Source organism: Procambarus clarkii, chromosome 9 (assembly GCF_040958095.1).
Source record: "Procambarus clarkii isolate CNS0578487 chromosome 9, FALCON_Pclarkii_2.0, whole genome shotgun sequence".
In the NCBI taxonomy this organism is placed as follows: domain Eukaryota; kingdom Metazoa; phylum Arthropoda; class Malacostraca; order Decapoda; family Cambaridae; genus Procambarus; species Procambarus clarkii.
This window is the reverse complement of record NC_091158.1, coordinates 9212197-9356375: the sequence shown is the minus strand read 5'-3', so window position 1 is coordinate 9356375 and position 144179 is coordinate 9212197. Positions and strand designations below refer to the sequence as shown.

The following is a 144179-nucleotide window of genomic DNA, read 5'->3' as shown; positions in this document are numbered from 1 at the left end:
GCCAACATGTCACACTCTGTGCTGATACATTGAATACCTTATTAATACCCATGTATTGTCATTCATCCATATGTCACCTTACCACTTCACCATAAGAGGATATAATCAGGTGCCAACACTGTTGAATTTGTCTTTGAGAATGTGAGGTGAGACCTTACGAAACGCATCACTAGGCGTCAGACACAAATATCAAGTAAAAATGAACTTTGGAGAATTAATTTTTCAACTTCCTGCTTCAGTGAAGAAAAACATAAGGAATATAGAGAGGATTAATACCAGAATCATAAATCTAAAACTTTCTCTCGTTTTCAACGAAATATGTTTAAAAGAAAGACTGCTACCAAAATATACTTATATATATATTAGTATATTTTGGTAGTAGTCTTTCTTGTAGACATATGTTTTTGAATATAACTAAAAGTAGATAAATAATTCTAGCACGAATCTTCTCAATATTTCTTACGTTTCTCTTCACTGTCGAGGGTAATTGAAAAATTATTGAAATAATTTTTCAGTTACCCTCGACATATTATAGAGAGAGCGAGCAGCCCACGAGGATCAGCAATATATATGGAGCGTGAGCGTTGGCCTCATGCTCGTGGGGTGAGCGGTAAGTCTCTCCTAGTGGCCAGGTGAATGAAAGGAAATATAGGGATATATAGGTGTTATACAAATAAATATGTTTTTTTATGCAATAACAAAATAAACCTAGACAATCCTTAAGATGTGATGACTACGGCTAGAAGTTAAGTTGAACTTGACATAATAAATAAAGCCGGGGACACAAGGTGTGTCAGGGAATGGCTTCATACATGGACCTCCCTGCTGGGAGTATCCTGCTGCTAGCCTCGTGCACATCAACACATTCGTTTTCTTGGATTAGTTTTAGCTCAGAAATTACCAACTTGTTTTTAAAGTCCAGCAAGTTGAACGTTTATGTGAAGGTATTTTTATTTATCTCTGCAAAAATTAGGGCTAGTATTCCTGTATATATAATATCTGGTCGTGTCAGCAAATAAAATGTGATGGGGTTAATGCGTTGTATAGGGTTAGTCTGTAGGGCTAAAGTAAGCAGAAACAGTTTACTGCTGAGTCCTGTCATATTTGCAAGGAGTGAATTATGCTTCTTACTCAATTGTTCACCATGTGAATACGTCTGTTTGTTAGCTATTCAGATGTGATATCCACCTCGCGCTGCGGCCTGTACGTAGCTTTGCTTCCTGGTGACTCAAGCGTACACATTGTGTGCATGTATGAAATGTAAAAACATTGAAATTTGACTTCTTTTGACGTAGTAAGATTGGATGATGTAGGCTTTGTTACAATATATTGCATAATACACTTGTCGTCCCGGAAGAATGGGAATGAAGATTGTGTGTGGGTTAATATTAGTGGGTTTATGGTAATTCAAGTTTTAAGAGGGTTTTTATTCAGGCGGGATATGTCTCTCTCAGACGTCTACACGTATGGGGCACAGTTACTAGAGTTCCCGAAGTGCAAAATGTGTTGCAAATGAATAGTAAATTTGTCATATTTTAAAGTGACCGGGATTTTAAAGATTTACATATGTAGAGCTTCATCCGGCTTCTCAGTGTATAGACTCTGTTATACACGTTGTAGATTACTGTTCTTTAGCCCTGAACATTATACTCGCTGGTTGGTCAGTAAGGTCTGGTGACCTTAATGACCCTCCCGTTGTGGGTTGGCCTGCAACCTAACACCAAACGAACTCGTTGTTAACGAAGGAGTTTAGTGTTTGCTTGGGCCATCCACGTTGCTGTCTGAGTTTCGCTCTTCTTTGTTACAAAAAGTTGCAGTAAAATTTGTCAAGATAGCATTTTTACAGGCCTTAAAATCACGTGTAAGTTATTGAATGTTGCTTATCATGGGGGGTGGTTTTGTATGCTGGAATGTCTCCGTTTAGGCTTTTTGTGTTGACAGGCTTAACTGATTTATCTGATTAATAACATTATTATTAACACTGTTACTATATTCTTTATTCACCGTTACTAAATTCATATAAGAAACATACACGGCATTCCTAGGTAAGTCCATCTAGGTAAGACCATCTTGCTAAGTAAAGACTTGGTGAAGAGAACCACATAATAATTAACCCTCGTGTTAGTTCAGAAACTATTTATTGTGTTTGGTAATAAGGTACAAGCAAGAGTATCTCCTGGCGGGATCTAACATGGCAGAGCCATAAATACAACACCGGCACACCTAAACCTTTTCATACGTTAATGACGTACTGTGCTGTAGAGAATCAGCTTCCTCTGAACACCGGATTTAATAGCCCGTCGAGACGTGGTGCATTTCCCATTACAAGGTATGAGGAGGTGGGTGGCGGGGAGGGAGCACGCACTATAACCTGTAAGGGCTGGCTGTAGTTTCAAATGAAATTATGCACCTGAAGGAGGAAGGGAAATGTATGCACTTTCATGTTCCTCGCCGGTGTGCTCAAAGGTGTAAAAAGGGTGGCACGACTCGTATGATGAAAACCTTAGCACCTCATACATATTGAAAACCTGCCGCCCACAAGGCACCAAACCCTTCGTCCGCCTTATAGTCGGTTTTCCTCGTCGCCTGCCTTCGTATTTTGAACCTTGTCGCTGGAGATGACATAGCACCCTATTGGCTCGTTTAGAAGCCATGAACGAGTCACGAGAAACAACCAACCGTTTTGTCAGGATCTCAATTTTATGGGTTGTGTAACGCACCCCTGACGCCGACGCTATTTTAAACTCTGACCGTAAAATTAATAAGCAGTTTAGCAAAACGTGCCTTGAATAAAGGAACCGTTAACTAGATACCTTTTCAGTAAAACAAAGGCGGCGGCGGAGCCGGTGGTGGTAGTTGTGGTGGAGGTGACACCTGTGGTGTGATGGAGGTGACACAGGTAGTGGTTGTGGTAGTGTGGTGGCGACACCTGTGGTGGTGATGATGTGTTCGATATTACACCTGTGATGAGGGTGTAAGGGGTGATGGTGTAGTGGAGATTACACCTGTGGTGATGGCGTGGTTGCGACACCTGTGGTGATGGTATGGTGGCGACACCTGTGGTGATGGTGTGGTGACCACACCTGTGGGGTTGGTGTGGTGACCACACCTGTGGTGATGGTGTGGTGACCACACCTGTGGTGATGGTGTGGTGGAACTCCTATGGTAGTGACGGTTGATGAAGACCAGTTGTCCTACACCATCGCCACGGATGCTTAACCTATTCAAGACTAGAGATGTTAAATGCCATCACCACTGCTACACACAGGTGAATCCCTTCACTGCCGGATGCTTAATGCACGACTAAAGCGCCACTAGAACCTGATGGGACAACAACAGGAACTCTTGGGACAGGAGCCACGTCTTGCGGAAGACCAACTAGCTGTGAAAGAATGCGTGGATTCCATCAGGAATAGCCTGAATACCACTTTAAGATACTGGAATACTATTATGGGTTGCTGGAATTTAGTCAGATTCCACAAAACTATATAATGGGTCAATAAAAAAAACTTTCCGGGCCTGATAAACACCCTTAGTGTGTCAATAGAGAACCACCAAAGGCTGCTTTAAATGTGTTTTTTTATTAATAGTGGCTGCTTTGAACACTTTGGGTTTGCTGGAATAATATTAGCACCTGCTGGAACAACGTTAGCCTATACTGGACTAACGTGAGCCTCTGTTGGAACAACGATAACGCCTGGTGGAACAACGTCAACACCTGCTGGAACAACATCAGCACCTGCTGGAACAACGTCAGCACCTGCTGGAACAACGTCAGCACCTGCTGGAACAACGTCAGCACCTGCTGGACCGACGTCAGCACCTGCTGGACCAACGTCAGCACCTGCTGGAACAACGTCAGCACCTGCTGGACCAACGTCAGCACCTGCTGGAACAACGTCAGCACCTGCTGGACCGACGTCAGCACCTGCTGGAACAACGTCAGCACCTGCTGGAACAACGTCAGCACCTGCTGGAACAACGTCAGCACCTGCTGGACCGACGTCAGCACCTGCTGGAACAACATCAGCACCTGCTGGACCAACGTCAGCACCTGCTGGAACAACGTCAGCACCTGCTGGAACAACGTCAGCACCTGCTGGAACAACATCAGCACCTGCTGGACAAACGTCAGCACCTGCTGGAACAACGTCAGCACCTGCTGGAACAACATCAGCACCTGCTGGACCAACGTCAGCACCTGCTGGACCGACGTCAGCACCTGCTGGAACAACGTCAGCACCTGCTGGACCGACGTCAGCACCTGCTGGAACAACGTCAGCACCTGCTGGAACAACGTCAGCACCTGCTGGACCGACGTCAGCACCTGCTGGAACAACATCAGCACCTGCTGGACCAACGTCAGCACCTGCTGGAACAACGTCAGCACCTGCTGGAACAACGTCAGCACCTGCTGGAACAACATCAGCACCTGCTGGACAAACGTCAGCACCTGCTGGAACAACGTCAGCACCTGCTGGAACAACATCAGCACCTGCTGGACCAACGTCAGCACCTGCTGGACCGACGTCAGCACCTGCTGGAACAACATCAGCACCTGCTGGACCAACGTCAGCACCTGCTGGAACAACGTCAGCACCTGCTGGAACAACATCAGCACCTGCTGGACCAACGTCAGCACCTGCTGGACCAACGTCAGCACCTGCTGGACCGACGTCAGCACCTGCTGGACCGACGTCAGCACCTGCTGGAACAACATCAGCACCTGCTGGATCAACGTCAGCACCTGCTGGACCAACGTCAGCACCTGCTGGAACAACATCAGCACCTGCTGGAACAACGTCAGCACCTGCTGGAACAACGTCAGCACCTGCTGGACCAACGTCAGCACCTGCTGGAACAACGTCAGCACCTGCTGGACCAACGTCAGCACCTGCTGGAACAACATCAGCACCTGCTGGACCAACGTCAGCACCTGCTGGAACAACGTCAGCACCTGCTGGAACAACGTCAGCACCTGCTGGAACAACGTCAGCATCTGCTGGAACAACGTCAGCACCTGCTGGAACAACGTCAGCACCTGCTGGACCAACGTCAGCACCTGCTGGAACAACGTCAGCACCTGCTGGAACAACGTCAGCACCTGCTGGACCAACGTCAGCCCCTGCTGGAACAACATCAGCACCTGCTGGACCAACGTCAGCACCTGCTGGACCAACGTCAGCACCTGCTGGACCAACGTCAGTATCTGCTGGAACAGCATCCTGGGTTTTAACATACTGAGTGTAGTAACCTTGTATGGATAACCTTGAACAACTAAACAGGTGTTGGATCACCATAACGACCTATTATTATTGCTCTCTGAAGTCCTTCCACAGTTTGTTAGTACCATTAAGGACTGGAGGTGTTGGGGTTGTGGAAATAAAGAAGAGAAGCAAGGTGAGGCTGATTCCAATCTGTGAACCTCCTCCTCACTGGTCACATCGTGCCACGATTACTCTATAGTAGTCTGGGCTACGATGCTCCCTTACATCAGCTGAGGAAGTCACTCAGTCTCTCTTTCATTACGAGTGCGTTCAAAGGTAACGCGTCTTAATGGAACTAAATAATATTCATTGTAATAATTTAATTGTGAGGAAGAATGGGAGGGCGAGCAAGAATAGACCCGGATATTTTTTAACAGCTCTCCTCAGTACGTTGTATGGTGTCTTTGACCTCTCCAGGGGTGTAAGACGGGGAGGCCTTGTTAAAATTGAGGACAAATTCTGTCTTAGGGGGAATTGTTATCTTTAGGTTATTTTGTGCAGTTTCTCTGTACAAAAATACGTATATTTATTAATGTTAGTATACAGAAATATAACGCTGATGTATACTGTGCCCCACGGAGTGTGTATTTTTTACGAATATTTTTTAAATTTTTAGCAATGACTGTGACGAGGTTGTATATCGATATGAAAGGGTCCCCGAAGATGACCAGTCCTGTCCATTAGAATAACAAGAGTAGGGTTGAGAGCGTGGCGCTGTAGTGTGACAATAGTGGACGTGTGCCCATCCTTCCCTCTCCCCCACCCCTTGGAACCCCCCACCATGCACCACCCCTTACCTTGTATGGCCCCCTCCTCTCTCCCCATCATCCACGAACCACTACCCTGCTATCCTGCTTTTTTACTTGCCTGGCCCTTATTCATCCCCTTCAAGCGCCCCTTCCTTTAAACCCCCTTCTTCTCCTCCTCATTCTCCCTGTACCCATTATCTACCTTCCACCCCCCCCCCCCCTCTATTAGGCACCAGCTCCGGGCACTTTTAACTCCTCATTACTTCCTCCAGTTTCTTATTATATCTCCTGTGTGTATGTGAAGAGATCATGAGTGCTTATGAGGGTATGAAGAGGCATGTGGCGTTGTGTGTGGCGGGAGTGGGGTATGAGGGGTTTCGTGAGGGAGATTGTGGGGTTTCTGAGATTAGGGTGTCTGAGATCATGGGTTTTGGGAAGAAATTATGTTGGTATATAAGGAGATTATGAGAGTCTGTGAGGAGATTATGGGGTCTATTAGTAGATTAAGGAGTATCTTAGTACATTATGAGGCCCGTGAGGGAATTATCGGTCTGTGAAGGAGTTATTGGGACTGAGAAGTGGTAATGAGGAGGGTGAGGAGAGTTTTGAGGAAGAGCAGCTGTTTTGAGGTGTATGAGACTACGTGAGGAGTGAATGAGAATGTGAAGACCTCGTGGGTGTTATGAGATATTTGGTCGAGCTAACAAACATACAAGATGTATTTTGTGGTTATGCGTAGTGTGAGGATGAATATGAGTGGTGTGTTAGGGGTTATGAGAAGGCTGTAAGTTGTGTGAGATGGAGGCTGTTGGGAGAATTGGGAGCTTTTTAGCTTTGCCTGCAAGATGGCACTGTTAGCTCTTGGACCCCCCGCCTTTCTAAACGTCGTTGCTTAATATATTAAATGGAAACCCATTTTTATCTTAATCGCACACACACGTCCCCAGGAAGCAGCCCGTAGCAACTATTTAACTCTCAGATACCCATTTACTGCTAGGTAAACAGGGGGCATCAAGTGAAAGACTCTTAACATATTTGTTTCTTCCTCGGCCGGGTATCGAACCCGGCCACTTAGGAGTACGACCCCCGAGCATTGACTACTCATCCGCGAAGACGTGTGTGTGTGTGTGTGTGTGTGTGTGTGTGTGTGTAATTACCGATTGGTTCCTGCAGGATCGAGCACTAGCTTTTGGACCCCACTTTTCAAATCGTTGCTTGTCTAATGCAAAGATTCCTGATATATCTCCCTATCATATCTACTTTTAAAGCTAAGAATGTAGGTTGAATGCTTCTATAGCCAACCTCCGTTTAGTTCATTCCACTTTTCAACTATTCTTACGTTAACAAAACAATTCTATCATCTCTATGACTCATCTGAGTCTTACACTTTCATCCATACACTCTTGTTCTATTGGTATTCATTATGAACATTTCCTCTTTTCCACTCCTGTGGAAAAGAGGCCAGTCACAGGGGCTTGTGGCTGAGTGGACAGCGTTCTAGACTCGGAATCCAAGGGTCCGGGTCCGATTCCCGGCGATGTCGGAAAAAATGGGCAGAGTTTCTTTCACCCTGATGCTCCTGTTACCTAGCAGTAAATAGGTACCTGGGAGTTAGACAGCTGTTACGGGCTGCTGCTCTGGGAGGTGTGTGTGTGTGGGGAAAAAAGAAATCAGTTGATTGACAGTTGAGAGGCAGGCCGAAAGAGCAGAGCTCAACCCCCGCAAGCACAACTAGGTGAATACTCCATCAATCCTCCTAAGTATTTTATATTCTTGATCATCTCTTCTCCTTTCTAACACCGTCAAGTTTAGTTTCTTTGTTCTCTCATCGTACCTCATCCGTCGCAGTTCTGGGAGAAGTCTCGTTGCAAACTTCTAAACCTTTACGAGTTTCCCTGTGTGTTTAAAATGTAGGCTCCAGCATGGGGCGGCATACTCTAAAACTAGCCTCACATAGGCAGTATAAAGTGATCTAAAATCTCCTTATTTAAGTTCCTGAAGGATGTTCTGACTTTTGCCAGCGTAGAGTATGCTGTTGACGTTATTCTGTTTATTTGAGCCTCTGGAGTTAGTTTGGTATTATGTCCAACTCCCAAGTTTTTTGTTTAGTCGTTGTAGGGAAGATCATCGTGTATTGCACTGTCAGTCTCCTGGCTCCTAATCCCAATTACATCCTTTTACATGTGTTGGTGTTGAACTCTAGCAGCCATTTCTCGGACCAGGTTGGCAGCTTTTTTAAATCATCTGTCTCATTAGTTCACATCGCCTGCAAATACCGATATAAGGCTCAACTCCTGTAGATAGGTCATGTACATAAGTGAGGAATAATATAGATCCCAGCATCGATCCTTGAGGTACTCCGCTTGTTACTCATGCCAGTCCGACTTTGCGCCCCTGTTACCCTCTGAATCCTGTTTGTAAGGTAATGCTTTACCTATGTCAGTGCTTTTCCGCATATTCCCACATGTGTCTCGAGTTATTGTAGTAACCTCCTGTGTGGTACTGTATCAAAGCTATTTGTTTTTTTTTTTGCAGTCCAGAAATATTCAGTCTGCCCAACAACCTCTGTCCTGCCTTATTTTCGTTACTTTATCATAAAATTCCAGATTTGCTTTATCTAAAGCCCTGTTGGTGTTTGCTTACAAACTTAATTCTTTCTAAGTGTGAAACTAGACCTGACCTAGCTTAATTTTAAGTCTTTCAAGACCTTTGCAAGGAATGTTTGTGACAATGGTTTGTAGTTAAGTGTGTTAGGCGTAGCATGTGTGTACTCACCTAATTGTGTTTGCGGGGGTTGAGCTCTGGCTCTTTGGTCCCGCCTCTCAACCGTCAATCAACAGGTGTACAGATTCCTGAGCCTATTGGGCTCTATCATATCTACACTTGAAACTGTGTATGGAGTCTGCCTCCACCACATCACCTCCTAATGCATTCCGTTTGTCAACCACTCTGACACTAAAAAAGTTCTTTCTAATATCTCTGTGGCTCATTTGGGCGCTCAGTTTCCACCTGTGTCCCCTTGTGCGTGTGCCCCTTGTGTTAAATAGCCTGTCTTTATCTACCCTATCAATTCCCTTCAGAATCTTGAATGTGGTGATCATGTCCCCCCTAACACTTCTGTCTTCCAACGAAGTGAGGTTTAATTCCCGTAGTCTCTCTTCGTAGCTCATACCTCTCAGCTCGGGTACTAGTCTGGTGGCAAACCTTTGAACCTTTTCCAGTTTCCAGTTTCCTTATCCTTGACTAGATACGTCGGACAACACGACGGGAAATGCCTTGATACAAAATATTAAGTGCACTCGCAAACAAAATACACACACAAACACTGTGTGTGTGTGTGTGTGTGTGTGTGTGTGTGTGTGTGTGTGTGTGTGTGTGTGTGTGTGTGTGTGTGTTTTAACATTTAAATGTAAATATGAGAAATGTGTGAGAAATGAGTCATTGCATTAATCTAAGAACGTTCGGAAGGCGGGGCTAGGAGCTTAGCTCGACCCAACAAGCACATTTAGGGCCGTACACACACACACACACACACACACACACACACACACACACACACACACACACACACACACACACACACACAGTGTTTGTGTGTGTATTTTGTTTGCGAGTGCACTTAATATTTTGTATCAAGGCATTTCCCGACGTGTTGTCCGAGCCGTCGTAAAAATACCGTCAGTAACACTCAATAAAAATACAATTCACAAGCATGACCAGGCCGTGGTGTCGGTCAGCGGATCACAGTTCTCTATTAATGTATACTCGCTCACTTATAGAGGAGTTCCCCCTTGCCAAGAGCAAGGCTGTCCGCGTGATTTACCCATCCAGTTACTAGCCACAATCAACTGTGCTTAACCTGACAGTGACGCGCACGTCATCCACTGCACTAGTATTCCAAGGTGCTGACGCATGAAGGACCGCACTTAGACGTGCCCAACCTGAATGTACGAACCTGCAAACTGGTTCCATACGTTTTCCAGTGAGAAATTTAAAATTTGTGTTAGGAAAGTGTACGGACCTGCGCCGACCCAATTAATTGTTTGACCCTGATTAGCATTAGTCAAAAAACGTACATTTAAAACTGTATATTTCATGAACATTCAATTTGTACATCTGTGTGGACGGGTTGCTAGTATGTGGACGGGTTGTTAGTGTGTGGACGGGTTGTTAGTGTGTGGACGGGTTGCTAGTATGTGGACGGGTTGTTAGTGTGTGGACGGGTGTCAGTGTGTGGACGGGTGTTAGTGTGTGAACGGGTGTTAGTGTGTGGACGGGTTGTTAGTGTGTGGACGGATGTTAGTGTGTGGACGGGTGTTAGTGTGTGGACGGGTTGTTAGTGTGTGGACGGGTTGTTAGTGTGTGGACGGATGTTAGTGTGTGGACGGGTGTTAGTGTGTGGACGGGTGTTAGTGTGTGGACGGGTGTTAGTGTGTGGACGGGTGTTAGTGTGTGGACGGGTGTTAGTGTGTGGACGGGTGTTAGTGTGTGGACGGGTTGTTAGTGTGTGGACGGGTTGTTAGTATGTGGACGGGTTGTTAGTGTGTGGACGGGTGTTAGTGTGTGGACGGGTTGTTAGTGTGTGGACGGTTATTAGTGTGTGGACGGGTTGTTAGTATGTGGACGGGTTGTTAGTATGTGGACGGGTTGTTAGTGTGTGGACGGGTGTTAGTGTGTGGACGGGTTGTTAGTGTGTGGACGGGTGTTAGTGGGTGGACGGGTTGTTAGTATGTGGACGGGTTGTTAGTATGTGGACGGGTTGTTAGTGTGTGGACGGGTTGTTAGTGTGTGGACGGGTGTTAGTGTGTGGACGGGTTGTTAGTGTGTGGACGGTTATTAGTGTGTGGACGGGTTGTTAGTATGTGGACGGGTTGTTAGTATGTGGACGGGTTGTTAGTGTGTGGACGGGTGTTAGTGTGTGCACGGGTTGTTAGTGTGTGGACGGGTTGTTAGTATGTGGACGGGTTGTTAGTATGTGGACGGGTTGTTAGTGTGTGGACGGGTGTTTGTGTGTGCACGGGTTGTTAGTGTGTGGACGGGTTGTTAGTGTGTGGACGGTTATTAGTGTGTGGACGGGTGTTAGTGTGTGGACGGGTTGTTAGTTTGTGGACGGGTTGTTAGTGTGTGGACGGGTGTTAGTGTGTGGACGGGTTGTTAGTGTGTGGACGGGTTGTTAGTGTGTGGACGGGTTGTTAGTGTGTGGACGGGTGTTAGTGTGTGCACGGGTTGTTAGTGTGTGGACGGGTTGTTAGTGTGTGGACGGGTTGTTAGTGTGTGGACGGGTGTTAGTGTGTGCACGGGGTGTTAGTGTGTGCACGGGTTGTTAATGTGTGCACGGGTTGTTAGTGTGTGGACGGGTTGTTAGTATGTGGACGGGTTGTTAGTGTGTGGACGGGTGTTAGTATGTGGACGGGTTGTTAGTGTGTGGACGGGTGTTAGTGTGTGGACGGGTTGTTAGTGTGTGGACGGTTATTAGTGTGTGGACGGGTGTTAGTGTGTGGACGGGTTGTTAGTGTGTGGACGGGTTGTTAGTGTGTGGACGGGTGTTAGTGTGTGGACGGGTTGTTAGTGTGTGGACGGGTTGTTAGTGTGTGGACGGGTTGTTAGTGTGTGGACGGGTGTTAGTGTGTGCACGGGTTGTTAGTGTGTGGACGGGTTGTTAGTGTGTGGACGGGTTGTTAGTGTGTGGACGGGTGTTAGTGTGTGCACGGGGTGTTAGTGTGTGCACGGGTTGTTAATGTGTGCACGGGTTGTTAGTGTGTGGACGGGTTGTTAGTATGTGGACGGGTTGTTAGTGTGTGGACGGGTGTTAGTATGTGGACGGGTTGTTAGTGTGTGGACGGGTGTTAGTGTGTGGACGGGTTGTTAGTGTGTGGACGGGTTGTTAGTGTGTGGACGGGTTGTTAGTGTGTGGACGGGTGTTAGTGTGTGGACGGGTTGTTAGTGTGTGGACGGGTGTTAGTGTGTGGACGGGTGTTAGTGTGTGGACAGGTTGTTAGTGTGTGGACGGGTTGTTAGGTTATAACAGTCACACCTATTTGTCAAATTCTTCAGGGGAGGAATTGAGCAATAATGCATCATTTTTGTAAGTTAATATATGAAAATAGTCGTCATATTGAAAGTCTGAGAATGTTCCCCGAGCACCATTTAGCTCGGCCTCTGGGAATTTGCATGTGTCATATGCATAAATATGTGACAAATCTAAAAAAATAAAGAATATAATAATACCCAGTCAATTCTTTGAAGGCATTCACTCGTGTGAACATTAATCCTTCGAACTTTTTGTGTTCATTCCCTGTTTAATAAAATGTTCCTCGGCTGTATTTTACGTGTTAGTATTACATAAATCTATTATATAAATAATGTAATCCTGTAATTATATAATTTATATTTTATTTGAAATACAGTATAAAATAAATATTTACAGAGTTCGAGTATTAAACTTTGTGTAAACACAGGAGCCGGAATGCAAGCAAGGATCGAATTTCCTTGTATTTTATCCTGCAGAATATCAGGTATTACCTTGAAAATTGGCACTGGGGGCACGGGAAAATGAGGCCACTGACGCTCTCACCCGGGTATAGGGTGAACCCAAATTTATAACGAGTTACCAATTGGAGGCGTAAAAATGTAATTAGATCTTCTTCGGTCAACGTGTTTGGCTTAATGGTCATTCAACACCACCCTCTGCCGATGGTACCCCCCCTGGCCCAGCATTACCCCCTCCCCCTCACACTTCGCCACCCCTCCCACTCATCCCCATTCCACTTCCTCTCCCCCTGATATAGTATACGGTCGTCCCCCTGCCCCTTGGCCCCCCTGGGATCTCACCCCAGCCATGATGGAATACATCACGCAGAAGTGTAAGGAGGCAGCAGAAAAGTTTATCCCGGCCCAAAAGGAAAACAGTGAAATGCAGATGAGAAACCCATGGTTTAATCAGAGATGTAAGCTAGCTAAGCAACTAAGTAAAAGAGCGTGGAGAAACTATAGAGATAACAGGACACTTGAGAGCAGAGAAGGATACCAGAGAACCAGGACTGAATAAGACAGGGTGAGAAGAGAGGCAGAAGGGCAATATGAAAACGACATAGCAAACAAGACTAAGACTCAACCTAAATTGCTGCACAGCGATATCAGGAGAAAGACAATAGTGAGGGAACAGGTAATGAAACTGAGGATAAGAGCAGACAGATTCACTACAAACGACAAAGAAGTGTGCGAGGAACTTAAGAAATTCAAGGAAGTCTTCACATTAGAGCAAGGAGAGATTCCAGAGATAAGAGAAGGAATAGTTAACCAGGCACCACTAGAAGAATTTGCGATTACCAGTGGGGATGTAAGGAAGCTTATGCTAGAGTTGGAAGTGACAAAGGCTATAGGCCCAGATGGAATATCGCCATGGATACTAAAGGAAGGAGCAGAAACACTGTGCTTGCCACTCTCCTTGGTGTATAACAAATCACTGGTAACAGGTGAACTGCCAGAAATTTGGAAGACGGCAAACGTAGTCCCGATATACAAGAAGGGGGATAGACAGGAGGCACTGAACTACAGGCCAGTGTCCCTAACTTGCAAACCATGCAAGTTATTGGAGAAAATTGTGCGAAAAAAAACCTAGTGGAACATCTCGAGCAAAGGAACTTTGTGACACAACACCAACATGGTTTCAGGGATAGCAAGTCATGCTTCACAGGATTAATTGAACTCTACGATTAGACAACAAAAATCAGGCAGGAAAGAGAGGGTTGGGCAGACTGTATATTTTAGGATTGTCAGAAAGCCTTTGACACAGTACCACATCAGAGACTAGAGCGAAAGCTGGAGATTCAGGCTGGAGTGAAAGGGAAGAGTACACTCCATTGGATAAGGGAGTACCTAAGTAACAGAAGAGAGCGAGTCACTGTGAGGGGTGAGGTCTCAGATTGGCGAGACGTCACCAGTGGAGTCCCGCAGGGTTCAGTCCTTGGAGTCATACTGTTTCTGATATATGTAAATGATCTACCAGAGGGTATAGAATCATTCCTCTCATTGTTTGCTGATGATGCAAAAATTATGAGGAAGATTAAGACGAAGGAAGATAGTATGAGGCTACAAGCTGACCTAGACAGACTGAATGAATGGTCAAACAAATGGCTACTAAAGTTCAACCCGAGTAAATGCAAAGGTAATGAAACTAAGCGGTGGAAACAGGAGGCCAGACACAGGATACAGAATGAGAGATGAAGTCCTTCATGAAACAGACAGAGAGAAAGATCTAGGAGTTGATATGACCCCAAACCTGTCTCCTGAAGCCCACATGAAAAAATAACATCTGCGGCGTATGCGAGGCTGGCTAACATCAGAACTGCCTTCAGGAACCTGTGTACGGAATCATTCAGAACCTTGTATACCACATATGTAAGACTAATCCTGGAGTATGTGGCCCCAGCATGGAGCCCGTACCTTGTCAAGCACAAGGCGAAGCTCGAAAAAGTTCGGAGATATGCCACTAGGCTAGTCCCAGAACTAAGAGGCATGAATTACGAAGAAAGACTGCGGGAAATGCACCTCACGACACTAGAAGACAGAAGAGTAAGGGGAGACATGATCACTACCTACAAAATTCTCAGAGGAATTGACAGGGTAGATAAAGACAAACTGTTTAACACGGTAACACAGGAACAAGGAGACACAGGTAGAAACTGAGTACCCAAATAAGCCACAGGGACATTAGAAAGAACTTTTTCAGTGTCAGAGTATTTAACAGGTGGAATGCATTAGGCAGTGATGTGGTGGAGGCTGACTCCATACATAGTTTCAAATGTAGATATGATAAACCCCAGTAGGCTCAGGAATCTGTACACCAGTTGATTAACAGTTGAGAGGTGGGACCAAAGAGCCAGAGCTCAACTCCCGCAAGCACAACTCAGTGAATTCAACTATGTGAATACACACACACACACACACACACACACACACACACACACACACACACACACACACACACACACACACACACACACACACACACATGAAATTCTTCAAGAGTTAGAGAGAGAAAAAGACTTGGGGGTTGACATCACGCCAGACCTGCCCCCTGCAGCACATATCAAGAGGATAACATCAGCGGCATATGCCAGGCTGGCCAACATAAGAACGGCATTCAGAAACTTGTGTAAGGAATCACTGAAAACTTTGTATACTACATATGTCAGGCCAATCTTGGAGTATGCAGCCCCAGCATGGTGTATACCACATATGTCAAGCCAATCCTGGAGTATGCAGCCCCAGCATGGAGTCCATATCTAATCAAGGATAAGACTAAACTGGAAAAGGTTCAAAGATCTGCCACCAGACTAGTACCCGAGCTGAGAGGTATGAGCTACGAGGAGAGACTACAGGAATTAGACTTCACTTCGCTAGAAGACAGAAGAGTTATGGGGGACATGATCACCACATTCAAGATTTTGAAGGGAATTGATAGGGTAGATAAAGACAGGCTATTTAACACAAGGGGCACACGCACAAGGGGACACAGGTGGAAACTGAGTGCCCAAATGAGCCACAAAGATATTAGAAAGAACTATTTTAGTGTCAGAGTGGTTGACAAATGGAATGCATTAGGCAGTGATGTGGTGGAGGCTGACTCCATACACGGTTTCAAATGTAGATATGATAGAGCCCAGTAGGCTCAGGAGCCATCCTGAGCCTGTTGATTGACGGTTGAGAGGCGGGACCAAAGAGCCAAAACTCATCCCCAGCAAGCACAACTAGTTGAGTACAATTAGGTGAGTACACACACATCAGCTGTCATCCACATCAACAAGGACCGCGTCATAAGACCAGGTGTACACTGCTCCTTGTAATTTGTCAGTCATATACCCAGGAGCGGGTACACTGGTGTATATACCCAGGAGCGGGTACACTGGTGTATATACCCAGGAGCGGGTACACTGGTGTATATACCCAGGAGCGGGTACACTGGTGTATATACCCAGGAGCGGGTACACTGGTGTATATACCCAGGAGCGGGTACACTGGTGTATATACCCAGGAGCGGGTACACTGGTGTATATACCCGGGAGCGGGTACACTGGTGTATATACCCAGGAGCGGGTACACTGGTGTATATACCCAGGAGCGGGTACACTGGTGTATATACCCGGGAGCGGGTACACTGGTGTATATACCCAGGAGCGGGTACACTGGTGTATATACCCAGGAGCGGGTACACTGGTGTATATACCCGGGAGCGGGTACACTGGTGTATATACCCGGGAGCGGGTACACTGGTGTATATACCCAGGAGCGGGTACACTGGTGTATATACCCAGGAGCGGGTACACTGGTGTATATACCTGGGAGCGGGTACACTGGTGTATATACCCAGGAGCGGGTACACTGGTGTATATACCCGGGAGCGGGTACACTGATGTATATACCCGGGAGCGGGTACACTGGTGTATATACCCGGGAGCGGGTACACTGGTGTATATACCCGGGAGTGGGTACACTAGTGTATATACCCGGGAGCGGGTACACTGGTGTATATACCCGGGAGCGGGTACACTAGTGTATATACCCGGGAGCGGGTACACTGATGTATATACCCGGGAGCGGGTACACTGGTGTATATACCCGGGAGTGGGTACACTAGTGTATATACCCGGGAGCGGGTACACTGGTGTATATACCCGGGAGCGGGTACACTAGTGTATATACCCGGGAGCGGGTACACTGGTGTATATACCCGGGAGCGGGTACACTGGTGTATATACCCGGGAGCGGGTACACTGGTGTATAGACACAAGCTGTCTCCGTAACGTTGCCGGCGATCACGGACATGTTTCCTGATAACATTTTCATAAGTTATTAAAAGCCTTATAAAGTCATCTTGTCTACTCTTGTAAATGTGTTAAAGCTAAATACTGTTAATACAGAGTATAAGTTGAAGCTAAGAGCCATTATAAGAGAGATCCCAGCGTTGCAAGCTGCCAGCTGCCTCCTGAATTGAAGTGCAACAGCACAATTTATGTGCCATTGTGCAATATTTGAGCAGGTGGAGCCCCTCTTGAAGAGAGCTTTACTCTGGTGGCAGCAGCAGCGCCTGGCAGGATGAGAGGACTCTTGATGTGCTGAGAAGAGGAAGATGGATGTAAACATATGTTCCCGGGGTGAAGGGGGGAGGGGGGCCCTGGGGGAGGGGTGCCCGGGGAGAAGGGGGAGGGGTGCCTGGGTGAAGGGGGGGAGGGGTGCCCGGGTGAAGGGGGGGAGGGGTGCCCGGGGTGAAGGGGGGGAGGGGTGCCCGGGTGAAGGGGGGGAGGGGTGCCCGGGGTGAAGAGGGGGGGGGGGCGGCTTGCGGGGAGGATCCTCATAAGCTCAACCTTCCCCCCCCCCACCCATTCCCCTTCCCCACGATAACAAGTGTCATTTGAAGTGAGTTTGTCTGGCCAGAAGTGTACAAACCCAGGTTATCCCTCTAATGTAACAAGGAAGATACTCATTAGTGCCTTGAAGCGGCAATATTTTGATGTTTTTAATTTCAGTAAATCACTGGAATTTTTACTCTTGTGTGTTAGCGTGAAAATGTCAGTGTGTTAAGAGTAAGGGCAAGTCGTGCATGTGGACCAGACCAGCGATGATGGCGGCTGTGTCTCTATATGTTACACACCTTATAAATTTTGAAGCGCTACGAGGTCTTCAAACCAAAGTAGTTATTGTTATGGACGAGTTCGTAGTGCCTCAGAGCTCGTAAACTATTCCCTTAATACAGACTTGAGCCGCCATGATCGAGGTAAGAGTTCTCGTAAGTGAACAGGTAAGAGTTCAGTGAATCCTGGCCGGGCAGATCAGTATCAGGCGACACGACACTAGCGTGTTTGTACCTGTGTATTTTGCGGCTCAAGCTCTCTCATCTTTCCCAATAACACTTAACACCATTTTAGGAGAGAGATTTCTGGGAAATATAACACACTCTTCAGTAACTTAGCATTACTGGTCGTAAATACACCTACGGAGGCCAGGCGGATGATTTACAGGGTAACTTGTTCATTGTGTCACACTCTGTAACTGCTGTAGCTTCCCACTACTCTCTACGAGTCACGTTTAGGCATAAATATGACATCTAGTACATTTCGATATAAGTATTATATCGTACGATACAAGTACGATGTAAACAGTCGTACAATTCGGTCAGAACAATCCCACACATCGGTAAGAACAATCGCACATAGCTGTAAACAAATTTAAAATTGAGTGTGGTGTGTGAGTGCGTGCCTGTAATACATGCCTGTCACGGGGGGTATGCATGCAATGTATACTGAGAGGAGCGAATACGCATATATTTGTGTGTGTACGGTGAGCGCTTGGCTAGAAATCAGCAGAAAAAAGATAGGTGTGAGGGCAGGAGATGTCTGAAGTACACGGTACGGGATGATGGATCAGCATCCAGCATCCTCGTTGCCGACCGGACCGCAGGGCCATTGATCCCCGGAAGTGATCTACCTACACAAGGTTGGTAGATCACTTGGATATCTACTGCGGCGCCTGTTGTGCCTCAGCTGGTATTCCAGAAGGATACCAGTGGGTCGGCCGGCCGCGCACCGCCTGTCATTCATGGGGAAGAGGGTGGGGTGCTTGACAGATTATCGTTGAGTATTGACTCACTCATTTACTTACAGAAAAACACAGCCCTAACAAACAAACACACACACACACAGACACACACACACACACACACACACACACACACACACACACACACACACACACACACACACACACACACACACACACACACACACACACACACACACACACGCACACACACACGCACGCACGCACAATTTAGGTTTTGGGTTAGGTGGACAAGCAATGGTTATAAAGACAGGGTCCAAGAGCTAACAATCTCTGACTAAAGACCACATACAGGAACTTGCAAAAGTGCAAAAGTTTGTAATGAAGCTGGTCCAAGAACTTCTTGACACGGAATACGAAGGAAGGTTGAGAGAGCTGATCTGAATGACTGAATGCTAGAGAGAGAGAGAGAGAGAGAGAGAGAGAGAGAGAGAGAGAGAGAGAGAGAGAGAGAGAGAGAGAGAGAGAGAGAGAGAGAGACATTTACATGATAAAATATCCATTTAAGATAAAAGCAGCAAGGAAAATGTGCATAACTGGACGAAGAGTGAGAAGGAACCAGTTACATACACATTCCAAAAGTAACCAGACTATAACAGGAGACATGGAGATCAGGATTCATGCATTAAACTACCTACAGCTGGAAAGCCTATGAACCAAGAGCTGCAGCTCGACTCTCGGTGCACACGCGAACACACTCCAGGGAGGATGTTAGGTGTGGAGTGTTAATGTGTGTGTGCCGGTGCGTGCGTGGGTGTAGCGACGATATATATATGCGTGTCTGTCACTGTGGCTGAGTGTGTGCGTGTCACTGTGGCTGAGTGTGTGTGTGTGTCACTGTGGCTGAGTGTGTGTGTGTGTCACTGTGGCTGAGTGTGTGTGTGTGTCACTGTGGCTGAGTGTGTGTGTGTGTCACTGTGGCTGTATGTGTATCACAGTGGCTGAGTGTGTGTGTCACTGTGACTGAGTGTGTGTCACTGTGGCTGAGTGTGTGTGTCACTGTGACTGTGTGTGTCACTGTGACTGAGTGTGTGTGTGTGTCACTGTGGCTGAGTGTGTGTATGTCACTGTGGCTGAGTGTGTGTGTGTGTGTCACTGTGGCTGAGTGTGTGTATGTCACTGTGGCTGAGTGTGTGTGTCAATGTGGCTGAGTGTGTGTGTGTCACTGTGGCTGAGTGTGTGTGTCACTGTGACTGTGTGTGTCACTGTGACTGAGTGTGTGTGTGTGTCACTGTGGCTGAGTGTGTGTATGTCACTGTGGCTGAGTGTGTGTGTGTGTGTCACTGTGGCTGAGTGTGTGTATGTCACTGTGGCTGAGTGTGTGTGTCAATGTGGCTGAGTGTGTGTGTGTGTCACTGTGGCTGAGTGTATGTGTCACTGTGGCTGAGTGTGTGTCACTGTGACTGAGTGTGTGTGTGTCACTGTGGCTGAGTGTGTGTCACTGTGCCTGTTTACTCACCTAGTTGTGCTTGCGGGGATTGAGCTCTGCTCTTTGGTCCCGCCTCTCAACTGTCAGTCAACTGGTGTACAGATTCCTGAGCCTACTGGGCTCTATCATATCTACATTGGAAAGTTTATATGGAGTCAGCCTCCACCACATCACTGCCTAATGCATTCCATCTGTTAACTACTCTGACATTGAAAAAGCTCTTTCTAACGTCCCCTTGTTCGCGTACCACCGGTGTTAAACTGTTTATCTTTATCTACTCCTGTGAATTCATCTGAGAATTTTGTAGGTAGTGATCATATCTCTCCTAAATGCATTAGGTAGAGATGCAGTTTGTCCGTGCTTCTCTGTCCTGCCTTATTCTTGTTACTTTATCATAGAATTCCAGAAGGTTTATTAGGCATGATTTCCTAATAGGTGCATAACCAGTCTTAACCAGATTATTCTTTCAAGTACTTTACAGTGTATGCTTGTCAGTGATACTGGTCTGTAGTTAAGTGCCTCTTCCTTATCTCCTCTTTTGAAAATTTGTACCACATTTGCCTTCTTCCAGCAACTAGGCAACTCTCCCTTCGTAAATGACTAATTATAGATCCTTGCTAGAAGCACGCTGAGGGCCTGCGCTGCCTCTTTTAAGTATCCACGGTGATACATTGTCTGGTCCAACTGCTTTAGTTTCATCTAGTGTTGTCAGCTGTTTCATTACCTCCTCTGCTGTTACTTCTATATCTGTTAGTCTCCAATCTTAGGTTATCTCCTCTTCTAACAATGGGAGCTGCTCGGACTCGGTTGTGAACACTCCATGGAAACTTGCATTCAGTACGTCGCAGATTTCCTTGACGCTTTCTGTATATTCTCCTTTCTATTTTCCTTAGTCTTGGGTCGTTCACAGACATTGTCTTTCTTATATGACTCTGTAGTAATTTAGGTTAGTTTTTCGCTTTCAGTGCAATATCGTTTACATAATTCCTAATTCCGATACCTCTCCTTATATTAATGTTGTCATTCCTAACTCTGTTGCATCTAATCTTATTTTCCTCTGTCCTTTGTTCCATGTACTTTCTCCACTTCCTCCTGCTTCTCATTTTTGCTTCCTGACACTGTGTATTAAACCATGGGTATATTCCCTCTTACTTTTTTATTTTACTGTTGGTATAAAACTCTCTTCGGCCTCCTTGCATTTCCTCTTGACTAAGTCCCTCAAATATTGCTCTGTTTTTCTCTTAGTTCTTCTTCCCACTGTACTTCTCCCAGAGGTTCTCTTATCCTCCTATAATCCCCTCTCCTATAGCCTACTCTCCTGTCACAGACTTCTTGCCACATGGTCACCACAACACACTAGCAGCTGCCTGGTACATGAACACACTACACCAGCAGCTGGCTGGTACATGAACACACTACACCAGCAGCTGCCTGGTACATGAACACACTACACTAGCAGCTGCCTGGTACATGAACACACTACACCAGCAGCTGCCTGGTACATGAACACACTACACTAGCAACTGCCTGGTACATGAACACACTACACCAGCAGCTGGCTGGTACATGAACACACTACCCCAACAGCTGCCTGGTACATGAACACACTACACCAGCAGCTGGTTGGTACATGAACACACTACACCAGCAGCTGCCTGGTACATGAACACACTACCCCAACAGCTGCCTGGTACATGAACACACTACACCAGCAGCTGGCTGGTACATGAACACACTACCCCCAACAGCTGCCTGGTACATGAACACACTACACCAGCAGCTGGCTGGTACATGAACACACTACACCAACAGCTGCCTGGTACATGTACTCAACCATTGGATCATGTATGTTATACACAGAGTACATGAGCCAGTTCACTTGTACGCTGTCATATTTCTTATGACATTAGGCGTTGTCTTTCTGTCAGTTCCAGTCTCGTCTGTCATTGCTGGTCTCTTAGAGAATACTTCGCAAATCAAGTGCCAGTGTGCAGAAATTAATGCTTCAAACGTGGAGCATATTTTGCGTTCTTTGTTTGCGTGTGTCCATACTTAGTCTAACTTACATTCATGTTACCTTGCAAGTAGAGTAGTGGCTGTATATTCGGCATTCATTATAATTTTGTGTGTATGTATTTTGTATTATTTTGCACAGGCGGTGTATGCGTGTATTATTGTACAGGCGGTGTATATGTGTATTATTGTACAGGCGGTGCATGTATTATTGTACAGGTGGTGTATATGTGTATTATTGTACCGGCGGTGTATGTATTATTGTACAGGTGGTGTATGTGTATATCCTTGTACAGGCATGTATGAGTGAGCCCGTGTTATTACCATCTTGTGAGTGTATTTAGTTCGTGCAAATATAAGTGTATGCTTTACTAGTGGTGAAGTAATGTGTCAGTGCAGCGATATTGTATAATGGATGGCTACTCCTGGTGTCTGGGGGTGAAGGCGAGAGGCTTCCAGGGACGTTACCTGTAGTGCAGGCTGGCAGGGAGGCAGGCAGGCTGGCAGGCTGGCAGGGAGGCAGGGAGGCAGGCAGGCTGGCAGGCTGGCAGGGAGGCAGGCAGGCTGGCAGGGAGGCAGGCAGGCTGGCAGGGAGGCAGGCAGGCTGGCAGGGAGGCAGGGAGGCTGGCAGGGAGGCAGGCAGGCTGGCAGGCTGGCAGGGAGGCAGGCAGGCTGGCAGGGAGGCAGGCAGGCTGGCAGGGAGGCAGGCAGGCTGGCAGGGAGGCAGGCAGGCTGGCAGGGAGGCAGGCAGGCTGGCAGGGAGGCAGGCAGGCTGGCAGGGAGGCAGGCAGGCTGGCAGGGAGGCAGGCAGGCTGGCAGGGAGGCAGGCAGGCTGGCAGGGAGGCAGGCAGGGAGGAATGAAGTGAGAGAGGGTTGGACGGAGGGCGTGAAATGAGGAAAGTAGGGAAGTGAGGGAGGAAGAGACAACGCTGCCCTGTGTTGGAGAGGGAGGTGTTCAGGGGACATAAAGCAGTACTGAGCGGAGATGTGTTAAGCTCTCCTGCAACACAGTATTGCTGTAGCAACAGCACTCCCCCCCCCCCACACACACACACATATACATACAAAGAGCCAAAGCTCAACCCCCGCAAGCACAGTTAGGTGAGTACACTAAATGTTGCGCATTTTGGAAGCTAAATGCATAAGAGGTCGGGAATATCATACAGGTGGGATAAATCATCCATAATCAGGAATAAGAAGTGGTAATGGGGAGGAGAGGAGGAAGGACTCATGCGTCGGCGGTGATGATGGCGGATAAGAAGATATGAATGAGGTGTCAGGGAGCAGCGATTGTGTGTCTCTCAGCCTCCTGTGACAACCACAGACCCAGCACACCACCTCTGCCTCCCTGGGGCCCAGGCGCTAGCGGGGGTACACTGGGGTAAGGGACGAGCCTCACACCGACACCAGGAGGTGCTGCTTACCTAACAAGGCTATAAGGAAGTGAGTTTTAGCTCTTTATGCCCCACTTATTTTATGTGAACTTTCCCGAGGTTCAATTTTTTTTCGATTGTAGCTTTGAACTTCCCCAACTTCTTGTTTCAGTGTATTCCACGTGTTGAAAGGAGGAAGAGGACTCAGGAGAGGTGAAGGGGTGGGGGCCGGCACTGGTAGTGGCAGGATCAATGGTTGTATTGGTATTTGTACCGAAGAGGCTGGGGAGGCCAATGGGTTTGGAGATGAGTTGGTGAGAGTAAGATGATAGAGATGGAGGAGAAGAGAAATGAGAAGTACAAGAGCGGTGACAGTAAGAGCAGGCCAGGAGAGAAGAGTTGTTGAAGGATGCATAGGTGAAGGAAGCGTTAATAGGTGCGAGTTCTCGGGAATGGCAAAGAATCGGGGAGTGGGGAGTGTACAGAATGGTCATTAGGGGTTTTGGGGTGAAAAGTTTAAGTGAGGCAGAGAGGTTCAGTAACAACAGGGTGATGGGGAGTGGTGTGAGTAAGAGGGAGTGGCGGCAGGTTACAGTGAGGGGTGGGGGATTGGGGGGGGGGGGATGGGGGAGGGGGGAATAATCTTGGGGAATTCACCGGGGAGGAGACATGCGACAAGGGTCAAGTCAGAGCATTCATTAACCTTGCTTAACCTTGCTTGAGGTGGCGGAGGGAAGGGAGGATGGAGCGCCATTGTGGGAGGGGAATACTTTGGGATTGTGTAGTTTGTGTGTTGCTATTGTAGGTTTGTTATCGTGTGTTTGTGGGTAGGGAATTGTAGGTTTATGTTGCTTGTGTATGGGAGTATTGTTGGTTTGTGTTGCTTGTGTGGGGGTATTGTAGATTAATGTTGCTTGTGTGGGGGTATTGTTGGTTTGTGTTGCTTGTGTGGGAGTATTGTAGATTAATGTTGCTTGTGTGGGGGTATTGTAGATTAATGTTGCTTGTGTGGGGGTATTGTAGATTAATGTTACTTGTGTGGGGGTATTGTAGATTAATGTTGCTTGTGTGGGGGTATTGTAGATTAATGTTGCTTGTGTGGGGGTATTGTAGATTAATGTTGCTTGTGTGGGGGTATTGTAGATTAATGTTGCTTGTGTGGGGGTATTGTAGATTAATGTTGCTTGTGTGGGGGTATTGTAGATTAATGTTGCTTGTGTGGGGGTATTGTAGATTAATGTTACTTGTGTGTAGGAGTATTGTAGATTTGTTTTGCTTCTATGTGGAAGTAATGTAGGTGTGTATATAACCTTGCTCATGGTGAGGGAGGGAGCATGCAATTGCATTGTGGAAGAGGGATACTTCGGGTTTGTGTTGCTCGTGTGGGGGGGGGAGTATTGTTGGGTTGTGTTGCTTGTGTGTAGAGGTGTTGTAAGTTTGTGTTGTGTGTGAAGGGTTATTCTATATTTGTGTATGCATGTGTGTTGGGTATAGTAGGTTCGTGTTGCTTCTGAATGGGTGTATTGAATGTTTGTGTTTCTTCTGTGTGAGGATGTATTGTAGGTTTGTGTTCTTGTGCGTGGGGAGTATTGTTGGTTTGTGTTCTTGTGCGTGGGGAGTATTCTTGGTTTGTGTTCTTGTGCGTGGGGAGTATTCTTGGTTTGTGTTCTTGTGCGTGGGGAGTATTCTTGGTTTGTGTTCTTGTGCGTGGGGAGTATTGTAGGTTTGTGTTCTTGTGCGTGGGGAGTATTGTAGGTTTGTGTTCTTGTGCGTGGGGAGTATTCTTGGTTTGTGTCATTTATGACAGTGAGAAGTGTATCCCGTTTTTTCTATATATAAATTGATTACATTAAAGACCTGCTTATTTATGCTTAGTTGAACTGTTTGGCACCGTTAAAAAATAATATTCGTTTTTAGGTAGGGGTCAGGCTGCTGATTTACTTTTGAAATAAATACAAAATTAGCATTTCCTGCTCATTAAAGCAAATGTATATTTTGTGACATATATTAACATTTAAACAAGTGGGCCTGAAGAAGCAGCCTGTTACGCCGTGGGAGGCGGTGCACGAGGATCAACAAGGACTCCTCCTCCTCCTTCTCCTCACAGCTTGGACCACAACACACCCAAATCAATTATAAAATCCCTTTGGTGGGCGAGGATTTACCACCGGCTCCTCTACTATCAATATATTCCCCGGCCAAAAAATAACATCTGTGGAAATTCGGGCGATAAACCCTCATTTTCAAAGGGCGTCGTGATGAATTGACACCCCGGACCAAACGCGCAATAATGCCCGTCAGAATATTCATAAGAAGCAGTCATAAACTCGGAAACAGTCGTGCGGGGAATTCTAAAGGATATGAAAATCACAAAAGGCACGTTAGCGCATCGGAATCCTCTCCATTTACGCAATAGAAGCATTAAATCGTTTTCCAATGTATACAAGGCAGTAATGATGATTCTAAAAAGTGTTTGAGTATTGAGCGTTGTGACATTTATAGCGCTATATACCCCCGAGTGGACGTATATATGCCAGCACCAGTATCTGTTTCACGGACTGAGATGGCGGGTTTGGTGAGGACACTTGTAGGTACGAAGGCCAGTACTGGGGCGTGTTGTGAGGCTGGTACTGGGGCGTGTTGTGAGGCTGGTACTGGGGCGTGTTGTGAGGCTGGTACTGGGGCGTGTTGTGAGGCTGGTACTGGGGCGTGTTGTGAGGCTGGTACTGGGGCGTGTTGTGAGGCTGGTACTGGGGCGTGTTGTGAGGCTGGTACTGGGGCGTGTTGTGAGGCTGGTACTGGGGCGTGTTGTGAGGCTGGTACTGGGGCGTGTTGTGAGGCTGGTACTGGGGCGTGTTGTGAGGCTGGTACTGGGGCGTGTTGTGAGGCTGGTACTGGGGCGTGTTGTGAGGCTGGTACTGGGGCGTGTTGTGAGGCTGGTACTGGGGCGTGTTGTGAGGCTGGTACTGGGGCGTGTTGTGAGGCTGGTACTGGGGCGTGTTGTGAGGCTGGTACTGGGGCGTGTTGTGAGGCTGGTACTGGGGCGTGTTGTGAGACTGGTACTGGGGCGTGTTGTGAGACTGGTACTGGGACGTGTTGTGAGGCTGGTACTGGGGCGTGTTGTGAGACTGGTACTGGGGGCGTGTTGTGAGGCTGGTACTGGGGCGTGTTGTGAGGCTGGTACTGGGGCGTGTTGTGAGGCTGGTACTGGGGCGTGTTGTGAGGCTGGTACTGGGGCGTGTTGTGAGGCTGGTACTGGGGCGTGTTGTGAGGCTGGTACTGGGGCGTGTTGTGAGGCTGGTACTGGGGCGTGTTGTGAGGCTGGTACTGGGGCGTGTTGTGAGGCTGGTACTGGGGCGTGTTGTGAGGCTGGTACTGGGGCGTGTTGTGAGGCTGGTACTGGGGCGTGTTGTGAGGCTGGTACTGGGGCGTGTTGTGAGGCTGGTACTGGGGCGTGTTGTGAGGCTGGTACTGGGGCGTGTTGTGAGACTGGTACTGGGGCGTGTTGTGAGGCTGGTACTGGGACGTGTTGTGAGGCTGGTACTGGGGCGTGTTGTGAGACTGGTACTGGGGGCGTGTTGTGAGGCTGGTACTGGGGCGTGTTGTGAGGCTGGTACTGGGGCGTGTTGTGAGGCTGGTACTGGGGCGTGTTGTGAGGCTGGTACTGGGGCGTGTTGTGAGGCTGGTACTGGGACGTGTTGTGAGGCTGGTACTGGGGCGTGTTGTGAGGCTGGTACTGGGGCGTGTTGTGAGGCTGGTACTGGGGCGTGTTGTGAGGCTGGTACTGGGGCGTGTTGTGAGGCTGGTACTGGGGCGTGTTGTGAGGCTGGTACTGGGGCGTGTTGTGAGGCTGGTACTGGGGGCGTGTTGTGAGGCTGGTACTGGGGCGTGTTGTGAGGCTGGTACTATGGCGTGTTGTGAGGCTGGTACTGGGACGTGTTGTGAGGCTGGTACTGGGGCGTGTTGTGAGGCTGGTACTGGGGCGTGTTGTGAGGCTGGTACTGGGACGTGTTGTGAGGCTGGTACTGGGGCGTGTTGTGAGGCCAGTACTGGGGCGTGTTGTGAAGCCAGTACTGGGGCGTGTTGTGAGGCCAGTACTGGGGCGTGTTGTGAGGCTGGTACTGGGGCGTGTTGTGAGGCCAGTACTGGGGCGTGTTGTGAGGCCTGTACTGGGGCGTGTTGTGAGGCTGGTACTGGGGCGTGTTGTGAGGCTGGTACTGGGGCGTGTTGTGAGGCCAGTACTGGGGCGTGTTGTGAGGCTGGTACTGGGGCGTGTTGTGAGGCTGGTACTGGGACGTGTTGTGAGGCTGGTACTGGGGCGTGTTGTGAGGCTGGTACTGGGGCGTGTTGTGAGGCCAGTACTGGGGCGTGTTGTGAGGCTGGTACTGGCCTCACAACACAAAAGGAATCTGTTGAAGCTGAAAGTGACAAAGGCTGTTGGGCCTGACAGAATCTCACCGTGGATACTAAAAGAAGGTGCAGAGGCACAAAATGTTCCAGTCTCTACGATGTATAACACGTCACTGCAAACAGGAGACCTACCGGAATGCTGGAAGACAGCTAATGGTGTCCCAATATACAAAAAGGGGGACAGGCAAGAGGCGCTGAACTACAGGCCAGTTTCCCTAACTTGAATACCATGTAAGGTGATGGAGAGGATCGTGAGGAAAAGGCTCGTAGAGCACCTGGAGGGAAATGGCTTTGTAACACACCGCCAGCACAGGTTCAGAGATGGTAAATCGTGCCTCACTGGTTTTTAATAGAATTCTATGACCAAGCAACATAAATATGGCAAGAAAGAGAAGGGTGGGCAGACTGCATTTTCCTGGACAGTCAGAAAGCCTTTGATTTAGTACCGCACAAAAGGCTGTTACAAAAGTTGGAGCAACAGGCGGGAGTAAAAGGTAAAGTGCTCCAGAGGATAAGGGAGTATCTAAGCAACAGGAAACAGCGAGGAACTGTGAGGGGGGAAACATCAGAGTGGCGAGATGTCATCAGCGAAGTCCCACAGGGCTCTGTACTTGAACCCATCCTGTTTCTTATATATGTAATCGACCTTCCAGAGGGTATAGACTCATTTCTTTCAATGTTTGATGATGATGAAAAAGTTATGAGAAGAATCAAGACAGATAAAGACAGACAGAGACTACAGGATGACCTGGACAAACTGATGGAATGGTCTAGAAAATGGCTACTAAAGTTCAACTCAAGAAAGTGTAAAGTAATGAAATTAGACGAAGGGAGCAGAAGGCTGAACACAAGGTACCATCTGGGAGGTGAAATCCTGCAAGAGTCAAATAGAGAGAAAGATCTGGGGGGTTTGATATCACCCCGATCCTGTCTCCAGAGGCCCACATCAAAATGATATCATCAGCGGCATATGCTAGGCTGGCCAACATAAGAATTGCCTTTGGAAACCTTGTTTAAGGAATAGTTCAGGACCTTGTATACCACTTATGTCAGACCAATCCTGGAGTATGCAGCTCCAGCCTGGAGTCCATACCTAGATAAACACAAGACAAAGTTAGAGAAGATTCAGAGGTATACCACCAGACTACTAGTCCCGGAACTGAGAGGTATGCGCTACGAAAGAGCTAAGGGAGCTGAACCTCTCATCCCTGGAAAACAGAAGAGTAAGGGGAGACATGATAACCACGTACCAAATTCTCAGGGGAATTGACAGGGTGGACAAAGACAAACTTTTTAGCACAGGTGGAACACGAACAAGGGGACACAGGTGGAAACTTAGTACCCAATCGAGCCACAGGGACGTTAGAGAGAATATTTTCAGTGTCAGAGTAGTTAACAAATGGAATGCATTATGCAGTAACGTGGTGGAGGCTGACTCCATACACAGTTTCAAATGTAGATTTGATAGAGCCCAGTAGGCTTAGGAATCTGTACACCAGTTGATTGACGTTTAAGAGGCAGAACCAAAGAGCCAAAGCTCAACCCCTGCAAGTACAACTAGGTGAGCATACACACACACACACACACACACACACACACACACACACACACACACACACACACACACACACACACACACACACACACACACACACACACACACACACACACACACACACACACGCACGCACACACACACACACACACACACACACACACACACACACACACACACACACACACACACACACACACACACAACACTAGGCTAAGTATGAGCACAGTATGACATCGTCAGCAACGGCTTAGTTATTATAAACGTGACATAAAGGATTACAGTGATTGCAATCATGGCTGGAGCAACACTCCTTCCTTCGAGCGATATTAATCTGTCAAGATTGCGATAACAGAGATCATATCACAAAGAGCAGGCATGGAGAGCTAAGCTGTTGAAGGTGGCAGTGAGAAACATCATAATCCAAAACATAAGGATCATGACAAATGACGATCGACCTTACTAGACTAGATCCTCTCGCTGAATGAGTCGGACTTATGAGAAATCAGATTTGTTATCATTATGAGGGTGATGGAGAAGTGGGATGAATTAGATTTGAGTACTGGAGGCAAATTACATAGGCATTTAAAAGAATATTACGTACTGTCCGACGGGATCGAGGCCAAACTCAACAGTCGAGTGAAGGTTAACAGGCGGGACCCAAGCCCTGAAACTCAACCTCTTGTGAATTCAAGAAGGTGACTACTAGGCGGACTTACTTAACCCTTATATTAATGTGAAGAGAGCTGGGAAATCTAAGATTTTCGTAATATTATATACAAGTGGCTACTTAGTAAAGGCGATGGGTCAGAGTCCCATATGTGGCCGTAACTTCACTGAAAACGCCCTTCAACACTCTTATCCTTGCTGCCAACGTCGGGAGACCTGGCCTCAGGTTTAGTCGGAAGACGGTACTCTTTATGCTAGGGTATTTTTAAACCCTTAAAAACTAATGCTTCCTACTACCCATCATCGACAGGATATCAACACCTACATATGAGGTAGAAAAGAATATTTCACTATACATGAAATTAGGTGATGAATGTATTCACGTTCTTAAGACTAGTAACTCGCGGGACATGATAACTTCACTAAACATTAAAGAGTCTCTTCGCCATATCGGTATAGAACACGCTTGCGACAATTAGTGGGTATCGCGCACGAGGCCACTCCTGGTACACCACTCATAATACCAGCTGGGACACTTTTGTAAATGTTTTCGTCTTGAACGAAATTATCCTTCAAGTGCCCTGAAGAGGTGTTCTCCCGGGTTGATGACATCTCCATGGGATCCTAATTGGTCTTATAGGTCCAGCCAGTTCTCAAGATTTGACATACGTTAAATTTGAAGTGATATTTACCCAAACAGAATCGTTCGAGCTTAGTTAACGCACCTAACGTATCGAGGAGGCTGCTCATTAGTACCACGAAGCGGTATTACGATTATTATAATTTTACTACTGCATCGTAATTTTGACGTGTTGGGTGTGCCCATATAATCTGCTCGACGAGGTCCCCAGTACACCAGAATTATCCCGGGCCTCAACGAAATTATTCTCCTTCAAAAGCCCTGGTTCAGGTCTGAGGGATAGTTGCTTAAGTCACAACATGGTCAGGTCTGAGGGAAAGGTTCCAGGGTGGTTCTTTGGAGCTCCTGCGGGTCTTCTAGACAAGACTGTATTTCACAAACATTTTCAACTCTAAATATCGCTAATTCCTATAAAATAAACTACAAAGGAAGACAAATAAGTACACAAATACTTGCGGTAAAAAAAAAATTCACCCAAATCCTCGACATATGTTTGAACCCAGTTGACACGTGTTACAGAGACCTAACAATCTCACACACCTGTCCTTAACATATGTGTGCAGCCTATTGATACAAAGCCCCTAAACCTCTACGCACATTAACATTTGTGTGTACCCCTACTGTCACAAGGCCCTGGGCCCCTAAACCTGTACACACATCAACACATGTGTGTGCCCTATGCCACAAGGGCCTGGGCCCCTAAACATCTACACACATCAACACGTGTGTGTACCCTACTGCCACAAGGCCCTGGGCTCCTCCATGCCTGTAGACTCCTATCTTCTTCCTTCCCGTGGGCGTTAAGAAGTAAGGACGAGTAAGGGCTGACACCCCAGGCCTTCCCCACAGTATTGCGTCGCCTCAGCCCTTAATACAATCAGCGGCTGAGAGCGGGGTATACCATAAACTGCCGGATATCAACGAGCTCATCAGGTAAACATCCAGTAATATTATCCGAAAGTCACTGTTCACCACCATAAATGGCATCACGAGGGAGGACAAGTCTGTACCACAACGGCCATTACGGTGTTTTTTCCAAGCTTTAATCCTACAAATTCGACCGTTTGGAGAGCCAAGGGTTGATGCTGTGTACTCTGGGCCCCTTCAAATCAGGGCGAGATGGGTGCATGTTAGCAAGTAAACAGTCGCAAACCATTCTCCTTCCAGCATCGACAGGCGCTGAATCCTCCCTCTCAAGATTTTAATATTTAAGAAAATTCTGCTTCTTGGGTAACACGGGATTATTTATGGCGCACGCACGCACACACGCAAGCACACATGCACGCACGCGCGCACACACACACGCACATACAGAGAGGGCCTGATTGCTGAGTGGACAGCGCTCTGGACTCGTAATCCTAGGGTCTGGGTTCGATCCCCGGTGATGGCAGAAACAAAATGGGCAGTTTCTTTCACCCTGTGGAAAAAAATTAGTTAGTAGTTAGTAGTTAGTAACAGTTGATTAACAGTTGAGAGGCTAGCCGAAAGAGCAGAGCTCAACCCCCGCAAGCACAACTAGGTGAATACATACACATACACAAACACACACAAACATACAGCGCTCTGGGGTCGTAGTCTTAAGGGCCCGGTTTCTATCCCCGGCTGAGGCGGAAACAAATGGGCAGTTTCGTTCATCCTGATACGCCTGTTCACCTAGCAGCAAACAGGTACCTGGGAGTTAGACAGCTGCTACGTCCTGCTTCCTGGGAATGTGTACTCACCTATTTGTGCTTGCGGGGGCTGAGATCTGGCTCTTTGGTCCCGCCTATCAAATGTCAATCAACTGAGTTAGTGTGTGCATGTGTTTGAGAGAAACATGTAGTAGATATAATAGAGGAAAAATAAATTGGTTAGAAAGGCGGAGTCCAAGAGTTAATAGCTCGATTCTGCAGACACATTACAAAACAAACATCAACATGGGCTCTGGAAAGGGAAATCTTGCTTTACAAACCTTTTGGAATTCTATGATAAAATAACGAGAATAAGGCAGGACAGAGAAGGTTGGGCAGACATTTCTGGACTGCCAAAAAGCCTTTGATACAGTTCCGCACATGAGACTACATCTAATATGCACACTTTATAATTATAAGGACAACTAATTACAAACTTAACATTACAACATATATGTATTTACAATAAATTATAAGCATTGAAGGTTGTCTTTTGGTAATACCTAAAACAATTTAAATATGGGGTCTTATGTATCATAGAAGAGCTGCTATTTATTATTATTAGCCTTCACACTACACATCTTATACATTAGTTTCACATAAGCCATTTATCTAGAAGCGAAATATTGATACAGTGCAAGGATTTCAGATATTTTATCACCTGTAATACGATGGTTTAACATTTTGTGCAGTACATGCCCAGACCCATCTCTAAATGGCTCAATATTTTCATAGTTCAAGATATAATGATCTAGTGTGCGTCCTTGTCTTTGTCCACACACTTTACGTCATCTAGATCCCTATACAAGCCGAACAGCCAGAGATACTTGTAGCCAAGTCGTATGCGAGCTGTGACAACGTCTGTTAGTCTCCAGACTTTGTTACTTACCACATACACATATTTTGTTCGAATTCATCAGAGAATTCTCGTCTAATGACATTTTAAGGGTTCTGTTTGACAGCCCAGTATCAAATAGAAGCATTACGCTCAACATTGTCTTCACTTGCTGTAAGCTTAACGCAGGCTTCAACATTGTCATGTTTCTGCGGTCCAGTGCGAGAGAGGATCGACAACATTTTGACTGAACCCCTTTTTAAAGTATGCATCTATAAATTTGTGTGGGTTTGAAGACAAGCACGCACGTTACAATTTAATTGTAAACTATTTTATGCTAGTGATGAGGAAAGGGAGTTTGAAATAATTAGGCACTCTATTACAGTCTTCAATAACGTTCAGCCTGCAGTGTGCTGGCTGCACCTACAGTAAAAAGTGTAGATATGATAGAGCCCAATAGGCTCAGGAACCTGCACATCCGTTAATTGACAGTTGAGAGGCGGGACCAAAGAGCCAGAGCTCAACCCCCGCAAGCACAACTAGGTGAGTACAACTAGGTGAGTACACACACACACACTAACTACATATATACTAGCGTTACGGGACCTAAGAGCCAGAGCTCAACACAACTAGGTGAGTACACACACACACACACACACACACACACACAGACACACACACACACACACACACACACACACACACACACACACACACACACACACACACACTCACACACACACACTCACTCACACACACACACACACACAGACACACACACACACACACACACACACACACACACACACACACACACACACACTCACACTCACTCACACACACACACACACACACACACAGACACACACACACACACACACACACACACACACACACACACACACACTCACTCACACACACACACTCACACACACACACACACACACACACACACACACACACACACACACACACACACACGATGATATAAGAGGTACTAGGATCGTGACATGTGATACTAAAACAAGTGCGTGGGTCACCCCAAGCACCGGGTCGATCCGGTCTCCTATTATTTATATATGAATTTTATTTCCTTTCGATTATCTAAGACTAGTATATATTCCGCAATTATCACAGTTCTTAGAGTACTAGTTCAGTTCTCCCTTCCCTGGTGCCTGAGTACTGGGACTCCCCACCCGGGCCTACTGCTCTGGTCGCCTCCCTACCTCCCTCCTTTCACCCACTGTTTAAGACCCAAAACAAAAACTTCCCTGACTTCGGGTCTTTTTTATGTATTACTGAAGGCCAGCACTGACCTGCTTCGCTTGTTCCCCGGGAGTGCTGGCGCCCTCTTTACCTGGAGAAGCCGCTCGATTCCCCCAAGTAGTGGTAGATGGTTTAATACGATCAGCGAATGCATGTATACTAGCGTTGTTTATTCCTGGCACGCACTGGATCACAGTCGGTGTCTCGTTCGGGTTTCACGAGTGTCAAGATGCGGGTTGGAGATAGCGTGGCGGGGATTGATCATCAAGGGCGGCTCGTCACAGTCCTCTTGCTCCTGTCTCGTTTCCTGCCATGAGCGCTCCTGCTCACAGATATTGAGGAGTCTTGTCCCTGTCTAATGCCAATTCCTCTCCCTCTCTCTACATACATATAATATATATATTATTTAAAATGCATGCATGTGTATATAATTAATCTTGTGTGTGTGTGTGTGGAGGTTAAGGCACACGAGACGGGGAAAGATGAAAGCCAAGAATCTCTCAGACTCTGAGAAACACTTACGAAGTCCGTAGCAAACTGTGACACATCTCTCCAAGCAGCCCAGGCGGAAGGAGTGGGCCAAGTGAAACTAGGCTCTAAGCTCGGATTCCTGCTAATATGGTAGTGATGGGCTCGACCTTACGCACATTGGCATTTGCTTCCCGGCTCCCGCGGGTCCTTCAGTTGTTGTGTGTTGGCGCATCAGGTTCCTTGGAAACCGTCGAAAACGCAACGATTGGATGCGATTTTGATCTTGTGTTTATTCCGACATTAGGAGTGCTTTCCCGGCTCTTCTCCAAAAGAAAATCAACCTTTGCGGATCCATACTTTGGGATATATCATCGATTATAGCTTCCTGGAGAGTGAAATATGACATTTTTGAGGTACGTTGCGGAAGGTGGCAGTGTGTGCATCTCCGTTATGGGAATATGAGACATAAAGGCTGGCGGCAGTAAGGTCGGGAGTGGCGTGGCAAGGGGCGGGCCGCCTCCTCCAAGGACCGGAGTCGCCCTGGGGCCGCCGGATTGACACCTTATGCTAATAGCCGGAGTGTGTACTGAGCATTAATGATATTAGAAAATCGCGCAATCACTAAAATGGGGAATCGATCCACTGTTGCCGTCTTGGTGGGCTCTACAACGTCGCACCCAAGATGCTGGCTCATATATTGTGCAGAAATTATCTTGTCAAAAATTCCTTTGGAAAGTCAGTATGTGTGTTTGCTTATAGTGTCTTTTCTTATTAATTACCAGCTATTTAAAATTAAATTTAGAGTTAAAATGTTAATTTATGTAACACGATAATAATTCTTAGCTCTGCTGGATTGAAATAAAATTATCGGTAATTAGATGCGATATTTAGAATAATTGTGTTTTTTTTTTCAAGAAGACATTTCGTAGTAATAAATTTAAAATGTTATTTCTCTATCCATTTTTCAGCCCCTGTGCTGTGATAAGTGTAAAGTTATTGATAATGTTTTCAGCAGGTTTGAGGTTATTGACAATTAGGAGATGATGTAGGAACCCGGTGATTCATAACGGAAGGAGACCTGTGCCAGAAACGATACTTCCAGCCTCCACACACCACCGTTACTCACCTTACATCCTTACACTTTTGTCTATCTTCCTCCTCACACTTTTCCCTTATGAGTACATTAACTAATATTCTTATTGGTTAATTATTATTATTATTATTATTATTATTATTATTATTATTATTATTATTATTATTATTATTTTTTTTTTTTTTTTATTATTGCACACATAAATCACAATAACGTGATATATCAAATGAACAAATCCACAAGGGCCCTGATGAGGGTTCGAACCTGTGCGCTGGATATTCCCAGACGCGCTCCTGTCAACTGCACCACGACATGGTAAAAGAATTGCAACCTGGAGTACTACTGCCCTCACGAGGATCCCGAGGCTTCCACTGAAGCCTAACCAGGGTTTCACACAATTCCTCCATGCACTCGGGCTCTGTCAACCAAATAGTTCTACCTCTGACGCCCTTACTTTAATACACTCATATATTTTACCATTTTACCATACAGTTGACTGGAGTACGTCTGGGAATATCCAGCGCATGGGTTCAACCCTCATCAAGGCCATTGTGGATTTGTTCATTATTATTATTATTATTATTATTATTATTATTATTATTATTATTATTATTATTATTATTTATAGCGTTTAATATGTTTGCAAACCCACTATGTGTCTCTGTAACCCTTTCCAACACTGTTTACGGGGTGAGTATGGGGTGCATAATAAATGACTAATTTAATTTTTTATAGGTTTCAAACGTTTTTGTTTTAACATATTAACAATTCATAGAATTTAACAATTCTAACATATTGTTTAGAACATGGATAATATCTTGTATGTTTTGAGGCGGCTGAAGTGGAGTGTGTTTCTTTTGAACGCTTGTCCTTGATTTAGGCAAACTTGTCAAGTGACCTCTTGGGAATTAAAATGTATTAGGCCTACCCCTCTTAAAATTTATTACAAATCGTGTCATTACCTTCATTGGCACTCCCTTGTGTCTTTATTGACGAGACCCCTCGTCCCTTCCCTCACTTCCTCGACCCTGTCACGGCTGTTAGACCCTTCGTTTCCCCTTCCCCGTCCCCTCCCTCTACCTCTCCAATCTCTCCCACTGCAGTATAATACCCACCCGCTCACTCCCCACCCTCACATCCATCCATTTCCCCTCCCAAATATCCTTCTAGCATCCATCACACCAGAATCCGTTATCCTTGACAACCACCCAATCCAACGTACGAACGTAAACAGGATGCTGGGTCTTAAAATCAATAAAGTAATGATAAAAATCCAATTAACTGGCAGGAATAAACAAAGCAAAACCAGCCTTAGGCAAACTGAGAAGAATCGCTAACCTTGAAACGAACGTACAGCTATGCTTTTGTAAGGCTCAGCTATTTAGTCATACTGGCTTAGCGCTCTATCCTGGTAATATCGAACTCTAAGAAGGCCTAAATATATAACCACTGACCAGACAACAGCAAGCTACCAGATCGAAAATTAGAAGTCCCAATTATAGAAAGAATACTGCAAGGTAAGTCGCCCAACCACAGCTGTCGGACTAAAAGCTTGGTTCTTCTCGATGGAAATCAAGATCCACAATACACAATTGCAAAATGAAATGCAGACCAGAACCCACCCATATTAGCCTAATAGTAAAATCATTGATATTCGAATGAATGTTTTAGCTGCCAAAGAAATTTTGAAATTAAATTCCTTTGGATATCATCACATATCGACATCTCAAAGCATGATACTGTTGACATGCTTGCAAAGTCAGCCTGTAGTAGACCAGTAGAAGATAATTATTATATGTGTTTCATTAGTAGTGAAAAAGAGAATACTTAAAGGAATGTTTGATGAAACTCTTACTGATCTAACAAATACACAAAATACCTGAAAGTTGTAGCATTAAACATTATGATGAACACCGTGAGAAGACATATATGGAACTTAATAGAGCAAGAATTCTATCAATATGATGTTATAGTGGCCAGAATACGCCTGGGATATAGAGGTCTCTGGCAGCTTTCTCAAAACTCAAATTTCTAATACACCATGTGTCAAATTGTGAAAGAGAAAACATGCACTCCCTTAAACATTATATTGTAGAATGTCCCATATTGATTGACTTTCGCCCTCTTGGGCTGAGATATGCTGAACTTTGTAAATACTATCAGAATACTGGAAGACTTGATGATATACGTGACTTCTACCCAAGATTGACTATGTCGTGCATCAGTTACGTAATATATGTGATGAAAACTATAACTTTAGCTTGTGAAAGCATCTTAATCATCCTCTGTGGTTAAATGCTTAATAACACACTTGTTTCTATAGACACTGTCTTACCCTGTCACAGTAGAAGCGAGTTATATATATATATATATATATATATATATATATATATATATATATATATATATATATATATATATATATATATATATATATATATATATATATATATATGTCGTACCTAGTAGCCAGAACGCACTTCTCAGCCTACTATGCAAGGCCCAATTTGCCTAATAATCCAAGTTTTCATGAAATAATTGTTTTTCGACTACCTAACCTACCTAACCTAACCTAACCTAACTTTTTCGGCTACCTAACCTAACCTAACCTATAGAGATAGGTTAGGTTAGGTTAGGTAGGGTTGGTTAGGTTCGGTCATATATCTACGTTAATTTTAACTCCAATAAAAAAAAATTGACCTCATACATAATGAAATGGGTAGCTTTATCATTTCATTAGAAAAAAAATTGAGAAAATATATTAATTCAGGAAAACTTGGCTTATTAGGCAAATCGGGCCTTGCATAGTAGGCCGAGAAGTGAATTCTGGCTACTAGGTACGACATATATATATATATATATAGATATAGCGAGGATATATATATATATATATATATATATATATATATATATATATGTATATATATATATATATATATATATATATATATATAGATATAGCGAGGATATATATATATATATATATATATATATAATGTCGTACCTAGTAGCCAGAACGCACTTCTCAGCCTACTATGCAAGGCCCGATTTGCCTAATAAGCCAAATTTTACTGAATTAATATATTTTCTCTAATTTTTTTATTATGAAATGATAAAGCTACCAATTTCATTATGAATGAGGTCAATTTTTTTTTTATTGGAGTTAAAATTAACGTAGATATATGACCGAACCTAACCAACCCTACCTAACCAACCCTACCTAACCTAACCTATCCTTATAGGTTAGGTTAGGTTAGGTAGCCGAAAACGTTAGGTTAGGTTAGGTTAGGTAGGTTAGGTAGTCGAAAAACAATTAATTCATGAAAACTTGACTTATTAGGCAAATCGGGCCTTGCATAGTAGGCTGAGAAGTGCGTTCTGGCTACTAGGTACGACATATATATATATATATATATATATATATATATATATATATATATATATATATATATATATATATATATATATATATATATATATATATATATATATATATATTAATAATAATTGTTTACGTACATGTAAAGATGGCCAGGCCGTCTTTTATTATTACAATAACTCTCCATGCAGACGGACACAGTAGGGATACATGCACAAAGTGATGTAGTCTGTTTGTCGGTGTCAATACACTGAAAGCTTTAGTCTTTGACAGTGTTCCGTGATAAAGTATTCTTGTTGGCTGGTCAGTAAGCCCTTGTTGGCGTTGATAGCCCTCCAGATCTTGAGAGGCCTTAAGCCTAACACCATACCAAACGTACTCACTAATGATGTTTGAATGTTGTTGTATATTAATCGATATACGAAGAACAGCGGTACTTTGTCTCTAAACCGTTTGATCTTATCTTTCACTCTCCACCCCTCGCCCTCGCCAGTCAAACAATGCAGTATAAAAAATATGGTTTTGGTCTAAAAAGATCACAGTGCAATTACGGAATTTTCGCTGTGAGAAATCCCAGAGAGGAAAGTGTCAAAGGAAATTGTAATGGCCTTGACGACAGTAGTGGAGGGAATGGCGAGGAGGTTGTTGAGAGGAGGGAAGTAATCGGGTGTGCAGGCGAGGCCATTATGGAGTAGTTAGTATTCCAGGGCAACCCCCCCCCCCCCGCCCTGCAACGCACACCCGCCTGGCTTCTAATTTGACCCATAAGTAGGCGCCATTCCCTTTCCGTGTGATTGGGGTTCATTTCCAGTCTTTACAAAAGGCTATACAACTCTGGATATAAATGGAATTTGTTTTTACAGTTTCATATGCATGGAATTTTCACTACGACCCGCCATTATCCGGCGGCGGCGTAGTTAGGCTGGTAATGCTCAGATATTCCTTTTTAATCACATTCCGTTTTCTGTTGCAGGTGCGATGGCCGCGTCGTATAAGGTACGTGCTGTTGAAGTATAATTTTATCGTTAATAGTAATCACTTTCTCCCTCATCTAGAGCTCTTTTCCCAACTAGTTCCACTTCCTTAGAAGACTTGACTCGGATTCCTAACCCTTATTCCATTGTGTTGTCTGGTAACTCCCACACACGACAAAAGGAAACAGCAAAGGAGAATCCAAATGGTAATTATTTGATGTGATAATTAGTACAGATGGACTCACACACCCAACACAAATTTAGTGCACGCTATTATGTTGCTAATGAAAGTGCAAACCCGAGATTTACTAATGAACGTGTAAATTATAGGTTAATGTTTCCCCATGTGTGTATATCTTTTTCTCTCTTACATCAGTTATCCATGTAATATCACTATTCTCTGTAATCTTGTAACACCTGCATTAAAGATTCAGGTGTCGTGTTAGAGTAGAGTAAGCTCGATCGAGCCTCTCATATTTCTATTAAGTCACATTTAATACTAAATCATGAGTTTGCTTCCTAGAGCCTTGTGTGGCAGACATGCTCACAGATGACAGCGTTTTAGTCCCCATTCTTCCTGCTTGTCGCACCACGACCAGCTAGAACACCTAAATGGTTTCTATATTATTACCAGAGGTCGGAAATGAAACGTAGAGAGAAGCATAAACAAGAAATTGTGGCATGTAATTAGTGAACCAGTACCAGAGTTTTATTGAGATTGGTGTAGGCTACTGGAGATGTTACCAGGAGCGTCACACCAAGTAGAAGAGCGCTAAAGAATTCTCTGCGCCGGATGCATGTCAAAGGATTACAAGTGGACGTTGCAAGGAACGCTGTCAAACAACGAGGGCAACAAAACCCTGAGTGACAAGCTTGCGAGAGAGAGTGCTGTCCATACACGACGGCCAAGTGTGCCGTAACTCAGACTTAGGGTCGAGACTTTGAGCTGAGAGTGTGGTAAACCCCTCGACTCCAGGAGCCTTGTTGTGGCTGTGGCATGGACTGTGTATGCACACCCAGGCCCATGAGTCTCTGGCGGGATTCAGTGTGTGTTCCAGTCCGTGATCCCTGCCAGCCTCCAGTCTGGTTGTCGATGGTGAGGCTGAAATATGACTCTTAACACCTTCATGAAAAACTACATATGCATTTATTTATATAGAGTGGTCGCACTCACTCGGAGCTCTCTGGGTTGGAATGTGTTATTATACCATTATTTATATTTGGAGAACCTAAAACAAAATATAAAACAATTTGCCCATTCATGTTGGTGACCAGTTTTGACATCTTTTAGATCTAAGACAAAAAGTTGCATTTATTTTTGTAGATTAAAATTATGTGAATAAACGACGTTCTGAGTTATTTTAAAAGAGGTTGGCTGTAAAATTCTACCGCTGTGAATATTGTGATTAAATTTTAGTCTCTGGCTGATATTGAAGATCCTCGTTGTTCAGTAACCCAAAGAAATGACTGATGATTTGCCGATGGCCGTAAGATGGCCTGAGTCGAGGTCTTTATCCGAGCTCAGACCTCCGACTCTGTTCTCCCATCCCGGGTACCTATTAATCTTCAAACAGTGTTACATTTCAGCCTTTCAGTTACGGGCGGGCAGGACAAAGAGCACCAAGCCGTGAAAGAAAGGGGTTGTGTTGTGCTCCACGGTAACTGGACGAAAGGGACCTTCAGCTTTCTTTCATTTGTGTCAAAGTAAAGGGGGAGATCTGTTATAGAAAACGGACTGACAAAGAGATACAGAAAATGGAACAGAGACGACGTCTGGCCATTTTCCTTTAGAGGAATATGGCGGTCGGGTGTAAGGTTCCCGAAGAAAGATTTTCAGCAGTATAATAGGTCCTGATTTTTCCAATTTTCGAATGGTGAGCGTTTATGACAAGCAAGACCTGTCACTTCAGGACAACGCGCAGTATGTCTGAAATGCTACACGCCCTTCAACTGGAATAGCTCATGCACGTTGAAATACGGCGAATGGTTCAACGTGGTTCATTCAGCTTATTGCTTCTGCTAGTTAATAAGTCCCGTAAATTAAACATATCCGTTGAACAAGGCTTGACAAAATATGCGACATGTTCATTGGTTATCGATATATTATATTTGTCCTTTTGATTAGCAGAACCAGTAGATAAAATCTAAAGTGAAAAGTTTATACCTTGAAACCAGAGTTCGAGGCCAGACGCTTGGGGCTAGCCTCACCCAAATTTGTTGGGGGAATGGTCTGGGATATGGGACGACATAGACATCTTTGGGTAGGCCTAAGTAAATGATTTAAGAAATATTAGTAATTACTGACACTTCCTATCCAATTTTCACGGAGTCAAGTGCGGTTCAAATGTGAATTATGAGTTGTGATCCTCCCCCCCCCCTCTTTCCACCCGAGAGTTTGTCGTGATAGTGACAAAATTGTTTCTAAGACTAATACAGTAGTTTCTGTGCTTCCTAATATTGTATTTGCTGATAGAAGGGGGGAAAGAGGCGAAGCATAAGTGTATATGTTCCGAGCATAAAGTATGTATGACCCCAAGTATAGAGTGTGTGTATACCGAGCAAAGAGTGTGTATGAATCTCTTGGGGTTAACTGGCAACACAAGTTTCGAGTTCGTGTATTTTGATGCTCAGTGTGATATGATACCAAAGTAGTGAAAGTAAGATTACTAACGTGTTTAAAGTAATATTACTAACGTGTTTCAAAGTAATATTACTAACGTGTTTCAAAGTAATATTTCTAACGTGTTTTAAATTAATATTACTAACGGGTTCCAAAGTAATGCAATTATCGGAGACAGAAGGGGCTTCCAAATCTTTTCCATTATTAATTATGAGAGGAAAAATTAATTATAATATCTCCTTACGTTTTGCTAGAAAACTTCATCTCTGAAGCAGTATTAATAATTAATTTAGAAAGAATTAAATTCTATAAAATTCTACAACTTTGATTGAGATTATACATACAGCATATATATAACCCAACCAGAGCAAAAATATATATATAGACTGTGCTGGAGCCAATGAAGGGGCGGATGTGATGATTGAGCCGGGGTGAAGTTGATGGGGGATTTAGCTGAAGCTGAGGGAGGAAGAGATGGATGTAGGTGGTCGTGGTAGGTGTAGGTAGTTGTGGTGGGTGTAAACTGGTATGGGTGCAGGTGGTTGTGTTAGTGGTGGTGGTGGTGACTGAGTGAGCAGTAAAGAGGAAAGTTGGTGGAGTTGAGAGAGGAGGGGTTGTGAACCTGACGAAGGGAGCAGGCGAGGCTACGCGGGGTAAACGGGGCGAAGCGTCCACTTCCTCCCCTTTATGTTTAGTGGGAGAGTCGACGCACCTGAATGGGGTCGGTTAGCGGCAGGTAGTTAGCACAATTAATGAATGGCTTGGTCGTGTCTTGGTCTCCTTTCTGCGCTCTTTCTCCGGGATAAATGACGGCAGCCCCTTGACTCCAGCCAGCTCCTTGGCAGGTAAAGGTTTTCTTCTGCGTGTCGCATAGCTCAGTTTGGCGTGGTGGTAACTGTGAGGAGGGAAGGGGTGGGCTCAGCAGCGGGGGACTGGTAACACTGCCAGTGAATGAATGCAGGTGTTGTGGGTCTGGTAACGCTGTGTAACGATGAATGCAGGTGTCGAATTGGACCTGTGGCCATTGTTACGGGAGAATTTACTCCTGTTGGTGGGAAGTCTTTCGGGGGATTGTCAGTGAATGTTCACAAAAGATTTTTTCCTGTAAGGGGAAAAGAAAAGGAAATGTCATGAACAATGTTTTGCAGATGACAATGGGAAAATTCTGTAATCTTACCTACTGTCTATCAGTATTACGTTCTCATGCGCCGGTTGATCACTTGATCTATCAGCCCTCCACATCTTCAACTGTCTTGAGCGGCAAAGACATGCCAAGCTCTTTCTAAAGCAATAAGTAACTCTATTATTTTCAACTCATTTACCACCTGACGGTATCGGGTAAATATGTAAATAATTTCTAGATATAGCGTAACTAGGTAACTGTTAACAAACATCGTTACCAGTCATTCAACCCCTCCCGCCTCAGATACTGCTCGGCCAAGCTCTGGCCGTCCCCTCAGCACACACGGAAATTTTTCCATACTGGGTTGTCAAAACCGGTATTTTCTCAGATATAAATCAATAATATATATTACTATATTATAAGTTTTGCGTATAGTTTGGCCTAGGTGTTTTAGTTCTGTTTGGTAATTATTTGTAATGGCAGTAAGGAAGTGAAGCATTTAGAGGAGCGCTTCGCATGAAGGAAGTGAAAGATGTACCGGTTGAGAAAGGCTCAATCGTTCTAATTTGCATGTCACATGTAATGTTTCTTTTTATTCTTAAACATAAATTAAGGAGCATGTGGCCATCGTATAGATGCTGTCCGTCTGTGTAAACATTAACCAAAATCTCGGTTATCCAGCTGACCTCCAGAGTTTTTCATGAACGTGATGTAAATACAAATTGTTTCCAACTAAAATACCTAACCTAACCTAGGCCTAAGTATGCACAAAACTAACATATATATAAATATAAATTTAAATCCCATTAAATTCCGTTTTTTATCACATAAGTTAAAATTGATGAGTGCATGTATGGTATTGACCGCATCCTGGACGAATAATAATTTAATAATATTTAATAATAATTAAGAAGAGTTATTTAATACTGGAGGGCAATAAGGGCACTGGAAGAGACTAGTACTAGATGTGTTGTTACTAACGCGTCAAAATGTGAGTCCCAGCGTCCCATCTGGCAAGGTAATGTAATCACTGTAGCTCCAAGGCAAAACACCGGAAGCAGATGATTATTTAGTACTCACAAAGTTGTGTTTGCGTGGGTTGAGCTTCGGCTGTTTGGTCCCACCTCTCAGCCATGAATCAACTGGTGTACAAGCTCCTGAGCCTATTGGGCTTTATCATAACTACATTTGATTCTATGTATGGAGTTTGCCTCCACCACATCACTTCATAGTGCATTCCAGTTATTAATTATGTGGACAATTACAAAGTTCTTTCTAACATCTCTGTGACTCATTTGGGTACTAAGTTCCCACCTGTGTCCCCTTGTTCGGGTACCACCCATGCTAAATAATTTGTTTTTATTAACCCTCTCAATTCCTCTGGGAATGTTGTTGGGTAATTGGCAATCATGTCCCCTTAAATCTGTCTGCAAGTAACGGGAGGTATAATTCCAGTAGTCTCTCCTAGTAACTCATATCCCTCAACTAGGGTACTAGTCTAGTGGCTCTGAACCTTCTCTAACTTCGTCTTTTGTTTGACTAGATACGGACTCCACGCTGGAGCTGCATAATCCAGGATTGCTCTGACATATGTGATGTACAAGATCCCGAATGATTCCATACACAAGTTTCTAAAGGCATTTCATATGTTGGGCAACCTAACATATGCCGCTGATTATATTCCTTTGATGTGGACTTCAGAGGACAGGTTCGGCGTTATATCAACCCACAGAACTTTCTCTCTTTCTCACTCTTGAGGGATTTCGTCTCGCAAATGGTTCCTTGTATCTGTTCTTACACCTATTTTGACCAGTAGCTCTCACTAGGGTGTGGTGGCGGCGGCCTGCAACACTCTCACTAGGGTGTGGTGGCGGCGGCCTGCAACACTCACTAGGGTGTGGTGGCGGCGGCCTGCAACACTCTCACTAGGGTGTGGTGGCGGCGGCCTGCAACACTCACTAGGGTGTGGTGGCGGCGACCTGCAACACTCTCACTAGGGTGTGGTGGCTGCGGCCTGCAACACTCACTAGGGTGTGGCGGCGGCGGCCTGCAACACTCACTAGGGTGTGGTGGCGGCGGCCTGCAACACTCACTAGGGTGTGGTGGCGGCGGCCTGCAACACTCACTAGGGTGTGGTGGCGGCGGCCTGCAACACTCACTAGGGTGTGGTGGCGGCGGCCTGCAACACTCACTAGGGTGTGGTGGCGGCGGCCTGCAACACTCACTAGGGTGTGGTGGCGGCGGCCTGCAACACTCACTAGGGTGTGGTGGCGGCGGCCTGCAACACTCACTAGGGTGTGGTGGCGGCGGCCTGCAACACTCACTAGGGTGTGGTGGCGGCGACCTGCAACACTCACTAGGGTGTGGTGGCGGCGACCTGCAACACTCACTAGGGTGTGGTGGCGGCGACCTGCAACACTCACTAGGGTGTGGTGGCGGCGACCTGCAACACTCACTAGGGTGTGGTGGCGGCGGCCTGCAACACTCACTAGGGTGTGGTGGCGGCGGCCTGCAACACTCACTAGGGTGTGGTGGCGGCGACCTGCAACACTCACTAGGGTGTGGTGGCGGCGGCCTGCAACACTCACTAGGGTGTGGTGGCGGCGGCCTGCAACACTCACTAGGGTGTGGTGGCGGCGGCCTGCAACACTCACTAGGGTGTGGTGGCGGCGGCCTGCAACACTCACTAGGGTGTGGTGGCGGCGGCCTGCAACACTCACTAGGGTGTGGTGGCGGCGACCTGCAACACTCACTAGGGTGTGGTGGCGGCGGCCTGCAACACTCTCACTAGGGTGTGGTGGCGGCGGCCTGCAGCACTCACTAGGGTGTGGTGGCGGCGACCTGCAACACTCACTAGGGTGTGGTGGCGGCGACCTGCAACACTCACTAGGGTGTGGTGGCGGCGGCCTGCAACACTCTCACTAGGGTGTGGTGGCGGCGGCCTGCAGCACTCACTAGGGTGTGGTGGCGGTGACCTGCAACACTCTCACTAGGGTGTGGTGGCGGCGGCCTGCAGCACTCACGAGGGTGTGGTGGCGGCGACCTGCAACACTCTCACTAGGGTGTGGTGGCGGCGGCCTGCAGCACTCACTAGGGTGTGGTGGCGGCGACCTGCAACACTCACTAGGGTGTGGTGGCGGCGGCCTGCAGCACTCACTAGGGTGTGGTGGCGGCGACCTGCAACAGATCTACAAACAAAGAAGCAAGTAATGACTGCCGCGTCCACCTCGGTAGCAAGTTTATTCCATCGTTCGGGAATTACTCCCACCAATCACTGGTCTTTCCTGGAAGATGTTGCTCAGAACGGCTCATTGAGTGCGTCTCGATAAATAATGAATGACGCGAGCCTCAGGAGTGCACAGCGAGTGCATACAACCAGACTTAATTGTACCTCGGGCGAATATATTTCTGTCTGAAACCTTGGCGAAATTATGCCCGGGTAAATATGTAGTTTGGTGTACCTTGGCCGATTCATCAAAGCTTTAGAGCGCCTGCGGGGACGGAAGCAGACATTATGAGAACAGCCGTATTGAAGCGTCCACTGTAATTTGTATAGTTTACGAGTGACCATTACTCGCGGAGAGGACCGGTGCCAGGGCCAACTGTGTTTTCACCGAACACTAAAATAAAATGAATATTATATGATGTTTATGTTAGTCATTATTCGCCTCAGGCAGGCATTAAATCCGCGATGGACTGCTACCGCTAATATTGGTTATTTTCTTTACACATAGGTGGGTGTGTGTGTGGGTGGGTGTGTGTGTGTGTGTGTGTGTGTGTGTGTGTGTGTGTGTGTGTGTGTGTGTGTGTGTGTGTGTGTGTGTGCGTGTGTGCGTGTGTGTGTGTGTGTGTGCGTGTGTGCGTGTGTGTGTGTGGGGGGTTTTGATTGTGTGTGTGTGTGTGCGTGTGTGTGGGGGTCGGTGGGTGATTGTATGTGTGTGTGTGTTGTAAATAAATAATAAGCAAAACAATTCATTATAAACCCTCAGTCCTGGCCGCCGCTCCGCACAAAGGTAAAATGTTCAGGTGTCGATTATATGCTGAAGTGAGAGTTAGGTTTGTGGATTGTTATGTTAGGTTTGTGGATTGCAGAAAGGTGCCATAAAGGAGTGAGAGTTGTAAGAGAGGCTCTGGGGGTGGTAGTGAGAGGAGAGTGAGTTATGAGAGAACCTGAGACGTGTGAGTGAGACGACCATTATCAGATCAGGACATTATGGCCTAATGCTGTTAGGGTGAGTCATGGTGGATGTTTCGGCGGGGGTGATAATAGTGCATGAAGCAAGGGAGGAGATAATGGTTACTAAAGGGTAAGAGGATCATAATTGTGCATGATACAAAACGAGATTTGAAACTGCGCTAATATGCAACGGGTCAAGTTCTGAACTGAGAACGCAAGATAAGACACAATGAACCGGATCATTACGGTACAGAGTCAAAACTCGCGCCGGAGACTATGTGGCCTTTCCGATGTACCAGAAATAATTGTCCAGGAAGAGGCGATGTAGTGCTTCATGCTGTGAGAATTACTATTAGATACATTATGAGGAATTGTGTAGTGTGAGGCATTTTTCCACCGTAGACAACAATAATGAAGTATTAATACAGATTATGAGATGTGCTAATTAAAATTCCAATAAGATGATGCAGGATATATTAGTTACAAGGAACCATTTGGAATACCGGAGAGGCTGCGAAGGAACATGTTATCTGATGAGATCGGAATGAGGTTGTAAGAGATGACATGTAAACCAAATTATAAATATCCACTGAGGTTGAGGTGCAGGTTCTTAGGGGTTTATAGATCACATTATTAAGTGCAGTAAGAGGCAGTGATTCGGACTGAGAGGAATTACGGACATTTTTCCAAATTAAAACCAAATAAATCACCAGCAATATTGAAGTACAGAGAGGAACTCTTTGATCCACTAATAATCATGTTCAGTAAATTAACACATTAGTAACCTCTGCAGCCTAGAGGGCAGCCAACATGGTTCTGATGGGGACAATGGGGACAGATTCCATGCCATAATCTACTGTCCAATTAGCCCGGTGTCAGTGGGAAAGTTCCTTGAGGCCACAATTATGAATTCAACAATGAAACACCTTGACACATGCCTGATAAACTGATAAATTACTCTTAACATAGTTTCTAGAGAGGGTGATCTGGTCTCGCAAATCTGCTATTCTTCGACACAAACATATTGTTGGTACTCGGCAGCACTAGCAACTATTGTGTCTTTTCACCTAGTTAGGCCTTTGACTCTACTCCCCCCCCCCTCCCCCTCCCAAGACATCCAATCACAAATATTAAAGCCGACGCCATTGAAGGAAATGTTCTATTGGATCAAGTCTGGTTGAAGGATAAGAAGCAGTTTTCACCAACGGGGTGAAGTTACAGTGAAGAAATGTCACTAGTGATGTTCTACATGGGTATATTTTGGGGCCTTTGTTGGTCATAATATATCTTAAGTTTGCAAATGACATGAAAATGTGGCGAATAGTAAACTACTCGATAGGGTAGTTTGCGGTCACTCCTGCTTCGTACATTGTTATAACTGTTGGCTATCATTACAAAGTCATCATATGACGTTATTACACTCATGTGATGTATCTACAGTGTTCATATGCAAATATATAATATTTTAAAAATTCAGAGATAGTTCTACAAATGAGATATTATTAAATTTTTTTAGCATAATAATAGCTTTATTCTCTTTATTGATTTTAACAGTAAAACCAACGTAACTATGACTGAATGATAAGCAACACGACACCGTAACACTTACGTAAATCTAAGCCCATCACGTGCACGGGGAGCCTCTACCTTTTAACCTTTTTGACACATTTGGGGAGAGGCAGTAGACGAACGAGTGAGAGAAAAATCTATAAAACTAACACTACGAAGAATTGTCATTACGAAACCTTCAGAGGCGTTATTTCTTTCACGCAATATAGTAAAAATTTAAAAATACAAAAATAAATAGAAAAGTGCAATATATTTAGTGAAAATTAATACCCGAGTATGTACAGATATAAAATTATATGACATGTGAAAATTAATATCTTGACACATGTACAAAGATAAATATTCTTATTATGCAAATGGACGTAATAGACGTTATGAGTCATAGTAACACACATAACGTGACCGCCGGAGTGAACAGGACAAAGCACTTGTCACGTACACTGTTGCACGTAACAAAATACAGAGTTGCAGTATAGATGAAGTACATGAGAAGGAATAGAAAGGAGGATATAATGATATTTTATAAAAAGATGTGAAGTACTGTAGTGTTGCTAGTAGAGTAGATGATAAATACTGTAGTGTTGCTAGTAGAGTAGATGATAAATACTGTAGTGTTGCTAGTAGAGTAGATGATAAATACTGTAGTGTTGCTAGTAGAGAAGATGATAAATACTGTAGTGTTGCTAGTAGAGAAGATGATAAATACTGTAGTGTTGCTATTAGAGAAGATGTGAAGTACTGTAGTCTTGCTATTAGAGAAGATGATAAATACTGTAGTGTTGCTAGTAGAGTAGATGATAAATACTGTAGTCTTGCTATTAGAAGAGATGGGAAATTCTGCTGGTTTGCTAAAGTGAGATTGGTTTAAAATGGGTTGAATGAAAAAGATGGTGATTAAAATGGATAGAAGCCATGTTAGAATTGATTTTGAAGCGAATTACAGAATGTATTGTTAATAATAATCACTTTACTGTAATCATATATTAGTTGAAATCGGTGATTGAGCGTGAAGAGTTAAAACACACGTCTTGAAACGAGTTCTTTTTTAATGCGCGAAACGCGGCGTTATTAGTGGCTGTAAACAATTTACATTGTTAGTGTTAGTGTAAAGCTTTGTAAACAATTTACATTGTTTACCTTCAACTTCGCTACTGTATCATGTATCAAATATATATATTTTTATATAAATGACAATTATTATTATTATTAAGTACATATTTGTACAATTATGTATAAACAGTGAAGAAGTTTTACACCAATCTTACAGATATGCACTTTGCAATTAGTACAGTTTTGACCATGTTAACGGTTTGTAAAATATTGACATATGGAGTGAAAAAATTTAATGAAACAACAGGTATTTAAATTTGGGCTGTGTAATGAATGAAATCAATCTATTATAAGTTTATACCCTAATATACGACTATGTTCTGAATTTTGTTTTATGCTGTTGTGCAAAATATATATTGTTTTGATTAATTTGCGAATATTACCAAGTTTCAAAGGTTTCCTTTTTTAACTATACAAATGTTACACTCATTTATAATACTCACAACACTACTCATAGCCCAAAACACGAGGACGAGGTGATACATCGGTAATAAACATATTACAGTAAATTTGTTTGCAATATACATATTGTGCTGAGCGTTCAAATATATAGAAGCAAGTCATATATGTATATCAATGTGCACCGAGCCTCCAACACCCGGGATAATTCATCAAGGTGATTTATCGAAATATTAAGCTATAATCTATGAGTTATGGCCAGTAGATTACGTGGGCAGCGTAGTGGGTGAAGAACGCTGCCTCGTGAGGGAAGAACGCTGGCGCTGCCTCGTGAGGGGAAGAACGCTGGGGCTGCCTCGTGAGGGGAAGAACGCTGGGGCTGCCTCGTGAGGGAAGAACGCTGGCGCTGCCTCGTGAGGGGAAGAACGCTGGGGCTGCCTCGTGAGGGGAAGAACGCTGGGGCTGCCTCGTGAGGGAAGAACGCTGGGGCTGCCTCGTGAGGGGAAGAACGCTGGGGCTGCCTCGTGAGGGAAGAACGCTGGGGCTGCCTCGTGAGGGAAGAACGCTGGGGCTGCCTTGTGAGGGGAAGAACGCTGGGGCTGCCTCGTGAGGGGAAGAACGCTGGCGCTGCCTCGTGAGGGAAGAACGCTGGCGCTGCCTCGTGAGGGAAGAACGCTGGGGCTGCCTCGTGAGGGAAGAACGCTGGGGCTGCCTCGTGAGGGGAAGAACGCTGGGGCTGCCTCGTGAGGGGAAGAACGCTGGGGCTGCCTCGTGAGGGGAAGAACGCTGGGGCTGCCTCGTGAGGGGAAGAACGCTGGGGCTGCCTCGTGAGGGAAGAACGCTGGGGCTGCCTCGTGAGGGAAGAACGCTCATATTCCATTATAAGAATGAGGTAAATGACTTATTAGAATATGATAATGAAGGATACCTTGAGATAGTGTAATGCTCAAGAAAGATGGGGAGGAGAGTGGTGAACACGGAGAAACAACGCTCTCTCCTACGTGAACGCAAGCATATCCAGTACTCGTGCACTCGAGCACAAACACCCACCGAGTTCAAAATCTGACTGAACTAAAAAGATATGTTAGGGGATAACTATCGGGTAGGAATCAGGTTCACGGCGAGAGACGTGAAGTCGGAATGGCGAAAGGTCAGAAGTGAGGTACCGCAATGGAACTGGAACCCATTGTGTTCCATTGGAACACAATGGGTTCCATTCATTGATGAAACAACATAGCACTGGAACCCATTCTGGTCCTGATATGTCAACGACCTGGCTGTATATAGGAGGATTCCTATTACTGTTTCAGTCGAGGCAAACCTTATGCGAATGATTGAGTGAGGTAAGAGGAAGATCTGGATGCGCTATAGTGACGGACGGAAATATGGGTGCCAGACAAATGTAAAGTAATAACGGTAGGAGCATAGAAACATCGTATGTCAGAAGGGAGTTAGCTTCTGAAATCAGACAAAAAGACAGATTTGGAGTAAATCTATATGAAAGAAAATTTATGCCTCTCTATTGGAGGTCAGACGCTTGGGACTACCCTCTTCCAACTTTTCAAAATTACACAATGGGGGTATGGGAGTGTCATAGGCCAGTCGGGTCGGCCCCAGTGCCCTCCCCCCTTTAAGAAATGTCGGCTCCTATTTTGTTCATTAAAACTGACATTTGGTATTCGTTTTCTGTAAAGTTTTATACTTGTAATAAATATATTTTCTGGTGGAGTGGGAAGGAGAGGGGGAGAAATAGGGAGAAAGGGAGGAGAGGGGGGGGGGGGCAGTTAGAGAGGAAGGAAGGAGAGTGTGATTAAGGGAAGAAAGGGGGGGAGATTGAGATACAGCGTGGAGGGGAGAGAGACCCGGATACAGCCGGGTGCCCTGTCTGGTACTGTAAAACCCAAAGCCTCACACCTAAAGAACACATAAACGAAGTGACGCTTGTAATATACGCTAATCTAGAAAATGTTAGTTTGTCCTCATCCCAAATATTGCAACCTTAAATTCAGAACACTATGCAGCAGGCATGCAACCTCCTACCCTGTTGTATGCAGCACCTGCCTGGACTCCCCACCTAATATAGTACAAAGAAGGACTAAAAGTTCGAAATATGCAACGAACAACGTGCCAGAGATACAGAACTCAACTTCAGTCGATAGCTGAGAGAATTTAATCTCACCACTTGGGGAGACGAAATAGAGGAGATATGATAACATACTGAATATTGAGGGCAGTTGACAGAGTGGACACGAAGGCTTGGCAGAGTGGACACGAAGGCTTGGCAGAGTGGACACGAAGGCTTGGCAGAGTGGACACGAAGGCTTGGCAGAGTGGACACGGAGACTTGACTGGATGGTCATGGAAACTTGACAGAGTGAACGTAGGTTTGACAGTGGACATGGAGGCTGTTTTAAATGAAATCGGTAGAAATAGACTATTTTATGTAGCTAGTTTAAAATTAGTCCGAGAGACGTCAGGAAACTTCTCTACTGTAGAATGCACTGCAAGAAAAGGTTTACGAGGCGAGTTCAATTAACATGCAACATTTAAAGTACAAATCAACCAATCTTTGTAAAAATTTATTGTATGTATGTACCTTACCTAAATAAACATTTTATTTGTTTATTTTTTTTAAATGTATGAAACATGAGCAATAACAGCCATTGTATTGACAGAGGCTTGAAAGGCGGGGCTAGGGAGCTAATGCTCAACTCTGTAAGCACCTCTACATTTAGGGAAGTACATACTCACAAACTGAACAAGAATACATTTTTAATAGTGTATGCCAATATCATTAAGTCTATAACTTGACCGACCGATTACTAGTGTGTTTGAACAGTTGGCGACGGTTGTTTTGAGAGGTCAAGACTGGTAGGTGTCTCTACACTCCTGTGTTTGTATGACTGGCGTGTCTCTCTATCTTATTTTACAGTTAGATACACTCAATGTGTACTCGCTTAGATGTGCTCACCTAGATGTGCTTACAGGAACGAGCTAGGCTCCCAGTCTAGCCTTCCTGACATTGTTAGGTAAATATAATGATTCACTTCCTACGTTTTTATCATATTTACATTTACAATTTTGTATTGAGTTAGAACACACACAAGACACACACACACACCAGGTGTGAACGTCTCAGGACACGCACACACCAGGTGTGAACGCCTCAAGACACACACACCAGGTGTGAACGCCTCAAGACACACACACCAGGTGTGAACGTCTCAGGACACACACACACCAGGTGTGAACGTCTCAGGACACACACACCAGGTGTGAACGTCTCAGGACACACACACCAGGTGTGAACGTCTCAGGGGACACACACACACCAGGTGTGAACGTCTCAGGACACACACACACCAGGTGTGAACGTCTCAGGGTACACACACACCAGGTGTGAACGTCTCAGGACACACACACCAGGTGTGAACGTCTCAGGACACACACACACCAGATGTGAACGTCTCAGGACACACACACACCAGGTGTGAACGTCTCAGGACACACACACCAGGTGTGAACGTCTCAGGGGACACACACACACACCAGGTGTGAACGTCTCAGGACACACACACACCAGGTGTGAACGTCTCAGGACACACACACCAGGTGTGAACGTCTCAGGACACGCACAACCAGGTGTGAACGTCTCAGGGTACACACACTCCAGGTGTGAACGTCTCAGGACACACACACACCAGGTGTGAACGTCTCAGGACACACACACCAGGTGTGAACGTCTCAGGACACACACACACCAGGTGTGAACGTCTCAGGACACACACAAACCAGGTGTGAACGTCTCAGGACACACACCAGGTGTGAACGTCTCAGGGGACACACACACCAGGTGTGAACGTCTCTAGGGGCACCCTGGGACACATAATCAATGGAGCCTGAGGTGGGTGATCTATTATGCAGGTGTATCGATTTTTCTGACGGATTCTGGTTTCTTAGCGACGCCTCTCGATCGATCTCTTGCGTAAGTTCCTCTAACAGTCCGAGAGGCGTAGGAGGCTATATGGCCTGCTGGTGTGGGGATATATCGCCTGCTGACGTGGGGATATATCGCCTGCTGGTGTGGGGATATACCCCGTGTTATGTGGGGATATACCGAGTGTTGGTGTGGGGATATACCCCGTGTTGGTGTGGGGATATACCGAGTGTTGTGTGGGGATATACCCCGTGTTGGTGTGGGGATATACCGAGTGTTGTGTGGGGATATACCGAGTGTTGTGTGGGGATATACCCCGTGTTGGTGTGGGGATATACCGAGTGTTGTGTGGGGATATACCCCGTGTTGGTGTGGGGATATACCGAGTGTTGTGTGGGGATATACCCCGTGTTGGTGTGGGGATATACCGAGTGTTGTGTGGGGATATACCGAGTGTTGTGTGGGGATATACCCCGTGTTGGTGTGGGGATATACCGAGTGTTGTGTGGGGATATACCCCGTGTTGGTGTGGGGATATACCCCGTGTTGGTGTGGGGATATACCGCGTGTTGTGTGGGGATATACCCCGGGTAGTGTGGGGATATACCCCGTGTTGTGTGGGGATATACCCCGTGTTGGTGTGGGGATATACCGTGTTAGTGTGGGGGATATACCCCGTGTTGTGGGGATATACCCCGTGTTGGTGTGGGGATATACCGTGTTAGTGTGGGGATATACCCCGTGTTGTGTGGGGATATACCGAGTATTGGTGGGGGGATATACCGTGTTTGTTGATTTATTGATTGTGTCCACTTTGGTTTTTCATTCACTATTATAAAAATTCGTCCTGCCACTGACATGAAACGTGAAAACTTTTGATTGAAACTAAAAAATAAAATTGGTATAGAGATCAAGTAGCATGGCTTCCTCTCTCCTCCCTCTCTCTCTCTCCCCTCTCCTTCCTCCTCCCTCCTCCCTCCCTCTCTCTCCCCTCCTCTTCCTCCCGTTTTCCCTGCCGTTGGACATCATCTGTTTGAAACATTTGAACCTGCAGGATCAGGAATTGTTTGTTAAAATTAATTTTGTGCCTGTTACATGTTTATTATATTCCAAGAACGGTGTAACGTATATTTGTCAGATCTTAAGTGTGTCTGTCACTGACGTTAGGATATTGTATATTTATGTCTTTGTTAACCCTTAGTGACTGTTTTGATAATTATTTAATTCTTTTACTAGAAAGTACTTGGTAGTGGCCGGGGTTGTTTATATCTCCCCTACTCCATATTTCCTGTTTTATCTCCCCTTTCCCGCCCCTCCTTCTATTGCTTTCCTCTCCCCCTCATCCTCTCTTCCCATCCCCCTCTTCTCTCCCATCTTCCACATTCTCCCACTTCTCCACCCTGCCTCCCTTTCCTCTCACTTCGATCTCCTTTCCCTCCTTTCCCCACCTTCTTCTCTCCTTTTCCCCCCGTCTGGGTGAAGAACATGAACTACGTGAAGGAGAACATAGAGTATGTTAAGATCAGTAGTCTGCACTGGCAAATTTTGGGTGCAATATGAGAATATCCTCAAGAACACAAGAGTTAATAGTAATTGCAAAGCTCCAGATACCACAACCCAAGGGGGGCTATGAATGGTCAAATAACTATAGTCATTCAGTGATGCAGTGTGGGAGATCATGCCCCAGTTCCTGCTCACAGAGTTTGCATCTGGAGTGCTCAGGATTGGGAGATCCGTCACCTGTAGCCACCTGCCACAGGTAACGGTAACCCAATCTGATCCTGGCAACCACTGTGTCGCACAGTCTTGTGGACGTTTTGTGCTGCCCATAAACATATACTTTGGATGTAAACAAATCATAGCTTTTTATACTGGTGCTTTCACTCCTTTCGGAGTCACAGCAGTCCTTTCAGAGTCAGTAATTTCTTTCCAATCGAACCTGAGTGTATGGGACAAAATAATCTTGATAACAGAGATGGGGATACCTAGGTCTAGTTCAACTTCATCTTTGTTACACGCTGATTTGGTCGCAATGTCTGCGTCATTATGATGGGTTATATTTATGTGAAATGGTATCCATACAAAGTAGATGTTTTTATTTTTTTATTAATACATTAGGTACATCTTTCATTTATGCAGGTACCCTAGACTATATGAAGAGGAGTACAGTGTGTCAAAAAGCTAGCTACGTGATGCTAAAAAAATCCCCATCACACAGGATGGTTAGTTATACAAAGGCATGTGATAAACAGTTTGCACTGACAGACTCTGGGTGCATTATGAGGATATCATCAACACAAGATTGAATAAGGCAGCAGTGATAATAAAAGTCCCCATCTCGCAGGATGGTTAGTCATACAGAGCCATATGTTCAGCAGCCTGCACTGGCAAATAGGAAATGTTCATCACGTTCAAGCGAAGGAATCTAGGGACTCGGATAGCCACCTTTCATCTATTATATTCAGTGAGGCGGTCACTATACAGCCTTACCCTCTACTTAACCAATAGGACCGACCCCGACCAGCCTATGAACACCGTCCCATACCATCTCTCATGCAGAGTTTGGTGAGGTTAGCCCCAAGCGTTTGGCCTGCAGCCTTGGACAGACAAATAGACAAGAAAACACTCTTTCTTATAGATTAAGATTGTGTTATTTTTTTGGACGAAAGTAAGGAATACTGCTAAATTTTTTCAATGTTTAGTTTATATGATAAACATTATATATATATAATGTATATATATATATATATATATATATATATATATATATATATATATATATATATATATATATATATATATATATATATATATATATAAGGTATCTCATGTTTTTACAATACATTTCCTGTAAATTCGAAACATGTATGACCTGGGTGTCACACACAAAGATTTATTTGTTTTTATTATTTGCTCGTTCTTTTTTCTTGTTTTGCATCTTCTCTTTTCGGATGACACCTTGAGAACGCCACCTCGTAGAGGCTTAGGAACTATGGTACCTTGAGAACGCCACCTCGTAGAGGCTTAGGAACTATGGTACCTTGAGAACGCCACCTCGTAGAGGCTTAGGAACTATGGTACCTTGAGAACGCCACCTCGTAGAGGCTTGGGAACTTATATTGACAATATCACATCATAGAAGCTTGGAAAATTACATAGCTTGAGAACGCCACGTCGTAGAGGGTTGGGAACTTACATTGAGGACACCACATGGTAGAATCTTTCAACATATTGTGAACGCGATCTTGTAGGGACTTAGCAACTTGCACATATTGTTAGGGAAACAGAACGAACTTCTTGTAATAATTATGTTTATCGATAGTCTCATGATATAAGAAAACTATCATCGCCACTAATGATAACCTCAGATTAACCTGTCGATAATGTAAGACAATAATTATTGGCGATAATTTTAGATTACGATTATAATTATTAATAAATATTATAGATCATATAATATTCATTATATTAGTGTATGCTAATTAAAGGTAATGATTAAAGTTAATGAGTCTTATAAACCCAGACCGTTAATGGTGACTTTAACCGTATATCATAACCTGTAAACTCCTCCCTAAGTCTTAACGAGCTCACGTTGTATTGTTGTCGCTAAACCAAACCGCCGTGAGGAGAGTAACACGGGCTGGTAACCCATGTATCCCTCTGTCCTCGATCCTCAGCCCACTAATGATCCAAATTAATAGTCGTGTGATGAATGATAATTTTACATTAATTCATACTGACCGACGGAGACCGAGAAAACAAATCACTAACCAAAATGAAAACAAAGAATAAATAATCTTGACTTGTTTACCTTTAAGCAATGCGAAATTTCCAACGGGGAATTTTAGACGCCTCACGACTACATGAGAGGAATTTAAAGCCGAACTTTTTAATCCACTTAAGCTGGCTACAAAAAATGCAGCTATTACGTTCCCATCTTGGGCAGCTTTCCGCGGCTTGTGGCGGAGGAGCGTGTGTGAGATGCCTGGACTTGGAGCTCCTCTTTGAGAGTTAGTCATGATGAGGAGGATTACCAAGTGCTGCTTTGCTTCTCCTACTCCCGAGACTTCCTATTTCCCTCAGAGTCTCAAATGTGCCAGTTTAAAATTAATGTATTTCGAATATATATATATATATATATATATATATATATATATATATATATATATATATATATATATATATATATATATATATAGTGTTCAATATTTCGCAATGCTAAGCTCCTCCCACCGGTGGACCACCACCCACACACCAGTGGTATACTTAGTTTTATCAGAAAGAGAAAGAAACAGAGAGGTCATACAGATACAGAGACAGAGATATGGAGAGTAGGAAAGAAGAGATATATGAAAACAGGAGGGGGGGGAACAGAAAGGGTTGGGGTGAAATAGTAGGAAGGAGCGAGGGGGAGATTAGGATAGAGGGGCAAGAAAAGTGAGAGGGGGAGAAGGTGAAGAGAGGGAAAATGGGAAGAGAGGGGGGGGGAATAAGGAAGGAGAGAGGAGAGATTAGAGACAGGAGATTGGGAGAGAGTGGGGTGTGAGAAAGTGGGAGGAGCGAGTCCCGAGCGCAGTCGGGTACCCCCTAGAATGTATATATAAATGGAAATGTCTGTGTTCGAGGTTGGAGTCCAGCATGTGTGGAGACTGATGATCAGTGGGTGACAAGTGGTGATGTGGAGGGGGAGGCAGAGTGAGGGGAACAGGGCGAGGTGGAGGGAACAGGGCGAGGTGGAGCGGCAGAGTGAGGGGAACAGGGCGAGGTGGAGGGGGCAGAGTGAGGGGGAACAAAGTGATGGGATCAGGGTAAGGGTTGGGACAGTTAGCGTGTGTGTGTGTGTGTGTGTGTGTGTGTGTGTGGGTGTGTGGGTGTAAATAATCAAGTGTAAACCATAATGCTAGAAGAATATAGTAATAGCATTTCAATGGAGACCGAAAAACAATACAACCAGCTTCTTATAATGATAGTTATTAAATGTGTGTGTGTGTGTGTGTACTCACCTAGTTGTGCTTGCGGGGGTTAATCTTTGTCTCTTTGGTCCCGCCTCTCAACTGTCAATCAACTGGTGTACAGATTCCCGAGCCTACTGGGCTCTATCATATCTACATTTGAAACTGTGTATGGAGTCAGCCTCCACCACATCACTTCCTAGTGCATTCCATTTACTAACTACTCTGACACTGAAAAAATTCTTTCTAATGTCTCTGTGGCTCATTTGGGTACTAAGTTTCCACCTGTGTCCCCTTGTTCGTGTCCCACCCGTGCTGAAGAGTTTGTCTTTGTCCACCCTGTCAATTCCCCTAAGAATTTTGTAGGTGGTTATCATGTCTCCCCCTACTCTTCTGTTTTCCAGGGTTGTGAGGTTCAGCTCCTCCAGCCTTTCCTCGTAGGTCACACCTCTCAGTTCCGGGATAAGTCTAGTGGCATACCGATGAATCTTCTCTAACTTTGTCTTGTGTTTAACTAGATATGGGCACCAGGCAGGAGCTGCATATTCAAGGATTGGTCTGACATAAGTGGTATACAGGGTCCTGAACGATTACTTACACAAGTTTCTAAAGGCAGTTCTTATGTTGGCCAACCAGGCATATGCCGCTGATGATATCCTTTTCATGTGGGCCTCTGGGGACAGGTTCGGTGTGATATCAACCCCCAGATCTTTCTCTCTATTTGACTCTTGCAGGATTTCACCTCCAAGATGGTACCTTGTTTTCAGCCTTCTGCTCCCTTCGCATAATTTCGTTACTTTACACTTTCCTGAGTTGAACTTTAGCAGTCGTTTTCTAGACCATTCCTCCAGTTTGTCCAGATCATCCTGTAGTCTCTGTTTATCTGTTTATGTGTGTGTGTGTGTGTGTGTGTGTGTGTGTGTGTGTGTGTGTGTGTGTGTGTGTGTGTGTGTGTGTGAGTGTGTGTGTGTATTCACCTAGTTGTGCTTGCGGGGGTTGAGCTCTGCTCTTTCGGCCCGCCTCTCAACTGTCAATGAATCAACTGTTACTAACTACTGGTTGTTTTTCAACCCCCCCCCCCAGGAAGCAGCCCGTAGCAGCTGTCTAACTCCCAGGTACCTATTTACTGCTAGGTAATAGGAGCATCAGGGTGAAGGAACCTCTACCTATTTATTTTCCGCCGGCTGTCGGGATCGAACCCCGGTCCCGAGGTCCACGAGTCTAGAGAGTTGTTAACTCAGCCACCATGCTTTGTGTGTGTGTGTGTGTGTGTGTGTGTGTGTGTGTGTGTGTGTGTGTGTGTGTGTGTGTGTGTGTGTGTGTGTGCGTGCGCGCGCGCGCGCGGGGGCGGGTGTACCTTATGGGGCAGCTTGAGGTTTGGGTACAAAATACAGGTATGAACAGACCCGACAGTTTTAAACAGAGCCACCAACAAAATATATAAAAAAATAAGCCAAGATATAATGGAAATTGAGGGGATAAATTATATAATTTTCACGCTGTAAACCATTGTATAACCGTGTGATTACCATGGTAATAATATATGTGTGGTTGAAGGTGCGTATGAAGTAATAGGGTTGTAGGAAGCTGAGGGAATGTCTAATCCTGCACTACCTTCATTATATTCCTCACTGGCTGACTGGCTAATATGTGAGAGGCTTGCCACAAGGTCGGGAGGGATTAGAATCATTATCATATTTTCATTTGGCTTAGGAACAATACAGTCAATTTTTCAAGTAAATTTGAGTTATCAAAGCCAAAATACAATACAGAATCTTGTAGGAGAATATACCTGATTTATTTCACGTACGATACATTGTAACTCGTACTACAACGCTGTGTAATTTGAATGTATTGCATCATCTAGCATGATGCTTTTGAGAGTTCAATAGCGTCCGTAATAAAGACAAATTTATTAAATAAAATAACAGTTGTATTATTATGCATGTTTGAGGAAGCAGCTTTGATAGGTAAAATATTAATTATGTACGACGGAAGAGCATAACTTAGAATACAATTGTGTTTATCAAGATTTTCTGCTAAATAGATGAGATTTGGATAGAACAACACAAGGTTCTCCTGTACCGTCGTCTGGCTAACTAGTTTATATATCCGCCAAGAATTAAACTCTTTATGTATATTCGTTAGTGCACTAGTCTCGCAAACTAGAGGTTCGAGTTAGGAATCTTGGGATAGGGTGTAACCAGTTAGGCAACATTCCAGTGCTCCATTCGTCTTCAGGCAACCAGGAGCAACTAAGGACGTGGTGTGTTACGAGACTGTAGTCCATCATAACAGCACTCTGCACTATGTCATGCTCGCCTCTTAAGTGATGTTGACAGTGTTGATATTAACAGCTGAACTGTGAGAGCTAACGCTAGCTTCCTATATCTTCAGGAATATATTGAGAAGGAGAAGTCGTAATGGAAGGTATTTATGGTCGACCCCTTGTACCCATCAGAGGCAGAAGAGAGTTCACAAGCTTTACCAACCGCAACATCTTATGTAACAAACTATGTTTAATGTGAATGTCAACATTAGTCCAAACATATTATTGTTATTGTTATTCACTGGTTTGGGAACATGGTTGTTGTTACATGGGACAAATTACAGGGTGACATAAGGGACGTGAGATCACTGCACTATTTCAGAGGAAGATAAGTTGGGTTGGTATATATAGCGCTTGGAAGGGATGAGGGATAGGACGGAGGGATGGAATGGTGTCCAACTACTTCGACAGTCGGGGATTGAACGCTGACCTGCATAAAGCGAAACCATCACTCTGCCATCCGGAACACAACTTTTATTTTATCTTAGGCCACTTTATATCATGATTCAAGTCATTCACGTGGAGAGACGCCTCATCAGTAACTATCGTTCAGTTTCACGAGCATGTTTTTGTTATCTCAAACATCCAAATCCTTCTTGTGTGTCTATTTGAAATTCCGTAAAAAAATGTTATTCAAAACTGTTTTGAATAACCAGAAATCCACCAAACCTTATCGAAGTCTTTGCATAAAAATCGTCACTATTATAATGTTTTTTTTACAAATTTTCTAATACGTCGCGTTTATAACGGATTGGTGGATTCCGTTAAAAATGTGACGTATTTGGTGAGAGGATGAGTTGATCAAGATCTGGCGCGTTTGTATTTAGTCAACTTTAGACAGTAGATGAATTACACTATGTAACACTTATATATTGTTATCTCTGGGTAATGTGTTAGATTCTATTTGCTAATGCGACCTAAGTATAGAAAATGGCTATTAACAATTCCCCTCAAACTTTACTTTGACCTTTGCCTCCGAGAGCTTAGGGAAGATGTCTTGAAGTTATGTGAAGGTTGCCGACTAGAGCAGTGACAATTTATATATTTTGGAAGCATGAACAGTTAGAAAATAACAAGAAAGAGAAGGGTAGGTAGACTGCATTTTCTTAGACTGTCAGAAAGCCTTTGATACAGTACCGCATAAGAAGTTGGTACAGAAATTGGAAAGACAAGCAGAAATAACAAGTAAGGTGCTCCAGTGGAGAAGGGAGTATCTAAGCAACAGAAAACAGCGATTTACTGTGAGGGGCGAGACCTCAGAGTGGCAAGATGTCACCAGAGGAGTTCCACAGGGCTCTATACTTGGAGCCATCTTCTTTCTTATATATGTAAATTATCTTTCAGAGGATATAGACTCATTATACTTAATGTTTGCTGATGATGCTAAGATTATGAAACGGATAAAGACAGAGGAAGATACAAAGAGGCTACAAGATTATCTGGACAAACTGGAGGAATGGTCCAGAAAATATCTACTTACTAAAGTTAACTCAAGTAAATGTAAAGTAATAAAATTAGGTGAAGGGAGCAGGAGGCCGAGCTCAAGGTACCATCTGGAAGGTGAAGTCCTTCAAGAGTCTTAAGTAGAAAGAAAGATCTGGGGTTGGACAGACCCAACCTGTCTCCAGAAGCCCACATCAAAACGATACCATCACCGGCGTATGCTACATTGGCCAACAAAAGAACTGGCTTTTGAAACTTGTGTAAAGAATCATTCAGAACCTTGTATACCACATATGTCAGACCAATCCTGGAGTATGCAGCTCCTGCTTGGAGTTTGTATCTAGTCAATCAGAGGACAGAGTTTGAGAAGATTCAGAGGTATGCCACCAGACTAATCCCAGAGCTAAGAGGTGTGAATTACGAGGAAACACTACAGGAACTAAACCTCACGTCCCTGGAGGCCAGAAGAGTTAGGGTGGCCATGATCACCACCTACAAAATTCTCAGAGGATAAGGTGGATAAAGACAAACAATTTAGCATGGGTGGAGCACGAACAAGGGGACACCGGTGGAAACTTAGTACTAAAATGAGACAAAGACATTAGAAAGATTTTTTTTCAGTGTCAGGGAAGTTAACAAGTTGAATGCATTAGGCAATGATGTGGTGGAGGCTGACTCCATACACAGGTTCAAATGTAGATGTGATAGAGCCCAATAGGCTCAGGAACCTGAACACCAGTTTATTGACGGTTGAGAGAAAGGACCAAAGAGCTGAAGCTCAACCCCATCAAGCGCAACTAGGTGAGTACTTATGACTCAGGAGAAAATTTGTGTTGCCAAGTGTTATTGAAGGCAACATTTATGTTAAGTATTCTTGACAAAGAGGACTTTTGGAAGGTTGTATTATGTAACACTGGCATAGACATGACTGTGCCTCCCTTGTACCAGTATACCCAAATGTTTAGTTATCTCAGTTTCTTCGCTTTATCGGTGAACAGTTTAAAGAATTTGGAGCTTAGAGGTAATCCCATAAATTGAATTTATTTCATCATCAATAAATTCCGGACTAGCGAAGTAATAGTAACTTGAACTGTTATTGCATTCCTGTTAACTCTTTGCATACGTGCGCACGCACATGCACCCATGCCTGCCCGCACGCACGCGCGCCCACACACAGACAGACACGCATACACACACACACACACACACACACACACACACATATAGGGCGCCGGTGGCTGTGTAGATAGCTCGCAGGATTCGTAATTCTGTGGCCTGGGTTCGATTCCCAGACCAGGCAGAAACAAAGGAGCAAAGTCTCTTTCACCCTGATGCCCCTGTTACCTAGCAACCCGTTCTCGCAAATTTAATAAGTCAATATTGACTTATTAAATATGTGCATAGGTGACATACTTAACATAATAGTTTCCCTTGAAAAGCTTCATAGAAAACACCGACCTTACCTAACCTACTAAGTATGTTAAGATAAGCATCTTATTGCTTCGTAATTACAATTATTACCTAACCTATACCAATAATAGGTTAAGTAACAATTGTAATTACGAAGCTATAAGATGCTTATTTTAACATACTAAGTAGGTTAGGTGAGGTCGGTGTTTTCTATGAAGCTTTTCAAGGGAAACTATTATGTTTAGTATGTCACCTATGCACGCAACTAATAAGTCAATATTGACTTATTAAATTTGCGAGAACGGGTTGTACCTAGCAGTACCTGGGAGTTAGACAGCTACTACGGGCTCCTTCCTGGGGATGTGTGTGTGCGCGTGTCCTTAAGAATCTAATAGGAACGTCTCGTCGGGTACGAGACGTACCCGACGTCTCATCAGATACGTACGTCATAAACGCTTGAGGGTCATGAGGCACCTGACATTTTGGACACAACCACAGGTCGACACACCGCTTTCAGAAATGGCCAGACGATCATGATCGACTTACCGGGGGTGGGTGTTGACGTGGCGCTTTTACGATGAGCGGCCATCTTTCCGCTGTTGAGAGGGTAAACTCCGTGGGTTTGGAGTTTACCTGCCGTGCAGGGTATCCTCTCATTGAGCAGGTCATGTGTGACGTGCTACATGTCCCGGTCGAGGAGGTCTACGGGGTTGAGCTGGTGACTGCTCGCCGGGTGATCATCAAGTTTGTGGGTGAGGAGGCGTACCGTGGATTTCTCCGGCGGTACGAGGGCCGTACCTTGAAGTTGTTGGATGGCACTGGTTCTGTGGCCATATCTGATCGGAGTGGTTCCGTGACGTATGTGAGCGTCCATGGGGCCCCCATGGAATTCCCTGAGTCCCTTCTCCGGCGTTTCTTCCAGAGATTTGGCTCCGTCGTCAGTGTGAGGATGCACAAGCTGTCTTCTGGAAAATATACGTGGTTGAAGACGAACATTCGTACCCTCGGGATGCGCCTGAGGTCGGACATTCCATCCTCTGTCCGACTTTTAGGGTACTACGTGCGGGTGTATTATGCCCGGCAACCCCGTACTTGTTTCCGGTGTGACATGTTGGGGCATCAGGCTGCCGGATGCACTGCGGATCCGGTTGTTCCAGTCAACTTGTTCCGGGAAGATTTCCCACCGCTCCCTCTGGAGGAGGTCTCCGGGGATGAAGAGGTGAGCGTTCAGTTAGCGGATGCAGCTCCCCCTACGTCGCCGGACGTTCCTCCGGTTGTTACAGACTCTCCTCCGTGTCTTGCAGTGCCGTCCTCCGTGTCTTGCAGTGCCGTCGGATGGTCTGCGTGCTCCTGTCACTGTCTCCGCTGCTCCTGAAGGCCTTCCTAGTGATCATTGTGACGCGCCGCCATCTTCTCCCTCGTCTTCGGCTGCTGCGCCTGGCCCTGTGTTCTCGCCTCGGGTCCCGGATGTGCTGGGTGCTGGGGTGGCTGCGGAGCCTCCTGCTGTGTGTGGGCCAGTTCCCCCTGTGGTGGAGGCTGCTGCCGTTCTGCGCCGGGCGTCGGTTCGTCCAGCTGGTGGGACCCGTGTTTTTGGGTCCGCTTCCGGCTCTGACGATCTCTGGCCGGAGCCCAAGCGTTCCAGGCGTTCGTCGTCTGCCTGGGCCGATGTTGGGGAATTCGGTGACTGTGGGTCCTTGGGAGTTGACGGTGTGGAACCGGATGTGTCGCTGTCTCCACGGTTGGTGGTGGCAGAGGTTCATGTGCCTGCTGATGCTGGTGCCCAGGTCTCGGGGGTGCCTTCCGTTCCTTCTCTGCCTGGGGACTCTCCGCAGTGGGAGGTGGTGGCTCCCGCTCCCAGGGATGGTGTGGTTGCTGATGCTGGGCGTGGCTTGGTTGTGACATTACGGAAGGATGCGCGCCGCCCTGGTTCCTTGCAGTTGTCTGGTGGTGTGCCCGTGGCCTCTGGTGCCCCGGTGGTGGTGTCCTATGTCCAGCCCCCTCTTGTGAGGGTGTGTGTTGGGGACCTGGGGGACGTGTTGCCGGCGTCGGTGATGCCACCGAGTCACTGGTCGGAGATTGCTGAGTTACTGCTGAATGACGAGCCGGGGAAATTTCATGGTGGGGGTGTTCCCTTGATGTGGGGGATTGTGGCAGTTAATCGCGTCAGGAGTGATACCATTTGGGTCCCCTGCTTGCTAGTGTTTGTAGCTAGGGTTCCGGATGACATGGCGTCCCCGGTGGGTGTACGAGACCCATGGGGGTGGTTACGTTGGGAGGCGTTCAATGTGCGTTTCCCCCGGGCTTTGTTCCCGGGCAAGTATGTCCGCTGATTGGCTGGTGTTTTGCAGAGTGTGTATTCTCTTCATGTATTACCTTGTATTACCATGTTGAATTGTGTTTTCTTTTTAATTTTCCCTTTGTTTATATTTATGATTTGTTTGTGTGTGCATTGTCTTGTGTTATGTTTCATTTTCTAAATTTTGATGTGTTTTGTTGTCGGTCCTTCTGGCCGGTGTTTGTTTGTTTTGTTTATTTGCTTACATTATGTGCTTGTTTGTTATTGTTTTTGTTCTATAATTTGTCTTGATGTTTGCTGTTCCTCCATTTTTGCTAATTATTGTCCTGTGCTGTCGGTCCTTCTGGCCGGTAGCTTCTGTATTTTGTTTTTGTTTTCTCTGATATTTTATTGTATTTATTGTCTTTATCTTGCATGCTTGCATGTAAAAATAAAAATAAAAAAAAAAACTTACCGGGGAATATCTTGAAGGATCTCCCACGACATCCTACACTGTCGCCTGTGGACACCCAGGTACACACACGAAGCGAAAACAAGAAACCGAAGAACAGAAAACAATAGAGCGCTGAGGGCCCCCTGAGATAGTGATACTGTAATTAAATATCAAACAAGGACTTATGGCTGCTGCTCGGCCCTCTTGAGACCCTTCCCCCCTAGTGCTTTGTGATTGATTCTGCTATCTCTCCAAATATCCTCGCCCTTGGTGGGTTGAGCTCTGGCTCTACTCTTTGCGACGAAGCTTCCTCTCGAGACTATACTTCCGACGGTCCCACTTCCCAGACCCTATTCATCCACAGATCTACAGTACCAGCTACTGGTACTGGTAATGGCTTCAAACAGGCTCCACTTACGGGCTATTCATGCCCGTGCCTCCTCTGAGGTGGCTTAATCTTTATCAATCAATGTTCCAATGAAAACAAGTAAGTTAAGGCTTAAGATGAGACGTGGGTTGGAAGAGCTTTTAAGTCTACGAGAAGGCGCAGCTGTAATTCTGTATCCTCCAGCATAAAAATATGAGAGAGAACATTTAGAAACTTCAACTTCAGATTATTGTTGCTTCAAGTATGTCATGCAAAATGTTACAGGGGATAACAGGAGAACAATAGAACTCTTAGAGAAAGTTAACAAAACAACACAGTACCAGGGAGGGTTCCCAGAAGGAAAGTCGTGCATGACAAACCTATTACAGTTGTACAATAGAATGGCAGACATCAGACAAGATAGAGACGGAGGACGTTCTGCATACTAATGGAATCTTCATTACAGAACTGTATGCTAATTGGAATAAAAATTCCCAGGGATATATTAAAATTTTGGGTAATTAAACTAACAATTTTATAATTGCTTTCTAATGACGTAGCTTTAATGACCACAAAATGGTAGTCTAATGTATTGCATATTTTTAGACATTAGTAAAGGTGTGGGAGGAGAAAATTTACGGTTAAGAAAAGTTTTCAAATAAATTCAGTTAACCACAATTTAGTTTTCATTTGTTCCCGTTTTTAATATGTCGGTTATAATATTTCCAGCTTTTTCTTGATGTTACAGACAGAATAAATTGAATTGTTATTATAAGAATAAGTTAGCGGTGATAAACCGTTTATTTGTATCCTGTATTTCATGTCAACTTCTTGAGCACCTCTGAGGATGGTTGGCATAATCCCTTTGGGCCGCCCAGTTCGTCCTCCAAACAAAGATCCAAAAGTGATTCCATGCACCCGCCAAACCCCAGCTGTTTATGAATGAAAAACGGTTTACACACGACTCACAACTGATGACGTTCGAACACATCCGGAACAAGTGCTTCACTGACGACTTTTGTTCGAACCACAACGCTGTAAATGCTTCACCCGCGTACTACAAATACAAATAACAGCCAACAGAACCTAAGCACCTAACTTAACCTAACTTATGCCTGTATATGCAAAATATGCTATTATAATATTGATTTATATTTGAGAAAATTCCTGTTTTGAATGAACAGCATGTAAAGATTTATGAATGCGTCTGTGGGGTCGACCGCTGTATGGAATGGACTTGAGTCGAGGACGGGTTGGGGCTGCCATGCAAAAGCGTGAATGCAGATAGGTGTGTGTGTGTGTGTATGTGTGTGTGTGTGTGTGTGTGTGTGTGTGTGTGTGTGTGTGTGTGTGTGTGTGTGTGTGTGTGTGTGTGTGTGTGTGTATTCACCTAGTTGTGCTTGCGGGGGTAAAGCTCTGCTCTTTCGGCCCGCCTCTTAACTGTTAATCAATCAACGTTTTTTTTTTTTTTTTTGTTCACACACACACACACACACACACACACACACACACACACACACACACACACACACACACACACACACACACACACACACACACATGCACACACACACACACACACACACACACACACGCATGCACACACACACATACGACACTGGAAGACAGAAGAGTAAGGGGAGACATGATCACAACCTACAAAATCCTCAGAGGAATCGACCGGGTAAACAAGGATAAACTATTCAACACTGGTGGGACGCGAACAAGGGGACACAGGTGGAAACCGAGTACCCACATGAGCCACAGAGACGTTAGAAGGAACTTTTTCAGTGTCAGAGTAGTTAACGGATGGAATGCATTAGGCAGTGATGTTGTGGAGGCTGACTCCATACACAGTTTTAAATGTAGATTTGATAGAGCCCAGTAGGCTCAGGAATCTGTACACCAGTTGATTGACAGTTGAGAGGCGGGACCAAAGAGCCAAAGCTCAACCTCCGCAAGCACAAATAGGTGAGTACACAAATGCAAAAATGCATTTGCAAAAATTGCAAAAATAAAAATGCAAAAAATGCAAAAATTATGAGGAGGATTGAAACAGAGGATGATAGTAGGAGGCTACAAGATGACCTAGACAGACTGAGTGAATGGTCCAACAAATGGCTGTTGAAGTTCAACCCGAGTAAATGCAAAGTAATGAAACTAGGCAGTGGAAACAGGAGGCCAGACACAGGATACAGAATAGGAGATGAAGTACTTAATGAAACAGACAGAGAGAAAGATCTAGGAGTTGATATCACACCAAACCTGTCTCCTGAAGCCCACATAAAGAGAATAACGTCTGCGGCATATGCGAGGCTGGCTAACATCAGAACAGCGTTCAGGAACCTGTGTAAGGAATCATTCAGAATCTTGTACACCACATATGTAAGACCAATCCTGGAGTATGCGGCCCCAGCATGGAGCCCGTACCTTGTCAAGCACAAGACGAAGCTGGAAAAAGTCCAAAGGTATGCTACTAGACTAGTCCCAGAACTAAGAGGCATGAGTTATGAGGAAAGGCTGCGGGAAATGCACCTTACGACACTGGAAGACAGAAGAGTAAAGGTGGATATGATCACAACCTACAAAATCCTCAGGGGAATCGACCGAGTAAACAAGGATGAACTATTCAACACTGGCAGGACGCGAACAAGGGGACACAGGTGGAAGCTGAGTATCCAAATGAGCCACAGAGACATTAGAAAGAACTTTTTCAGTGTCAGAGTAGTTAGTAAATGGAATGCACTAGGAAGTGATGTGGTGGAGGCTGACTCCATACACAGTTTCAAATGTAGATATGACAGAGCCCAATAGGCTCAGGAATCTGTACACCAGTTGATTGACAGTTGAGAGGCGGGACCAAAGAGCCAGAGCTCAACCCCCGCAAACACAACTAGGTGAGTACACACACACACACACACACACACACAAACACACAAACTCACACACACACACACACACACACACACACACACACACACACACACACACACACACACACACACACACACACACACACACACACACACACACACACACACACACACTCACACACACACACACACACACACACACACACACACACACACACACACACACACACACACACACACACACACACACACACACATACACACACACATACACACACACACATACACACACATACACACACACACACACACACACACACACACACACACACACACACACACACACACACACACACACACACACACACACACACACACACACACACTCAGGATGCAGCCATTAGCAGCAGTCTATCTCCCAGGTACTTATTTACTACTAGGTGAACAGAGGCATCATGCTAAAAAAGCTCAACTTATTTGTTTCTACCGCGACCAGAAATCGAACCCCGGCCTTTAGGTATACGACCCCAGAACGCTGTCCGCTCTGCTGCGAGGGCATATGTGTATGTGTACTTACCTATTTGTGCCTGAAAGATCGAGCTCTAGCTATTGGACCCCGATTTTCTAGCCGCTGGTTGTTTAATGCAATGACTCCTGACCAATTTATCTATCATGCCTGCTTTTAAAGCTGTGAAATGAGTTTGCCTCTTTTAAACTGCTCCTTTAAGTCATTCCATTTACTCACTACACTTATGTCAAAAGAAAAGTTTATAACCTCTCTATGACACATCTGAGTCTCAAGCTTCATCAGTGCCCCCTATTTCTATTGGTATTCATGGTAAACATTTCCTCTTTTTCCACCCCGTGAATTCCTCCAAATATTTTATATGTCGGTATTATGTCCTCTCCCTCCTTTCTAGCATTGTCAGGTTTAGTTCCTTCAGTCTCTCTTCATGCCTCATCTCTCGCATCTCTGGGATGAGTCTTGTTGCAAACTTCTGCACCTTTCGGGCTTCCTTATGTGTTTTTAAATGGGAGCTCTACGATGGGGCGGCATACTCACATAGGCCGTACACAGGGATCTAAAAGCCTTCTTATTTAAATTTCTGAAAAATGTTCTGACTTTTGCTAGCGTAGAGCATGCAGCTGAAGTTATTCTATTTATTTGAGTCTCTGGCGTTAGATTTGATGTTATGTCCGCTTTCAGGTATTTTTCTCTAGTATTTATAGGTAGGTAGTTTCCTTTCATCGTGTATTGTTCTCTTGACTCCTGAGCCCATTTCCATCACCTTACATTTGCTGGTGTTGAACTCTAGCATCCATTTCTTGGACCAGCTCTACAACTTGTTAAAGTCATCTTGGAGAATCCTACAATCCTCAACCCTTATTGTTAGTTTCGCATTGTGTGTAGACATGACATCCTTTTGGTGCCCTGCTTGATACTATATGCCAGCCCGACTTCTCGCCTTTTCACTGTCATTCTCTGACTCCTGTCCTTTAGGTAACTCCATGCCCATTAGTGCTTTCCGCTGAGTGCCTCTTGAGTTTGTATAGTAACATCATATGTGGTACTGTGAGTGAGTGAGTGTGCACTCGCCTGTGTACATTCTTATAAGATAGGAGGTCTGTGAGAATTATCGGAGGGGTGCCAGTGTTGACCCAAGCCGGTTGTGAGAGCTGCCAAACTTCACGTTGTGGAGAGGTCAATACACTCTTAAGCCGCTTATATACACGTCAATATAACGGGAGTCATGAAGAAGTACGTCCATAGTGTATTGATTCAGAGCCACGGTGCTGTTGTTGGTGGCTTCAGGTTCAAGAGTTTAAACTCCACACATCTGATCACAAATCTAGATTAACAATGTTGAATCAATATGCGAAAATTATTCCTTTAATTGGATTTGATTCGTGACTATGAACATATAATGAAATTCACCGAGGACTATACATGTCTGTAAATTATATGATGTAATGATCCAGATGATGACCTGAAGGTGTGTTCGGGGTGTATTGATCCCTCACGCCTCTATTGCCTCTCGTATGCGTGTTTGCCTATATGTCTGTTCGTACCCATTTAAACTTACCTGTTTCTGTTTGTAAAGACTGAGCTCTAGCTCTTGGGCCTCACTTTGCTGCAGTCGGTTGTCTGGTGCACCGATATCCGACCCATTTGTTCTCTACACATGTTTGAAACTGTAGATGGAGTTAGTTCCAAATGTTTTCTCAACATCTCTCCCATTATTATTGTTCGCTGGTCATATTCTGAAGAAGCACTTCTTTCTGTCACTCATATTTGCTACCAATTTGTAATTATATCATCTTCATTCCTAACTTGCTTTTTGTGTGTCTTGTGAACAGGTCTCCTCTGGTTCTTCTTTCTTCCAATGTTGTTCAAGTGTAAATATGTTCCAAGTTCGCTTTAGTGAGTTGACCATCTTTTGAACACATGCACACTAGAGCAACCCTGGAACATATGTGCACTAGCGCACCAATAGCATATGGAAACACCAGAGAGAGAAAGAGAGTCGGCGTTGGTACTGTGTAAGTTAGTGTGGGGTGGAGGTGGGGAGGAACAGTAAGATAAAAGGTGGGAGCGTAGTAGTGGGGGTGAGGACAGTGCTGCAGGTGAGGGTCATTAGCAAGCGTTCACTCACGTTTATACCCAGCCATTACTAATATTATCACGGATGTCACTCCTTCACTACACTGTCTACCTCGCCTCCTCTGTCATGCTGTCAACCTCACATACTGAGCTCTGATGTGCTTCACTGAAATGTTGATACTGCCAATGTACTATCTACTCTAATATGACTTGTTTTGGACTCCCAACCTTGCTATTCCATCTGCTCCCACCCTACTCTTCCACCCACGCTCCCCATCTCTTCCACTCACACTCCCCATCTCTTCCACTCACACTCCCCATCTCTTCCACTCACACTCCCCATCTCTTCCACTCACACTCCCCATCTCTTCCATCCACACTCCCCATCTCTTCCACTCACACTCCCCATCTCTTCCACTCACACTCCCCATCTCTTCCACTCACACTCCCCATCTCTTCCACTCACACTCCCCATCTCTTCCACTCACACTCCCCATCTCTTCCACTCACACTCCCCATCTCTTCCACTCACACTCCCCATCTCTTCCACCCACACTCCCCATCTCTTCCACTCACACTCCCCATCTCTTCCACTCACACTCCCCATCTCTTCCACTCACACTCCCCATCTCTTCCACTCACACTCCCCATCTCTTCCACTCACACTCCCCATCTCTTCCACTCACACTCCCCATCTCTTCCACTCACACTCCCCATCTCTTCCACCCACACTCCCCATCTCTTCCACTCACACTCCCCATCTCTTCCACTCACACTCCCCATCTCTTCCGTTCACACTCCCCATCTCTTCCACTCCCACTCCTCGTCTTTTCCATCCCATAGTAATCTCTGTTACCCTCTATAGTATAGTGGGGGTTAATTATGTCTGGTAAATTCTAACTGTGGTTAAAGAGTGCAAATTGTTTGCGGAGCCCAGTGCCTGGCGTGGAGAGGTAGTCGGTGGGTGGCGTGGGGAGGTAGTCGGTGGGTGGCGTGGGGAGGTAGTCGGTGGGTAGCGTGGGGAGGTAGTCGGTGGGTGGCGTGGGGAGGTAGTCGGTGGGTGGCGTGGGGAGGTAGTCGGTGGGTTGCGTGGGGAGGTAGTCGGTGGGTGGCGTGGGGAGGTAGTCGGTGGGTGGCGTGGGGAGGTAGTCGGTGGGTTGCGTGGGGAGGTAGTCGGTGGGTTGCGTGGGGAGGTAGTCGGTGGGTGGCGTGGGGAGGTAGTCGGTGGGTTGCGTGGGGAGGTAGTCGGTGGGTGGCGTGGGGAGGTAGTCGGTGGGTGGCGTGGGGAGGTAGTCGGTGGGTGGCGTGGGGAGGTAGTCGGTGGGTTGCGTGGGGAGGTAGTCGGTGGGTGGCGTGGGGTGGTAGTCGGTGGGTGGCGTGGGGAGGTAGTCGGTGGGTGGCGTGGGGTGGTAGTCGGTGGGTGGCGTGGGGAGGTAGTCGGTGGGTGGCGTGGGGAGGTAGTCGGTGGGTTGCGTGGGGAGGTAGTCGGTGGGTGGCGTGGGGAGGTAGTCGGTGGGTTGCGTGGGGAGGTAGTCGGTGGGTGGCGTGGGGAGGTAGTCGGTGGGTGGCGTGGGGAGGTAGTCGGTGGGTGGCGTGGGGAGGTAGTCGGTGGGTGGCGTGGGGAGGTAGTCGGTGGGTGGCGTGGGGAGGTAGTCGGTGGGTGGCGTGGGGAGGTAGTCGAGGCCGGCGTGGGGAGGTAGTCGGTGGGTGGCGTGGGGAGGTAGTCGGTGGGTGGCGTGGGGAGGTAGTCGGTGAGTGGCGTGGGGAGATAGTCGGTGGGTGGCGTGGGGAGGTAGTCGGTGGGTGGCGTGGGGAGGTAGTCGGTGGGTGGCGTGGGGAGGTAGTCGGTGGGTGGCGTGGGGTGGTAGTCGGTGGGTTGCGTGGGGAGGTAGTCGGTGGGTGGCGTGGGGAGGTAGTCGGTGGGTGGCGTGGGGAGGTAGTTGGTGGGTGGCGTGGGGAGGTAGTCGGTGAGTGGCGTGGGGAGGTAGTCGGTGGGTGGCGTGGGGAGGTAGTCGGTGGGTGGCGTGGGGAGGTAGTCGGTGGGTGGCGTGGGGAGGTAGTCGGTGGGTGGCGTGGGGAGGTAGTCGGTGGGTGGCGTGGGGAGGTAGTCGGTGGGTGGCGTGGGGAGGTAGTCGGTGGGTGGCGTGGGGAGGTAGTCGGTGGGTGGCGTGGGGAGGTAGTCGGTGGGTGGCGTGGGGAGGTAGTCGGTGGGTGGCGTGGGGAGGTAGTCGGTGGGTGCCGTGGGGAGGTAGTCGGTGGGTGGCGTGGGGAGGTAGTCGGTGGGTGGCGTGGGGAGGTAGTCGGTGGGTGGCGTGGGGAGGTAGTCGGTGGGTGGCGTGGGGAGGTAGTCGGTGGGTGGCGTGGGGAGGTAGTCGGTGGGTGGCGTGGGGAGGTAGTCGGTGGGTGGCGTGGGGAGGTAGCCGGTGGGTGGCGTGGGGAGGTAGTCGAGGCCGGCGTGGGGAGGTAGTCGGTGGGTGGCGTGGGGAGGTAGTCGGTGGGTGGCGTGGGGAGGTAGTCGGTGGCTGGCGTGGGGAGGTAGTCGAGGCCGGCGTGGGGAGGTAGTCGGTGGGTGGCGTGGGGAGGTAGTCGGTGGATGGCGTGGGGAGGTAGTCGGTGGGTGGCGTGGGGAGGTAGTCGGTGGGTGGCGTGGGGAGGTAGTCGGTGGGTGGCGTTGGGAGGTAGTCGGTGGGTGGCGTGGGGAGGTAGTCGGTGGGTGACGTGGGGAGGTAGTCGAGGCCGGCGTGGGGAGGTAGTCGGTGGGTTGCGTGGGGAGGTAGTCGGTGGGTGGCGTGGGGAGGTAGTCGGTGGGTGGCGTGGGGAGGTAGTCGGTGGGTGGCGTGGGGAGGTAGTCGAGGCCGGCGTGGGGAGGTAGTCGGTGGGTTGCGTGGGGAGGTAGTCGGTGGGTGGCGTGGGGAGGTAGTCGGTGGGTGGCGTGGGGAGGTAGTCGGTGGGTGGCGTGGGGAGGTAGTCGGTGGGTGGCGTGGGGAGGTAGTCGGTGGGTTGCGTGGGGAGGTAGTCGGTGGGTGGCGTGGGGAGGTAGTCGGTGGGTGGCGTGGGGAGGTAGTCGGTGGGTGGCGTGGGGAGGTAGTCGGTGGGTGGCGTGGGGAGGTAGTCGGTGGGTGGGGTGGGGAGGTAGTCGGTGGGTGGCGTGGGGAGGTAGTCGGTGGGTGGCGTGGGGTGGTAGTCGGTGGGTGGCGTGGGGTGGTAGTCGAGGCTGGATGATTCGTCTCCGTCCCTGACGACCAGTAATGACCGCACTCAGACGACGGCCAGTAATTATGCAGGAGACTTCATAACAGTTTGTGGATCAATGTGTGGGAGAAGCCCCGCTGGTGAGAGTGATGGCTCTTGCTGACTATCTAATGGCAGGGTTGGCTACTTGTTTGAGTTGTGTTGTGGTGTTTAATAACATGTCCTGTTACAGTCTCCCCCCCCCACCCCCCCACCCTTTTATTTTTATTGTGGTACTGTGCAAGGGGGGATTGTTTGTCCTATTTGCAGATTACCTGGTTTATTTTGTTTATTAATTTCAATCTTTCATGGGATTTTTTTCCCATATGTTTCGTCCGTGTGTGACCATTCTCCTCTCCAGTCCCCCCCACACCTCCCCCCTCCCCCCCTCCCACCACATACACATCAGGTTATTCCCTTTGTTTGTCTTTAATTATCTTTGTTTATTTTATAAAACAGTTTCTGGACTGTTTAATTTACAGAGGATATAACTTCCATAGACAATATTGTGTTTATATGTATTGTCTTGGTGTGGTGGCTGGGTTGTTGGTTCAGTGGTGAGGCGTCTTATGTGGTCAGCTAGTCTACCTGGAAGGCTTTCTCCAGAAAGCTTCTTTCTGTTCATCTTAATATGTCTCGTATCTTTCCAGTATCTCTCTAGTTTTTCTATTTACTCATTTTAACTCTTAGTCATCAATCCGGCACATTAAACGCCGTAAAGTGTATGGCTCAGTTGTGCCAATAATCCCCCTTGGAAAGATGTCCATTATACATGTGGGTTAAGTGTCTATACATTATACTTCCATCAGTGTAAAGCAAATCTATAACACTGGAACTATGAGATGTATAATACTAGAGGTATTGACAGTCATCTTTAAAATCGCAAACCAACTGAATTGTGCCTATGCTGATTGTTCTGTGCAGTTGGACGCAGACACTCCCAAGACATACGTCTTGGTAGTGTCTGCGTCTAACATACGTCTGACGTCTTGGGAGTGTCAACGTCTAGCGTACACTGGACATTTTGTTAGTGTCATGTAGAGTGAATGTTCCACGCCCAGTAGAGAAGACGACTTTCATCATACACAGAACGCTTCTGATGGGTCGCATCAACTGGGACTGCACCAAGGTAGGCCTCATAGCCCTGCGTGAAAACCGATCACTTTCTGTGATGGCGGTTCTGGTGGGTAAAGGGAGTCCTTTCCCACCAAGAACGCTGGACCGCAAGATAAGGACCCAGGCTTAACGGACCTCCATTTGCTGTAGGGATGTTCAGCGTAGAGGTGGAGGAAGGGAGGGGTGGGGGACCGGAAGGATTGGGGAGGGGGGTTGTAAAGAGGGTTAATATCGAAGAGTAAAGCTAAGATAGTTTCTTCAAGGCAGATTATGAGGGGTAGAGTAAGAGGTGGGCATAGAGGGGGGGGGTAGAAGTGGATAAGGAGGGGGGTAGAAGTGGATAAGGAGAGGGGTAGAAGTGGATAAGGAGGGGGGGTATTGGGGGATAAGGAAGGCCGTGAGCTTCGTGTTAGCGAAGAGAGAGGGAGAGAGATAAGAGAGTGGTCGACGTCAATCACTCGCTTACCATTCATTTGGTGAAGTTGGGAAGCCCTTATTATTATTATTAACATCTTTATTGACAAAATTAATTACAATTTTGCCTAATCTGAGGATTTTTATAATCTTATTAAAGTGAGGATAATGCTGGCATTCACTGTCACGCAGGACAGGGGGTCATACATAATGGGAACCCTGCTGATATTGGTACTCGAGCCTCCACTGAGGTGTTGGTATTCCACGACCATAGTGCACTTGTGGACTCTGCAACTTGGTAGATATGGTAATACTGCCAGGGGCAGTGTTGCCAGTTGGTGGTGGTGGTCTGCTGCGAGTCAGTTACAAAGGTGGTAACAAGCACACGCTTTTGAAGCACACACTAACGTGTTTAACCCTCCGGGTTCTAATATGTAATCATTAATACCATCTGTAATAATACATAAGAAAAGTATGTATACGAAATTTAATGCAGTGGGCAAAAATAAGCTTTGGAAATTATGGGAATATATCTACAAATGAAGGACAGGAGGGTATGTGACGGGAAATGGGAGTTTTGTAGGATTGTTCACTTATTTTAAGTTAAACAGTATAAACTGAACGCTTTTCACATAGTAATTAATGCTTAATAAAAACAGTGTGCATAAGGTACATATATATATATCAAAATTTACAATGTCATTGGTATAATGCAGTAGTTAGCGCATTCGACTGACAACGTATTGGACCCGTGTTCGATTCCCGGAAGGGGCGATACGCTTGAGCCCGTTTCTGTACACCTGATACATCAGTTCCCGGGAATTTAAGGAACTGTTGTGGGTTGCATCCCGTGGAAGGTCAGTACTTGGCCAAATAGGATTCTTGTCCCCGACACTGGGACTTGTGTTAAGCGTATATTCCCAAACAGTTCTCTGTCGACTGCAGCGATAGTCCTACAGCGGCTCACGTGACCTTACAACCCATCACTTGACGCAGCTTGTACACTAGTCTACACTAGTGTACACTAGTGTACACTACAGTCTAGTCTACACTAGTGTACACTAGTGTACACGTATACTAGTGTACAGTGTATACTAGTGTACACTAGTGTACAAGCAGCGTAAACTGAGATGGAATTCAAAGGTGCACTGAGAGGCATGTCAGGAAAGGCAGTGAAGAGATACATTGAGTGACAATAAAGACATACACTGAGTGACAATGAAGAGATGCATTGAGTGACACTAAAGAGATACACTGAGTGACAATAAAGACATACACTGAGTGACAATGAAGAGACACATTGAGTGACAATAAAGAGATACACTGAGTGACAATGAAGAGACACTGAGTGACAATGAAGAGATACACTGAGTGACAATGAAGAGATACACTGAGAGTGAAAAGATAAATTGAGAGTGAAGAGATAGATTGAGAGAGACCAGGGGTGAGACCTCCTGGCACCGCCCCGCGTCCATTACACCAGGGAGACCAACAACAGTGTCTCATCACTCCCCCCCCCCCCCCCACCCCCCTCTCCACAGTCGGCTTCTGGATCTATCACTATTTCTTCTTTGAAACTTGGAAGCTTCATTCAAGATCCATCTGTGAAGTTATGTTACGAACTGAAGCTCCTGGGGTTCCTTTGCTTCTTGTGTGTTACGGAGTGCAAGACTTTGCCTCTGCTTAAACTATTTTAAAAATAACAATAACCCAGATTTCCATTCGTGTTCAAAACATATTTCCTCCGTCTAGGATACTGTCTCTTCTGTCCAAGTACGCGCGCTCTCTCCTCATTTCCTCCTATACCCATGGAAATATTATCCCTCTGTCTGCTCTTCTACCAGAGTACATTCTTTTCACGTCTCCTCTTCCCAAGAACAGTCTCTCCATGCCTTTTATACCGCAGGACACACACTCATCACAGACCGATCTTCACCAACAATTAGCCACATGGCTTGCTTGCCCCGTCATCAAAATACACATCCTTCTATGAAAAAAATCACCCCCCATTCATGTCCTTTTTTTCTCGTGTTTAGGATTCAGATAACAGCTGTTGCTGGTGTCCTGCCCTTGAGTGAGCGCTCATTGTCACTGGCTCTTGTACCTTCTCAATAATTTTACGGTAATGTACATACAATAATGTCATCTATCGTTTTTAAACATACAATATATATTGTATGCTTACATTATTGCTGTATTTTTTTGCAAATTGAGTTAATTATTTTCAGTAAACAACCTCTTGTTCTATAAGCTATTTTGAAGTTTAGGAAAATTATATTAAAAATAATTTGCATGTTATTGTTTGCTCCATGAAGCACTCGGGCTGTTTTGAACTTTGTGTTACAATATACCCCTCCAGTATGACGCATGTTGCCTCCCCCATGTAAGATGTTGCCTCCCCCATGAAGCATGTTGCCTCCCCCATGAAGCATGTTGCCTCCCCCATGAAGCATGTTGCCTCCCACGTGAAGCATGTTGCCTCCTCCATGATGCATGTTGCCTCCCCCATGAAGCATGTTGCCTCCTCCATGAAGCATGTTTCCTCCCCCATGAAGCATGTTGTCTCCCCCATGAAGCATGTTGCCTCCCCCATGAAGCATGTTACCTCCCCCATGAAGCATGTTGCCTCCCCCATGAAGCATGTTGCCTCCCCCATGAAGCATGTTGCCTCCCCCATGAAGCATGTTGCCTCCCCCATGAAGCATGTTGCCTCCCCCATGAAGCATGTTGCCTCCCCCATGAAGCATGTTGCCTCCCCCATGAAGCATGTTGCCTCCCCCATAAGCATAGCCCCCTCTCCATCCCTCCCAGAAGACGCAGTCCAGGAAAAGAGAAACATTTTTCTGTTATAGTATAAATTCTTCCATTTTCCTTTCCCAATTAGTTCATAACTTTAGAATTCTTGAGAAAGTATGCCTATCTTTTTGTGTGAAAGAATAATAAATCTAAAGTTAAAATTAAGTGGAGACACGTGAGACTGCAAGCAGCGGCGTCTAACAGTCTGGCTGATCATCCAGGAGGCCTGGTCTGAGACCGGACAGTGGAGACATTGATTCCCGGAACCAACAAAAGGTAGGTAGTCAAAATGTAGAATATCTCACAGTCACATTCGCCAGACCATTAACTGACTCAGAGGTGGCATTATGCCTGCAGTTTTCTCCTCGCCTTAAAAACCTTAACTGGGGGAAAATTGCTTATGAGAAAGACATAAAGAACATTATATGGTTCGTGTTTTATACAACAATACAGCCAGAACCTTTGTCATCCGGTTATGCCTTCATTCTTTGCCATGCCTTCATTATTATTAAGACATGTAAAGAAGTTGCCACTGGGGACGGCACCCCGGCTTTATGGCGTTCAGGTCGCCACTGGGGACGGCACCCCGGCTTTATGGCGTCCAGGTTGCCACTGGGGACGGCACCCCGGCTTTATGGCGTCCAGGTTGCCACTGGGGACGGCACCCCGGCTTTATGGCGTTCAGGTCGCCACTGGGGACGGCATCCCGGCTTTATGGCGTCCAGGTTGCCACTGGGGACGGCACCCCGGCTTATGGAGTTACCGTCACGGTTACGGGAACTGAACGAATTACTATTTTCAATCCATAAACTTCCTTTGTTCCAAAAAATGTCACCCCTTTAAATTTAACCCGAATTGCTTAATAAATTATTTATTTGCGGTGCGTCGCAGTTTTCCAACATGATCTTAGCGATAATACGGTTAATTTGTGGCTGATAACAGTGTTTGGGTGAAACAAAGGAAAGTCGCGCCGCATTACCGCCTATTTATGACGTGAATTAACACCGTCCATTGTCTCCGAGTTGGGCCGGGCGGCGGAGCCAGATTGGGACAAATCCGCACATAATAATGGTGTCCCTGTATCTTCAAATTGCGCAATAAAGTCCGATTGAGGTGGCCCGGTAGGTTTTGTTGCAACTGCTACGATTACCGCCACATCTGGAGGATTACCCAACTTATAAACAACTGCCAACGACTCTCTCGCCTGACTCCCCGAATCTCCACCTTACTTTTGTAAATCAACCGAGCCTCATAAATACTCATAATTAACGACCATTACCGTCGGATATAACACCATAACAAGCTCCTATCTGAGGCCACGGTGTGGAAAGTCACTAAGGTTCTTTTTCCCCTACGTGGAACCTGGGAATTCAGCCATGAGGACACTACGCGGGGTTGTGTTCGCACTTTACCGTCTGTTATTGAAGCGGGTCCTCCGATATCATCGTCAGGCCATCCAATATTGCTGTACCCTGCTGATGTGTGGAAGGCTGTCCTCCACTCTTGTGGTAGGTCCTCCACTGATGTGGTAGGTCCTCCACTTTTGTGATAGGTCCTTCACTTAGTGGTAGGTCCTCCACTCTTGTAGTAGGTCCTCCACTGTTGTGGTAGGTCCTCTACTGTTGTGGTAGGTCCTCTACTGTTGTGGTAGGTCCTCCACTCTTGTGGTAGGTCCTCCACTCTTGTGGTAGGTCCTCCACTCTTTTGGTAGGTCCTCCACCCTTGTGGTAGGTCCTCCACTCTTGTGGTAGGTCCTCCACTCTTGTAGTAGGTCCTCCACTGTTGTGGTAGGTCCTCTACTGTTGTGGTAGGTCCTCTACTGTTGTGGTAGGTCCTCCACTCTTGTGGTAGGTCCTCCACCCTTGTGGTAGGTCCTCCACTCTTTTGGTAGGTCCTCCACTCTTGTGGTAGGTCCTCCACTCTTGTGGTAGGTCCTCCACTCTTGTGGTAGGTCCTCCACTCTTGTGGTAGGTCCACCACTCTTGTGGTAGGTCCTCCACTCTTGTGGTAGGTCCTCCACTCTTGTGGTAGGTCCTCCACTCTTGTGGTAGGTCCTCCACTCTTGTGGTAGGTCCTCCACTCTTGTGGTAGGTCCACCACTCTTGTGGTAGGTCCACCACTCTTGTGGTAGGTCCTCCACTCTTGTGGTAGGTCCACCACTCTTGTGGTAGGTCCTCCACTCTTGTGGTAGGTCCTCTACTGTTGTGGTAGGTCCTCCACTTAGTGGTAGGTCCTCCACTTAGTGGTAGGTCCTCCACTCTTGTGGTAGGTCCTCCACTCTTGTGGTAGGTCCTCCACTCTCGTGGTAGGTCCACCACTCTTGTGGTAGGTCCTCCACTCTTGTGGTAGGTCCTCCACTCTTGTGGTAGGTCCTCTACTGTTGTGGTAGGTCCTCCACTCTTTTAGTATGTCCTCCACTCTTGTGGTTGGTCCTCCACTCTTGTAGTATGTCCTCCACTGTTGTGGTAGGTCCTCCACTTAGTGGGAGGTCTTTCACTTATGTGGAAGGTCATCGACCTATTATTATTATTTTTATATTAACACTAATAGTTTTGCCTTTTTCCGTCTTCAGACGCTTATATGTCTTCCCACACGACCCCGAGCATTTCCTTGCCCTCTAATCCTACATCTGCTCCGCCCTCTTCTACTCTAATCCTACTTCTCTTCCATCCTGTTCCACCTTCCTCCACTCTAATCCTGCCTCTACACTGTCCTGTTCCACCCATCTCAAATCTTGTCTTTGCTCCATCCTGTTACACCTTCCTCTACTATAATCCTGCTTCTGTTCTGTCCTCTTCCATCCTGCTCTTCTCTAATCTTGTCTCTGGTCCGTCCTGTTCCACCCCTCCTCTTCTCTAATCCTGCCTCTGCTCTGTCCAACTCCGCCATCCTCTTCTCTAAGTCTTGTTACTGCTCGTATATTTCTCCGAAACTTGTAAATCCGACATGTCGTTTTCCGCCATCGTCTCCTTATTGCAGTGTGGCCGCCAGCGCCCGGCTCCCCACACGCTCTGCCTCATCAGTACGGCGTGTGTCTAGGCACTACTTCCCACTCTCACTACCATCCCACAATACCCACTCACCACTCACTTATTTCTTCTCACAGTACCACTTATTTTTCCTACCAAACCATTCGTATTTCCTCTCACCCTCTCGTTTTTGTTTCACTAAACAGTCCCATTTTGACATGCTCAGACATACACATGGCTGAAGGCAAGACTCTCCTACCACCACCACCCCCTCGATGTCTACCTACACTGTCTCCAGACAACAGCACCACCCCACTCATGTAAGAGGTCAGCAAGGCGGACAGTCCGCCTCCTGTCATGACTCGCACTATAATCCACATTACTGCACCTTATACTTTCACTTGTACCCCTACGCCCGTTACCAGCTCCAATCAACCCCATAGTCTTGTCCTCGTCCCAATAACGTCGACCGTCTCGTTGGCACCATTCCCATCTGAAGTACATTAAATTCTGCACCGAGAGCCTGGTGCAGTGTTGCAGCGGATGACGCCACTGATCACCAGTGAACACAAAGACGTCACCAGTGAACACAAGGACAAACCAATGAACACAAGAATAACACCAGTAAACACAGGGACAAATCAATGAACACAAGGATAACACCAGTGAACACAAGAATAACACCAATGAACACAAGAATAACACCAGGATAACACCAGTGAACACAAGGATAACACCAGTGAACACAAGGATAACACCAGTGAACACAAGGATAACACCAGTAAACACCAGGATAACACCAGTGAACACAAATATTAATCCATTGAACACTAGGATAACACCAGTGAAAACAAGGATAACACCAGGATAACACCAGTGAAAACAAGGATAACACCAGTGAACACAAGGATAACACCAGTGAACACAAGGATAACACCAGTGAACACAAGGATAACACCAGTGAACACAAGGATAACACCAGTAAACACCAGGATAACACCAGTGAACACAAATATTAATCCATTGAACACTAGGATAACACCAGTGAAAACAAGGATAACACCAGGATAACACCAGTGAACACAAGGATAACACCAGTGAACACAAGGATAACACCAGTGAACACAAGGATAACACCAGTGAACATAAGAATAACACCAGTGAACACAAGGATAACACCTGTGAACACAAGGATAACACCAGTGAACACAAGGATAACACCAGTGAACACAAGGATAACACCAGTGAACACAAGGATAACACCAGTGAACACAAGGATAACACCAGTGAACACAAGGATAACACCAGTGAACACAAGGATAACACCAGTGAACACCAGGATAACACCAGTGAACACCAGGATAACACCAGGATAACACCAGTGAACACAAGGATAACACCAGTGAACACAAGGATAACACCAGTGAACACAAGGATAACACCAGTGAACACAAGGATAACACCAGTGAACATAAGAATAACACCAGGAAATACAATGACAACTTACAAGGAAGTGTCGTGCCAAACATATAACATTGTTCAGCAGGAGAAACTGGCAGGTAATGACTTGTATAACCACTGAGCCTTCACTAGAAGTATTCCCTCACTCACGTCGGAGGTAAACAGGGTCTCACGTGTGTTACAATGTACTTGCTCGTGTTATTGATGATCTCCGCAGGGGGGGGGGATGCTTGTGAATCACTCAGAGTAACCCTCTACTTAAACAACACATTACACATAATCAGTCTATACGAGTCACACAATTTGGTATTGGACTAGTTGGTATAGCGGCGGCTCGCTTCTAGTAGGTCGGCGTTCGATCCCTGATGGTCAAAGTGGTTGGACGCCGTTCCTTCCCTCCGTCCTATGAAATGATTGTGAAATAATCCTTGACCTCATATCCTTTCCAAGTGCTATAGTCGTACTGACTTAGTGCTGTCTTCTGATAACTTACCTTACTTGAGCTTAACTCTACCTGAATTTGATGATGGAGAACCTACCCTGATGGTCGACGACCGTATTGCCGAGCACCCACACTTTGGTGCTAACTGTAATTAACAATTGGCATCAATGACTGTAAGTGTTCTCTGTCGGATTTAGTGAAAATATGAGAGTTCTGGGTTGTAATGGAGGAGGGGAGGGGGGGGGGGGCAAATAATCGGACAATAATCAGCGACAGGTATTGGGGGAAAAGTAATGAGAAAATGCATACAATGGGAATATAATGGAGCACTGAAATTTGTTTGTGTAATGGACAGGTAATGGGGAAAGAGAAATAATGATCAAGTAATGTGGTAATTGATTTTAATTTTGTAACGGGAATTCAGTTGAGTGGACCAACAATAATATGAATGAATATACACAAGGAAGACTAATGCGCACAAAGTTATAGAAACATTGACATATTTAGAATCAGTGAACAAATCAACCCAATTTGAAGCGAAATTTCGAAACAAACTAATTAAAGCGAGAATTTACACTTATTTGCAAGGCAAACCAGAAATCAATATTCAAAATGCAGATGATAAATGTATCACTCACTTAAATAAGTGAGAGTGAGATGTATTGTTCCGGCTCTCCGTCAGCCATCGCCAGAGGGAGGGAACTGGTGTGTAAGATCTCTGAATGTCTCTGGCTCGCTGCTGTCTACCCTGCCTGCTCTCAACACTCATCTTACATACAGTGTTTTGTGAAATGAAACTCAATTAAATTCCACAGCTCAAATACCTGAAGACAAAATATTGAGTTGCCAATGTACGTGCTTCAGTAGTTTTTGAACAGCCCACACTTACCCCATACAACCCCCACCTCCCCACAACAACCCCCACAACAACCCCTACCTCCCACAACAATCCCCACCTCCCCTCAACCACCCCCCCCCCCCCCCGCTACTCTTGCCTCCACCCCGGGCTATCAAGAGGTAATGGGAGTTCTCATTAATATCTTACACACGAGTGGGCCGGGTGTAAGGGGTGGCGTGTCGCGGCGGGCGACTTGCCTTCCTCTTCTTAATCTTCAATTTCCCCTTTTTGTCAGCCCCCTTTTCTGAGGGTTCCTTCTGTCAGCCCTTTCTCCCTGTCCTTCCATCGGCGATATCCGTCATCCAAGGCCATTACCAGTTTCCGGTAACCATTTCCATTGCATATTTTTCCCTTCAGTTTGCTTATCTCTCTCCGTTTGCTCATTTCAGCGCTCTATCACATAGTCCCCAATCCTCTATCCATCAACTGTCCCACAGCTCTCTGTTTCTCAGCTCTCTGTCCCTCAACTGTCTATTCCGCCGCCCTGTGTTCCTCGGTCCTCTGTTCTTCAGCCTTTTGCCACAACAGTACCAAAGCCTTCAGTCCTTCTCTCAGCCCCCTGTCTCTCAACTGTCCCGCAGCCCTCTGTCCCTCACCTGTCACACGCCTCTGAGGCATTAGTGTCACTCCTGTCTTTGACCTTATATTTCTTTCTTTGAAACATTTTTATTACAACTGGGCTTTTCTTTAATATTTCGTGAACCTCTTCCCTACTTGTCTGCTCCCACCGCCGACCAGCCGTAAGGCTTCTTTTGCCCGCAAGTAATGAGGCTGTTGTTTCTTAGGTGTTTGTGTCGCTTTGCGTTGTGCTGCCCAATGACACTTTGCGTCTTTCTTCACTATTGTACTACGCCTTGCTTTGCCCTCTGATTACATTGCGTCCTCTCCTGCCTTCTAAGTGTTCCATTCCCTTTATGAACCTCCCTTCCTTCTTAGTGTTCCCTTCCTTTTATGTACTTTCCCCATGGAGTATTATAATTTCCATCCACAGGACTCCTTCCTTATCTTCACTATTCTTTCCTTGTGAGAGCTGCCTTCCCCTTGTTGTTATGGCTTGTGTCTGCTCTTTTGCGTCGGTCTTCTCGCCTTTAAGTTTAATTTGTTAATTATTGCCTCCAGACTCATCCTCGGGCCGGGCGGGAGGGTATGAGGGGATGAAGGATGGTAATAGTCACAAGGATCCCACACCCACCTTGTGTGTGGGGGGTGGGGGGGGGGGGTGGCAGAACATTCCATCATAGCGCTGTCAGTTTTAATTTCGTCAGGTCTACATTGGTAGTTAATTCGAATTCTCAAAGATACTTTAAACCGCGCTAATTGCCGAGCAGCAGTAACATGTAGGTATGAACTTCTCCTTGCATGGCGGTGTGATGGTAGTTGGAATGGCTTATGTAGATTTCACTTTGTCTCAGATATACAAAGTTTTATTGATGTTCTTTAAAGTTTATTGAAGTTCTTGGTGGTGACTAAAACTTACATGCTTTTGCTAGTACAAAATTTTCAACAGAACAGTACTTAATGTTTTACATTATAAATAATTCTTTTGACATTTTGGTTTTCAAAGTTTATTCAGATGGGAAAAGGTAGCCAGTGCCAAAATCATCGTAGGGGTGAATATATGACCTTCCCATGCGGTATTTTTGTGAATGCCGACCTACCGACACATAACCATGTGTCGGTAGGTTGTCAGTCCCCTTTTCTGAGGGTTCCTTCTGTCAGCCCTTTCTCCCTGTCCTTCCATCGGCGATATCCGTCATCCAAGGCCATTACCAGTTTCCGGTAACCATTTCCATTGCATACGTTGTTATGTGTCCAACATGGTAACCATGTTGGACACATAACCCACAGGGATCAGGGCGCAAAGTTGGGTGAGGCTTGCCCGAAGTGTCTGGTCTACAATCTTGAACAGGCAGACAGACAGATATTTCCATTTATAGATCAAAAATTCTTGTATATAAATTATTTTTGTTTCCATTTCCTCTAATTTTCACTTGTCATCCATTTGCAGAAAATCCTTCAAATATTCATATGGTGTAAAAGAGGCCGCGTTATATACATATACAAAATCTGGCCCCTATTGATATCCTCCTGGGTCGCCTGCTCACATCATTAAAATACCTTCGACTCGTATTGCTCCGTCTCGAAGCATTGAATTCGAAACTAACGCTGCCTCTCGGAGCTTTGAATTCGAGTTTGTAGTATTTCCTTTCGAGGTATTGAATTCCATCATCTCCTGGTATCTTTTGGAGTCGGCTAAAGATTTTCGTGTGTTGTCGGCATGGGAGGCCACCTGCGCCTAGAGCTGCTGCTATCGTGTTACTCAATGAATCGTCGTCAATAGCTGGGTTTTAGCTCAGCTAGTTAGATAACGAATCGCTTAGACTGAAACTACTTATGAAATTGATATATTTCGTGCACTACTACTGTTAGGCTATGCTCCGCCCATTAGTCACATTATGTATTTTTGAAGCATTTTTGTCTAGTCTTTCTTTAATTACAAATTTATACTCGTTCCTACCTCTTGTTTCTTGAATATTCTCGTTCTTTCCAACACTATTCTCTGTCCCGTTGCTCTGGTGATCTAACCTATACATACATACATACATATATATATATATATATATATATATATATATATATATATATATATATATATATATATATATATATAATATATATATATATATATATATAATATATATATATATATATATATATATATATATATATATATATATATATATATATATATATATATATATATATATATGTCGTACCTAGTAGCCAGAACGCACTTCTCAGCCTACTATTCAAGGCCCGATTTGCCTAATAAGCCAAGTTTTCATGAATTAATGTTTTTTCGTCTACCTAACCTACCTAACCTAACCTAACCTAGCTTTTTTGGCTACCTAACCTAACCTTACCTATAAATATAGGTTAGGTTAGGTTAGGTAGGGTTGGTTAGGTTCGGTCATATATCTACGTTAATTTTAACTCCAATAAAAAAAATTGACCTCATACATAGAGAAAAGGGTTGCTTTATCATTTCATAAGAAAAAAATTATAGTAAATATATTAATTCAGGAAAACTTGGCTTATTAGGCAAATCGGGCCTTGAATAGTAGGCTGAGAAGTGAGTTCTGGCTACTAGGTACGACATATATATATATATATATATATATATATATATATATATATATATATATATATATATATATATATGTCGTACCTAGTAGCCAGAACTCACTTCTCAGCCTACTATTCAAGGCCCGATTTGCCTAATAAGCCAAGTTTTCCTGAATTAATATATTTACTATAATTTTTTTCTTATGAAATGATAAAGCAACCCTTTTCTCTATGTATGAGGTCAATTTTTTTATTGGAGTTAAAATTAACGTAGATATATGACCGAACCTAACCAACCCTACCTAACCTAACCTAACCTATATTTATAGGTAAGGTTAGGTTAGGTAGCCAAAAAAGCTAGGTTAGGTTAGGTTAGGTAGGTTAAGTAGACGAAAAAACATTAATTCATGAAAACTTGGCTTATTAGGCAAATCGGGCCTTGAATAGTAGGCTGAGAAGTGCGTTCTGGCTACTAGGTACGACATATATATATATATATATATATATATATATATATATATATATATATATATATATATATATATATATATATATATATATATATATATATATGTCGTACCTAGTAGCCAGAACGCACTTCTCGGCCTACTATGCAATGCCCGATTTGCCTAATAAGCCAAGTTTTCATGAATTAATTGTTTTTCGACTACCTAACCTACCTAACCTAACCTAACCTAACTTTTTCGGCTATCTAACCAAACCTAACCTATAAAGATAGGTTAGGTTAGGTTAGGTAGGGTTGGTTAGGTTCGGTCATATATCTACGTTAATTTTAACTCCAATAAAAAAAAATTGACCTCATGCATAATGAAATGGGTAGCTTTATCATTTCATAAGAAAAAAATTAGAAAAAATATATTATTTCAGGAAAACTTGGCTTATTAGGCAAATCGGGCCTTGAATAGTAGGCCAAAAAGTGAGTTCTGGCTACTAGGTACGACATATATATATATATATATATATATATATATATATATATATATATATATATATATATATATATATATATATATATATATATATATATATATATTAGTATATTTTGGTAGCAGTCTTTCCTGTAGACATATATTATTAAATATGACCGAAAAAGTAAGATTAATAATTCTAACACGAATTTTCTCAATCTTTCGTACATTTCTTTTCACTGCTGGTGGTAATTCAAAAATCAATTCTCCAAAATTCATTTTTATTTCTAGTCTGACGCGACACTTGAGCGCGTTTCGTAAAACTTATTACATTTTCAAAGACTTTAGTTTACACATACACAACTGAATAGAACTTACACATCTCCGATTTGTTTATATCTACATTTGAGTGAGGTGGATGGGGTGAGGTGGTATTAATAGGGTATTAAATTCATCAACACAAGACAGAACACGAAACAATGGGTATTGAATGGAAGTGATTGTAGAAAGCCTATTGGTCCATATTTCTTGATGCTTCTGTATTGGAGCGGAGTCTTGAGGTGGGTAGAATATAGTTGTGCATTAATTGGCTGTTGATTGCTGGTGTTGACTTCGATAGATACAGCGATAGCAGACGGCTTGACGTTTGCGAGGCACTACACATTAAGAAGTCAACACCAGCAATCAACAGCCAATTAATGCACAACTATATTCTACCCACCTCAAGACTCCGCTCGAATATAGAAGCATCAAGAAATATGGACCAATAGGCTTTCTACAATCACTTCCATTCAATACCCATTGTTTCGTGTTCTGTCTTGTGTTGATGAATTTAATACCCTATTAATACCACCTCACCCCATCCACCTCACTCAAATGTAGATATAAACAAATCGGAGATGTGTAAGTTCTATTCAGTTGTGTATGTGTAAACTAAAGTCTTTGAAAATGTAATAAGTTTTACGAAACGCGCTCAAGTGTCGCGTCAGACTAGAAATAAAAATGAATTTTGGAGAATTGTTTTTTGAATTACCACCAGCAGTGAAAAGAAATGTACGAAAGATTGAGAAAATTCGTGTTAGAATTATTAATCTTACTTTTTCGGTCATATTTAATAATATATATATATATATATATATATATATATATATATATATATATATATATATATATATATATATATAAACAACTTTAGAACACTTACCCACCAGGAGACTCGAACCCTATCCAACACAGATGCTTCACAGCAACTAGATATTTGGGGGATTAAAATACCCCAAAATTTCCATCTCTTTAAGGGTCTGAGTTTGGTTTAGTGGGTTAAAGGCGTACCTGCTATGCCAGTTGCTGTGAACCATCTGTGCTGGCTAGGGTTCGAGTCTCCTGGTGGGTAAGTGTTCTAAAGTTGTTTAACTTCACTTGCGAGTTTAGGCAAGTTAGTGCATAAAGCACTAACTGACCATCACGACCGGACAAAAGATAATGACAGCCGAGGCTATTTCCCCATCAACCCGCCAGCACTCTGATGGTAATCTTGGGCATAGTATTTTATCAAATCACATCATTCTTTGCGGCACATGTGATGGTCGAGTGGTTAAGGTGTCCTGAACACCAGTTGCTAGCGCTTCTGGCAGTATGGGTTCGAGTCACTTCTGGGGGTGTGAGTTTTCGGTTGCATATATGCCTGGGGACCACTCAGGCTTGTTCGCATTTGTGTTCCTCACGTGTTCCCCAAAGATTGAGGTGATTTGATAAAATACTATGCCCAAGATTACCATCAGAGTGCCGGCGGGATGATGGGGAAATAGCCTCGGCTGCCATCATCTTTTGTTCGGTCGTGATGGTCGAGTGATTTCTGGCAGTATGGGTTCGATTCACTTCTGGGGTGTGACTAATAATAATATGCACAATGAAATCACATTATCGTGATATATCACTTAGAAAAACATTAGCAGCAATGAGGAGGATTCGAACCTGCTCAGTTGGTACTCTCAAACTAGCGCCCTAAACCACTACACCACGACAGGGTAAAAAAGCAATGGAACCTGGTATTCAGTTGAATTCACTTGGAGTCCTGAGGCTCCCAATCGGAGCCTCCCCCCCCCCCTGACTGTGGTCAAGTGGTTCACCTCCGCTTCTAGTCAGATGGACAATGACGAGTTCAGCTGAATCCCAGGTTGTATTGCTTGTAATGGGTGGTGGTGTTGTGGTCTAGGGCGCTACCTTGAGACTACCAAGTGTGAGGGGTTTAGAATCCTCATCATGGATACATGGATATAATATAACATATAATTTCGCACTTGTTGATGCCACCTGCGCATCCAATTTTTTAGAAGGCAACATTCTCTAAATTAAATTAATATTGTATACATCTACGGTATTTTTTCAAGGATATTCATGCGCGGACTCTAAGCCTGTGCAGGCAAAGCTAATTTATATACCCACAAACCTCATTACAATTAGGTGGACAAACACTTCTAGGTGTGAATGCCACGAAAATTAAATCTCTCACCTCTTCAGAAATACAAAAATGGCGCTTTAAATATGTTTTGACTTTCTGGAATAATATTTAAGGCAGACTCTGTAGTGAATATTATCCTGCGAGGTCAGGAAGACTCGCTTCTACAGCCATTGGCTAATAATAATAATTAAAATAATAATATTATTATTTACATATTTTATTCGGAAAAAAAGAACTCAAGTTGGCAATGTTGACGTGAATGTTTATTATTATTATTATTATTATTATTATTATTATTATTATTATTATTATTATTATTATTATTATTATTATTATTAAAGTGCGTGGGTGGTCCCACGCACACGCCCTAGTCAGATCCTCGTGAGTTCAGTAGAACTCCAGGTTACAATCCTTTTACCATGGATCTTGGCCTAGATGATTAGGGCGTGTGTGTGTGTGGGAACACCCACCGCATAGGTTCGAATCCTCATCACAGCTCCTACAGATTTTCTCATTGATACATCACGTTACTGTGATTACTCTCTATGTATTATTATTATTATTATTATTATTATTATTATTATTATTATTATTCATTGTGGTAGAGAGAATATCTTAATAATTTATCTTTCTTTATTCTTACTTTTGCATATTTGGTCCAAACGAGAATTCGTGAACGTCTTGCAAGGACAAAAAACCAAAACACATCAGTCCGTGGTTCAACAGACAGTGTCTGGAGGCAGAAAACGAAAATGCAAACTGCTATCAAGAAATGCAGAGAGAACAAAACAAAACACAGATACGACATCTACAAAGAGGACACGAGTATGTAGGAATTGTGAGAGATTCTTTACCTTTGAATTTCGAACTTATTTCTCTTCTTACTCCCGAGACTAAGAAAATAGTTAGAAGCATATACAATAAGATGAACAACGCCAGCAATGCGGCGTTGCATCTTATATATATATATATATATATATATATATATATATATATATATATATATATATATATATATATATATATATATATATATATATGCCATTCTCTCGATTTACCACTGTGTAGCGGCTTCCTACACGGACAGATAGCCTTGCACGAGCCATTATATATAATGGCGACCTGTGTGTAAAATTACCATTAATAAGAGACAGAGAGAGACAGAAAGGAGTGTGTGAGAAAGAGAAAGGACAGAGACATAAGAGACAGAGACCATCCAAAGTTGAAATAAATGACATATACTGACAATGGTGATGAGAGGAGAAACAGTGACAGGTGATTACTGTCAGTGTAACAACGCCTCGCTGCTGCTGATCCTTCAACAGATCTAACTAGACATCAGACTTCCATTACGTAATGAGAACTCTGATGCACTAGGAGGGATTGTGTCTTGTTTACTACTGAAGATAATATGGGAACCATTAGGAGTTGAAAGAGAAATAACATTACAAATAAAAACCTTAATCATTCAGTTTCTTATTTAGAACATGTGATTTTTTTGTCGATTTTAAGAAGGCGAGCAAGAAAATGTCAGAAGTTTAGCTTACTTAGCGAGATATGAATGAAAATTTCTGAGGTTTAGGTTGCTTAACGAGGAGTTAAGGAAAATGCCAGGTGATTAGCTTGCTTAACGAGATGTGAACGAAAATGTCAGGTGATTAACTTGCTTAACGAGGCTAAAGCGGAAGTGTCAAGAGCTTTGTTGCTGTTGACTCTTACCTTTAACAGTCCATATTTTAATGCTGCATTCTTTTTAACTAACGTGACCTGACTTAATCCTATCCCCTTTTCTCTTTCTTACATTCCTCTTATTCTTACCGTATCCCATTCTTCCTTCATCTCATTCGTACATTTCACCTTACTCTTATCTCCTAGAAATTACCTTCTCTTACCTGCTCCTCACCTCACTCTCTTTCCTTATTTATTGGCCTGTTCCCGTAGTTGTATGCATTACGGGCTATTCATGCCCGTGCCACCTCTTGGGTGGCTTAATCTTCATCAGTTGTATGCACCATTTGGTCACCATTTGGTCCGGGAGACATCTCCCGTCACGCAGGGTGCAGTTGCGCCTCCACTGATCTCCAGTATCATCTGTTGATATTGGTAATGGCTCAAAAGGGCCACCACTTACGGGCTATTCATGCCCGTGCCACCTCTTGGGTGGCTTAATCTTCATCAATCAATAGTTGTATGGATTCCACATTCATGGTGCTGTTGAGGTAAGTTGTCGATTGAACATAATGTTCAATTTTCCAAAGGTCGGGGCTTGTATCAGAACATCATCTGCTTATCCCACTCGTTGTGTTTCTTCCGGAAATTCAATATTAGAAATGGCTTTCATAAGGATGTTGAATAGTGTGGGACTTTACACTCATCCTTCAAGGGGTCTCAAGCTCCATATTCATTGTTCTCGAAACTGATCCGTCGAAGCAGACCTTAGCTTTCCTCCCCGTGAGAAAGTCTTCAATCCATTTCACGAGTCACCCCATGACACCCATGCTTGCAAGCCCGTTTAGGATCTCAATCCGTTGTGCCTTATCAACGGCTGCTTTAATGTCAACAAAGCAGAGTACATAGCTGTGTCATTAGCTAAATAATAACTACAATTATTATCTTCAACAAAACCGTTGACCCTTTTCCCTAGTATACCTTTTTTATGTGACAGGTAGTTTAAGATGATCCTCCTTTCTTGCATATGCATGATATGAGACTAATAGGTCTGTAATTACCAGATCTTGGGTTGTTGTTGTTTTAGATTTAGCTACTCAAAACGAAATGTCCATTTAGCACGGGCTATAGTGAGCCCGTAAAAACAACTAACCAAGACAGCAGATCGTGGGGTTTCGACACCTCAAATAGGTATCGAATATGTCATAGGTGATTTTATCTTCAGGCATAGTACTTTTGCCTCTTTTTTATATATATTTTCTTTACCTCCTGGGCTGTAAATAGTTGTTCATATTCGCCGTCACTAGATAGTGATCTTGCTGGTCTAATCGTTCAGTCATTATATCGCAGGTGTTGCGTGGTTATTACTACAAGGGGAGGAGAAGGCTGATGCTGCAGCATGTCCCTTCAGTCTCACTCTTGGGGTCTGTGTGTGCAGCTGGCCAGGTTAGGCTCCACTTAGCTATCTATATTTTTGGCCACACTTGGGTCTTGCAGATGTTTCTTCAAATGGAGCAAGTGGTCAAGCCATTGTCTTTCTCGCTCTTTAATCTTCTTCCCTGCCTACTGACACACTTTTTTTTAATTAATTGTTTCTTTGTCTCCTGTACTCTCAACTCATATGCCAGTTTCATACTGTTTGGTTTTCTTTTATAGGGTTGTATCGTCCAGTTGTGAGACGCGGGATTCTGAGACAGCTCTCAATTTGGTTACAACAATTGTTTGTTGGTTTGCCCATCAACAAATTTAGTCTTTAGAAATTTGGTATTCGGTTAACCAGTTACTCATCTTGTTTATAAAATGCGGCCTCATATCAGGTCCGAGTGACAGCCTTTTCTTCTATTTAGGCGTTTCTCTTTTTCTTGCTCATGTCCACGATGGTAAGCAGTGCCCAGTGCTCACAACATAAAAACTGTGAGCAATGTGCGTACTGGCGGAGACGAGGCTAACCATAGCCCGTGCTACTTGCCCCGCTCCTGTGCCAGGTAAGTCCACTACGGGCTCACCATAGTCCGTGCTACTTGGAACTTATGTTCCGAGTAGCTGAATCTAAAACAACAGTGTGTACTGGCATTCCTATCCTGAGCACCCAGCAGGAGAGCACAATCTAATCTCCCGCCTTTGAGGTGAGTTGGTTACCCAGGACTTAGATTTTGTTGAATTAATTCCCCTTCATGCTTCTCTTTTTCGTTAGCCTGTGTAGATGCGGCTAAATAACAGGTAAACGAGGGTGGCGGTACCTGGAGTAGGCGGCGTGGGAGTGGCGATCCTGTGGTGGGTGGCATAGGTGTCGGGGTACCTGGGATGGGCCAGGCGATCTTGTCGTGGGTGGTGTTGACGTGGCAGTACCTGGGGGTGAGTGGCGTGGGCGTGGCTGTACTTGGGATGGGCGTGGCCATTCCTGGGGTTGGCGGCGCGGGCGTGAGCACGAGGACAAAGTGAGGGCACAGCACACACCCATACAACACCTGCGTCTAGTGTGTTAGTATGTGGAGGAGCGGCGTGGCTAGGGAGACCTTCACCCTTCTTCCTGTCTACCGACGGGAGGAGTCTGTAGTGTCTCCTCCCGCACCTCTGCCAGCGTCTTCCACTAGATTCAACGAAACCAGAAAATTATAATGAACCCATAATATATTCCAAAACATGGGGTGATCGATCAGCAGTAACATCTTGCGGCACGGTCAACACCCAGTTTTATGTATCGGGCAGAAACGACGTTGGGGAAGGTAATACATTTTCATTTTATAAAAAGCTTTCAGGCGAAAAATAATAAAACTTGGATTTCGATAGTAAAGTTTTTAATTCCCATTAACTTTAATATCTTAAATCATTATTCATTTTCTCTCTTTCCTGGGTTTCCACAAGCGTCTAGTCCAACTGTAGCCCTGGGCCGTGTTTTTCTTGCCCGGGGCCGTCGTCCGGTCCTCGGAGGGGGAGATGGCTGTATAGGTGGAATAATACAGGATTAATCCCTGGGTGAACCTTTGTGCTCCTCGTAACCAAGCGTTGGTCGGGCTCCTGGGAGCGGAATGCCCAACACTGCCTGCACCAGCGGCTATAGGATCCCCTTGTGGCGTGTCCACTCCCTTAACAAACATTCTGATCTCTCTTCTTATAAAATCAATTCGCCAAGCTTCCGGAAACGCTTTCACGGATTTTTTGTCGTCTAATAATAAAACTACGGAAAAAATAACAAAATAATTAAAGTGGCAGGACTAGTAACCATTACTAAGATGAAACTCATGATATTTTTAGACTGGCGGAGAACTGTCAATGGAGGTTATAGGAGTGACTTACACATTCGTGCCGGGAGTCATATACGGCCTCATACCCTGATCTCAGAGAAAAGAGATTAATAAAGAGCGAGCGAGGTGTGAGAGTAGGTGACGGACGACGCATTTCTCAGCAGCAGAAAGTAAATAAAGAAAATTTTCTAAAGAATATAAGGGGGGAGATGAGGGGGAGGAGGGCAGCGTTGTTGGGTATGGGAGTCGTACTAGGGAGGAAGGAGGGAGTGGGTAGGGGAGAAGGGGGGATGAGGGTCAGGAGGCGCCGCCGAATGAAAAGTTCCATAAATGTGTCCTTCTTACGAAATGCACAAGTATAAAAGGGCATGGAACTGAGAGGAGAAAAAAAGGAAAGATTGGGAGGGAGAATGGCCAGGATGGGGGGGAGTGTGGGTTTGAATGGTTAGTCCGCCACCTGGGACAAAGACGGCCACATCATGTCTCCCTGCTCCATTTCGTGTGTGATTTCTTTGTCACCTTTTCCATCCTGTTTTTACCTCGTTATTTCCTGGATCCCGTGTATCTGAAGGCCTCAGATAATATGGAGATGGGTTTGGCTGGTGGTGAAGAAGAAGTTTGACTCTGGGAACTGTCTGGAGGATATCAGGACAGGCTCCTCCTCCAGGACTCCCTAGCCACTGCCCCCACCTTCCCCTGGTTCCCCTGGTCACTGCCCCACCTCCTTCCGTCACCCCTGGTCACTGCCCCACCTCCTTCCGTCACCCCTGGTCACTGCCCACCTCCTTCCGTCACCCCTGGTCACTGCCCCGCCACCTTCCCGTCACCCCTGGTCACTGCCCACCTCCTTCCGTCACCCCTGGTCACTGCCCCAACTCCTTCCGTCACCCCTGGTCACTGCCCCATCTCCTTCCGTCACCCCTGGTCACTGCCCCACCTCCTTCCGTCACCCCTGGTCACTGCCCCACCTCCTTCCGTCACCCCTGGTCACTTCCCCACCTCCTTCCGTCACCCCTGGTCACTGCCCACCTCCTTCCGTCACCCATGGTCACTGCCCCACCTCCTTCCGTCACCCCTGGTCACTTCCCCACCTCCTTCCGTCACCCCTGGTCACTGCCCACCTTCCGTCACCCCTGGTCACTGCCCCACCTTCCGTCACCCCTGGTCACTGCCCCACCTTCAGAATGAAGGTTACAGAGGCACATTAATTACAGGTCTGGCCATAGACTTAAACGTTCCATGAGCTAAGCAGCTTACAGTGTTAGGGAAATATTGATAATAGTCACACGTGATGCGTTATTAGGAGTACAGAGTTCTCAGACAGACTGGGGTACCCGTGCCCCCCGGTGCTTTCTCTAGTGTGTAAATGTTACAAGGTTCCTCTTGTGTGTATGTGTGTTCAATGGATGCTCTAGTGTATATTTTCCAAGGTTACTCTTGTGTGAATATATATTCCAGGGTTGTTCTATTGACAAGAACAACCTTGTAACATTTACACACTAGAGACAGCACCATGGGTATGCGGTCCCCAGTTTGAGAACTCTGTAATAGGTAATAAGTTGAATCAGACAAGATATTTTGACATTTCTTTAATACTGTTGGTTTGTCTCTACATTCCTGGTTTATTTCACAATTAAAAATGCTGCAGAGAACTTTTCAATTTCTTTCTTTATTATGCACCTCATACCCATCCCGTGGGCGGTGGTGGAAAGGGTTAGAGAGGCACATAAGCGGTTCAGGAACTAAACCTCATAGTTCATTTAGTTAAGCAAGTGACAATCTTTTGTCACTAGCTTAGCTAAATGAACTACGGGTTCGGTGCTGCAGAGCGGAGAACTTGTTCTGCCATAACGTTTGTATTTGGTTAACTCTGATACACTGTTTAGTCATACTGGCTTAGCACTTGCTCCTGATAATTACTCTAACTGTACAGCAGCAGACGGCAATCTTCTAGACATGACGTACCTTCTTCGGAGCCGAGTAATAGTGATATTTTAGTCTGTGAGTTTACCTTTGCTGATGGTAAAACACAGACACACACACACACACACACACACACACACACACACACACACACACACACACACACACACACACACACACACACACACACACACACACATTGACGGTTGAGAGGCGGGACCAAAGAGCCAGAGCTCAACCCCCGCAAACACAACTAGGTGAGTACACACACACACACACAAACAAACACACCTTGGATGATGTGAGCGTCGCTTGACCTGTCATGTTAAGGTTGGTGGCCGCGCGTATAACTAACTTCACTCTTTGCTAGGGACACCTTTACTAACCTAACAGATTTCCTCTCTCCGACATTGGCATACCATTTACTACTGTAACATCAAATGCTTAACAGGAATCATAACATAAGCACAAATCAAATAAGGAAAATGGCGGTGAACTACTAGGTTGTTAAGGCAAGTAATAGGTGTAATAGCCGGACAGAAAACGACAAGGAAATGTGTCAAATTCTCATTGAAAGGTCCCAAATCTTAAAGCCGAACAGCTCCCGAACGTTAGATGAGTAACACACCCACTTCAGAGACTGAGAGAGACAACAGCAACACCAGAGAAGATAAAGCAACTTCAGGAACTAAACAAATAGTGTAAACAGTCTCTGATTGGGTACTAAAGGCAGCTACAGCTTTTTTCCCCTCTAAGGAGCGAGTTTATTTGGGCAGCGTCACTCATACTGGGAGTCAACATACTACCATAGCAGCTCGTACAACACCTCCCAGTAGGCAGAAAACCCGATAGGTTGTTCATCCTGTTACTTGTACCCCGACACAGCGACTTGCTTAACTGTCTTAAGTGAACAGCTTATCAAACAAAAAGATTAACATTTGCCAACCCCTAAAATTTACGATATCTTGTGGGTGTAAAATGTGGGAATCTTTTAGGAACAGTATCTATATATGACAAATATTTTCCTAACTCAAACAATGTGGGGTTTATTATTTTACTCATATTTCTAATGACTCTTAGATGTTCACATTTTCTCAGGTAATGGTCAAGGCGGTGTCCATCACTCTCACCACAGATTCTTCAGCTCCGCTGTTCAACTGTTGTTTACATCTCGAATCTCCATGGGTATTTGTATCCATGGTGAATTCTTGCGGTTACTAATTCTCTCCCACGGCCACCTCTCCTTTGTCCATAATGATTGGAATTGGCAGCTGCAACCACATTGTACCAGTGTACAGATTGTTTGATTTGTTCTACTATCCTTTATTCCTCAGTTACCTTGTCACTGTAATGTTGCCTGATGATACCTGTAATTTGTAGCAAGGAGACATTGATGACATTATGCAATACATCTCTGAAATATCAGTGCTCAAGTATGCAACTCTGGTTGGCGTCCTCTGCTGCTTGTAAAGTCTAAAACGAAACAGAAAAGTCAGATATGCCACAAAGATATAATACAAGGAAAGACTGAAGGGAACTGGACCTCGCAAACCTAGACAAAAATACGTGACAGAGGGTGACTATCTCACCAAGGCTATTAGAGGTATTGACAGTTTACTAAGAACTGTTCAGTATTTTCAACAGTAGAGTGAGATGGAAACTGGAATGTCAAATTAGGAAACATTTATGTGTTATAAGAGTAATGAACAGATGGTGCTACCTACCAGGGGATATAGTCAAGACTATACACAGGTTCACAAAATAGCTCACAAGCATGCATACTAACATTAAAACATTTTCTCTTAAAATTAATAATGGTTTTAGGTATATACTTGTTTAGTAACTGCGTACACTCACAGTAAATGCAGAAATAGATGTGAGGACCGGAGGGCGGGCAACTTTCTACACAAAACCTTCATTACACGCCAAGTCTCCGCCCGCCCGGTTTCAGTAACGACTATTTTATTACGCGCCCCAAGTTTAATTTTTGATGACCAATTCAAAAGAAAGACTGCCATCTGGTGGTCACTCCAAAAACCTGCCTAATGACGAGTTTTTACGCCATTCTCCCAACGCCGGTCGGCCATATAGGCGGCGTCACGACATTTTCATTTGGTTGAGGGTCCCGCCTCGACCTTCCTATAATACTCTTCAAATGTATTATGGTATTTGAAGGTTACATGTCGAGCTTTTCGTTAGAAGAGAATTATTTACGCTTCTCTGTTTCCACGACAAGCTGGAACGACTCTTGGAAATATTATAATCAAAAATATTTTCCGTATATGTTTGAAACGTAAAAAATAACAACAAAGGTGACGATATAAGTTTTGGATTTTTTTATAATACATAATACGTTCATGAGAGTATAAATAGTGAATGCATGTAGCGGCTATATAATGGTGCGCTCGTTGATGATGGTTAGCGAGGTCTGGAAGAGGTGAGTGTTGGTAGCACTGAGGGAAGCCAAGACCCACTCGCCCGTGAGCGGTCGAGAGTGATTGAAAATTTAGGAGGGCAGGAATTAGGCCCAAAGGCTTCCCGCTACCAAAGGGTGAGTTAACACCCGCCGGAGCTTACAATCGTCGCTTATAATCACCCACTTTAATGAGAGCGGGAAAAACATCTGTACTGGGTATTTCGGGAATTATTTTCCTGATAAACAACTCGCTTGAAAGTACAACGTTTTGCGGTGTTGTTCAGTCTTTTGATACGTGCGCGGGCGCCATTAGTGAGCTGTGTTATTGTGTGTCACCTCGCCTGACAGATCCTCATAAACCGGCCCCCACTCACACACACCAACAAAACCCGCCTCACAGGCTTAACAAAGAACTGTATATAAAAAATATTCTTGAGTAATATTCTAACAGAATTAAAATTATATATATATATATATATATATATATATATATATATATATATATATATATATATATATATATATATATATATTTTATTTAAACTTTGTACTTTATATGTAACAAAGATGATTATCATAAGTTGTAGAGTTCTTCCAGCCCTTCATATAGCGGGCAGAAACCCTGAATGCAGTGTGCATTTCCCCTCTGTATCGCCACGCTGAGGCGCTGGAAGCTCTAGGGTCTCTTGTTTCAATTAGCCTAGACCCCAATTCCTTAAAAAAAGAAAAAAAAAAAAAAAAAAAAAAGTAGTACTCTTACAGGCGCCGAGGGTTTCCAAAGCAAGGGGGAAGGGGGGGGGGAGAAAATTATAGTGGTGATCCAGTTCTCTACACTTAGGGACTTGGCGGATTCCCTATGGGCGGCAGCGCCACCTGGATGTGCAACACTGAAGTCAATGTAGGTGTTAGCCAGGGTTGATACGCACGTGCAGTCCCACACCAACTGCTTGCCATTTTTATAGGGGTACACTGTGATACCATCTGGGCGACCAATAAGAGCAACAGAGTTATCCAAGATCCGAGCTCTCTAGAATCTTGGATAAATAGTCTCACGACTACCAAGATTTTTGTACAGTCGTGGTCTAGTGGTTAAGGTACCAGGTATGCCAAGGTGCATAGTGCTCCTGGCTGTCTGGTTCGAATCCTTCTGGGCTGTGGGACCTTCTCTACTACAGGACAGGAGGATGGCATGCAAGACACGGCGAGGTTAACGACATTATTAAGAGAAGCCTTACCACAGCCGGTTGTCCAGCAGAGAGAGAGTACCGTTACTTAATGCCCCGCAACTCTGATGAGCCTGTCGGTCGCCCAGACGGGATCACGGTGAACCCCTGGAAGAATGGTAGACAGTTGGTGTGGGACAACACTTGGGTTTCAACTTTAGCCAACACCTATATTGACTTCAGTGCTGCACAGGCATGAGGTGCTGCCAATCACCGGGAAACAGCCAAGTCACGTAAATAGAGAGACCTTGAGCACCACTACAATTTTATCCCCATTGCCTCAGAGACACTTGGTGCCTGGGGTAAAAGTGCTGCTAAATTTTTTTAAGGAGTTGGTGTCCAAGCTAATTGAAACAACTAGAGACCCTTGAGCTGCCAGTTTTCTCTTTCAGCGCCTTAATGTGGCGATCCAGAGAAGAAATGCTCACTGCATCCATGGTTCCTGCCCCTCCATCTGAGGAGATGGAGGAGCTCTACAACTTGTGACAAGTAGCCGTGTACCCTGCATGTAATCAATGTTGTATCTCTTTTTGTGTAATGAAATTTTCAAATAAAGTTAGATATATATACACACATACTAAAAGAATAGGGGTGGTAGGAGAAGAAAATATCAAAGTGGTCAGTGAGGATCCACAAGGTCTTCTCTGAGTACTCTTTATTTTCCTCTCCGAGGCTATGGGTCCCTACACTTGCACCAGAGGTGGTACCCCTTCTAGGTATATGTATATATATGTATGTTTATATATATATATATATATATATATATATATATATATATATATATATATATATATATATATATATATATATCCAACACGGGAAAGTGTTGGAGTGTAGATGTTCGGCAATCCTCCAATGGCAGGTGTCAATGCCTAGTCACACTTACAAAAAAAAAGATAGACTGCTTGCCTGTTTGTCTGTGGTAAAGTAAGAGAAGACACGCAAAACACAAAGTATGAACAATGAAACTTTAATTAATATAGAAAACAAATTATAAACAAAGACAATCCCTTGGCAATGTACAGTGCAAACGAACAAGTCAAAAACAATATAACATAAATGAATAATAGGGATAAAGTTACTCTGCAATAATATAAAGTTAAAGGTGAAAAATAATCAGGTGCTGAGAATATGGCGCTAGCTGCGAGACATCCACCTGATACAGCATATATCAGTTAGTTGTTCACGGCTTGAGAGCACAAGGCTATTCTGACTTCAATGACTGGACCAAGCCCAGACATCGACTCAGGTAGAGGGCGCTGAGGTGCATTGTGCAGGTGTGCAGTCGGCGAGTCACCAATCAAGAGTAGGCAGGCTGGGAAGGGTAGTTGGCTGGTTGATGACGAGCCGGCGTGGAGGGAGTGGAGTAAGGGGTGAGTCTTGGGTACGTTTTGCCTCCTGGTCAAAACGTTTTGTGCTACTGGTAGACGTATCTTGAAGGTAGCATCTTAATCTTGTATAATATACGTAACTTCATGTAGAGAAGAGCAGGCTCGATCTCTCTTGAAAGAGATTATCGTCACAAAATATATATATATATATATATATATATATATATATATATATATATATATATATATATATATATATGTCGTACCTAGTAGCCAGAACTCACTTCTCAGCCTACTATGCAAGGCCTGATTTGCCTAATAAGCCAAGTTTTCATGAATTAATGTTTTTTCGACTACCTAACCTACCTAACCTAACCTAACCTAACGTTTTCGACTACCTAACCAAACCTAACCTTTAAAGATACGTTAGGTTAGGTTAGGTAGGGTTGGTTAGGATCGGTCATATATCTATGTTAATTTTAACTCCAATAAAAAAAATGACCTCATACATAATGAAATGGGTAGCTTTATCATTTCATAAGAAAAAAATTAGAGAAAATATATTAATTCAGGAAAACTTGGCTTATTAGGCAAATCGGGCCTTGCATAGTAGGCTGAGAAGTGCGTTCTGGCAACTAGGTACGACATATATATATATATATATATATATATATATATATATATATATGTCGTACCTAGTAGCCAGAACTCACTTCTCAGCCTACTATTCAAGGCCCGATTTGCCTAATAAGCCAAGTTTTCCTGAATTAATATATTTACTATAATTTTTTTCTTATGAAATGATAAAGCAACCCTTTTCTCTATGTATGAGGTCAATTTTTTTTTATTGGAGTTAAAATTAACGTAGATATATGACCGAACCTAACCAACCCTACCTAACCTAACCTAACCAATATTTATAGGTAAGGTTAGGTTAGGTAGCCAAAAAAAGCTAGGTTAGGTTAGGTTAGGTAGGTTAGGTAGACGAAAAAACATTAATTCATGAAAACTTGGCTTATTAGGCAAATCGGGCCTTGAATAGTAGGCTGAGAAGTGCGTTCTGGCTATTAGGTACGACATATATATATATATATATATATATATATATATATATATATATATATATATATATATATATATATATATATATATATATATATATATATATATATATATAATTGGTGTGGTGTGTACTGGCAGCAGGTTTTTATTTATACATGTTTCATTGAATATTTCTTTATATTCTGTATTGATTATTTTCTTGTTTAGGGCTTCTATCCCTGTGACTAGTTAGTGCTCTTGCATCTTGGTTTAATTGGAAGAGGATTTCTGCAAATGTCATCTTTGTTCGAGGTGAAGAAAAATAAATAATTAACTGCAGAATGTATTACACTTATTATAAATTTACACAACGTTTCGAACCTACATGGTTCATTCTCAAGTGATGGGAATGTACAGGACGTGTTGGATTTATACCATTAGGGAGGTCAGGTACATACAAATACAAATAGGTGAAGAGTAAGGCCTAAATGGGTGTAGGGCAAGGCGTGAAAGTGCGAAGAATAAGGCATAAAAGTGTGAAGAATATTGCGAAAAAAGGGACGTAGCACATACAAAGATTAATCAGATGTAGTGGGCGTGGCATGTTGAGCAGTGTATTCTATGTTGACATCTTCACGTTCCGGTCTTGTTCTTACTCTGATAGTGAGTAGAGTGAATAGTTCCATTTGGGTATTTATGGTGGGTTGTTCTATTTTTATGTGGAATGCTTCAAGAATTTGTAATCTTCTTACATCTTGGGTTTTGTCTATTATACAAGTGTGTTTATTCAATATTTCTTTTGTTAGGGTGATGTTATGGGCTCGTCTCATGGGATTTTTTAGGGGCACCGAATAGAAGACGACAGGTCAAACGCCTCGTCAGCTTGGTCGACGTCAATATCTTTCTACTTACATTGTAGGCTACATCCTTCGTGGGGGCAGGTGTACATACTGTTGTACGTTTGACTGTTATTCAAGCTGAACCCTCTGTTTGACAGAGGGTTCAGTGTTATATAACTCTGTCGGTTATATAACACTTGTAAAATAGACAAACCCCAAGATGTAAGAAGATTACAAATTCTTGTAGCAATCCACATGAAAATAGAACAACCCATAAATACCGAAATTCCATTACCGCTACGCAATTCTCATTGCATTTGTTCCCTAGGCCTTCTATTGTTTGGCGGGGGGGGGGGTTGCAAATCATCATTACCAGTATATTCATGTATTTCACTGTTGTCATTCCTAGTATGTACTCTTACTGGTCTGATTCGTCTGAAACTGAATGTCTTCAAAGCTTCCCCTCTGTTAACCCTGTCTTTCCTTACTACTTGATACCCTCATGGAAAAATCGCATTTTCTATAACATTTATCAGTTTCATTTATGTTATTGTGATCTTCAGTGGACGTTCTTCTGCTACTCTTTTCTGTAACTCGACTCTTTTATTTGTAATTCCACCTGTATTTGGGTACATTACTTTTATGCTACTCAACAAACTAGGCTGCTTTAATTTTCCCCAAGGAAAATGTGCCTCATGTGACTATTTCCATGTCTGATAGGGGAAGGGGGGGAGGGGTAGGGGGCAGTATGATGCTCTGCCTTTTTTAGTGGTGTCTCATTAGGCTAGGCAGCACAACTGTCTCACTCTGTAGCCTCATTAAAATGGGGCAGCTCCACTATTTCCCTCTGTAGCCTCGCTAAACTGTGGCAGCTCCACTATTTCCCTCTGTAGTACTCTGATGTTTGGTTTGCATCTTCTTGTGCACTGTTTGTGTCATTTTCTAGTCTCCTTATATTTCTCATTTGCCTTTATTTCCTAATTCTCTTTGCTGCCTCCATATACTCCTCAGATGCATATTGTCCAATTAATATTACATGGGTTCTTTTTCTCGTCCCTCAAATATTATTTCTTTTCGTAGAAACATCTTTCGTTGGTCGATTTCTTTTACTCTGAAACTTACCCAGTCTGCAGAAGTACTCATTATCCATTGTTGAATCTCCAGCCTGAATTTTTTGCAGAATTTGTTATTTCACTTTTATCTTTTAATTTCCTTTGTTGTCATGTCTCTCCCACTGCCTTTGGTAGATTTTAGATTACCACAGATCTCTCCCTCTCCAACTCAGGCTCTGTACGTTTTACAAAGTGTGAAGATTTTCTAGCCTCTAACACTGTTGTGTTAATTATATTCTTTCCCTCTGAAACCTTTGCTTTATCAGCAAATGTTTTATCTGGTCTTACTCCCCAAATCTTAGTTCCATTCTTTACTCTCTTCTATTATCCTACTCACTTCGTTTTTGTCTTCCCTTCCTCTTCTACTGCTTTTATTATGTTCTGTAACATATCCACACTTGCCTTCTATTTTTAGATTTATTTTCATCAGGTCTTCAGGTTGCTTCTGGGTTGCAGTGCAGAGCTGGTCACTCGTATCAAGTTTTACATTTATGTCTTCAATTACCTCATTTTTTCTCTGCCCTTTTAAGAACGTGCTGAAATTACCATCCCAGAGAAGTTACCTTATCTTTCAATGTTATCTCTTTCTCACATTGCTCTCTCTCCTCCTCCAAATGTTCATGTATTTTTGCAGTGCCTCTCATTAGTTCTTCCATGCTTTCTTTAAGTTCTGTTATGCTAATGGTATAAGAACACCATTGAGAGGAATGTATAAGACCTGTAAAATAGACAAAACCCAAGATGTAAGAAGATTACAAATACTTACAAAAAGCTAATGGTATGAGAAAAGTGTGGGAGGAACCTATGGTAAGTATGAACCACACCCAAAAATTCCTGGAGCATCTTTGGAGCAGTAGGCTGCGGAAACCTCGCATAGCCTGTCAACCTCTGGGTTAATAAGGGAGGGGATGGGGGTGAGGGTGGAGCGAGGGGGAGGGGTGAAAGGGGAACGGGGTAAGGAATAGGAGGCGAAGGAGGGGTGGAGGTGGGGTAATGAATGGATGGCAAGGGATGGATGTTAAGGTTGGGGGTGGGGTAAGCGGTGGAGGGGGAAAGGTGGTGGGGGCGAAGGAGGGGGTGGGGTAAGTATAGTGTGGATGACCTTGCTGGTCTGAGAGGCCAGACGTCATAGTAACAAATGCCGGTATCGACTGGCCTCCATGGAGGGAGCCACTGTTGCTTCATCTGAGATATGGCTGACTTGACGCTTGCGTGTTTCTGCCTTCCCCCTTAATTATCCCTCCACCCCCCTAGTTCCCCCACCACCTTCCTAGTTCCCCCCACCACCTTCCTAGTTCCCCCACCACCTTCCTAGTTCCCCCACCACCTTCCTAGTTCCCCCACCACCTTCCTAGTTCCCCCACCACCTTCCTAGTTCCCCCACCACCTTCCTAGTTCCCCCACCACCTTCCTAGTTCCCCCACCACCTTCCTAGTTCCCCCACCACCTTCCTAGTTCCCCACCACCTTCCTAGTTCCCCCACCACCTTCCAAGTTCCCCCACCACCTTCCTAGTTCCCCCACCACCTTCCAAGTTCCCCCACCACCTTCCTAGTTCCCCCACCACCTTCCCAGTTCCCCCACCACCTTCCAAGTTACCCCCCCCCCACCCCAAACCATTAGCAGTAACCCCACCACCACCACAACAAACACCAGTACCACTACTACTGCCACCAGTACTACTACCAACACCACCACCAGTACCACCACCAGTACCACCAACACTACCACAATCTCCAGCAGCGAGAACTCCAGCTGGTGAGGGTACTACTTGTAGGCACCGACACAAGAGTTTCGGGTATCAACCTTAGACTGAAGATTCGTGAGTAGACTGATACTAAGGACCTCCTCAAGACTGGTACTAAGACTTCTTCAAGACTGGTACTAAGACCTCCTCAAGACTGGTACTAAGACTTCTTCAAGACTGGTACTAAGACTTCCTCAAGACTGGTACTAAGACGTTCTCAAGACTTGTACTAAGACTTCCTCAAGACTTGTACTAAGACTTCAAGATTGGAACTAAGACTTCAAGACTGGTACTAAGACTTCCTCACATCAGTTAAGGATCATATTACCCAGAGAAAACTATGGTGCTGTTGAATGGGGATTGTCATAGGTTATTTGTATAATATGTTAATTACGTGTGTTGCATTAGCTGATCACTCAGACTGTTGTGAATGTTCACCGCGAACACATACAACCAAAACAACCCATCCTCCTGCTTAGATAGTACTTTTCGTAACTATTTGCACTATCGTACAAACATAGACGTACTGGACAAATAGATAGTAGAATTTGGTACTATTCACTTTATAGTTCGAAAAACATAAAGCTAAAAAACAAACTTAAATATTCCTAGGCCTAATATAGTACACATATGTACTGTATTAGGCCTCAGATAGCGTGCTTTAGGCGTAGGATGGTTATCTTCTTGAGGTTATCTTGAGATGATTTCGGGACCTTTTAGTGTCCCCGCGGCCCGGTCCTCGACCAGGCCTCCACCCCCAGGAAGCAGCCCATGACAGCTGACTAACACCCAGGTATCTATTTACTGCTAGGTAACAGGGGCATAGGGTGAAAGAAACTCTGCCATTGTTTCTCGCCGGCGCCCGGAATCGAACCCGGGACCACATCAGTACAAAACTTTTCCATTTTGGCTAAATACAGTATAATGAACATTACCGAAGGACTACCTAATCCTGGCCAAGTTCGGGGGTGTACCTGACGTGGCCTAGTCCCTGGGCGTGTCTTCTCCGGCCAAGGTGGCGTCACTGGACAGCTTTTCCGACCAACGAACCATGAACCGTATCCTCGAACTGGGGTGTCGGACCACACTATGTACCACGAGTGTTGCCCCTAGGAGTGTTCTTCTCCCATTGTTTATACCTCCATAGAATAATGGCCATAGAATAATGGTCATTACTCCCCTCAGACTTTGTATTGACCTTTGCCCTACAGTAGCCAGATTATACGAAGAGTCTTGTAGATACTTGAAGGCTACCGATTTCTCCCTCCCTCCCTCCTCTGTTATCCTATTTCCCCATTCCCCATCTTCGTCTCTCTCATTCTCCCTCCTCCAGCCCTAATTGCATCGTATCCTCCCCTATTCCAGCATGACGCGGCCCAAACAGATGGACAAAAATATTACAAAAATGGAAATAGGAATTTACGCCCTCCTGCGTCACCATTACTGCCGTAATTGCTCCTATTCCTATTTATTTTCTTTCTTATTATCTGCCTACTATTTTTGTATTACCTCTTAGACATTTGATAATATCTGAGAGTGAATGTATTACCTATTTTTGCTATTTTACTTTGATTCCCTATTTTCATGTTCCTATTTCCCCTGTGCCTAATAGTTTAGCAATATACATTAAATTCCAGTAACAACTTCCTATAATCAACCCCTTTTGCAAGTGTTATTATTACAGTGATTTTTCTAATTTATTTTTGCACCCTAAGAAAATTGTACATGTAAACCATTAGGATTTTAGTTACAGCCTTTAGCCTACAAATAGGTCTTGAGTTATCATCGAGTCAAGTGAACCTATTGCTCGCTGAAGTGATCGTTTCAAGTAGTAAACTCTGGCTCTTTGGTCCCACCTCTCAACTGTCAATCAACAGGTGTACAGATTCCTGAACCTACTCTGCTCTGTCATATCTACATTTTAAAACTGTGTATGGAGTCAGCCTCCACCACATCACTGCCTAATGCATTCCATTTGTTAACTACTCTGACACTGAAAAAGTTCTTTTTAACGTCCCTGTGGCTCATGTGGGTACTCAGTTTCCACCTGTGTCCCCTTGTTCGCGATGAAAAGTGTATGTTACCCGAGGTCACAGGTCCTTGCTACAGTATACTGCTCCAGACTCATAATGTGTTGACAGCTCCAGACTCACACAGTGTTGACAGCTCCGCTCACCCAGTGTTGACTGCTCCAGACTCACATAGTGTTGACAGCTCCAGACTCACAGTCACCCCATAAATGGTTTTCCTCCTGTTCTCTCTTTCTCTCTCGTCTATTGTTACACTTTAAAGTTCTCCCAGTCCTTCCTCCGTCGTGCATTGTCTGTCGACTTTCTCTTCTGTTCCTTACTTTATTTTATTTTACACTCAGACTCTGATCATTCTCTCTCTCTCTCTCTCCTCTCTCTCTCTCTCTCTCTCTCTCTCTCTCTCTCTCTCTCTCTCTCTCTCTCTCTCTCTCTCTCTCTCTCTCTCCTCTCTCTCTGTCTCTCTCTCTCTCTCTCTCTCTCTCTCTCAAATATGGACAAATGGGTGTTTAATTAGCAGTGACAAAAAGAATATCTTACTTGCCTAATAATTTCACAAAGATCTGAAAGCTGTAGCATTAAACATTATAAACAAATACCGTGAGAAGATTATATATATGGAACTAATAGAGCAAGAACTCGGCAATGTGATGTTATAGCGGTCAAAATACGCTTGGGATACCTATGTATCTGGCAGCTTTTTCGAACCTCAAATGTCGAATACACCATGTGTCAAGTTTGTGAAAGTGAAAACATTACTTCCCTTCAACATTATATTGTAGAATGTCCCATATTGACAGACTTTCGCCCCTCTGGGTTGAGATTTGCTGAACTCTGTAAATGCTGTCTGAATACTGGAACACCTGATTTATGATAGAGTGGACTTGTACCCAAGATGTAATGCATCAGTAATGTAATATATGTGATGTAATTATAACTTGAGCTTGTAAAAGAACCCTTAGTCACCTAATGTGGTTGAGTGCTTAATAATAAAATCTGATATCGAAGCACTAGTTTCTATAGCAAATATTTTACCATGTCGAAGTAAGAGAAACGTAAATATATGTGTGTATATATGTATATGTATGTGTATATATGTAAGCTAGTTAGAACTGCATTTCACCTTTGTAAACGCACATTAATCACATTCTGTGGTCGAGTACTCAATAACCGACTGTACTATATGTAAGAAAACGTATCTCGAACCCTCATTATGTGTTCAGATGTAAATGTATGTATTGTATGTATGCTGGTTAGCTTTGTTAGAGTCCTCCGATCACCTGTAGTTGAGTGCTCAATAACTCACTGCACTATATGAGGTCTAACAGATCTCTACACTGTCCATGGAGGGCAGACGAACATGGTATATGTGCCGATTAGCATTGTAGATACATGGCCACGTCTGTGGTAGAAAATAAACTTAAAAAAAACTGCCATTTAATTTTCTGTTTCTGTCCTCCCTCTTTTCTCTTCCTTATTCCCGACTTCCCTCACACCCTCCACACGCACATATCGAAGTAAACAAGACCCAGGAACAATGTGATAATGGCATCAGTGATCAGCTGGACCAACACACCGCTGAGTGTGTGTCCTGGTCCTTAACATATGTCCGGTACGGGCTCGGGTCGCCGCCTGGGTCTGCCACAGTCCACAAGGGCTAGAGAGCTGGGCTTACGCAAGACACCGGGTGTTGAGGGTCGTGTGAAAACGGTAAACAGAGCAGAGACTGTGTGTTCTCGGCCTAAACTGTGGCTTGCGGGTGGTTGAACTTCAGCCCCTTGGCCCCGTCTCTTAATTATTGATAGTCAACTGATGGACCAAGTTCCAGCGTCTAGTTGGGCTCTATCATATCCTACATTTGAATGTGCGGGCATAGAGTCCTCCGCCCACATCACTACCTAGTGTATTCCATTTGTTAACTACTAATTTTTGTTTCAAATATCTCCTGTGGCTCACTTAGTACTCAGATTTAACCTGTCCCCTTGTGCGAGTACCACCCAAGTTAAATAGTCCTGTTTGTATCTACCCTATCCATTCCCCTGAAAATCTTGTATGTGGTAATCACGTCTCTCCTAACTCTTTTCTTTAGCAACATGAGGTTCAACTCACTGTGCCTTTCCTCATAACTCATACCTCTTAGTTCTGGAACTAGTCTAGTGGCATACTGTTGAACCTCTCCAACTTCATCTTTTCCTTGACTAGGTATATATGGACTCCACGCTGGAGCCGCATATTCCAGGATTGGTCTGATAAATATGGTGTACAAGGTTCTAACGATTCCATATACAAATTTCTAAAGGCACTTCTGATGTTAACCAATCTTTTATAATCCGCTGATATCCTTTTGATGCAGGCTTCAGGAGACAGGCTCGGTATGAGATCAACCCCTAGATCCTCGTGTCTATCCGTTTCATGGAGGTTTTTATCTCATGATTGCTACCTTGTGTATGGCCACCTGTTCCCTCCGCCAAATTTCATTACTTTATATTTACTTGAGTTAAACTCTAGTAGCCATTTGTTGGAGCTTACTTGCAGTTTGTGCGTGCATGGATGTTAGTAAACAACCAGGTGTTGGTGTGTCTACTAGACTAAGTGCAGCCAAGGTGAGCGTTGAACTTCAGTTTTGTATATTGATTCCTTTGCCGGACATTTCCTGGTACCAACAGTACTGTGTTGGCTAAACAACTGAAATGATCGAGTTTTAAGCTACAATTTAATTTACGAGACAATAATATCAGTAATGAGAAGCCCGTGGTCAATTTATCCCCGGCAACAACACATTGAGTAGTAATGACATCGTTAGGTCCATTCAAATATTAATGGGTGATAACAGCCGAAGCAATGAATCATGTAATAAATACAACTAATGAGACCAGGAGCGATATTATCCTTCGGTCCGCTTCGTGCATGGTGAGCTGTGTTAAACCTTGTGTGTGTGTGTGTGTGTGTGTGTGTGTGTGTGTGTGTGTGTGTGTGTGTGTGTGTGTGTGTGTGTGTGTGTGTGTGTGTGTGTGTTGTTTGACTATAGAACTGGTAAGGTGGATGATGGAGGGCGACTTGCTCAAACTGGATTAAGTCAGGATAGAGTAGGGTGAGGGATTGGAGGAGTGCTGAATAACCGAGAAACTCATTAGGAGCCATGAGGAGGATACGAACCTGCACACTAGGTACTACGAAGCACTCGTCTTAAACCCCTTGGACCACGATATGCTACAAACGTAATGTAACCTGGGATTCAACTGAATCTTATGAGAGTCCCTGAGGCATCCAGCTAATGCCATATCAGGGTTACACACATTATCCCCATACACTCTGGTCTGGTATAGGAGTTCTACCCCCAACGCTCTGAGAGTACCCATTATGAAGGGTCGAATCCTCCTCATTGTTCCTACTGATTTTCTCACTGATACATCACGATAATGTGATTTCTTTGTGCACCTCAAGACCCGTTTTTTGAACTTATATTGAACGGGGCATTTGATGATCCCGAGCGTTCGCTTGAGCTATTCTATTAATGGTTGCTGCTAGATCTTATCTTACTGTATATACTGTACTAGGGGCGGTACTCGACGGTGCCAGGCTCTCTCCTTCAGAACATACAGTCCCAGAAAGCAACGTAGCCACGTTACTTATAAATATCCTTCACCTTCCCCACCTCCCCTAGTCTTCCCCACCCGTCCCCGCCTCCCATAACAGCTGAGTGAACCTGACAGGGCCTGGGGGGCCCTGACGGCTGAGTGAAGAGCGCTTGGTATTCTTAGTCCTAAGGTTCTGGGTTCGATCACCGGTGGAGGCGGAAACAAATGGGCATAGTTTCTTTCATCCTGATGTTCTTGTTCACCTAGCTAGGTAGCTTGGAGTTAGACAGCTGCTACGGGTTGCTTCCTAGGGGTATGTAAAAAAAAAGGAGGCCTCTAGAACCGGGCCGCGGGGACGCTTAAGCCCCGAAATCATCTCAAGATAACCCCTCGTCCTCCCCATCCTTTCATCCTCCCCTCGTTCTCTACCCCCTCCCGCCCCTATACCCATCACCTCTCATTTAGCCCTTCTTCCCTTTCATAAAATATAGTATTGGAGGGGGAGGGGGGGGGGGGGGATGTACCTGGGAGTGCCCGGGGGCCTTTCCCCTCCTCTTACCCTTCCCCTTCCCTCGTCGTCACCACCCTTCTCCCCCTTGCCCTTCCCCATCCCCTCCCCTTCTCTACACTCCTTCCCCTGTCTTCTCCCTCCCCCTTCATTCGTTCTCTCCCCTCCCAGCCTTCCCCTCTTCCTCCCTCCCACATTAAACACACTCCTCCCTCCCCTCCTCCCTCCTCCCCCACCCCTCATTCGTCCTCTCTTCCCCTCTTGATTAGCCTCTGTTCATTTCATAATATATAATATTATGCACAAATGAAACTATAATTTATGTGTTTGAAGAAAAACTAATTTCTGATTATGAGTCTTTGGACATCTGATCGAATATTTCACTCTTGACCAGAATTGAATATGTGAGAATCGGAGCCCGTCCTCAGAGCAAATCTAATACTATGAGACACTACACTACCCCCCCCCCCCCCTCAAACCACCTCTATTATTATTTATATATTTGTGATGGTCTGAAAGCATATTACGGTTCCAATAATAGTTACATGTATACTGGGAAGTGAACCTTTGTCCTAAACAGAGTATATACCCAAGTTATATCTATATAGTATTATAAATCGTTGGTTTAAAATATTTTCTTTAAGTGGGCTTGAAGCCCACTTCAAGACCCCGAACCAATATGGAAGCAGCAAGAGGAAATATGGGCCAATAGGCCTTCTGCAGTTACTTCCATTCTTATGTTCTCATATCCAAGTTTTACCCATTGTGTCGTGTTGTCTTGTGTTTGTCACAAGTTTGTTCACCTCACCCAAAACTTTTGTACCATATCACCTCACCCAATAGAGTATAAGTACGATGAATTTGTTTGTAAATTAAGTCTTTGAAAATGTAATAAGCCATTACGAAACTCGTTCAGAGCGTCAGACCATAATAAAAATTAATTTTGGAGAATTGATATTTCCATTACCTCCTACAGTGAAGAAAAATATAAGATATATTGAGAAAATTCATGCTAGAATAATTAAATAATTAATGTTACCTTTTCGGTCATATACATATATATATATATATATATATATATATATATATATATATATATATATATATATATATATATATATATATATATATATATATATATATATATATATATATATATACAACATATATATATATATAGGTACATATTGGTAGATATACATATACTTTTTTGAGACACTTATCGTGAACATTGTTTTTGGACTTCAGTATACTTGCTGGTGGGTCTGTAAGCTGTTGTGGTGGTCTTGTGTTAAAAACCAAATTGTATGTATAAAATATTCTCCCCCCAAAAAAAAAAGTTTCACTTATAGGGACTGTGAATATTTGTACACAATATGTGAACTTTTGCCGCCATAAACATCCACGTGTTGTACTATTGGGTTTATTAAGGTCGGGGTAAAGGCGATAATCTAACTAAACCTAATTTGTCCTTAAACTTAAGATTGCTAATGTTTAACTTAGTATTACATACTGTCTCGTACTGTGTGCTGTCATGCAGTAGCTTAGGCTGGTACTACAAATATCCAGCCAAATGAGAGAGGTACATACTTATATGTCCTTCAGTTTGGGCTAGTGACTTGAGATTAAGTGGACTCGGGGGAAAAAATATTAAGGCCCTACACTTAAAAAATAAGCAAACCTAAACCTTCCTTGTCCTAGTTCAGTACATAAATGTACTAAATTATGTCTAAGGTGGCGTATGTTTGGTCTAGGGCAAGTTAGGTTGAACAGTTACTTCAAATTTTGAGCGTGCAGGTTAGAGTATTCCAATCGTACAGAAGGAAAGGAATTTTCAGGGGAAAGTGCCAAGTACTTACGACAATATATCCCTGGGAAGGGTCAGGATTAGGATTTGGGATAGGACGGGGGAAGGATGGGTGCCCAACCACTTGGACGGTCGGGGATTGAACGCTGACCTGCATGAAGCTAAACCGTCGGTCTACCGTCTAGCCAAGTGTTTGAAGAGAACGTGAACTCTTTTGTGTACAACAGTTCATGTTTGTACATTCAACCAATAGTTGCTATACGTTATGTCATTTTTTGAGGCATGTTGAAAAATTAGGACCTGTGGCTTTACCTGAGAGTTTGCTTCACAAAAAAGAATAAGCTTAGTGCTGTGGTGCTTTCTGGTGAAGGCTTCACGATAAGACACGTGGCCGCCGCTTTCACTTGTTGGCCATTTTTTAGTGGCCACGATAAGCATTTTCACCTACTGACTAACACCCCATCTCCCACGCTACCTCCTTACGCATCAGAATGAAACCCAGCTTTCCCCTCACGAAGCTCAAACGTGATACCATCATAGATATAAAAAAATGATAGCTAGCCTAGCACTCAGAGTTAGCAGGCAGCTGCAGCTGCAGCAGCAAAAACAGCACAAAAATCACATTGGGCAGCGTAAAATAAGTTTCCAACAAAGAACGTAAATTTCACGAGAGGTGCAGCCAGGGAGGTTCATAGTGGACCGTAGTTGTCTCGAACCATTGTTGGTGGCGACCGCAGCGGGAATTGGACAAGTGGGAAAGACAAAGGTGCAGCTGATGACCTCCTGGCATCGTCTCGGCGATCTCTCCTCCTCCTCCCGGGCTCTACCCGATGCGCCACTTTTAAAGAGAAATCAGGAATGCGATAACATTACTGGCCGCCTGAGGGAGCTTGCCTTTGCTTATGTTTGTGAAGGATTCTCGTGTAGCATTGGAATGTTGAAGGAAGAGTTGAGCAACGTGACTGGGGGTACAATGAATGTGGGGCAAGGGTTGTTGACGTACCATAAGGGTTGCTGACGTACCATAAGGGTTGTTGACGTACCACAAGGGTTGTTGACGGTACCACAAGGGTTACTGACGTACCAGAAGGGCTGCTGACATACCACAAGGGCTGCTGACCGTACCACAAGGGTTACTGACGTACCACAAAGGTTACTGACGTACCACAAGGGCTGCTGACGTAGGTATTTCTTATACGCCGACAAATATGATAATTGTATTTACCTGAAGAAACAAGTGGTGTGAACTAGCACTAAAAGCAACAAATAAATATTGTCGGTGTACGAAGCGTTATGCGATTAAGTGTACCTATGTTGATTCTTTAATTAATAAAGAGAAGGAGACAGCCGTGGCTCAAAGTAGTATTGTATCCTTTTAAGATCTACCAGTCACGTTAAAGTATTATTCCCTACATATTCCTTAGCCGCTCCACTCCTCGTGACCGTTGCAGCCACACTTCTCCTTGAGATAAACAATGCCTAGTGCTTAAAGGTGACAACACACCTTGGGTGAATTCCTGTGAGGTTGGGATGTTTACAGGCAATAAATCTGGGCGGTGCGGAGGGCGGGTGTGTCCCCACCTGCCCCATTTCTGCATACTAATGACCACCACACGTCTCCCACATGACTTATTGGCCAGGATCAGACCTCACATGATTTGCATTTGGTGTATTGGTGATTGATTTAAGCTGATGTGGGATAGTTCGTGAGATGGCTATCGTTGCTGCTGCTTCAGGTTGCCTGCCTGCTTCTCGTCCTCCTCCCTCCTGCTGATGCCCTTTCTCTTCCCTCCTTCTCCTGCTGCTACTGCTCTTCTTGCCTCGAAGGCTTGAGGTGGAATACCCGAGAGAACGCCGAGGACGGGAGCGGAAAGATGGTTGCTGGAGTGTTTTTTAGGAGGCAGCGAAGGGCGAGTTTACTGGGGAGATAGTATTGGGCAGCGTCACTCATCCTGTGAGTGAACACACCGCCATAGAGATACTATTGGGCAGCGTCACTCATTCTGTGAGTGAACACACCGCCATACCTTACCTTGAGGTTACCTTGAGGTGCTTCCGGGGCTTAGCGTCCCCGCGGCCCGGTCGTCGACCAGGCCTCCTAGTTGCCGGACTGATCGACCAGGCTGTTGGACGCGGCTGCTCGCAGCCTGACGTACGAGTCACAGCCTAGTTGATCAGGTATCCTTTGGAGGTGCTTATCCAGTTCTCTCTTGAACACTGTGAGGGGTCGGCCAGTTATGCCCCTAGTATTGTACCTAGTATTGTACACAATACCATAGAGATAGTATTGTGCAGCGTCACTCATCCTGTGAGTGAATACACCGCCATAGAGATAGTATTGTGCAGCGTCACTCATCCTGTGAGTGAATACACCGCCATAGAGATAGTATTGGGCAGCGTCACTCATCCTGTGAGTGAATACACCGCCATAGAGATAGTATTGGGCAGCGTCACTCATCCTGTGAGTGAACACGCCGCCATAGCAGCATGGACATCACCCGACCCCCAATATAATGAAACCCCGCTGGGTTCTTCCTGTCACTTGTACCCAGACCCAGCTCGGACTTGCTTAACTGTCTCGAGTGAACGTATAGCCAAATGTGAAGATTAACATTTATGAACCCTTAAACTTTCGTTATCTTACAGATGTAAAGTGGGGAGAATCTTTTAAGAACAATATGTATGACTTTTCCCTATCTCAAACACCATGAGATTTATTATACTACACATGTTTTTAATGTCTCTTGGGTTAGCACAGACTCTCAGGTCGTGGGCAAGGCGGTGTCCGCAGATTCTGCAACTCCGCTGCTCAGCTGTCGATTCCATCCCGAATGTACACTGGGACTTGAATCCAAGACGGGTTCTTGCAATTACAGATTCTCTCCCACAGCAACCGCCTTTCCGTCTATAATGATAGAGATTGTCGGCTACAGCTGCCTTGTCCCAGATTACATATTTAATGACTTGTTCTTCTAATTTTTCCCCCTGTTACCTTGGCACGGTGCTACTGCACGATGATACCTGTGGCTTGTTGCAGAATCTGGGGACGAAGTGTTCAATATGGTCTCCTTCGGGTCCAATTCTTGATTGTAAATAATCACCAGCGAGGGACTCAAAGTGCCGCCAGGGTTGGTAATGCCTCTGGCATGGGAGGACATCGGCACCAACACTACTTAAGAGACTTTGCTTCACAAATCAAGAATGTAGTCATTGTATTACTGAAACCCCTTTACAGGCGCTGTATCATACGCCCCGAACCCCCATTTTCTCAGTTGGTACTGCAAGGCAGCTGTGTATGCTTCTGGGTTCCTGTTTACATCTTTGACACTACACTTGACACAGTTAAGAGATCCCAGGTACGCTGGATACACATGATAGGATGAACAACCCAGCAAGGTGTTTCATGCTGAGTACTTGAGTATATATTTACTGACCAACCCGTCCTCCAAATAGGGCGTCGCATTTTGACGCAAACATTACTTTGGCTAAAAATCGTCGTACTAGAAAAGGGTACTGACTCGCAAAATTGACATACTGTCCCGTTTTCTGTTTTGGGTCCTCTGGTAAGTTAGGAGAGCGCCAAGCCTTTACGACTAAATAGCACTGGGAAGAGGTCAGGATAAGGATTTGGGATGGGACGGGGGAAAGAATGGTGCCCAACCACTTGGACGGTCGGGGATTAAACGCCGACCTGCATGAAGCGAGTAGCGCTCTACCCTCCAGCAAAAGCATGTGGGGGAGTCCCCAAAATAGCTTATTCAGTGCTGTGATTTACACTGACGTTCCATCTCCAAGTATTTGTCGGCGTCTTAAATGTTCTTGTCTACCGTTTTCTTATTTCCTCTTCTGTCCTCTTATTTCCTCTCTTGCATAATACAGTAATAACAGTTCTCTCAATTGAATTCGAAAATAAATCCTCTGTACTTGTACAAGCATTTCATCTTGAGATGATTTCGGGGCTTAGTGTCCCCGCGGGCCCGGTCCTCGACCAGGCCCCACCCCCAGGAAGGAGCCCGTAGCAGCTGTCTAACTCCCAGGTACCTATTTACTGCTAGGTAACAGGGATATCAGGGTAAAAGAAACATTTTGCCCATTTGTCTCCGCCTCCACCGGGGATTGAACCCGGAACCTCAGGACTACGAATCCGAAGCGCTGTCCACCCAGCTGTCAGGCGCCCTATTTACCTGTTACTTTGTTCTAAACATTGATACGCGAGAGGCAGTACGCAAAGTTATGGAGGCACGACAGAGCAAGGACAGGTACATCACGGACAGAAGACTCCAGACAGAGAGAGTGAGAGAGCCGTAAACAGAAAATGGGATACAGCTGACAGTAGGTAGAGGAGAGGTGACAGAGACGGATGGATGACAGGTAGTGAAGAGGCGACATTAAGGGGCACAAGCGCCGTCATCCAGTGATTGTCGTTATGTAAATCACACTTTGGAGATTTTTTCCGGCTGTGACCTCCAGCGCCCTTGAGTTCCCTTCCTTATAGTAAATGGTCTTGTCCTGCCCGTGGCCGTCACCCAAATCATCTTCCGCATATTAAAATTGTTCTGTTTTATGATATTTTCTCTTTTGGGTGAGTGTGTATTTTATTATTAGTTATAACTCAACCTGCAGGGTCGAGTTTTTAGCTCTTGGACCCCATCTTTCTAACCGTCTGTTGAACTGGCCCCCTACTTATTTTTTTTTATCCTATCTACTATATATATTTCTCTCAATCTCTCTCTCTCACACACACACCTATTTACTGCTCTGCTAGGTAAGCAAAGGAATCAGGTGAAAGAACTCTGCCCGTTTGTTTCCGTGTCGACCGGGAATCGAACGCGGCCCCTTAGGACTACGACCCTAGAGCGCTGTCCGCTCGGCTCCGAGGACTTGTGCATGTGTGTTTATCTGATTGTACTCATCTAATTGTGCTTGCGAAGGTTAAGCTTCGGCTCTTTGGTCTACCTCTACTGTCAGTTAACTGGTTTACAGGTTACTGAACCCATTGGCTCCTATCATATCTACATTTGAATCTGAGTATGGCGTCAGCATTCAGTGCATCACTTCCTAGTAAATTACATTTGTTCACTGTTCTGAGACTGAAAAACATTTATACTTTATCAGTGCCTCATTTGAACTCAGTTTCCACCTGTGCCCCATTGTTCGATTACTACCCATTTGAAATCAGCTTCTTCGCTTTGAGTTGCCATTCCGTAAAAATTCCAACCTTTTAACCTAACCAGAAACGTACAAACCCAAGCAACACACCTAACCTATCGAGTCCGATGCATAGAAAACGTACATATTTTTAAGCCGTTACTCTTCATTGTAGGTTGCATTTGTATAGTTGGTGGCCATAACGTACAAAATGCGACCTGTTAGTTGAGAGGACAGGCTGGTTAACAGTCTGTCCTGTGTATAAACATAAGAAGTAAACTGTGTATTCTAGTAAGATGGATATCACACAAAATTATAGTGTTGTATAATACTCTTTGATGGAACAATAATGGATAGAATCTTGCCTCTCAAATTTCTCCTGATCTGTGACAAGCTGCCACAAGCTCCTGCCAGTGTGGCAACGATGCCACATGTGGATACAAGGGACGTGTATCCACGTGTATGGCTGTGTGTGTGTGTGTGTGTGTGTGTGTGTGTGTGTGTGTGTGTGTGTGTGTGTGTGTGTGTGTGTGTGTGTGTGCTGCAGGTCCAGGAGGAATCTCCATTGTAATTTCTCGAGGACTATGTGAAGTAGGTGTTTGAGTCTTGTGTACTTAATGCACTGTCGTCTAGAAAAGGTTTTCACATTTTTCTTTTACTGCTTCTCGCTTTTCTCTGTTGTTTCTTGTGACTGAAGAGTACGATTGTGGTGTTGACTCGTGAGAGATTGTGGCATGTGGATGGCGGTTCTCTGGTGTGGTAGAAGACATATATCTTAGAGGTGACTCGGCAGATTCTTGGTGGAGAGACATACACACAACTCTTAATGTGGCGAGATAGTTATTTCCGATATGAATTCCACCAAGATTCTTGATTTGACACTACAATATCGCTAACTTGAATTGATATGGACTTGAAATATAGCCGATCTGTGAAGCAAGTTAGCGTTACAACTTTACTTACAGCGATTTGGACTCTGATCCAAAGGACTTATCCAAAAGAATTTTCTGACCTCCTGGTACTCCCATTTCCGTTACGCCGACCGTACACTCTGCTAATTTCTCTCATTTCTGTAGCCTTCAGTGTCATTACATATTCGAATACCAACAAAACACAATGGTCACTGGTCCCCGCTGACATCTGTTGGTGAATATTCATAATAACCTTGTAGCTGTATGTGATGACCAGGCCCAGCCTAGCCCGTTGATCACCTCGCTTCTTCCCAGATATGTTACGACGGTTCCTTTCAACTATTTCTCACAAATTAATCTCTATGTATTTCCTCCCACTCTCGAGTCCGTTGTGTGTGTGTGTGTTCGTGACTGTCTGCCATTAATACACCAAGATGCTGTCTGTGTGGGTTGTTATATCTGAAAGTCTTCAAAGGCTGCAACACAAGCAAACCCAAAAGTCGGTGTTTGTGTTCTTAATGCAATAATTTGTTTCCTGAGATAAGCTGGATAAGAATTGTCACCGTTATGTTGTTTTATAGTAATGTGGTGTTTCACTATTGATGTTGTGTTGAAGCCTCGCCGTAGTATTGTTTCACTATTAAATTGGTGTTTCGGAACATCTCATTAATAGTGAACGAACAATATTGTTGTTTCACTATTAATGGGATATTTCAGGGTTCACCATAGTATTGTTTCATTATTAATGTGGTGTTTCAGTCTGTTGTATTAATGTTCATATGTAGGAATAGATTTATAATCTTTTGTATACTTGCAGGTAAGAGACGGTGGCAAGCACAGGTGAGAGACCACATACGTGAGAGACATTACACATGCAGGTATGTCCAAGGCCCGTGAGAGCTTGGTCTTTGTATTTTGTATTATTGTTTATATTCTAATTATTTGTGACTCAGACACTCCCTGTAGTATGCCCCCCCACCCCCCCCCCACACACACACACACACACACACACACACACGCACACACAGTCTGAGCAGCTCCCAATGTTAGAAAAGGAGATAGCCCTAGATGAGAGACTGCCAAATATAAAGATGACAGCAGAAGTAAAGAAACAGCTAGCATTACTGGACGAAACTAAAGCTATTGGACCAGACAGCGTGTCGCCGTGGATATTAAAAGAGGCAGCATAGGCCCTCAGCATACTTCTAGCAAAGATCTTTAATGAGTCACTCACAAAGGGAGAGCTGCCAATCTGATGGAAGAAGGTAAATGTGGTACAAATTTCCAAGAAGGGCGATAGAGAAGAGGCCATCAACTACAGACTAGTAACACTCACAAGCATCCACTGCAAAGTTCTTGAAAGAATTATCAGGGGTAAGACTAGTTATACATTTAGAAAGGATTATATATGTAAACAAACACCAACATGGGCTTAGGGAAAATTTATCATACCTAACGAACATATTGGCGTTCTATGATACAGTAATAAGAATAAGACAGGACAGGGAAGGAAATATTGCTTATTTCTGGACTAACCCAAGGCCTTTGACAGAGTATCTCACAGGATATATCTATACAAACTTGAGAGGCAGGCGAGAGTAAGGAGAAAAGCCCTAACATGGGTAAGGATTTACCTAACAGGCAGGAGTCAAAGAGTAACAGCAAGGGGCGAGAAGTGGGACTGGCGAACAGTAACAAGAGGATCACCTCAAGGATCGGTGCTGGGACCAATTCTGTTTCTAATATACATAAATGACATCTGCAGGAATTGAGTCTTATATGTCAATGTTTGTAGATGATGCAAAATTACTGAGGTGAGTTGTGACATGAGAATTGTAGTATCCTCCAAGAGGACTTGAACAAGTTGCAGAGATGGTCGGAGAAAGGACTACTGGAGTTCAATTGGATGAAAATGGGAATATGAGATGGAAATGGAAACAGATGACAGGAGACCAATGGGACAGTACTCAGTGAAGGGGAAACTACCTCCCTGTAACGATTCGAGAGACCCGGGAGTGGACGTAACACCAAACCTAACTCCGGAAGCTCACGTAAATAGCATAACGTCAACAGCATACTCTACGCTATTGAAAATTAAAACATCATCCAGGAACCTAAATAAGAAGGCATTTAGATCGCTGTACACCGTCTACGTGAGACCAGTCTTAGCGTATGGTGCCCCATCATGGGATCCCACCTGAAGAAACACATAAGGAAAAAGGGAGAGAGAGGGAGACATGACGGACGTTTAAGATACTAAGGGTGATTGGCAGTGTGGAAATATTGGAAATGTTTACAGTGAATACCAGTAGATGAAGGGGGCATGGGTGGAAGCTTGAGACACAGATGAGTCATAGAGATACTGAACGTTTTAATTTAACGTAAGAGTAGTGGGAAAATGGAATGAACTAAAGGAGCAGATTGTAAACGCAAATTCCATTTAGAATTTTAAAAGTAGACATGATAAGGAAATAGGCCAAGTGTCATTGCTGTAGACAACCGGCGGCTAGAAAGGCCTGTTCCAAAAGCTAATGCTCGATCCTGCAGGCACAACTAAGTGAGTACACACTCTTGAAAGGGTACCTAGCGGTGCCAGGATCTGTCTGTATATCTATCTTACCCTCTCCTTCTTCCTGTGTCTACGTCTATGTATCTGTTTGTTTCTATTCTCATCTCTCTTTAAGGACCACCTCAGTAACAATCCCAAAAGTTCCATCTCAACAAAAGTCGTTCTCAAGTACCTCTCAAGTACTATGACGCCGGTACCACTTGCAGAAGGATCACGCCTGCAAGACTACCACTTTTTTTTTTAGGATCACCCATTTCGAGATAGACCACACTTTTCGAGGAATATGCCTTTTGTGGACCACAACTGAAATGTAAACTGCAATTCAACTCCAACCTCATTCACACAAGGCCGTCAGTCGAACAAAGTATCACCACATTCATAAGAACAATACAAGCACCACCTCTCGTAAGGTTTATCCCTAATACTGGCCTTGCTATTAGCCTACTCCATCAAAAACTTTTCCTTCAAGGACAACCCTTTCAAGACCAGCTCCATACGAAGACCACCTTTCTAGACCAGCTCCACACGAGGACCACCTTTCTAGACCAGCTCCATACGAAGACCACCTTTCTAGACCAGCTCCACACGAGGACCACCTTTCTAGACCAGCTCCACACGAGGACCATCTTTCTAGACCAGCTCCACACGAGGACCACCTTTCTAGACCAGCTCCACACGAGGACCACCTTTCTAGACCAGCTCCACACGAGGACCATCTTTCTAGACCAGCTCCACACGAGGACCACCTTTCCAAGGGCGGCTTCCTCTGAACCTTGTTTGCCATGAAGGTTGCAGTTATCACGGAAATATGGGTAGGGAACCTGTGTGGTGCTGCGATTACCTCGGAAACCCTTGGACACAATGCCATGGCTTGTTTACTGGACGTCTCTCGTCATCTATCATGCGATAATTTGAATATAATGTTCGTGGATAATATCTTCCTTCCTTTTCTATATAACTCTCTCTCTCTCTCTCTCTCTCTCTCTCTCTCTCTCTCTCTCTCTCTCTCTCTCTCTCTCTCTCTCTCTCTCTCTCTCTCTCTCTCTCTCTCTCTCTCTTCTCTCTCTCTCTCTCTCTCTCTCTTCTACCTTCTCTCTCTCTCTCTCTCTCTCTCTCTTCTACCTTCTCTCTCTCTCTCTCTCTCTCTCTTCTACCTCTCTCTCTCTCTCTCTCTCTCTCTCTCTCTCTCTCTCTCTCTCTCTCTCTCTCTCTCTCTCTCTCTCTCTCTCTCTCTCTCTCTCTCTCTCTCTCTCTCTCTTCTACCTTCTCTCTCTCTCTCTCTCTCTCTCTCTCTCTCTCTCTCTCTCTCTCTCTCTCTCTCTCTCTCTCTCTCTCTCTCTCTCTCTCTCTCTCTCTTCTACCTTCTCTCTCTCTCTCTTCTACCTTCTCTCTCTCTCTCTCTCTCTCTCTCTCTCTCTCTCTCTCTCTCTCTCTCTCTCTCTCTCTCTCTCTCTCTCTCTCTCTCTCTCTTTCTCTCTTTCTCTCTTTCTCTCTCTCTCTCTCTCTCTTTCTCTCTTTCTCTCTCTTTCTCTCTTTCTCTCTCTCTCTCTCTCTCTTTCTCTCTTTCTCTTTCTTCTCTCTCTCTCTCTCTCTCTCTCTCTCTCTCTCTCTCTCTCTCTCTCTCTCTCTCTCTCTCTCTCTCTCTCTCTCTCTCTCTCTCTCTCTCTCTCTCTCTCTCTCGCACACACACACACACACACACACACACACACACACACACACACACACACACACACACACACACACACACACACACACACCCTACGCATCAGTCATGCCATTCACAAGGTGTAGCAATTTTTTTTGTTACCGTACCTCAGCCTACCACACACTTCTCCTCCCACGCTTATTCTCATTCATCCAGAAAGGTGCACATATTTTATGCTTTTATATTTCATGAAGGCCATTGTCTCATTCATATGCACATTCTATACTCAGTGTGAGGAGAGGTTACAATCCACACCTGTGGAAATGAAAGTTAGGGATGGAGAGCAGTGAATACGAATTCTGGCGTTCGTTGTCCGTAGAGTGCCACACTAATCTGTTTTGGTCCCAAAAAACCAATCCTCCTCTTTATCTGTACCCCACCATTCAAGTATCATACATACCCGTCACTAAGAAAGGTAATGAGAATCTTGCTCTTCTCAAAGCTGTCACACTCGAAACAATTGCCTCCTCCATCGAGAGTTTAAGATCTCACGAGCACTGTGTCTACACCGACGGCTCAGTCCAATCCTCTACTGGACGGACTGCAGCAGCATGTAGGTTTTATAGGAATAATATTTGCACAAAGACTGTCAGTGTCAGGTTAAATAACTGGCTGACCTCCACACAAGCAGAACTAGCAGCATTACAACTAGCTACCAGTACATTAAAAAACATTGGAGGAGGAATAATATTTTGTGAATCAAAGTCTGCTCTTCAAGCAATCGAAAACTCCTGGAAGATCGACAGCAAGAACATCATACTACCAATTATAAATGACCTAATTGTTGCACAGAGTAAAGAGTTTCGAATCTCCTTTGTTTGGATACCTTCACACATAAATATAACCCATCATAATGAGACAGACATTGCAGCCAGATTAGCGGGTAACAGAGATGAAGTTGAATTAGATCTAGGTATCCCCATCTCTGCTGTCAAAACTATATTGGTCCAAACACTCAGGTCTGATAGGAAAGAACTTACTGACTCCCAACGACCTGAAAGCACTAGTATAAAAAGCTATGATTTGTTCAGATCTAAAACCTATATCTATGGGCAGCACAAAACGTCCACCAGACTGTGCGTCACAGTGGTTGCCAGGATCAGGTTGGGTTACCGTTACCTGTGGCAGGTGGCTGCAGGTGACGGGTCTCCCAGTCCTGAGCACTCCAGGTGCAAACTCTGTGAGCAGGAACTGGGGCATGATCCCTCAAACTACATCACTGAATGCCCAGTTTTAAGACCAATCAGACCCACTGGCATAAGGTACCTGGAGCTTTGCAATTACTATATAAACTCGTGTTCTTGCGGATATCCTCATAGTGCACCCAGAGTTTGTCAGTGCAGACTACTGATCACATGGCCCAGTATGACTAACCATCCTGTGTGATGGGGATGTTTTAGCATTACGTAGCTAGTTCTTGACACACACTGTACTCCCCTTCAGTCTATGTTAGCTGCACAAATACTGATGTACAGTATCTAAATGTGTTAATAAAAGAACTGATTGTTGCATGTCTCGTCATTATTTAGATTCTTAAAGTTGTTGGTATAAGGTTCCTGGAGCTTTCCAGTGAACTTACCCATTCTCTTATTCTTGAGGGAATAAGTTGAAGGATAGATATCCTTCAACTTGAAGGATATCCTACGCATACCCCTCCCTGGATCCTTCATTCTCTGGCGAGGCAGCGAGCTGCCCTCGCCACCTACAAAGATCTTGTTTCCCGTCATATTCATTTGTGTGCTAATTCCTCGTGTTCTTATGGAGGAATGATCTCTACATGGAACGGTGCAAGCGGACTAGGTACGAACTGCCTCTCTGTGGTTGTGAGCACGCATGCACAGGTTGCTCATTAAGCAACAAAGGCAACACATTTATCAACAGACTTGCGTATATAACAACACAAGCAACATATATAACAAAAGAACACCACAGAAAAAAACAGGTAAATTGTGACACAAAGCGTGTCACAATTGTGACACTCCAGTATCACCATAACACAGACACATGTTAGCACCTCAAGGTAGAGGAGTTAGCATATATATATATATATATATATATATATATATATATATATATATATATATATATATATACTGAAAACTCACACCCCAGAAGTGACTCGAACCCATTTGTTCGCATTTGTGTTCCTCACGTGTGCCCCAAAGAATGAGGTGATTTGGTAAAATGCTATGCCCAAGATTACTATCCGAGTGCCGGCGGTGGGGTGGTTCAAATAGCCTCGGCTATCACCTCATTATGTCCGGTCGTGATGGTCAAGTGGATTAAGGCGTCTTGTACATACCAGTTGCGCTGCTCCTGGGAGTATGGGTTCGAGTCACTTCTGGGGTGTGAGTTTTCAGTTGCATATTGTCCTGGGGACCATTCAGGCTTGTTCGCATTTGTGTTCCTCACGTGTGCCCCAAAGAATGAGGTGATTTGGTAAAATGCTATGCCCAAGATTACTATCCGAGTGCCGGCGGTGGGGTGGTTCAAATAGCCTCGGCTATCACCTCATTATGTCCGGTCGTGATGGTCAAGTGGATTAAGGCGTCTTGTACATACCAGTTGCGCTGCTCCTGGGAGTATGGGTTCGAGTCACTTCTGGGGTGTGAGTTTGCAGTTACATATTGTCCTGGGGACCATTCAGGCTTGTTCGCATTTGTGTTCCTCACGTGTGCCCCAAAGAATGAGGTGATTTGGTAAAATGCTATGCCCAAGATTACTATCCGAGTGCCGGCGGTGGGGTGGTTCAAATAGCCTCGGCTATCACCTCATTATGTCCGGTCGTGATGGTCAAGTGGATTAAGGCGTCTTGTACATACCAGTTGCGCTGCTCCTGGGAGTATGGGTTCGAGTCACTTCTGGGGTGTGAGTTTGCAGTTGCATATTGTCCTGGGGACCATTCAGGCTTGTTCGCATTTGTGTTCCTCACGTGTGCCCCAAAGAATGAGGTGATTTGGTAAAATGCTATGCCCAAGATTACTATCCGAGTGCCGGCGGTGGGGTGGTTCAAATAGCCTCGGCTATCACCTCATTATGTCCGGTCGTGATGGTCAAGTGGATTAAGGCGTCTTGTACATACCAGTTGCGCTGCTCCTGGGAGTATGGGTTCGAGTCACTTCTGGGGTGTGAGTTTTCAGTTGCATACTGTCCTGGGGACCATTCAGGCTTGTTCGCATATATATATATATATATATATATATATATATATATATATATATATATATATATATATATATATATATATACGGGCCGCGGGGAAGCAACTTGGGGAGCTTGATGAGATGTAAACCGTAAGCCCAGAATATATTTAACCGAAGAAAGCAGCGGAAGCATCGTGTGTATTACTTTAGTTCTCGATGATAAAGGGAGAGCTTCAGTGCTGTTGGAAAACTGCTCCAGTGGTACAAACATACCAGGATGGAGACAGAAGACACACTGAAGGACAGACCAGCATCACTAATACAACCCATCCTCCTGTTCAGATAGTACGTATAGTAGCGATGTGAAACATCGTACATACATTGACGTAATTTACAGTCAGAAAGTAGAATTTGGTACTATTAAATTTGGATACCTCCCTAAAAAAAAAATGGTTTATTTTGCTAATAAAACCTTACCTAACCCATCCTAGGCCTAATACGCGTTATCTGAGGCCTAATATAGTACATATGTCCTATACTAGGCTTAGGAATATTTAAATTTGGATTTAGCTTTATTTTTCCTGATTCTGTAAAGTGAATAGTACCAAATTCTACTATTTAAGGGGCCATTATGTCAACACATGCACGATGGTGCACATAGTAACAAACCTCACAAAATAGGAGGATGGGTTACACTAATAAGCATCTCATGCAAGTTAATAAGAGATTGGCTCGCAGCCAGAGCACAGAACACTTAAAGCAGCTCCATTTTGTCTTCAAACACCCACACGAATTTAGCAAAGGAAAAATCTTGATGGACAAATTTGTAATAATAGTTCAAAGGCGAGTTGACAAGACGAATTAGAGAGTGCTATGGATAGACTGCGTATTCCTAGGTTGTGTTATGGATAGACTGCGTATCCACACCAGGATTGCTCTACACCAATCCTGGTGTAGAGCAATCCTGGTGAGGAACTATCCTGGTGTGGAACTATCCTGGTGTGGAACAATCCTGGTGTGGAACTATCCTGGTATGGAACTATCCAGGTGTGAAACAATACTGGTGTGGAACTATCCAGGTGTGGAACAATCCTGGTGTGGAACTAACCTGGTGTGGAACAATCCTGGTACGGAACAATCCTGGTGTGGAACAATTCTGGTGTGGAACAATCCTGGTGTGGAACAATCCTGGTGTGGAACTATCCTGGTGTGGAACTATCCTGGTGTGGAACTATCCAGGTGTGGAACAATCCGGGTGTGGAACTATCCTGGTGTGGAACAATCCTGGTATGGAACTATCCTGGTGTGGAACAATCCTGGTGTGGAACAATCCTGGTGTGGAACTATCCAAGTGTGGAACTATCCTGGTATGGAACTATCCTGGTGTGGAACAATCCTGGTGTGGAACAATCCTGGTGGGGAATAATCCTGGTGAGGAACTATCCTGGTGTGGAACAATCCTGGTGAGGAACTATCCAGGTGAGGATTAACTATCCAGGTGTGGACCTATCCAGGTGTGGAACTGTCCTGGTGTGGAGCTATCCAGGTGTGGAACTATCCTGGTGTGGATCTATCCAGGTGTGGAACTATCTTGGTGTGGAACTATCCAGGTGTGGAACAATCCTGGTCCAGTACCCCACGATGATGACGTCAGAGGTCCAGGACCCCACAATGATGTGAATACTGAAGAAGACAATGATCGTGAGTGTATGGGTCTGAGACACTTAATTGAGGAGAAGCCTTTCCCCCCTTCCGGTGCTGCCATCACTCCACCCCATCACTCTCCACCCCATCACTCTCCACCCCATCACTCTCCACCCCATCACTCTCCACCCCATCACTCTCCACCTTATCACTCTCCACCCCATCACTCTCCACCCCATCACTCTCCACCTTATCACTCTCCACCCCATCACTCTCCACCCCATCACTCCACCCCATCACTCTCCACCCCATCACTCTCCACCTTATCACTCCCCACCCCATCACTCTCCACCCCATCACTCTCCACCTCATTACTCCACCCCATCACTCTCCACCTCATCACTCCACCCATTACTCTCCACCCCATCACTCTCCACCCCATCACTCTCCACCCCATCACTCTCCACCCCATCACTCCACCCCATCACTCTCCACCTTATCACTCCACCCCATCACTCCACCCATCACTCTCCACCCCATCACTCTCCACCTCATCACTCCACCCATCACTCTCCACCCCATCACTCTCCACCTTATCACTCCACCCCATCACTCCATCCATCACTCCACCCCATCACTCTCCACCTCATCACTCCACCCATCACTCTCCACCTTATCACTCTCCACCCCATCACTCCACCTTATCACTCCACCCCATCACTCCACCCATCACTCTCCACCCCATCACTCTCCACCCCATCACTCTCCACCCCATCACTCCACCCCATCACTCTCCACCACATCATTCCACCCCATCACTCCACCCATCACTCTCCACCCCATCACTCCACCCCATCACTCTCCACCCCATCACTCCACCCCATCACTCCACCCCATCACTCTCCACCCCATCACTCTCCACCCCATCACTCTCCACCCCATCACTCTCCACCCCATCACTCTCCACCTTATCACTCCACCCCATCACTCTCCACCCCATCACTCCACCCCATCACTCTCCACCCCATCACTCTCCACCTTATCACTCTCCACCCCATCACTCTCCAGCCCATCACTCTCCACCTCATTACTCCACCCCATCACTCTCCACCCCATCACTCTCCACCTCATCACTCCACCCATTACTCTCCACCCCATCACTCTCCACCCCATCACTCTCCACCCCATCACTCCACCCCATCACTCTCCACCTTATCACTCCACCCCATCACTCCACCCATCACTCTCCACCCCATCACTCTCCACCTCATCACTCCACCCATCACTCTCCACCCCATCACTCTCCACCTTATCACTCCACCCCATCACTCCATCCATCACTCTCCACCCCATCACTCTCCACCTCATCACTCCACCCATCACTCTCCACCCCATCACTCTCCACCTTATCACTCTCCACCCCATCACTCCACCTTATCACTCCACCCCATCACTCCACCCATCACTCTCCACCCCATCACTCTCCACCCCATCACTCTCCACCCCATCACTCCACCCCATCACTCTCCACCACATCATTCCACCCCATCACTCCACCCATCACTCTCCACCCCATCACTCCACCCCATCACTCTCCACCCCATCACTCCACCCCATCACTCCACCCCATCACTCTCCACCCCATCACTCTCCACCCCATCACTCTCCACCTCATCACTCCACCCCATCACTCTCCACCTCATTACTCCACCCCATCACTCCACCCATCACTCTCCACCCCATCACTCTCCACCCCATCACTCTCCACCCCATCACTCCACCCCATCACTCTCCACCCCATCATTCCACCTCATCACTCCACCCCATCACTCTCCACCCCATCACTCCACCCCATCACTCTCCACCCCATCACTCCACCCCATCACTCTCCACCCCATCACACTCCACCCCATCACTCTCCACCCCATCACTTTCCACCCATCACACTCCACCCCATCACTCTCCACCCCATCACGCCATACCATCACTCCCCCATCACTCTTCCCCATCACTCTACCCCCATCACTCGCCAGTCACTGTTCTTCCCTGGCTTACACACAGCCCTTATCCCTCACCCATTAACCCCCCCCCCATCACCCATCACCCCCACTATCACTCTCCAGTCACCCATCCCCATCACTCCTCCCGTCCCCATCACCCTCCCCTCAGCTGGTGTTTAGGCCAAGGTGTCTCTGTTATTATACGCTCGTGGGCTGGAGGAAGCACCCAATTCAACCTTAATTTGAATATGAAGGAGACACCACATAAAAGATCCATTGAGGTGGCGCGAAGAGCAGGCGCCACACTCGTTATAACGACCTGGTTGAGCCACACCACACGAGTCAGTCAGGTCGTTGTGGCGAGTGAGCCGTTGTGGTTGACTTTGGTGGGGATTGGAGGTGTGGCAGCGAGTCAGATCCCTTGGGCCAGGTCCGTCTGATGGGGTTAAGCAGGTGTTGGTGTGGTGAGGTTGGGCGGGTTGAGGTGGTGGTCGTGGGAACAGCGGTGATCAGTCAGTGCACATCAGTAACCACTCTTAATGGGCTTTATATGGGTTGATGATGCTTGATTGCGCCGTACCCACTAGAAGGAGTTCGGATATAAAGCCGGAGAGTTACCCGTGATTTACTGTATGTGACGCTATCGGACTGCGTGTATACGCTCATCATCTTTAAGTCGCCCACATTGTTGTTCAATATACGCAGAGTGTATGCGTCCAGTGTTCGGTTAATGCAGCATGTCGCTTGTGTGACATCGAATTAGCGAGGTTTTAGCGTATGCAAATAAATGTTTTTGTTGCGTTGCTTCGCCCGTGGGCCTGAGTATCCCATTAAGTTTAGATAGGGAGTTGAGAGCCAGTCTGTCCGTTACTCTCAATATGTAAATGTCCCGACACAAGTGTGAGATGGGAGGAGCCACAGCGCTAAATGGCTCATTGATTGGCTGTCGGTGAACCGGGTCTGCCCGTGAAGGAAGCCGATTGGCCAGTTGAGGTTGCCGGAGGGTTAGCCCCGCCCCCCGTTGAGTCGGTGGGGGTGAGGGGGGTGTTGCAATGTTGCACCCCCCTCCCCATTTGGTGCAGTAATTAGAGAACGAATGAGCTTGCCTGATGAAAACCCAGGAGAGGGTAGCGAGGCCGCGTCCCGGGATTGGTGGACGCTCTGCCTGGCTCCTCCTCCGCCTGTGTTTTGGGGAGGACAAACTCACTCTGATTTATTACTATAATTGCAAAACCTCGTATCGTCTTGTCTCCTCAACTTTGCAATTGAAACGTAGCCTGAGGGGCCGGGGGGGGGGGAGGGGGGATCTTTTGGTGCGATGAGCACGGATTTGCGACGCTATGTGTGTGTGTGTGTGTGTGTGTGTGTGTGTGTGTGTGTGTGTGTGTGTGTGTGTGTGTGTGTGTGTGTGTGTGTGTGTGTGTGTACTCACCTAGTTGTGCTTGCGGGGGTTGAGCTTTGGCTCTTTGGTCCCGCCTCTCAACCGTCACTCAACTGATGTAGAGATTCCTGAACCTACTGGGCTCTCATAATATCTACATTTGAAACTGTGTATGGAGTCAGCCTCCACCACATCACTTCCTAGTGCATTCCATTTACTAACTACACTGACACTGAAAAAGTTATTTCTAATGTCTCTGTGACTCATTTGGGTACTCAGCTTCCACCTGTGTCCTCTTGTGCGTGTGCTACCCGTGTTATTTACCCATCCATATCTACCCTGTCAATTCCCCCGATAATTTTGTATATGGTGATCATGTCTCCCCGAGCTTTTCTGTCTTCTAGCGACGTGGGGTGCAGTTCACGGAGCCTTTCCTCGTAACTCATGCCTAATAGTTCTGAGAGTAACTAGCTTAGTGGCGTACCTCTGAACGTTTTCCAGCTTCGTCTTATATATGTGGTATACAAGGTTCTGAAGAATTCCTTACACAGGTTCCTGAAGGCAGTTCTGATGTTAGCCAGCCTCGCATACGCCGCCGATGTTAATCTTTTTACGTCGGCTTCGGGAGACAGGTTTGGTGTGATATCAACTCACACCAAACGACAGGTTTGGTGTGGTGAGTGTGTGTGTACTCACCTGTTTCCTCATAGTGTGAGTGTGTTTGTGCTTAGTGTTTCCTTTATGTGTGTGTGTGTGTGTGTGTGTGTGTGTGTGTGTGTGTGTGTGTGTGTGTGTGTGTGTGTGTGTGTGTGTGTGTGTGTGAGAAGGAAGGGAAGAGGAATGGAGGGAGGGGGGTGAGAGAAAGAGACCGACGTACAATGGCTGGGTCAACTTAGCCTAACTCACTAATAAGTATGATTTTGTATAAGCTTGACGTGAGTCAATGAACAACTGACACGCTGGCTGATGGCTTGTTGATTGGCCTGGGTGAGTGACTTAGCTGATTGGTGACTTGGCAGCAGGAGGACTTGTGACCGGGTATGCTATGTGATTGACTTTCTAGGTGTTGGTTGACTGGCTGTGTTGCTTACTTGGTCTCTTGCTATGTGGCTTTTGAGTGTCTTGATCTATGCAACCGGCTAACTGGCTTCGTGAGATACTGTCTGGTTTATTGAGGTGCTGACTGGTTTGGAGAGGCGCTAACTGGCTTGGTGATGTGCTGACTGGCTTGGTAAGGTGTTGACTGGCTTGTTAGGTGCTGACTGGCTTGTGAGGTGCTGACTGACTTGAGAGGTGCTGACTGGCTTGTGAGGTGCTGACTGTCTTAGTGATGTGCTGACTGGCGTACTGGGGTGCTGACTGGCGTACTGGGGTGCTGACTGGCGTACTGGGGTGCTGACTGGCTTGGTGAGGTGCTGACTGACTTAGTGAGGTGCTGACTGTCATAGTGAGGTGCTGACTGTCTTAGTGAGGTGCTGACTGACTTAGTGAGGTGCTGTCTTAGTGAGGTGTTGACTGACTTAGTGGGGTGCTGGCTGACTTAGTGAGGTGCTGGCTGACTTAGTGAGGTGCTGACTGACTTAGTGAGGTGCTGACTGACTTAGTGAGGTGTTGACTGACTTAGTGAGGTGCTGACTGACTTAGTGAGGTGCTGACTGACTTAGTGAGGTGCTGACTGACTTAGTGAGGTGCTGACTGACTTAGTGAGGTGCTGACTGACTTAGTGAGGTGCTGACTGTCTTAGTGAGGTGTTGACTGACTTAGTGAGGTGCTGACTGGCTTAGTGAGGTGCTGACTGACTTAGTGAGGTGCTGACTGTCTTAGTGAGGTGCTGACTGACTTAGTGAGGTGCTGACTGGCTTAGTGAGGTGCTGACTGACTTAGTGAGGTGCTGACTGTCTTAGTGAGGTGCTGACTGGCTTAGTGAGGTGCTGACTGACTTAGTGAGGTGCTGACTGTCTTAGTGAGGTGCTGACTGGCTTAGTGAGGTGCTGGGTGACTGGTTTGATTATTTCGAGGCTATTGTGTTGAGTGTGAGGGAGGACGGGTAGGTGGGAGTGCGACGGGCCGGATGGTTGAAGTACTTACTGGAGGTGTGGCCGGCTCCAGTGTTGACTGGGAGGCTGGCTGCTGCTGCTTGTCTGGTGGAGGTGTTTGTCTAGGGTTTTAAGCTGGCTGTTTAGCTGTTGACTGGCTGGCTGGTTGGAGGGCTGACTGTTAAGATGTTTGTATAGCTTGCAGGCTGACCTAATATTTGTGAGGATGGCTTGTGTTACTGCCTATATGCGGTTAGTTATAGGGTTGTATGGCTGTTTGGTTGGTGAGATGACTGTTATTCGCTTCCTGGTTAAATGACTGCATGTCTAGCTGACAGGTTAGGGGGTTTTATGGCTGTCTATTTAGCAGATTAGTTGATAGTATGACTGGTTAGTTAGGTGGTTGCAAGGCTTGGTGGTAATGTTGGCATGGCTCACGAAGATGCATTCATTGTTGGCTGATACGGTCACGTTTTACTGAATGGGCACACTCACTGGTTAACTGGGGTTGTTAAGGGTTGCCTGACTTGGGAGAATTGCTAATTAGGTATCTTAAAAATGGCCACTTGACTGACTGGCTCTTCTTCAAAATGATTGGATAAGTAGTTTCCAGAGTGGCTGGCTGCCTAGATGGATGGATGGATGGGTGTTAAGGTGATTAACAAATATTACAGACGGGCTCGTGATTTACATAATGGAGAGCCGAAGTCGGGATCAAGAGCATCACCGTGATTATAGTAATTAGAAGATGGAGATTACCTGCGTCCAGGTTTTGGAGCGACAGATTAGCTTCGTGTGAGAAAAATTGGGAGGAAGGTGATGATGGTCTGACTTTGATGAGATTAAGGTGTGAAGATCAGCTGGGTGAGGGTGAGATTAGTTGGGTAAGGTTAGGTTAGGATGTTATATATATATATATATATATATATATATATATATATATATATATATATATATATATATATATATATATATATATATATATATATATATATATATATATATATATCAACGATCGTTAGTGCAACGGCCTGGGTTCGAATCCTGAGGGGACATAGAGTTTTAAGTGATTATATATATATCTTGTGAGGTAGTAAGTGTAATCCCCCCTCTAACATGTTGTGAGTGTGATCACTTTAAACAATGAGCTGATAAAGATGAGATAAGGCTCAAGATTAAGACTTTGTATGAGGTGCCTACGCCATAATATTAGGTCACTAATTGGAATTAATAATATTTATAAAATTTTTAATTTATAATTTAATTTATAAAATAACATAAAATTTAATTTATAAAATCGTTTAGTTAAGATGAATATGTGTGTGATTGTGATCTTGCTAGAGGCAAACGAGCGGAGGGAAGGAATGATGAGGGGAAAGCGCCAAGCCGTTTGACTATATTGCATTTGTAATGGGTCAGGATAAGGATTTGGGATGGAACGGGGGCAAAGGAATGGTGCCCAACCACTTGGACAGTCGGGAATTGAACGCGAACCTGCATGAAGCGAGACCGTCACTCTACCATCCAGCCCAAGTTTAGGGGCAAACGAGCCTTTGCTTAGTGTAGATGAAACTGTTTTAAAAGGCGCAGCTGAGATTAAGAGGTGCAGATTAACCTGGTTGAAGAGATTAACTTCGTGGGTGAGATTAGCTTTATGGGTGAGATTAGCTTTGTGGGCGAGAGATTAACTTTGTTGTAGAGATTAGGTTTTAGGATAAGATCAGCTTTTATATGTAAGATTGTCGTTTTGGCGATAAGGATTAACTTGGCTATCGCGCCTAGAGCGATAGATAACCTCAGCTTGACGTTAAGGCGACATAAACGAGAGGTTTAACTTGGTTATCAGGATGGAAAACTGTGATTGATCCTTCCAGAAAGAGGATCTGAGAATTAGGGTAAAATCCACGGATACATTAACCAAAACTAACATGGGTTAAAATAATATTGTCAGGCTTAAAAATTTATAGATTTAATTGTTGTTATATTGTATTGATGATGGGTCTGAAATTAATGTACGCGATTAATATATAACAGGAATGTTTTTCGGTAGATAAGTTTACATATAAGTACCATAATGGTGAGGATGTGTGGTCACTTATTTGATCGAGCTGCTTAGCTCTTGGGCCCCGCCTTTTTAACAGCCGGTTCTTTAATGAAATGACTCAACCGTGTATTTGCTATTTATAAATGAATCATAATCTTTCCTTGTCCTAACTCTTCTCATAAGTTGTGCATCATTTGTAAATATTGATATGAAGGAGTCACTTTCCTCTGTCAGGTCATTGACATACACTACAAATAGGATGGTCCCTTGAACCGATCCTTGTGGTACTCCACTTGTAACCTCTCTCCACTCTGATGACTGTGCTCTCACTGTAACCCTTTGTTTCCTTCCTGAGAGATACTCTCTGACTCATCTTAGGATTCTTCCAGATACATCAGCCTGTTTTTCTAGTCTGAGCAGGAGTCCTTCATGCGCGACCGTATCGAATGCCTTCTGACAGTCTAGGAATATGCAGATGCAGGAATCTCTCTCTCTCTCTCTCTCTCTCTCTCTCTCTCTCTCTCTCTCTCTCTCTCTCTCTCTCTCTCTCTCTCTCTCTCTCTCTCTCTCTCTCTCTTCCTCTCTCCCTCTCTCCCTCTCTCTCTTCCTCTCTCTCTCTCTCTCTTCCTCTCTCTCTCTCTCTCTCTCTCTCTCTCTCTCTCTCTCTCTCTCTCTCTCTCTCTCTCTCTCTCTCTCTCTCTCTCTCTCTCTCTCTCTCTCTCTCTCTTCCTCTCTCTCTCTCTCTCTCTCTCTCTCTCTCTCTCTCTCTCTCTCTCTCTCTCTCTCTCTCTCTCTCTCTCTCTCTCTCTCTCTCTCTCTCTCTCTCTCTCTCTCTTCCTCTCTCTCTCTCTCTTCCTCTCTCTCTCTCTCTTCCTCTCTCTCTCTCTCTCTCTCTCTCTCTCTCTCTCTCTCTCTCTCTCTCTCTCTCTCTCTCTCTCTCTCTCTCTCTCTCTCTCTCTCTCTCTTCCTCTCTCTCTCTCTCTCTCTCTCTCTCTCTCTTCCTATCTCTTTCTCTCTCTCTCTTCCTATCTCTCTCTCTCTCTCTCTCTCTCTCTTCCTATCTCTCTTCCTATCTCTCTCTCTCTCTCTCTCTCTCTCTCTCTCTCTCTCTCTCTCTCTCTCTCTCTCTCTCTCTCTCTCTCTCTCTCTCTCTCTCTCTATCTCTTCCTCTCTCTCTTCCTCTTTCTCTCTCTCTCTCTCTCTCTCTCTCTCTCTCTCTCTCTCTCTCTCTCTCTCTCTCTCTCTCTCTTCCTCTCTCTCTCTCTCTTCCTCTCTCTCTCTCTCTTCCTCTCTCTCTCTCTCTTCCTCTCTCTCTCTCTCTTCCTCTCTCTCTCTCTCTCTCTCTCTCTCTCTCTCTCTCTCTCTCTCTCTCTCTCTCTCTCTCTCTCTCTTCCTATCTCTCTCTCTCTCTCTCTCTCTCTCTCTCTCTCTTCCTATCTCTCTCTCTCTCTCTTCCTATCTCTCTCTCTCTCTCTCTCTCTCTTCCTCTCTCTCTCTCTCTCTCTCTCTCTCTCTCTCTCTCTCTCTCTCTCTCTCTCTCTCTCTCTCTCTCTCTCTCTCTCTCTTCCTCTCTCTCTCTCTTCCTCTCTCTCTCTTCCTCTCTCTCTCTCTCTTCCTCTCTCTCTCTCTCTTCCTCTCTCTCTCTCTCTCTCTCTCTCTCTCTCTCTCTCTCTCTCTCTCTCTCTCTCTCTCTCTCTCTCTCTCTCTCTCTCTCTCTCTCTCTTCCTCTCTCTTTTCTTCTCTCTCTCTTCCTCTCTCTCTCTCTCTCTCTTTGATTTGTTACCTTCTTACAAAGCAAGTTTTTCAAGCAGGATTTTTCTTTTCTAAAACCGTAAAACCGTGTTGGTGCCTTGAGAACAAAAATTATGTGCTTTAAATGTTTAACTAGCCTGCTTCAGACTAGTTTCTCTAGCAGCTTGCAGGGATTACTTGTTAATTATACGGGTCTGTAGTTCGACGGTTTCTGTCTTCCCTATTTCTTGACAATTGGCACCACATTAGCCATTTTCCAACAGTCCGGAAATTATCCCGTTTTAAGAGACGAATTAAATATTATGGCAAGTGGGTTGCACAATACTTCAGTTGCCTCGTTTAGTATCTAAGGCGATATTGTGTCTGGCCCCACAGCTTCTGTCACATCCAGTTCCTGTAGTTGCTGCTTTACTGCTTCTGGTGTCACTGTTATTTCAGTGAAGCTTTCCTATGGCATTTCCCGTTCAGTCTGGGCTCTTAAGCTCTAGTGGCAACTCAGGTTCTAGCTTGAATACTTCCTGAAAGCTTTTGTTAAGTTCCGCGCATACATGATTATCATTTTCAGTGAGTCCTCCTCCAGTTTTGTCTAGTCTGATGACCTGATCATTTACAGTTATCTTCCTCCTGATATGGCAATAACAAGTTTTGGCTGGGACTCAGCCTTGCGTGCAATGTCATTTTCGTACTGCCTCTCTGCCACTCTTCTAGTGTATGTGTGTGTGTTGAGTACGCACGCACGTTCGTAAATGTGCGCTTGCGTGCGCTAGTGTCAACTTCTAACAATAAATACCGACATTAGGTCGTGGATGGGTGAGACTTTGTGAGTGTAAAGAGGAGACTTTGTAAGTGTGAGGGGACTGGCGAGTGTGAGATACTAGTGAGTGTGAGGGGACTGGCGAGTGTGAGATACTAGTGAGTGTGAGGGGACTGGCGAGTGTGAGATACTAGTGAGTGTGAGGGGACTGGCGAGTGTGAGATACTAGCGAGTGTGAGGGGACTGGCGAGTGTGAGATACTAGCGAGTGTGAGGAGACTGGCGAGTGTGAGATACTAGCGAGTGTGAGGAGACTGGCGAGTGTGAGATACTAGCGAGTGTGAGGGGACTGGCGAGTGTGAGATACTAGTGAGTGTGAGGGGACTGGCGAGTGTGAGATACTAGTGAGTGTGAGGGGACTGGCGAGTGTGAGATACTAGCGAGTGTGAGGGGACTGGCGAGTGTGAGATACTAGCGAGTGTGAGGGGACTGGCGAGTGTGAGATACTAGTGAGTGTGAGGGGACTGGCGAGTGTGAGATACTAGTGAGTGTGAGGGGACTGGCGAGTGTGAGATACTAGCGAGTGTGAGGGGACTGGCGAGTGTGAGATACTAGTGAGTGTGAGGAGACTGGCGAGTGTGAGATACTAGCGAGTGTGAGGAGACTGGCGAGTGTGACGTAATGGTGAGGTACTTATGAGATAGAGGTTTTAGGGCGTCGGAGGTAATGTTC

The 144179-nt window shown here is 45.0% G+C and overlaps 3 protein-coding genes across 3 annotated transcripts in view; all 3 read right to left on the bottom strand.

The window, feature by feature from the left end:
* LOC138362789 (kinesin-related protein 4-like) overlaps positions 1 to 5224 on the bottom strand; it is a 5997-nt gene extending 773 nt beyond the window's left edge. Inside the window, exon 1 of the mRNA XM_069321348.1 lies at positions 3740 to 5224. Coding sequence (XP_069177449.1) covers positions 3740 to 5224 — 1485 coding nt within the window. The remainder of the gene's footprint in view (positions 1 to 3739) is intronic.
* Positions 5225 to 25953: 20729 nt separating this feature from the next.
* On the bottom strand, positions 25954 to 74834 carry LOC138362788 (vacuolar protein-sorting-associated protein 36-like). The gene is made up of 3 exons (XM_069321347.1): positions 74760 to 74834; positions 73534 to 73626; positions 25954 to 26583 (listed from the first exon to the last, which is right to left on the bottom strand). The coding sequence occupies exons 1-3, from the start codon at positions 74832 to 74834 to the stop codon at positions 25954 to 25956; spliced, it is 798 nt and encodes a 265-aa protein (XP_069177448.1).
* Positions 74835 to 74947: 113 nt separating this feature from the next.
* LOC123766321 (mucin-2-like) lies at positions 74948 to 80764 on the bottom strand. The gene is made up of 3 exons (XM_069321346.1): positions 80739 to 80764; positions 78865 to 78945; positions 74948 to 77339 (listed from the first exon to the last, which is right to left on the bottom strand). The coding sequence occupies exons 1-3, from the start codon at positions 80762 to 80764 to the stop codon at positions 74948 to 74950; spliced, it is 2499 nt and encodes an 832-aa protein (XP_069177447.1).
* Positions 80765 to 144179: the final 63415 nt, after the last annotated feature.

Coding starts and splice junctions, on each gene's coding strand:
- LOC123766321 (XM_069321346.1), bottom strand. CDS start 80,764: ATGTGGCTAATTGTTGGTGAAGATCG. Junction 78,946..80,738: donor CTAATTGTTGGTGAAGATCG/GTCTGTGATGAG, acceptor AAAAATCCTCAG/ATTAGGCAAAATTGTAATTA. Junction 77,340..78,864: donor CCAACTTCACCAAATGAATG/GTAAGCGAGTGA, acceptor ACTGTTATGAAG/TCTCCTGCATAATTACTGGC.
- LOC138362788 (XM_069321347.1), bottom strand. CDS start 74,834: ATGGGGAGTGTGAGTGGAAGAGATGGGGAGTGTGAGTGGAAGAGATGG. Junction 73,627..74,759: donor GGGTGGAAGAGATGGGGAGT/GTGAGTGGAAGA, acceptor AAACATGTGTAG/AGAACAAATGGGTCGGATAT. Junction 26,584..73,533: donor GTCTTTACAAACAGAAACAG/GTAAGTTTAAAT, acceptor ACACGCCCCCAG/TACCAGTCTCACAACACGCC.